Consider the following 117,153-nt stretch of genomic DNA (forward strand, 5'->3'; position numbering starts at 1 on the left):
CGCTTTTAAAATATTGTCAAAATTGATATGGTCCAATTGCCCATGATGGAGGTTGTACCAATTTACACCCCCATCAGCAATGGGTGAGTCTATTCCCCCACACTTGGGGAATGTGTTTGAAAATAGTGTCAGTGGCAAGTTCATACGAGCATTGTATATAAAACTGAGAAGCTTGAACTTGATCCAGAGGTCATCACACTCACTGGAGGGTTTAGGAAGTGGGTGAGGATGGACAGGTTTGAAGTTCTAAGAACTTGTTTTCATGATGATGTCAAAACAGTTTTGTAGAAAATCTGTTTTCTTCAACAGGCATGAGTAGTAATGTGATGAGTCAGAGAGGGAGACAGCCATTAGGATTTAAACTGTACTGGGCAGAATGTGATTATCATTTGGGCACGGCCTCCACTCTAGACAATAGCACTGGAGATGAGTGCATCTTGGGTTTTGTTTTTTTTTACCATCCCATCACTCTCCCTTTCCTGCCATTTTTCCTTTATCACATACTTCCCACATGCTGATGGCTTCTTGCAAAAAGAACAACGTAAAACCCATAGCAAGGAATTCTTATCAGAAGCTAACAGCTGATCGAACGACAAGCAGACAGGTGAGACAGCAGCTATACGTCTCTCTCTCTCGAAGTCTGTTTTGCAAACTAATTGGACTTGGAACAGGAATTGGACAAAGAGCTGGGCAAAGCAAAAATGCAGACACATTCATCCTGAGCCTTTTGTTTCTTAAACAAGAGGTAGTACTGTTATTTGATGACAAGAGAGAAGGAAAGATGGATGGCAGATGGCTGTGAGGCAGCAGCATAAGAAGGAAGGACGTGAGTGCCAGCTCCATCCAGATGCTCCAGCGGTGGCTCAAGGATGAGTGCAGTGGGCTTGGTGCTCTTGGGGCTTGCTCTGAGGTTTAGGTCCACAATCTCTAAGCCAGAGGAGGGCAGCTTTTGCTCAAAAAGTCAAGCGGCCTTCAGAGACTCTTGCTATGAATTTGTGCCTCTCGGTCGCACCTTCTATGGTGCCCAGAGCTGGTGTGAGGAGCAAGGGGGCCATTTGGTCTTTATTCATGATGAAGACACCCAGCAGTTTCTGCAGAAGCACATCTCCCAGGACAGGGAATGGTGGATTGGACTCATAGGGAACTCGGCTCAGAATGGAACCACAGAAGGTAGGTCCTGTGAAAGCTGTATTTCATGGGAAGCTTGTGGCTGTGATTCTAACTATTGCTTCTTACACAGAACCTCATGGAACAAATTAACATATCCTAATTCTCATGGTGAGGATACCCTCCTCTTTGGTTGTTTGTGGATCAAATGAAACAGCTCATGCACAGTACCTAGTGCAGAATCTGGCACTTTGCTGACACTCTGCAAACTTTCATCATTTGAGTGTTCCTGAAACTAAGACTAACTGTGACTCCTCCAGTTCTTGCTGGGAATAGTCCCAGGCACTATCCTTAGTCCTTCTCATCCATTATCACCTTCAATCTCTAAGATAACCAGTGAGATAACATTGTTGCTTCTATTTTACAGATGAGAAAACATCTTAGGAAATAATTAGGAAGCTATTTTCAAAGCACTTCCAGGGGGTCCCTGAGTGGCACAGTCAGTAGAGCATCTGACTCTTGGTTTTGGCTCAGGTTGTGATCTTGGGCTTGTGATCTCAGAGTCGTGAGATCGAGCCCCATGTCAGGCTCTGCACTCAGCATAGAGTCTGCTTAAGTTTCTCTCTCTCCCTCTGCTCCTCCTGCCATCCTCTCTCTCTCAAATAAATAAATCTTTTTTTTTTTTTTTAAGAAAAAGGCACTTCTACATGCCTTTACCCATTTCTTAAGGATTAAAGCAGGTTTAGAACTTGGCACAACTCCCTTCACATTAGACAGTTTCATTTTACTGGCTCTCTCAGAAACTCTTCCTTACCTTTTACTTTGTGAGGTCTCCCTCCTCCAACCCCAGTACAGTCAAGTCCTTCTCTCTGCACCTGTAGGGACTTGCCCACATCCTGTGAGGGTACTTCCGGCATGACTGCGACTTTTTATGTGTCGTCTTCCTTCCTAGACAATGAGTTCTTCAAGGCAAGGAAGCACATTCTGGCCATTTTGTTTTCCCAGTACCTGTACATAGCAGAGAATGGACAAATGAACATTCATATTTAATCCTTGCACCCGCCCCACGAGGTGCACATTGCCACTTTTATTTTATGGATGAGGAACTTAAAGTCCAGGGGGAGGAAATGGTTTGCTCAAGAAGCTGCTGCTGGTGAAGGGCAGTGAGGACTCTGCCCGTGTCCCAGCACTTCACATCGCCCTGTCAAAGCTACTGGGTTTTACAAATGAGTCACTCGGTCTGGGCTAAGCACTTCTATACCAGAGTGGATGGAAAGGCTTAATTAGGGAGCAGTTGGAGAAGCTTGTTTTAGGAAATACATAGTCTTGGGATTTGAATTCTAAAATGCATTTTCAGGCAAGATCTATTGAATGGTTTCTTGATTTGTAGATGTAGCAGTTGTGGATTTCTGTATATTGAACCTCCATTCACGTGCAGTTAGAGTTGTATCTGCTCGAAAATCACCAAGAGATACCACATGGCCGTTACAGAACATGAGGTAGCTCTGTGTGGGCTAACATGAAACCACCCCTCATATTTAATGTTATTTAAGAAGACAGGGTGCCATGTGCAACATGATGGCATTTGTGTAAATTGATTTCAGGCACTCATAGATGCTGATAGGTGGATATAAGTCAGTCTGGATCAATTCACAAGAAACACACCAGTAATGGGAGTACCTTGGAGGTTGGGAGAAGGGAGATGTTTTCATTTTAAATCCTTTTTCACTCTAAATTTTTAAAAAAATCCATTTGTATGGATTTTTAAAAATGAATAAATACATGTTTGAGTCTTCAGAGTAAATATTTTTTTGTTTGTTTTTAAAGATTTTATTTGTCAGAGAGAGAGAGAGAGGGAGGGGGAAAGAGCACACACAAGCAGGGGGAGCGGCAGGCAGAAGGGGAAGCAGGCGCCCCACTGAGCAAGAAGCCCAATGTGGGACTCGATCCCAGGACTGTGGGACTCGATCCCAGGACCCTGGGATCGTGACCTGAGCCGAAGGCGGACACTTAACTGACTGAGCCACCCAGGCATCCCCAAGTAAATATTTTATAATTTAGTGTTTTCTAGATTTCTAGTGTCTTCGAAATGCCTTTGTACTCCACACACCTGCACAGGGCGATTCTTCCAGAGCATGCCAAGGTGTTCCAGAGGCTGAAGAGTCTCGAAGTAAGGAAAACTGCTTCCATTTTAACTCAGCACAGCCCAAATATATTTGACAAGGGCCCCTGCCTCTCTACAGAACACCTCTGAACAACCCGAGGCATACTTCTGTGCTCTTTTTTAGATTATGGTAAGACAGAGATGGAAGCATCATATACTGAATCAAACCACTTTGTTTGCACTCCCTGATGTGGCGCCCCGGTTTGTAGGTTGAGTTCTTCTGCCTGGATGTTGGAAGGTAACAGCTGGCAAGGTCCCTTCATTGGCATGGGAAAGAGAGGTGTTCAGCTAGTCGGCCTTGACTGAGCACCTCCTGCTTGCCAGAGCTGAGCTGAGGCCAGCCCTGTCCATAAAAAAGGGTCAGAGAAACATTTCTAAGTCTTGGTGGTTGTGTTCCCATGCCAGGGTCAGGGAGCTGGCTGGACACCTCAAATGTGAGCTACAGCTACTGGCGTGGAGGACAGACCTCTCCTGCTCCAAACACCTGTGGTTACATCCAGAGAGACACTTCCTTTGGGTGGGCAGCCTCAGACAACTGCACACAGCCGTTCGCCTTCATCTGCGAGTTTGGTGAGCTGGTCTCTGTTGTGGGGTCTCCCTCCTTCTGTCTCTCTGTGTTCTCTGTATGTGTCTGTCACTAACTCTGTCTCTGTCTCTTCGACTTGGTGTCTTTGTCTCTGTCTCTGTGTTTCCCTAAATTCCCACCCATCTCTGTCTGTGTGGTGCTCTGTGCCTGTCTCATACGGTCTTTCCAGCTCACACCCTGCCTCTCATTGTCCAGGTACCTGCCTACCTGCTTAACTGATTTCCTTCCCGTCCCTCTTTTCCTCTCAGATACCTGCATCTAGGGGCAAATGCCCAGCCCTATTTACTCTCTTTCCCCACTCCTCCAATGAAGGAGATGTGGTCTCAGGAGGCTGTTCTCACTCACCCTTGATTCCTGCTGCCCTGGCCAGCCTGGGTCTGAGTCCCTATCATCCACCATCCCGGACTCCTGAATTCTCCCACACTCTGCTCTTGTGTCCTTTCTAGCTGCTGTCCATGGTTGAACCCCTTTGCACCCTGGGCCCCTTCCCTGGGGACTCTGTCCAAGAGCCAGCATGAGAGGCCTATAGTCCCATCCTGTGTGCTGCCTGCCATGTGGGGCCCTGATGTAGGGGCCTGGTCTTAGAGCTAAGCTGTCCCCTGGCCTCCTGACTTTCAAGCCAGTCTTGATAGAAGCTTTCAGGCTTCCTGGACTCAGCCCTCTCCTCTAAGTCCCTCAGTGAAGAATCCTATCTCCCAGGGCCCATTCTGGGTTTGGGTACTTACAGAGCCCCCTGCCTCATTTCCCCTATGTCTGGGTTTAAATAGGTGTCATGTAGGCCCCTAGCCTGACTAATTCTGAAAACTTGTAGCTTTGGGGACATATGGGTCATAAAACTTCCCTCCTTATCACAGCCGTCCCAAAACCTGGTCCCCTTCTGCACCCAACCTGAAGCCTGTCTCAGAATCTGCCAGCCCCCAGGATCTGGGAGCCAAGCTCCGCGGTCACACCATGAACAGCTAACACGTATCCAGTGAGACTTCCAGGCACAGAGCTGTGCACTCTGTGTGTATTCACCAGGGGTACTCAGAAGTACCTCTGCTCTTCCGTTGCAGGCCCATTCTAAAGTTAAGAACAGTGTGGTTCAGAAAGGATAAGCTCCTTGCCCAAGGCCACACAGCTGGGAAGTGACAACGACGGGACCCGAACCTGGGTCTGCCTATGGTCAGACAGACTGGCAGATGCAGGGTCGCTGGCTTTCGGGATGGAGGAGGGAGTCACAATCCAACAAAAGTGAATACTTCTGGAAGCTGGAAAAGGCTAGCGAGCACACCCTCCCCTAGAGGCTCCAGAAAGAACCACCCCTTGATACTAGCCTAGTAAGACCCACTTTGGACCTCTGACCTTCATAATTAGAGGATGATCAATTTGTACTGGCTTCAGCCATTAGTTTGGTGGGAATTTGCGCAGCAGCCGGAGGAAACGAACACAGATTTTGGTCTCATCCCCTACCCTGTGACGTTCCCACCAGGCAGACAGGACTGAGTATGGATCCAGTTTCCTACTTTCTGGCTCTGCTGGTCTGAGCCGGATTGTTCTTTTCCAAAAAATGTTTACTGAACATGGGCCACATGCCAGGAGCTAGCCTGGAGTGGGGTCTCAACACAGTGACCCCCACAACCCTGATGTTCCTAGTGAGGAGGCCAGTAGCCCAGTTTCTAGGACTGGTATGAAGACTCATTCATTCAGCAAATGCTTCTTCAGCATCTATCATATGCCAGGCATTGCTTTCAGAAAAGGCTCACGGAAGGTACTCAAAATAGGAGAATATAGGGCACCTGGGTGGCTCAGTCAGTTAAGCGGCTATCTTTGGCTTGGGTCGTGATCCCAGGGTCCTGGAATCAAGCCCCACATGGTGGGGCCGGGGGAGGTCCCTACTCAGTAGGGAGCCTGCTTCTCCCTCTGCCTGCTGTTCCCCCTGCTTGTGCTTTCTTTCTCCCCCTGCCCCATGTCAAATACATAAATAAAATCTAGAGAAAAATAGGAGAATATAGTTGCCAGTTGTATAGCCCTTACTCCGCAAGTATAAACTCATTTAAAACCTCCTACAGGCCCTATGTGCTGTGGTGCCAACACTCCCCTGTGCTGAGGGGACACAGAGAAGTGAAATAATTTGCAGAGGGTCACACAGCCAGTGCATGGCTGGTGGCATCTGCGCCCGGGTAGTCTGGCTCCAGAACCGTGTTCATGCGCACCACGTTCTATTTCTCACCCCTGTGGACCCAGCTCCTGCTGTGTCCCTTCGTCTCAGCCCCGACCCCTGACACCCTTCCACTTCCCATCAACCAGGCACTTGCCCAGGCATGACCACGATCCCTCCTAAGGTGTCCCCTTTTCTTTGTCGCAGGTGCTGGCCAGAGTCTAGCCTGTGATGGCCTCAATGCCACCATGCACTGCGGCTCAGGGGAGGTCATCCAGATCCTGGACGCCTTCTACGGGCGCCACACCCCCCATTATTGCACCCAGGGTGCTGCAGGCCCCTCGGAGGAGGAATGCAGCTGGGCCAGTGTCAAGGACGAAGTGGCAGGTAGGACCCAAGGACAGCTCTGGCTGTGGGGGAAGGACAGTTCCTGGTGTCCCATCCTCAGCAAAGGGGTCTGGAAGGCTTGAACAAGCTTCATAACTGGGCCTCCAACATTAGGAAAATGGGCCAGTCTCTGCCCGCAGCACCATACAGGGAAGCAAGGAGGCCATGGCTCACCTCCTCACTGGACAGCAAACCCACCTGGATGGGCCAAGGGGGCATTTTGCTCCCCACTCCACTTGCATGCAAGAAACATTACTTTTATAAATTTTTAAAAATTTCTAAATACTCCAAACATATATGTATTATATACAAATATTTCAGTGAACTCGCACAGATTTATTGCCCATCGTTGTTAAATCTTAACATTATGCCATATTTGCTTAATGTCCCCTCACTACAATAGTGAGTATGGCTTTAAATTTGCTCTTATCCATGTTGATACACGTACCAGTTTATTTGTTTAGTCTGTTGTATAACTATACCATAATTGTCTCTTTCTCAGTTGAGAGTTGAATGGGTTGTGTCTTAATCCTTGCTATTATGAATAATGCTGAAACACACATTCCTGGGGGTATCTCTTGTTCATATGGGAAGGGCTCTGCATGGCCTTGTTTTTCTAAATTAGATTAAATCTTCCTCTGAGCTACACTTGCCTGGTGATAAGGGCTCAGTTTCAGAGATGATGGGGGTTCCCTGCACCCTCCTGGGGGGTGGTGCCAAGTTCTCAGAAACCTCTACTGTCCAGACACAGGGGTCTGCCTACTCTCTGCTGTGGTTAGTAGCGTGTCGGACCTGCAAGGTGCTAGGAAGGCAGGTGGTCTGTTGCTTCTGGGCCAAGTAAGGACACAGCAGTCTATGCCCAAGCTGAAAGCTCTGGGGCCCGAGGCTGGATCTCAACACACGGGCTTCTCAGCAGTTCGCCGAAGGGCTCTGCCTCTACCCAAAGGCCCTGTGAAGCTTCAGGGTGGAATGCCCTGTACTCCCAGAACCTGGCAAGTAGCCTCGTCCTCGGTTTGGGGAAGCACGCCGCATCTCCCTCTCCACGTCTGGTCCACATCATCCCTGGTCCCCCTAGAGCACGTAGCAGGGGAAGGAAATGCTGAAATCTGCCACCTGGCTCCCACCCATTCTCCTCGTTGCTCTCACATTCCTGAGGCTGTGGCCCCTCTGAGAGGGAAAGGCCTGAGCTGAACAGGCTGAAGTGTGTGCCTCCCTCATGGAGGCCTTGAGGGGACTCAGTGAGCTATTTCAGCGAAGGCCCAGATGCAAGTTCCCAAACCTTGCAGCCATACCCCAAAGAGCACCTTGGAGAGGAGCCTTGCATCCTTCTGGGAAGGGTCAGAGGAAGGGAGCTGGGCAGGATCCCCAGGGAATCTGTTCGTATCTTAGTGCCATGCTCACTCATTCATTGTCAGTTGGCCAATAAACACTCGTTGAGCCCAACATTGTGCCAGGCTCTTTCCTGTGCTCTGTGGATAGAGGGATGAATCAAATAGTCTGTTTTGCAAAGAGCTCGCAATGTAATGGGGAGACAGATATGGATACAAGCAATTACCTAACACTGTGCTCAATGCCACAAAGAAGGGAACAAATGTGCTATGTATTTACTCAGGCAAAACTTATTTTGCATCTGCTATGTGCTGGGTACTGTTCTGTGTACTGGAGTGGAGATACAGCAGTGAACAAAAACAAAACAAAACATTCCCTCTCTCTTGGAGACTGTAGTCTAGGGCTGTGGATGCACATAATAAGGGTACAGAACTCTGACTAAGGAGTATATCAAGCTAGGTCCCATTAGGAAAACAGAAACCATGCCAGGCCTTTCAGCAGAGGAAATTCAATGCAGGGAACATATTACCCAGGATGAAAGTACTGAGAAATCAAACAGGGGATAATGATACCACCCCAAGATTAGCAGCAATGGATAGCTACTGCCATTCCTACAGGCTGGAGGGACAGCTGGAGGGGATGGACTTACCAAAACTGGAAGTCAGGGCCCTCCAGCCACTGCTAGAATCATGGTGGAGGCTGAAGACCATGAAGGAGGATCTGTCCAGAGATAGCTGCAGTCAGAGAGAGGATGAAAAGACAGGATGAAAAACATTCTGTAAGAAAAAAAAAAGAAAGAAAGAAAGAAAAAAAAAGAAAAGAGAAGAAAAAGAAAGGAAAGGAAAGGAAAAGAAAAACACTCTGCCCTCTTATGTATTCCCATCTGGGATAAGCAGAGGTATGGCCCCCAAGATTTGCTATCTTAATCCCTGGAACTCTAGGTATGATGAGATATCATGGCAAAGGGACTTTGCAGATGCATTTATGATTCCTAATCTGGATTATCCACGTGGGCAAAATTTAACCACACCTTAAAAGCAAAGAAGTTTCTCTGGCTAGAAGCCAGAGATTGGACTGATGGAGAAATCGGAGTTCAAGTGTGAGACAGATCCAGTCGTACAATGCTGGCTGGGAGATAACAGAGGGCCATGCACAAGGGCTAGAGAATGGCCTCTAGAAGCTAAGGGGGTGGTCCCCAGCTGACACTCAGCACAGAAGTGGGAACTCAGTCCTACAACCAGGTAGCACCTGCCTGTCCTCCTCCTAGGCTTCCCTGTAGGCGTATAACTCATCTGCCTGGGCAAGAGGGAGAGGTGTTGGGATGACCTGAAGTTTCTGGCCTGGGCTCCCCATGCTTCTCCTTTTTGTGGGCACCTGGACAGGATTCCTGATCTTTCCCTTCTTTGCCAGTTCTCAGAACATAAGTTCCCACGTTAGGCCATCCGACTGGATGCTACTGGACCAGTGGTTCTGAAAGTGGGGTGCCTGGGCCAGCAGCATCAGCATCACCTGAGAGCTTATTAGAAAAGTAAATTCTTACACAGCTTCCCCCCCCCACCACCACCGCCATTCAACTGACTCAGAAGCACTGGGGGTAGGGTCTGGAAATCTGTGCCTTCCAGAGCCCTCCAGGAGATTCTGGTGTATCGTAAGATTTGAGAACCCCTATGCTAGACCCTGAGCTGCTTGAGGGCAAGAATCCCACCTCTCCCTCCACCTAGTACCTAGGTCACTGCCTGGTCTTCAGTGGATACTTGCAGATATTTCTTGGACGGACGGTGGGTGAATGAATGAATGAATGAGAGGCCATTCATCTCTGTCTGAACCTGTCCCTTTTTGTCTTTCACACTGTTCCTGCTCCTGCTGGGATTCGGGCACTTCCCAGGTCAGTGCCAGGGGCTGCAAGTATGCCAGGTGGCAGCAGATGGGACCTACTTTGGAGACCTGTGCCCCACCCAGGGAAGCTACCTGTGGGTGCGGTACCAGTGCCAGGAAGGTGAGTCCTCAGCAAGAAACAAGGAATTCCCTTGTTTCTATACCAGGTCCAGCCCTACTTGGAGCAGAGGGAGGAGCCTCCCATGGGAGCCGATCTGTGTGCTAAGAGACTTCCTGACTCACAGCTGATTCCCTGCAGCCTGAACCCCCTGACGTGGCCTAGTCTCATGGGGTAAAGAGTTTGAGGCTACTGTTGCAGAAATGAGCTGTCAAGCCAGAAACAAAAAAATGTATATTTTTTAACTCCCAGAACCCCTCCAATGAAATATCATGGGCGACCCAATAAACACGTCAGACAAAACCAGTATTGCATGACTGAAAGGAGTTAAAAGATGTCTTGCTACCACACCCCATGCCCGCTCAACCATCACCCTGCCCATAGGCTGCATTTTAGAACACACAGGGACTTTTAAAAACTACAAATTTCAAAAGCCATAAAAATAGCCGGTATTACTACACTTTATAAAAATTTTATAAATCAAGAAGGAAGAATTCCTCCCTTCAATTCTACAGTCCTACTCTCCTTAAGGAAACCACTGTTAAATGTTTAGAGTAAGTTCTTCTCTGCTTTTTAAACTGTTTTCATAGACATGACTGTGTATGAATATATATAGATAAAATGTAATCATGTTAAATATATTAGTTGATAGCTCGACGTTGGTTTTCTTTTTACTTAATAATATATCCTGGATGTCTTTCCCAGTCACTACCTTATTCTTTTAATGGCTGCACAGTAACCCATCATAAGACTGGGTCAGAATTTATTGGGCCAGTCCCCTGCTGATGGACATTTAGGTTGCTTCTGATTTTTGTTGTTAAGTGTCACTCTGTAGCACTCATTCTTCTGCATCTATCTTGACATGTGCCTGATCATTTTTAGAGACAAGATCCCTCGTAGAGGGAATGCTGGGTCCTAGGGTATATGCTTTTTAAATGTTAATAGAGATTGCAAATTACACTCCAAAATGGCTGCACTGATTTACATTCCCACTGACAGAATACATGAGTCCCACTTTCCCCTATGCCATTGTCCAGGGAATTAGTCACAACAGCACCAACAGAAAGGAGAGAGCGTGAGTGATGGTGCAGGGAGCTCTGAAGGGAAGAAGTGACTCAGGGAATGCTGGGGTCCCCAAGGGCCATCCAAGAGAGCAGGGTCTGTGGGTGGGTGTTGGAGGGAGGACCGCACAGAGATGAGGAGAGGACAGGTTTCACCAGCAGCATCAGTTTGCTAGGCATGCTTGGGCAGAGTAAGAGCAGGATGTCTTCATTCTGTTTTCTGGGAAGAGGCGGCCATGGGGTTTGGCAGTGGTTTCCATTCGGTGGTTTTGCTAATGGACAAAGGGTGCCCTTTGGAGGTCCGCCAGTCGCAGTGTGACTGTCATTGGATCAATGTATTGCTTCGGCCAGTGGGCGTACTAGGTCTAGAGACCCCGGACCAGATTTCCTGCCCCAACTTTGATTTCAAATATCCTGCCCCCTTGTGAACCAGTGAGTTCTGATCACAGTGCTTCTGATTTGTAAAAGGGGAGACTTTATCTAGCATTTCCCCATCCTGTGCCCCCCACCACAGTGCCCAGGAGGGCCTAGCAACAGTCCAAGTTTCCTCAGGTAGCTGTGAATCGGGACAGCAACAACTTTCTAGAAGCTCAGGAAAGTTCTTTTCGTTTACATTCAGCCCCTTCTATCTCTTCCTTCCTCATTAGTGCTTAGAAACCGAAAGATTATGCTGCACAAATTAGCCCAGGGCTATATGAAACCCTGGCAAACTCTACCCCACTCCCCATCCTCCATGCTAACTTTGAAAGCTCGGTTTTATAAAATTTAATGTGCACTAAATGGCTTACAGTGACTCATCAGCCACCTTAGCCCAGTCAATTTTCCTAAAGGTGCTTGGCCTTTTGTCTTTTTAAACATGATAAAATACATTTAGACAATCAATAGAATCCTGGTTAAATAAATTAGGGTACATTGTGCAGCCATTACAAAGAACAAGGCAGCTCTAACTGAATTCATTCAAAACAATCTCCAAGATATACTAGTGAAAAAAAAAAAGGAGGGTGTCAAATAGTGAAAACACATCATGCACCATTTGTATAAATAGGAAAGCATGGATGTGCTCGGGAATGTGTAGATATCCCTGGAAGGTGACCCTGGATACTGGTAAGAGTGATTACCTCTGTGTGTGGGGGGATGTGCTGAAGAAGGGAAGGGAGGGTTTCTTTTCATTCTGAACCCTTTATACATTTCAAATTTTGTAACTTGGTCACCTATTACCTATGAATTAAAAACAAAATTCAAAAGAACTTTAAAAAGTAAAAATAAAATTAAGAAACCTTTGAAAGCCCCACCTAATGATGAAGGACAAGTGGATAGAAGAGAGTAGGTTTTAAACAGAAGCACGCAAATTTTGATTTCTGATGGCACACAGCATTTCCCTTTTTGATCTGCAGGCCTCCAGCTGATGGTGTCCAATGAGAGTTTCATCTTTGACAATGTCACCATCTCCCTGACATGGCTCCTCTCTCCCTTCATTGGAAATCTGTCATGTATAATCAGTACAGGAGATGGCCACACTTTCGATCCCTACTACCACCCCAGGTAAGAGGAATCTGAGACTTAAGTAGGGCTGTATCAGTCAGTTTCTGCTGCATAACAAAACATCCCAAACATAGTAGCTTACAGTATTATTTCTCTGGCTTCTTTGGATCAGCTAAATGGCTTTGCTTATCTGGGCCAGTTCACCCTGGAGGTGGATGGCCTCAGAAGTCCTCACTTGCATGTCTGGTGGTTAGCTGAATGCTGGTTATGGGTGTGTGCTGCTCATCACACAACAGGCTAGCTTAGCTTCACTGGCATGGTGCCTGAGGGTTTCTAGAAGCAAGTAAGAGCAAGGCCTAATGTGCAAGCATCTTTCAAATCTCTACTTGTGTCACATTTTCTAATGTCTCATTCACCAAAGCAAGTTCCATGGCCAAGCCCAGGTTCAACAGGTGGAGAAAGAGACTCACCTGTTGATGGAAGGAATGGCACAGCCACAACACCAAGGGGCATACATTCAAGAAGGGGAGGAAGTGGCACTCACAGGTTTTCTCATGATGGAGGCCACATGCGCAGTCATGAAGAATTGGGTCCTTTTGGCTTGGTTCTGAGTAGAATCTCTCCCGAGTGACTGTCCAAAGAGTCGGTAAGGAGGTGAAGAAGATGCTCACCTGGGTGTGGAAATGTTTTCTGTTGGCAAGAATAATAAAAAATGATAGTAGCAACATTAAAAACAGTCCAGCCAAGCAACTTTCATGTATAATCTCACATATAATCTCATTCATCCTCACTGCAACTCTATCCAATAGAATAGCCACCTGCCGCATGTGCTATTGAATAGTTGAAATGTGGCCAGGTCTTAAGATACATTGTAACTGTGAAATACATGCAGGATTTTGGAGATTTAGTTCCTTCCATCTAACCTCCCATAAAAAAATGTAAAATATCTCACTAATTTTTATATTGGTTACATGTTAGAATGAAAGTATTTTAGATATATTGGGTTAAAGAAAACAAATTATTAAACTTAATTGTACTTATTCTTACTTTTTCAGTGTGGCTATCAGAATATACACATATACACAGTAACACGGCTCACACTGTGTTTCTATTGGAGAGTGCTGAGCTAGGTAATCATTATCTTGTTTTTACCGACAAAGCCACTGAGGCTCAGAGGGGTAGAGCAGCACTGCCCAAGCCATGCAGCTAGTGAGTGGCAGCATGGTGGTACAAGACAGGACTGTCTGGCATCAAAGCTGAGGCCCTGAAGCCCCTAGTGGATTACACAGCATGGGGCACCAGGGCCTGAAGGCACTGTACTCTGAATCCTCTAGGGCAGCAGCCTAGTAAGGAGCTGAACCCTCTTATCAGGAGCAGCCTGATAAGAGGCTGAACCCAGTTCGTAACATTTCAAAGTCTTACCTGGGTCTGGGGTAAGCTCTTTTCTGCTCTGCTGGGTGCCCGAGAATGTTCCAGAATTTTCAGATGCTCATTGGGTTTGGAGACTCCTTCCAGGGGTCCTCAGTTCAACATGAATCCCCAGGGAAATCCTGAAGGCCCTAACTCCACAACATCTGCCGCTCTACCTTGTGGGAGCTAGAGGTTCTGAATCCAGCCCTGTACATGCTCTACTTGCAGGAAGCCCTGGGTGGGGTGGGTCCAAGAGGGGGCCAGCTCTATCCGTGGCCCAAATCTGTCCCACTGAGTGCCGGTTTCTTTCTTTTTTTTTTTTTTAATTTTTTATTTGACAGACAGAGATCACAAGTAGGCAGAGAGGCAGGCAGAGAGAGTGAGAGGGGGAAGCAGGCTCCCCGCCAAGCAGAGAGCCCAATGCGGGGCTCGATCCCAGGACCCTGAGATCATGACCTGAGTCGAAGGCAGAGGCTTAATCCACTGAGCCACCCAGGTGCCCCTGAGTGCCGGTTTCAAACTCAACAGTCCTCTGTGGTCTCAGGCATCCTTCTGTGCCATCAAAATAAAATGCCTTGTCCGGAAGCTAAGGTTCTTATCCCAGCAAGACAATCCCTGGTCTTGGGTTTCCATTTCCTTCCCTGTTGCATTTATATTGATGACTGCCTTGATTGTTTCCTGGAGCAAAATGAGAAATTACATGTGAAGATGCTCTGGGGAAGAAAATGTTTAAGTGACATAAATGCCCATGCCTTGTTCTGCAGGTTTCTTCCTGCTTGCTACCATTTCATTGGTAAGACAACAAATGCTCAGCTACACAATCTTCCAGCCCCCAAATTTTAAACAACTTGCATTTGGCATTAGTCAAAATTGACTGTCAGTAGCTCTCTAAGACCTTCAGTTAAACAAAGACATTCCAGTAATGAACAAAAAGTAGCTAAAAACTGGAGAAAATGGGACAAAATGCTAGTATTTGTCAACTCTGGATGGTGAGGCGAAGGGTGTTTGTTATCTTGCTCTCTGGATTCTCTGTGGTTTTTTGACAATTGAAGAGAAACAATAATCAGTGTTTTACATTTGTAGTCCCTCTCAGGATTAGCTCGAAGCCAAAGCCACTGGAATTTTTTTTCTTTCTTAAAGAAATAGATGGTGACACCATCTGCCATCGCTGCTCTCAAATAATCCAATTTCATCTCTTTTAAAAACTTTCTGGACTTTGAAACTACATGGCCACCACCTTCTATAATTTTTGTTAAATTTGGGAGATGTATTTCTGATGCTTTCTTAGCACGAGCAGCTAGAATTTTAGAAATGGCATGAAGTTTAAGTACACAGAAGTCACATAACTTGTGTGAACATCACTGTGGTTTTCTCTCAGGTGTTTGTATAGAACCCTGCTTCTGCTTAACTCCTTGTTAAGCTAAAACCTAAATCAGACACTTCGGCTCTGTTGTAGACAGCTAGCACGAGCTGATTGGGGAGAATCCAATCTCAAATAGAAACAGCATAATAAGTGTCAAAGAATTTCTGTTTTAGAAGCTCCTTTTCACCTTGCATTTCCCATCTCTTGTGTTCATTTGAACCTAAGGCTGTTTTGCTTTACTGTTTGTTGTGGAAAACTGTCTTTGTTTCTGAAATTTATTATGCACCTTATGGAACAATTTGCTAAGGTGAAATTTGTCCTTGTCCAGTGTTGGGTAACTTAGCGCCACCTACTGACATATTGGGAGATTGTCGTCATTTTGGGGTCTATTCAGAGCTGCCTCTGCACACAGCTGAGTCTGCAGGAGAGACTTCCCGGAAATCGGTAATTCTCAAGACGACACAAAACGTAGAGTGACCTAGATGTACAAAGAATGTTGGGAGGCTCAGAGGAATTATGTGAGGGTGAAGTGATGGTCACAAAGGACTGAAGTCTTTCGGGGGAACCAGGCAGGACCAGAGGAGGTACAGCAAGGGAGGTCATGGATGTGAAGGGGTTGAGGTCCCCTCACGGAACTTAGAACCCCGTAGTACAACAGGATTTCAGAGGTGTGTGGGAAAAATGAAAGACAATGCTGGAAAACGCAAAAGGGGTCTGCTGATGAAGTCTTGCTGCCAGCCAGTTTAGAGAAATTGTTTTTGGAAAATATGTAGGTTGGGTACCAGGGAACTGATTTGTGGCACAGGTTTCCTGGGGGGTACCTGGATGGAGAAGGGGCAGAAGTTGGACTGGGATACACTACCAACACAGTCCCCTCTAATACCTATAGAGAACTCTAGAGCTAGGACCTGTCTTGATTGAAGCAAGAGAGTGGAACCTTTGTACTCTGGCCCCGGGCAGCCATTGGAGGCAAGATGGGATTTTGGGGGAGGCAGCTCCCTTTAGCTAAGGGGAATTCCTGGAGACGGATTCAGCTGTGAGCCCTCCAGCACTAACAGGCCAAAGTGCTGGGGGGATGCAGTCCTCGGACTCGGACGACATGCATCCACTATAGAGGATATATAAGAATCTTTAGGATTCAGGTACATGATCTGTGATTGTTAATATTATTGAAAATATTGCTAATATCACTTGGTAATTTAAGGACTAAATGGGACTAAAAAGAAGAAAAGAACTGGCACAGAGTTGATTCTCAGATATGAGCAACTGTGGCCATTATATTCATATTACATAGAAGTAGACACTGCCTTTATTTCTAAGAGGCTAAGTGGCATAAATGTCATCCTATTATTTAAAAAATATAATATTTGGTCCATTACATGCCAGGTACTTACTCAGCCATGGTCTCATGTAAACCCTAGAATGACCCAGCCGGGAATGGCTGTCACCTTGTTATATGGACAAGGGCACTGAGACATTAGGTTATGCAGGTGACCGATGGAGCTCTGGAGACCTCACTTCTAGCTTCTGACCCTCTCCACTCCACCACACTGCCCGATCTGTCCACGAAGCTGGCTAGCAACTTGTGAGTGCCATTAACAAAATGACACAGACCCTGGTATTCATAACAATTGGACATTATGAGCAAAGATAAAAAATATGAGCTATCTTTTCCATTTTCTTTCTAAAAGCCACATCCCATTAATGTCAACTACTAAGCAGCATGTACAAATCAGTGAGTGGCAGTATCTTAAAGTAATTTTTAAACTTTTTATTGAAGCATAGATACATGCAAAAAAATGCACAAAAAGACACAGCTCAGTTAATTTTTACACAGTGAACACACCCATGTAACTAGCACTCACATCAAGAAACAAAACAAGACCTGCCTTCCTCCTCAGGCCCCAGTAGTACTGATTCCTACCACTATCAATCAATGCGACCTGTTTGAAGCTTCTATAAACGGAATCAAAGTGTATTCTTTTTTGTGTCTGACATCTGTTCAACAGTACCTTTTTGAGATTTGTCCATATTGTTGTGCATAACCATGATTTTTTTTTCTCATTCTTACATAGCATTCCATTGTATGGACATTCTTCAGTTTACTTATCCATTCTAGTGTTGGCAGTCCTTTTGGGTGGTTTCCCATTTGGCAATTACAAACTGCGCAGTTGTGAACATTTGAGCACATGTCTTCTGGTGCACACATGTACATGTTTCTGTTGGGTTTGTACCCAGGAGTGGAACTGCTGGCTCATAGCATCATAACAGAAATGTTTAGTTGTTGCCTCTGTTGCTTTGTACTCTGAGCATATCTTCTCTTTGTTGGCAGCAGTTTCTAAAACCACTTTGTTGTCTTTTCCCTTGGGTGAGCTCACTGGGAGACAAATTAGGAAAAATCCGTTTCTCTGCCTTTTAGTCCTGGGCAATTTCAGTTGGCAGCAGAGTTCAGAAAATGGAATGAGCTGCTTCTTCCAGGCAGATCCCTGAAAAACAGGCCAGATTTTGCTATTCAAAACCATCCTTCACATTTCTCTAAAGAGTCAGTGTTTTCTTGTTCTGAAATCTACATAGTCTGATATTAATAAAGTCTTCTCCATCATTTTTTCATTAGTGTTTGCTAGTGTAGCTTCTATACTTGTACTTTTAACATATCTTTATCATTGTATTTAAAGGGGGCTTCTTCTCTGCTTTCGGCTCAGGTCATGATCCCAGGGTCCTGGGATCGAGCCCCACATCAGGCTCTCTGCTCAGCGGGAAGCCTGCTTCCTCCTCTTTCTCTCTGCCTGCCTGTCTACTTGCGAGCTCACTCTGTCAAATAAATAAATAAAATCTTTAAAAAAAATAAAATAAGGGGGGCTTCTTGTTGACAGTCTTTGGTTGTGTCTTGGTTTTTAAAAATCCCATTTGGCACAATAATTGTTGTGTTTAGACTATTTATATGTAATTATTGATATAGTTAGGTTTAGGTCTACGATATTTTTGTTACTTGTTTTCTCTTCACCCTTCTGTTTATTTTCCCTCTGTTCCTCTCCTTTCTTGTCTTCTGTTGGAGTATTTGCATATTTTTAGTATTCCATTTTAACATATCTATTATTTGGTTCTCTTTATTACTTTTTTAGTAATTGTTTCAGGGATTACGATATATATATAGATATATCTATCTATCTATCTATCTATCTATATATATATATCTCTACTCTTTCATTGTCCAAATGGAGTTAACATTGACTTCAGTAAAAATGTTGAAGCCTGGATGGCGGAGAAGTAGCAGCCTGAGACTACATCAGGTAGCAGGAGATCAGCTCGATAGCTTATCTAAACATTGCAAACACCTACAAATCCAACGGGAGAGCGAAGAGAAGAAGAACAGCAACTCTAGAAACAGAAAATCAACCACTTTCTGAAAGGTAGGACTGGCGGAGAAGTGAATCTAAAACGACGGGAAGATAGACCGCGGGGGGAGGGGCCGGCTCCCGGCAAGCGGCAGAGCAACGGAGCACAAAATCAGGACTTTTAAAAGTCTGTTCCACTGAGGGACATTGCTCCAGAGGCTAAACCAGGGTGAAGCCCACGCGGGGTCAGCGTGGCCCCAGGCCCCGCAGGGTCACAGAAGGGTCGGGGGTGTCGGAGTGTCGGAGAGCTCGCAGGTATTAGAACAGAGAAGCCGGCTGCAGAGACAGAGCCGAGGACTGAACTCTCAGCTCGGGGTTACCTTGAACTGGTCGCGGGCTGGGTGAGCTCGGAGCGCGGCTAGAGGCTGGGGATACGGGAGTGATTGGGTGCTGTCCTCTGGGGGCGCACTGAGGAGTGGGGCCCCAGGCTCTCGGCTCCTCCGGGCCGGAGACTGGGAGGCCGCCATTTTCATTCCCGTCCTCCGGAACTCCACGGAAAGCGTTCAGGGAACAGAAGCTCCCAAAAGCGAACCCGAGCCGATTACTTAGTCCGGCCGCCGGTAAGGGCGGTGCAACCCCGCCTTGGGCAAAGACACTTGAGAGTCACTACAACAGGCCCCTCCCCCAGAAGATCAACAAAATATCCAGCCAGGACGAAGTTCATCTATCAAGGAGAAAGCAGGTTCAATTCTTAAGACAGCAGAGCAATTCCAGAGGAGGAGAAAGCAAAGCACGGAACTTATGGCTTTCTCCCCATGATTCTTTAGTCTTGCGGCTACTTCAATTTTCTTTTCTTTTTTCAATTTTTTTTTCTTTTTTCAATTTTTTTTCTTTTTTCTTTTTTCTTCTTCTGCTAATTTTTTAAAAACTTTTACCCTTTTCTTTTTTAACGTTTTTTGACTAGTTCATCTAAATATATATTTTTTTTCTTTCTTTTCTATATATTTTGTTTTATTTTAAAATTTTCTTTTTTTTTTTTCTTTTTTTTTCAGAACCTGTTTTTATCCCCTTTCTCCCCCCCACAATTTGGGGTCTCTTCTGATTTGGTTACAGCGCATTTTTCCGGGGTCTTTGCCACCCTTTTAGTAGTTTATTTGCTCCTTCATATCCTCTTATCTGGACAAAATGACAAGGCGGAAAAAATCACCACAAACAAAAGAACAAGAGACAGTACCGAAGGCTAGGGACCTAATCAACACAGACATGGGTAATATGTCAGATCAAGAGTTCAGAATGACGATTCTGAACATTCTAGCCAGGCTCGAAAAAGGCATGGAAGATATTAGAGAAACCCTCTCTGGAGATATTAAAGCCCTTTCTGGAGAAATTAAAGAACTAAAATCTAACCAAGTTGAAATCAAAAAAGCTATTAATGAGGTGCAATCAAAAATGGAGGCTCTCACTGCTAGGGTAAATGAGGCAGAAGAAAGAATTAGTGATATAGAAGACCAAATGACAGAGAATAAGGAAGCCGAGCAAAAGAGGGACAAACAGCTACTGGACCATGAGGGGAGAATTCGAGAGATAAGTGACACCATAAGACGAAACAACATTAGAATAATTGGGATTCCAGAAGAAGAAGAAACAGAGAGGGGAGCAGAAGGTCTATTGGAGAGAATCATTGGAGAGAATTTCCCTAATATGGCAAAGGGAACAAGCATCAAAATCCAGGAGATGCAGAGAACCCCCCTCAAAGTCAACAAGAATAGGTCCACACCCCGTCACCTAATAGTAAAATTTACAAGTCTTAGTGACAAAGAGAAAATCCTGAAAGCAGCCCGAGAAAAGAAGTCTGTAACATACAATGGTAAAAATATTAGATTGGCGGCAGACTTATCCACAGAGACCTGGGAGGCCAGAAAGAGCTGGCATGATATATTCAGAGCACTCAACGAGAAAAACATGCAGCCAAGAATACTCTATCCAGCTAGGCTATCATTGAAAATAGAAGGAGAGATCAAAAGCTTCCAGGACAAACAAAAACTGAAAGAATTTGCAAACACCAAACCAGCTCTACAGGAAATATTGAAAGGGGTCCTCTAAGCAGAGAGCCTAAAAGTAGTAGATCAGAAAGGTACAGAGACAATATACAGTAACAGTCACCTTACAGGCTAATAATGGCACTAAATTCATATCTCTCAATAGTTACCCTGAATGTTAATGGGCTAAATGCCCCAATCAAAAGACACAGGGTATCAGAATGGATAAAAAAACAAAACCCATCAGTATGTTGCCTACAAGAAACTCATTTTAGACGCGAAGACACCTCCAGATTTAAAGTGAGAGGGTGGAAAACAATTTACCATGCTAATGGGCATCAGAAGAAAGCTGGGGTGGCAATCCTTATATCAGATCAATTAGATTTTAAGCCAAATACTATAATAAGAGATGAGGAAGGACACTATATCCTACTCAAAGGGTCTGTCCAACAAGAAGATCTAACAATTTTAAATATCTATGCCCCTAACGTGGGAGCAGCCAACTATATCAACCAATTAATAACAAAATCAAAGAAACACATCAATAATAATACAATAATAGTAGGGGACTTGAACACTCCCCTCACTGAAATGGACAGATCATCCAAGCAAAAGATCAACAAGGAAATAAAGGCCTTAAATGACACACTGGACCAGATGGACATCACAGATATATTCAGAACATTTCATCCCAAAGCAACAGAATACACATTCTTCTCTAGTGCACATGGAACCTTCTCCAGAATAGATCACATCCTGGGTCACAAATCAGGTCTCAACTGGTATCAAAAGATTAGGATTATTCCCTGCATATTTTCAGACCACAATGCTCTGAAGCTAGAACTCAATCACAAGAGGAAAGCTGGAAAGAACCCAAATACATGGAGACTAGACAGCATCCTTCTAAAGAATGAATGGGTTAACCAGGAAATTAAAGAAGAATTGAAAAAATTCATGGAAACAAATGATAATGAAAACACAACAGTTCAAAATCTGTGGGACACAGCAAAGGCAGTCCTGAGAGGAAAATATATAGCGGTACAAGCCTTTCTCAAGAAACAAGAAAGGTCTCAAGTACACAACCTAACCCTACGCGTAAAGGAGCTGGAGAAAGAACAAGAAGGAAACCCTAAACCCAGCAGGAGAAGAGAAATCATAAAGATCAGAGCAGAAATCAATGAAATAGAAACCAAAAAAACAATAGAAAAAATCAATGAAACTAGGAGCTGGTTCTTTGAAAGAATCAATAAGATTGATAAACCCCTGGCCAGACTCATCAAAAAGAAAAGAGAAAGGACCCAAATAAATAAAATCATGAATGAAAGAGGAGAGATCACAACTAACACCAAAGAAATACAGACAATTATAAGAACATACTATGAGCAACTCTACGCCAACAAATTGGACAATCTGGAAGAAATGGATGCATTCCTAGAGACATATAAACTACCACAACTGAACCAGGAAGAAATAGAAAACCTGAACAGGCCCATAACCAGTAAGGAGATTGAAACAGTCATCAAAAATCTCCAAACAAACAAAAGCCCAGGGCCAGACGGCTTCCCAGGGGAATTCTACCAAACATTTAAAGAAGAACTAATTCCTATTCTCCTGAAACTGTTCTAAAAAATAGAAATGGAAGGAAAACTTCCAAACTCATTTTATGAGGCCAGCATCACCTTGATCCCAAAACCAGACAAGGATCCCACCAAAAAAGAGAACTACAGACCAATATCCTTGATGAACACAGACGCAAAAATTCTCGCCAAAATACTAGCCAATAGGATTCAACAGTACATTAAAAGGATTATTCACCACGATCAAGTGGGATTTATTCCAGGGCTGCAGGGTTGGTTCAACATCCGCAAATCAATCAATGTGATAGAACACATTAATAAAAGAAAGAACAAGAACCATATGATACTCTCAATAGATGCTGAAAAAGCATTTGACAAAGTACAGCATCCCTTCCTGATCAAAACTCTTCAAAGTGTAGGGATAGAGGGCACATACCTTAATATTATCAAAGCCATCTATGAAAAACCCACCGCAAATATCATTCTCAATGGAGAAAAACTGAAAGCTTTTCCGTTAAGGTCAGGAACATGGCAGGGATGTCCATTATCACCACTGCTATTCAACATAGTACTAGAAGTCCTAGCCTCAGCAATCAGACAACAAAAAGAAATTAAAGGCATCCAAATTGGTAAAGAAGAAGTCAAACTATCACTCTTCGCAGATGATATGATACTATATGTGGAAAACCCAAAAGACTCCACTCCAAAACTGCTAGAACTTGTACAGGAATTCAGTAAAGTGTCAGGATATAAAATCAATGCACAGAAATCAGTTGCATTTCTGTACACCAACAACACGACTGAAGAAAGAGAAATTAAGGAGTCAATCCCATTTACAATTGTACCCAAAACTATAAGATACCTAGGAATAAACCTAACCAAAGAGACTAAGAATCTATACACAGAAAATTATAAAGTACTCATGAAAGAAACTGAGGAAGACACAAAAAAATGGAAAAATGTTCCATGCTCCTGGATTGGAAGAATAAATATTGTGAAAATGTCTATGCGACCTAAAGCAATCTACACATTTAATGCAATCCCTATCAAAATACCATCCATTTTTTTCAAAGAAATGGAACAAATAATCCTAAAATTTATATGGAACCAGAAAAGACCTCGAATAGCCAAAGGAATATTGAAGAACAAAGCCAAAGTTGGTGGCATCACAATTCCGGACTCCAAGCTCTATTACAAAGCTGTCATCATCAAGACAGCATGGTACTGGCACAAAAACAGACACATAGATCAGTGGAACAGATAGAGAGCCCAGAAATAGACCCTCAACTCTATGGTCAACTAATCTTGGACAATGCAGGAAAGAATGTCCAATGGAAAAAAGACAGCCTCTTCAATAAATGGTGCTGGGAAAATTGGACAGCCACATGCAGAAAAATGAAATTGGACCACTTCCTTACACCACACACGAAAATAGACTCCAAATGGATGAAGGACCTCAATGTGAGAAAGGAATCCATCAAAATCCTTGAGGAGAATGCAGGCAGCAACCTCTTCGACCTCAGCCGTAGCAACATCTTCCTAGGAACAACGGCAAAGGCAAGGGAAGCAAGGGCAAAAATGAACTATTGGGATTTCATCAAGATCAAAAGCTTTTGCACAGCAAAGGAAACAGTTAACAAAACCAAAAGACAACTGACAGAATGGGAGAAGATATTTGCAAACGACATATCAGATAAAGGGCTAGTATCCAAAATCTATAAGGAACTTAGCAAACTCAACACCCAAAGAACAAACAATCCAATCAAGAAATGGGCAGAGGACATGAACAGACATTTCTGCAAAGAAGACATCCAGATGGCCAACAGACACATGAAAAAGTGCTCCACGTCACTCGGCCTCAGGGAAATACAAATCAAAACCACAATGAGATATCACTTCACACCACTCAGAATGGCTAAAATTAACAAGTCAGGAAATGACAGATGCTGGAGAGGATGTGGAGAAAGGGGAACCCTCCTCCACTGTTAGTGGGAATGCAAGCTGGTGCAACCACTCTGGAAAACAGCATGGAGGTTCCTCAAAATGTTGAAAATAGAACTACCCTATGACCCAGCAATTGCACTACTGGGTATTTACCCTAAAGATACAAACATAGTGATCCGAAGGGGCACGTGTACCCGAATGTTTATAGCAGCAATGTCTACAATAGCCAGACTATGGAAAGAACCTAGATGTCCATCAACAGATGAATGGATAAAGAAGAGGTGGTATATATACACAATGGAATACTATGCAGCCATCAAAAGAAATGAAATCTTGCCATTTGCGACGACGTGGATGGAGCTAGAGCGTATCATGCTTAGTGAAATAAGTCAATCGGAGAAAGACAACTATCATATGATCTCCCTGATATGAGGACATGGAGAAGCAACATGGGGGGGTAGGGGGATAGGAGAAGAATAAATGAAACAAGATGGGATTGGGAGGGAGACAAACCATAAATGACTCTTAATCTCACAAAACAAACTGGGGGTTGCTGGGGGGAGGTGGGATTGGGAGAGGGGGAGCGGGCTATGGACATTGGGGAGGCGAGGCGAACCATAAGAGACTATGGACTCTGAAAAACAACCTGAGGGTTTTGAAGGGTCAGGGGTGGGAGGTTGGGGCAACCTGAGGGTTTTGAAGGGTCAGGGGTGGGAGGTTGGGGGAACAGGTGGTGGGTAATGGGGAGGGCACGTTTTGCATGGAGCACTGGGTGTTGTGCAAAAAGAATGAATACTGTTACGCTGAAAAAATAAATAAAATGGAAAAAAAATAAATAAATAGCAAGAAAAGCCAAAAAAAAAAATGTTGAAGCCTTACTGGCATATAGGTCCCTTTGCCCACCCTCCTTTATAATTGTCCTACATAGGACACTTACATTGAAAATCCCTTTCAAAAGTCATACACATTTAAAGAACTTAAGAGGAGAAAAGTAGCCTATTCATTTACCAAAATAATTAACCACTACTTGTACTCTCCTTTCATTCCTGAAATTCCAAGTTCCCGTGAGATATTTCCCATCAGCTGGAAAAACTCCTTTAACCATTTCTTTTATAGCAGATTTTCTGACAACAAATCCTCTTAGAGGATTTTTTTATTCCTGAGAATGTCCTTATTTTGCTTCACTTCCTGGAGGGCTTTTCTGCTGGATATAGAATAAAGTGTTGAAAGTCCTTTTCTTTCAACACTTAAAGATGTTGCCACTGTCTTCTGACCATCACGGATTTCTGAGGGGAAATCTACACTCACTCATATCTCTACAGGTAATGTGCCATTTTCCCCAGCAGTTTGATTTTTTGACTTATCTCATTTGTTTTTCAGCAGTTTGATTACTATATGTGTAGGGATGGTTTTCTTTAACTTTTTTTCCTTTGGGCAGTTCATGGAGCTTCCTGAATCTTTAAATGTAGGGTTTTCCCAAATTGAGGTTTTCACCATTATTTCCTCAGTATATTTTTCTACACCAACCTTTCTCTTCTCACTGGTACTCCAATGATACAAATATTTTATCTTTTGATATTGTCACACAGATTGGTGATGCTCTGCTCATTTTTAAAAATTTAATATTTTATTATATTTAATATCTGTTCTTCAACTTGGATGCTTTCTCATGCTCTGTGTTCAAATTCACCAACTTTCCTCTGTCGTCACTATCTGCTATTGCAGGGATCTAGTAAAACTTTTTATTTCAGGTATTGTGGGGTTTTTTTCTAAAATTTTCATTTTTTAAAAAATAGTTTCTGTTTCTCTGCTTGGAATGTCTAGCTTTCCATTCATTTAAAGAGGATTTACTTTTATATCATGGAGCATGGTTATGATGGTGGATTTCAAGTCTGTCTGATAATTTCCACCCTTGAGTCATCTACAGGCTGACATCTATTATGTTTTCCCTTGAGATTGATCAAATTTTCCTCATTCTTTGTATATCAGGCAATTTTGGGTTATATTCTGGACATTTTGACAGTAGGTTCTGAGACTCTGGATCCTGTTAAAATCCTCTGGAAAATAGCTTGTTGTTTGTTTTGTTTTAGCTGGCAGCACCCCCGGTTAGACTCAGACCACACTTCATGACTTGCCTTCTGTGAGCCGTGCTTCCCATGTCCGTTCGGTTTCCAAAGCTGTTTGGGTCTGCCCCACACATGTGGCACTCCGGGTGGTGTTTATGTTGTAGTCTGACTTCAACAAAGCCTTGGCTGTGTGTCTTTGGGGCTGTTTTGCACCTGCATAATTTCTGGGTGAGGTCATGGTTTGTGCTGGGTTGTTCACGGAAGTGGGGGATCCTCCTCTCCAGATCTCTCCTTTTCGGGGTTTCCCCCACAGTCTCCAGCTCCCTCAGGCCTTTCTCTGTTGTTCCTCTGGCTAGAAAGATGGGTCTTCTCTTGGGGATTTGGTGTTTGCATCCCCTTAAGCAGTGAATGCAGCTCTGAGGGAGGACAGCCTGGGTCAGGGCCAAGAGAGAAACAAGAGAACACAAAACAAACAGATATTTTCCCTGTGCTCTCAAGCTCATTGGGTCCCTTTCCCTGGTTCTCCGGTTAAACCGAGGGTTTTTCTCTTGGGGTTTTTGTTTTCTTCATCCATTGTGCAGTTTCATGACTTAGGCTACCCTATGGACAAAGCCAAGAGATAAAGGAAGTTAAAAAAGACACAAAACAGGAAAATCCCATCTTTATGGATAATTCTTAAAAAGTTTTCACTTTCTTTTTCAACACCTATCTGCTGTTGTTTACTTTTCAGTATCCTCAGGAAGTTCCTTTTTGAAATCTGCCCAGGGTTTTCATGGTAATCAATGGAAGAAATGGGCTGTGGTGGGCTTACACCATGGTGGCCAGCACCAAAAGTCAGGTTACTGTTTTCCATGCTTTTTCACAAATATGCTCATTTGTCAAATATTTCTCAGCATCAACTCTGTGCTGGGCACTGTGCTAGGTGTCAGGTTTATAACCGAGAACTAGACAGACGCTGTGTTGACGACCTTGCAGAGAAGAATGAGAGTGACTGAGCAAGCACACAAGGGATGAGTGTCACCCAGGAGAAGCAACGAAGCTACAGCATGTCCTTCATAGGGAACCAAAGGAAGGTCTCCTCGAGGAGGCGATGTTTAAGCTGAGAACAGAAGGAACAGCGTGAGTGTGAGCAGAGATGGGCAGGAGCCTTCCCAGCAAAGACCAGCACGCTTGCTGGCCTTGCGGCAGACAGGAGATGGCACACTCCAGGAACTGAAAAGAGGTCAGAGTGGGCATTGTGCTGGGGGGGGGTGTGTGGCAGGACATGGGGGTGAGGTCAGGATGGCAGGTCATGTGGGTCTTTATAGGCCCTGTTAGGAGATTTTTAATTAGTTTCATTGGGAAAATGAGAAGCAAAACATACCCATATTTCTGATATATTTGGACTAGGGTCCCCTTTTACACATGGGAAAATATGGCTCAGAAAGGTAGACTGGGGCATAGTATTTTACAGTTGAGACAAGGAAGACCCAAAGAGGGGATTTATGTGAGCCACAGAAGGAATAAATAGCAGAAAAAGGACTTGTAACCAAATATTCAACTCCCTGGCTGGTTACTGCTCTTTCTTTCACTCCTACCTGCTCCAGACATCTCCACGTAACCTTCATGAACACCAACGGCTTGGCTGAGTAGCATCTCTTTCTTCATTTGTTTATCTTTGCAGAGCAGGGGAGTGTGAGGCGGGTGAGTGCATGGGTGCACACATGTGTGAATGTATGTGTGGGTGTGTTCCTAACACTGGTAACACCAACTATTGCCAGCAGTTCATCCAGCAACATCATCCACCAGTTCACAGCCCCTGGGGAATTCACTGTGTCTGCTGAATGCACAACCACTGAGTGGCATGTGATGGCTCAGAAGCATGTGACAATCCGAGACAAGACAGAGAAGCTCAGTGTGACTGGGTGCTCCAGCCTGTCCAACTCAGGAGCCAGCCCTCTTTGCCGCACTCTCTTCGGGGACCCACTGTGGATTCAGGTGATGCTTGATGGAGGTAAGTCTACAGAAATGATCGAGGTCGAGGCAACCTTGATTTTCCTCAAATCTATCCATCCAACTCCCAGGCTTTGGCACTCAGGTATCGAGTCAGTTTTTTAGCTCATTTACTTAGCACCTCGTACGTGCCTGTAACTGGTCTAAGTGCTTTACATGTACTAGTTTTATCTCCATGTACTACTACACGTTACTACTATCATCTCTATTTCACAGATGAAAAAACGGAGGGAAGGTTCAGAAATTGGCTCAAAGTCATAAGCCCAGTAAGCTAGTGAAGCTCTCAGCCTTCTGAATGCCATTTTTGCATGCCCACAGTCCTGTAAGAAGAACTGAATTTCCAAGTCACTCCTTGTTGGGGGAACTTGACTAGGACTGGGAGAGCTACCAGCTGGGCCTGAGGCCATCCCAGTGCAGCCAGCACTGCCCAGCTTGGCACAGTGATGCTGCCCCCAGTCAGGACTGCTAGTCAGGGACAAGCACTGCTCCAGCCACAGCAGCTCTCATGGCTGGTGTCTGTCAGATTGGCCAGTTTCTTTTCTGATCGGTCACAGAGGTCATTCTAATTGGTCATTGTGTCCGTTTTGATTAGGCAAGGTGTCCCTTCTGATCCATCACAGCATCTATTCCGATTGGTCACAGTGTCCATTCTGATTTATCAAAATATTCATCCTATTTTGTCGGGAGGGACCCATGCAATTTCACTTGTTGAATACTCTTGAATATCATCCCTTTTCTTAATAGAGACCCTACCAGCTAAGACCCATCCTCACCGAAACAGCATCTTTCCTGCAGGCACAGGTCCAATTTGCGACCTGGACAGAAGCCTGTTGAGGTAAATACTGCATTGACATGGAGCTGCAGAGGTGAGGATGTGACTCAGTCCTACCTCACAGCTCCCAGAGCCTCACTCAGCAGGGACTTCACGGAGCCATTGCGGGTCCTTAAACGTGGTACCTGGGTCTCCTCTCTGTTCTGGTGTCCTTGTCGGCTGAAGATGGCTGCTCTGTGCACCTGGGAAACCAAAAATAATCCTTCATTGATTTTTCATTCTACAAATATAATTGAGTGCCTGCTCTTCACCGAGTGTGGGGAGAGGGAGCAATAAATGGGAGAGTCAGAGGGCTAACATTACTCTCAGCAGCATCAGCTGCATCGTCCTTGCTCAAAACAAGAAAATATACTCGCTTGGTTTCTGTTGGAGAGAATCATAATTTGGTGGTTTAAATCAGATTTTCAGAGTCAACCACAATATTCCGCTGGATAGCCAGTGCCAACCTGTAAGGGAGCCCATCTTAATGTGGACAGGCTGCGTGTTCCTGAGGAGCAGGGTTCCAGGCAGTCTGCTACAGATGTGGAAGGAAATGGCTTCAGCTGCTCCAGCCTAGAACAAGACTGGAGGCTAACTGTCATGCATAAAAATCAGCCATGCCTCGGGAGATGCTTCCTTCTTAGCCTCCTTCCCTCCAAGGCCAAACCTGTCAACAAAATGTTCTCAGATCTTTATTACAAACCTTTAAGTTTATGGGTAACACTTGCGTAGTATAAATTAGAAGGTGCAGATGAGCAGAGAGGACCCAAAAAGAAAAATCCTTCATGTACCCATTACTCAGAGATAACCACAGTTAATACTTGGGGTTGGGACTCACCCTTCCACATGTCTTTATGGCTATACCATGCCCCTAGCTATATCCAGAACTTGACCTCAGAGCTAGTCTTGATTACCTTGGTACAGTCTACAGCATGGTTGTTGCCAACATTCTTAAGTATTTCTTATCCCACATAGGAACAGGGGTGACTTACACTGTGTTATCAGGCAACACGAGCCTGGCTGAGTTCACCACACCGAAGGGCCTGCTGCCCTACAATCTGACCCTGGACCGAGCAGCCCAGCAAAGGATTGGCCCCGGGACGCACCACCTGGAGATCCGAGCCACCGGCAACACCACCACCTCTGCACCCTCTCGAAATATCACAGTCCACTTCATGGAGCCTCTGTCAGGGTTACAGGCCTCCTGGGGTTCTGACCACTTGGAGCTTGGACAAGACCTACTGGTCAACGTCTCGGTGGCTCATGGTATCCCAGAGGGGCTGACCTTTGAAGTGGCAGGACTCAATGCAACCTTCACCCACCAAGAAGAAAGCCTCAAGGGGCCATTTGGGATTTACCAGGTGGCAGTTCCACTTGAAGGTACTTGGGGTTGGCGGACCCCCTTTCCAAACTTCCTTCCTCTTCCCTTCCAGACTCGGGTGTCCAGCATCCTGCCAGCCAGTTTCCGTGTGTCCTGGTCACAAACCTGGTTCACAGCATCCAGCCTGTGTCACAAAAACAAGGAAGAGACTTATTATCTGCCTTCATAGAGTTCAGAGTCACGGGAGTTCTCAATTCTGGCCCTTCTGACAGTTGGGACTGGGTCATACTTTGTTGTGGGGCTGCCCTGCACATTCTAGGATGTTCAGCAGCATCCCTGGCTTCTATCCACTAGATGCCAGCAGCTCCAGTCCCAACTGGACTCCCTAAGTCCCAACAAACGGAAATGCCTCCAAACATTGCCAACTGTCCCCTGGACAGCAAAATCTCCCCCACTGAGAACCACTGAAGGAGGGCTGGAGTAGTCCAATTTTTCCATCATTTCTAGAGGAGTGTGTGGTTCAGGAAACTAGTCCATGCCCTTGGGGCGGGGAGAGGTAAAAACAAGGGTGGGAGAGGGAGGGAGGAGAGAGGAAGTGTCACGATGCTGGCTGGAACAGAGAGAGGGTGACAGACTGGCTGGCCAGGGGAAGAGACCACAGCAGACATTTGCATTTAATCTGGAGAGAACAGAGAGTCCTTCAGGGCAGTGTGGTGAGGTCAGCAGGCAGAAATGTGATGATGATCACAGAGCCTCCAGCCCACCCAGAACCTTGCCCCCAGGGTCCCTGGCCCTGGGTCTCAGAGGTATGTCAGAAAGAGGGGAACACTGCAGGTGTGGGGTTACCATGCCCTCAGCAGCAGAGCTGGCAAAAGGAATAGCAGGTTATATGACAGATTTGAGAAGAAAAACACTGGAATTTTGCCAGGTATCAGAGGTCCAGGTTGAAACAGGGAGAATCCAGAATGGAATGAAATGACAATGGAAAATAAGTACAATATATAGGCTATAATTCAAATGCAAATTAATTTTTGTCTTCTATAAAAGTCGCTTGGCAGGGGATAATAGATAAAATCTTTGCAGGCCCTATGAGGTTTTGGCTTACTCTTAGATGATAGTCTTCTCCCCACAAGAAAAACAGATTTGGATGGCTCCAGGGATGAAGAGGGTGAGGAGGAACGAGAGGGAACCAGGTAGGACAGAAATCCTCACTTGGTGGCATTGGCTCAGTCCTGGCTGGCCTTGCTGTCAGGGCCCCAGCAGATGTCTGCAGCTGTCTCTTATGGAAGCTACTCTGGGCTTCTGAGGCCCCTGCTGTGTGCCTCAGCTCTGGGGATGGGTGATGCCTCTCCCTCAGTTGGCCACATCTGTCCAGCTGCTGCTGCTTCTGGATTACCAACAAGGTCACTCTCTGTTCTCGTTCTTGCTGCCCTTTCCAGCACTCCCTCTCCCCAAGACAAACATCTGGTCTGTAGAAAATCTTCACCTTTTCCTTGGCCAGCTACCAGTGACTGTAGTTTTTTCCAAAGGCAGGAATGCAGAACTTTCCTCCCTCCCTCTCTCCCTCTCCCTCTGCCCTCTGTCTTAGACCATCCGTCCAGGGCATGAGTAAGGAACACTTCCATGGGGGTCCTCAATCTCAAAGAGCACACATTCACCTTTCCAAGGGTCCCCTCTCATGAGTTTCCCCCTAGACTGAGAAGGTAGCACCCACCACCCTTCCCCATGATGGAGGAGGGGTGGGATACATACGTACCCCAAATAAGTCTTACAAATTCTTTTCCCTTTTCTACCCCTCAATCTTATAAAGTTCTGTCATGTCTTTTCTTCTGATGGAATCTCCCCTCAAAGGATGGGCACTATTTGTCCTTTGAACTTTAGTTTTAGCCCCGTCATGAACCATAATCCATGAAGTGAGCCTCTGCTCTGTGTCCACAAAGCCCCCCATACCAATTTCTGCCATGGTTTGGCACTTGGTCTCCTGCATATCTACTAGACTATAAGGACCTTGAAGACAAAGACCACATTTCATTCATCTCGGTGTCCCCAGAGCCTTGCACCATGTCTGGTATACAACAGGGGTTCATTAAATGCTCAGATGATGAAAGATTCAAATTCTGCCATCAGTGGAACTGAGAAGTACATGCTAGGAGAGCTGACTTAGCAGAAGTCTAAAGAAGATTACAACATCCATAATTCTCCACCCTTTGCATTGCAGGTACCTTTCTGGTCACTGTGATGGTGAGGAATGCCTTCTCAAACCTAAGTTTGGAAGTCGGAAACATCACTGTCACAGGCAAGGAATTTCTGGAAGTGGGTACAGAACTCATGACCAGAGTCCAGGGCATTGCACTTGCTTGGGATCCAGTGAGGAACTCATCAAAACAAAGCTCTGAAATACTTACTTTGCTCTATAGATGTTAAGGGGCAGTGAAATATGCAGTAAAACATTCAACCATTGTTAAGAATTCTGAAACATCCGAGTTTGTATTCATTATGTTGCTTTAGGCTCCAAGCAACAGAAAGCCCAACAAAGGAGGCTTTCTGCTCAAAGTTTTATTGTTCCACCTACTAAGAATTTAGGAGGTAAGTAATTCCAGGGTTGGTTCAGTGGCTTATTGTCACCAGCAAGGACCCAGGCTCATTCTGTTGTCATGTTCTTTTTTTTTTTCTTAAACTATTTTATGTATTTATTTGACAAAGAAAGAGCACACGCAGGAATGGGGGAGCAGGCAGAGCAGAGAGCTGGATTCAGGGCTCGATCCCAGGGTTCTGGGATCATGACCTGAGCTGAAGGCAGATGCTTAACAGACTGAGCCATCCAGGCACCCCTGTTGTCCTGTTCTGCCATCCTGAGAGCTTCTGCTCTGTTCTTAGGCTTGCATCTCATCGACATGGCTGCTGCAGTTCCAGACATCACGTCAGCCCAGCATTATCCAGCAGCTGCTCAAGCTTTTTTCCCTTTCTGTAGTTCTTGTTACTGGGGTGGGGAGGGAGCACCCCCCCCTTCCTTAGCAATCTTCCTGTCAGATACCATCGGCCGGGGTCATGCACCCCAGTTATAAGGGATACTGGGAAGCAGGTATCCTGCACCTCCAGCTTTGTGGGAAAAGGTAGATTCTGGCAACTGGGAAGAGTGGGGAACTGGCTGCTGGGTAGGCAACCAACAGTAGCAGTCACAGAGCTGACAGTTCATCTCAAATGTGTTTGCCAGGACTCTTTGAGCAGCAACGGACAGAAAAGCAATTCAAACTGGCTCAAGTCAGAGGGACGTTTTATCAACTCAGAAAAGGCCAGGGTTTAGTCACAGCTGGATCCAGTCACTCAATCATCAGTCATCAGAAATCTGTCTCTTCCCATCTCTTCGTTCTACTCAGGCTTCATTGTGATTCCTTCTTCCCAAGCAGTAGCAGGATGGCCCCAGGCTTCAATCTTTAACCCTAGTGAAGGAGTGCCTCTTTGTCGATATTTCCAGAAGTCCCGAGGTTGCCTATACTGGTCCAAGTTGGTTCGTGTTCCCTCCAGGACCCAGTGCTGAGGCCAGGGGAAAGCGGTAGTGGGCAGACCAGAATCACATGTTCACCCAGAACATGATGAAGAGTCAGCTTCACCCAAACCAAGGACTGAGAGTGGGGGAAGGAGGGTTCCTCAGGGAAAATGTCACCTGTAAGTGCTCTTACCAAAAGAAGGGGGGCCCGAAAACCTGGATGGGGGGAAAACCACAGCTGTCCTTGCTACTGTCCATGGCCCTCATTTTCCACATATGGAATTTGAGGCTGAGAGAGGTTAAATGACTTTCCAGAAGTCACTCAGCTAATTCATGGCAGGATCAGAGGTAGCAACTACTTTTTCTGATTTTTTCACTCAGGGTTACTGGACCATCTTCCTTCTTAAGATTAAGAATGGTGGGGCACCTGGGTGGCTCAGTGGATTAAAGCCTCTGCCTTCAGCTCAGGTCATGATCTCAGGGTCCTGGGATCGAGCCCCACATCTGGCTCTCTGCTCGGTGGGGAGCCTGCTTCCCCCTCTCTCTCTGCCTGCCTCTCTGCCTACTTGTGATCTATTGCTCTCTCTCTCTCTGTCAATTAAATAGATGAATGAAATCTTAAAAAAAAAAAGATTAAGAATGGCTTCTGTGTCTAGTATCTTAGCTTTGCTTTGTATAATTTTTACAGACCTTCAAAGTTGGAGTTCTCTGGATGGGAATTCACTGGGAGAGAATTTTTTACAGATCACTGGTACTCAGATCTTAAAATAACCATGTCACTGGGGTCTAGAGAAGCACATGGATCTGCCAGTGCAGATAAAACACATTCCTACCTTAATCACTACACTTTAACATATTCACGGTTTAGCATTTTCAGAGCATACCAATTGCATGTACATTTTCCATTTTTTAGACTTGATGTACTAATACTCTTTACAGATATATACAGAAGACAAAGCAATTAAATACAGCATTCAGCCTTTGAGAAATGGGGATTGCCTTTCTGTAAGGGTTGAGAAACCTAAGACTCAGAAATAATAACTAACCTTCCGAGGTTCACACAGCTGGTAAGAGGCCAATAGAAGAACCCAGAAATGCACCGTGGTGTGCTGAGGCTGGCTCCCAGCAGCTTGTCAGAGCTGGTTCTTTCCATCTCTTGCTCTACAATCACTGCAGTCAGCTTGACAGCATGAAATCTGCCCTAGTGGCAATACCGATACCAAAGACAGCAGCAAACACTACAAATCAGAGTTCCTCACTCCCTCCCTTAACTGGTAGTTAAACGTTAACAGGCCACGGGCCTGTCTCCAAATCTTGTGTTACCTGCACTGGCAACTGCCTGCCTCTTTCCTAACAACCAAACAGGTGTCTTTAGTCCAATGATGGACAAGATGGTTTGAGTTTTTACCCATTTCTGTGGCCTAAATGTATGCTAAATTTCTGAGCATACCCCTGACTCTGCCCTTTGGCAATCTTATCAACACTACCAAAGTCTGATGCCTGTTCCCACTGTGTTTATAGCTCCTTCCAGTCTGCAAGAACGATCCGGAACAAATGCCAAGGAAAAGAATGTGAGTATTTGTTTTTTAAACACTTAACCTCACCAGAAAAAGATGTCTAAGCATTCTGTTTTAGTTTTGAGTTTGGGCTTATTGGTGCGAATAGGCAGAAAACTAGGAAGCATAGAGGTTTCTTCCATTTGAAAAGAGATCCAGAAGGAATGAAATCAAACCAAGCATGTTCTCCAACCACTACAGAATCACATTACAAACCAGTAATAAGATATCTGGGATAGGTACATACCTTTTAGACATGTTGGATATTCAAGAGCATACTTGAAAAACATCAAGAGGTCAAAGGAAAAATTCACAAGGAAAATTTTAAGATATTTTTGAGTGATGATAGTACAACCTATCCAAATTTGTGTTATGAAGCTAAAGCAGGGCTCAGAGGAAAATTTATAGCTGTTAATGCTTAGAAAACAGGCCTGGGTTCCTTAGTTTTTACAGCAAGACTAAGTCCTCAACTCCTTGCTGTTGACATTGCCTGTGCATGTCAATAACAAAAACTGTGCATCTACAATATCCAAGGCCTGGTGTTAGGGACTACAGCTACAAAGGTGAATAAACAACCATGGTCCCTGCCTTCTTGGAGCCTAGTGGGTGAAACTACTGAATAAATTAGCATCTGGTTAGGAGTTGTGATAAGTGTCTAACTAGAAGCAATGGGGTGCAGTGACAGCAACCAACACAGGGTGGCCTGGCAAATGGGATCAGGCATCTCGGAAGGAGACATTCAAGTTGGAACTTGAAGATAAGACAGTCAGTCATGCTGGAAAGAAGAATAAGAGCTTTTGGGGTGCACAGATATGAAGGCCCTGGGGCTGGAATATGGCCTGAGGCCTAGGGGGCTGGGTAGGAGGAGCATGTAGGAGATTATAGAGAGATGGACAGAGGCCAGATCCCATGAGGTCTTAGGTACCAAGACAGGGACTTGGGTTTTATTCTTAGGCCACGGGAGACCACTAGGGGTTGACTCTGCCATGTAGCTTCCTGCTATACAGGCTAAGTCCTCTCAGGCTGGCCGTTTAATAGGCCCTACTAGAACTTACTCAAGGAGCATACCTTATACCTGCTGATCTCTCCTCCTAGAACCCACAGGTTCACTCACTCCTCCTCCTTCACAACAGCTCTGTGATCCTGTCCTCTGGAGAAACCTGCCCTGACACCAGCTATCCACTTTGCAGAGGTCATAGCTCTGTGCCTTCCTCTGCACCAGACACAGTAGAAAGCATGTCACAACCTCCCCTCATTTAATCCACAGCAGCCCAGGAATTGAATGCTATCAAATCTTCACAGGAGCAGATATTCTCAACTTACTGCCTCCCTCTTACACATTCTCATAATCCTCGGACCCCCTCTCTCTGTAGCAGTTAGCACTCTGTATTTTGTCTGTTTCCTTGTCTGTCTTCCCTCCCAAACTTAAGGGCAAGGCCCAGGTCTCTATTCCTGTATGTCTGGGCATCAAGCATGGGGACTGGTCCAGGGCAGGCTCTGTTAAAGTTGGATGCATGGTGGACCCTTAGCACTAAGCCCACATTCAGAATAAAGTTACTTACTCTGTGATTCATCCCTGGAGGTGAGCCAAGTGGGTCACACAGGGTCTGTTTCCATTCCACACCCTATACTGTGGATACCCTTGGCACAGATTGCTGTGGGTTGGGAGGTGGGGTGCCAACTGTGGATGGGCATCTCACCAGCCAGCTGCTTTTTCTGCAGAGAGAGAAAGGGAACGTGCAGGTGTATGTGGAACCTGGTCAGTCTGTGGATCCTTTCACGACTGTGACTCTGGGCTGGCCAGACAATGACAAGGATTTACGTTTCCAGTGGTCATGCGGTAGGTGTCTGCAGAGCTCTGGAACTATCCTATCTCACCACAAAGTAATGGACAGAGGTCAGCTTTGCCATGTTTTAACCTTCACACAGGTACCATTTTTGCCTGCCCCTTGCATGTGCCAGATTAAGAATTCCATGGAAATAGCAGGGTGGGGGGAAGCAGTGGGAAACCAAGGCAGAGGTAGCCTTGAAGGCAGGCAACAAGGAGATGTACTATCTGTAAAATATGTGAAAAGAGTAATTAATCCTAAAAGTCAATGTTTTACTTTCACCACAAAACTCAGTAATAAAAACAACAACTGCCCTCCTTTCACTTCCTTGCCCTTGATACGTTGCCAGGAAGAGTCTAGAAGTGAGGAGGCATTTTCAGACAAACCAAGAGAGTAGCGCCAGTGCCCATTACTTAGAAATAGTCGTCCTCCTCTCTATAGGGATATAGCCTAGCCAGGCAGACATTCTTTTGGAAATTAATGCCATCCCTACTGTACATATTATTTTTGTTAGCTGTTTTTTCTTTGAACAATATAGCCTGCATATTTTAATGTCATGATATCTTCTCCATCTTGATTTCACAATAAGTGTATAATAAACTCTCTAGTTAGTGTATGATCATTTATTTACTGGTACCCTATTTTTGGACAAGTTGTTCTGAATTATTTGCCCTTATAAGCAACATTGTAATGAACATCCCTGTAGTTCTCTCTTTATTTGCCTCTCTGGTTACTTTCATAAATAAGTTTTTAGAAAATAATAAATTTTAAGAAATGGAATAGCTGGGTCAGAAGTCATGGAAAACTTGAAGCCTTTTGATATCCATTGGTAAGTGCTCAGGATACCCTTTTGAATGTTAATTCTCATTATCAGAATTCATAGAGGATGTGCATATAGAGTTTGGGTGTTGAGCTGATGGCCTGACCCTAGATCATGTCTCATGAATGGCACTGGTGGACATAGCAGATGATTGCAAGCACCTGAATATTCATCAAGAGGGGAATGCTTCAATAAAATGGGTACATCCAGACAGGGAGGACTACATAGCTGTTAAAAAAATAAGGCAGCTGTATGGCTACGGGATGCTTACTAAGATGCATTAAGAAAGGCCAAGTCCAGAAGGGCATAGAGAATGCTGTGTGTGGAAAAATGACACACACACAAACATACATACCTATATTCCGACGCAGGCAGAGACCGGCTCTGGAAGGACACTCCAGAACTCGGTGCAAGACAAAGATGGGAAGACAATCACCTCCACACTGTGCATTTGGTACCTATAGGGAGTTAAATACTGAATCTAAAAGGATATGTTCATGTCCTCATCCCCAGAGCAATGACCTTATTTGGAAAATGAGTCTCTGTAGATGTAAGTAAGTTAAGACTCTGCAGATGAGGTCATCGTGGATTACCTGGGTTGGCCCTAAATCCAATAATGAGAGGGATGGGGAAGCGAGGTGACTGATGCATAAACATCCATCAACAGAGATGAAGGGCAAAAGATACAGAGACTTACTGAGATGGTATCATAAAGCCGGAGGGAACATGTGGCTTCTCAGATGGGATACATTCCCCAGGTCCCCAGGTCCCCAGGTCCCCAGTGTACCCACAGGGACATACCGCTGAGGTCAGTCTTCCAGGTGGAGTGAGAGTTACACCAGGGACAAGAAACTGCCTGGGTGCTCACGCAGGCAGAGCTGTCTATCCTCCTGGCCTCTCTCCTGCTGTACGCCTGGCCGTTCATTCTTCAGCCAGTGGCTGGTGCAAGTAAAAGCAGCTGACATCCTCTGCAGGTGTGCTCAGAGTTGGGGGAAGCACCACTCATTTCCCCAGAAGCATCCTTCTGCAGCACTGTCGCCACACCCTATAAGTGACAGTGTTCATCAAATTCTCTCTTTGGAGCTGCTTCTCTTATCTATGACTCTTTTCTTCCCCAAAACCCCAAACCGGAAGGGTCCTTGGATTGGTAATAGCATTTTCTCCCTTCCCCTCAGGACGCTGCTGGGCCCAGTGGAGCTACTGTGTTGAGAGGCAGCTGCTCCGCACAGACCAAAGGGAGCTGGTGCTTCCTCCGTCCTGCCTGCCACCGCCCAACTCCGCCATCACCCTGCGCCTGGCCACGTGGAGAGGCGGGGAGCTGCAGAACCGGGAGGAGCAGTGCCTCTATGTGTCCGTCCCCCTGGAACTCGGGCCTCGAGTCAGGTGTGGGCAAGAGAGCAAACTCCCGCGGTGTTGCCATCCCTTCATCCACCGTTTACTGAAGAGCCAGCTCGGGTTGGCATAGACGTAGGGACAAGTCTTACAGGAGTGGCCCAGTAGACCTGTCACAGTTCTCACACGGAGTGCTCCCTGGTGGTCAGCGATGATTGGCCCCAACGAGTGCAGGGAGGTAGTGCATCCCAGTGACAACTTCCCGAACTTGGGACCAGGGAAGTTTTCCCTTAGCAGAGATGTGAAGGAAGAGGGACTAGCATGGCAGGAAAAGGGGGCAGGAGAGGAAACTGGATGGAAAAAGTAAGGAGCACAGAATAGCTGAAAGTGAAGGAGACAGGTATGGCTAGGAGAAAGAGGGGCAAAAAGAAACTGGGAGAAAAGGCAGGGCCTGGCTCTGGTGGAACCTTGTGGGTTATATCACAGACATCATTTTGTAGAGTTCTGTTGCTCCTAGGGTCGTGGTAAGCCCTGGATAAGCAAACGATGAAGCAAATCATTTATAACCTGTGGCATGCATGCGATAAAACCAAAGCATTCCTTTATTATTGTTAGAACTAGAAGGAATCATGGAAATATTGTCTCCTCTTATCCCCCCCGCCCACTTTGCAGGTGAGGAAACTGAGGCTTAGAGAGTTAAAAGTGACTCAAGCAAGGTAACCATTCTTACGAGGCAGGGACAGGATCTGAGGACCCTCGGCTTCATGCACTTTCCATACCATTGTCTTTCATCGGGAATGAAGTGGGAATTCAGTCAGGCACAAATCATTCCATCTCCATGACCACCGCTATGTCCTGGTTTTGGCTGGGGCATGGGTTGCTTTTATTCCCTCTTTCACTTGAAAAGAAGTCCTCTGCCACCTTCACGAATGACCTGAGAAGAACCAGACAAAAGACCAGGAGGCCACAAGGCTGGAGTGAACTTCCACACTCCGTTCTATCTCCCTCCCAGCTGTGAGGAGAACTGTGGACCAGCGAATGCCATTGAAGACGTCATGCTCAAAGTCACCGTGGCGGATGACTCGTCAGTGGCCATGTTCAACTGGGACTCAGAGGACACCTCTCTGGGGAAGGTGAGGACACTGGCAGCCACTCCTGCTTTGGCTGACTGTCAGACCCCATGTCACATGCCCAGGACTGAGCTGGGGGTGGAGGGACGGGGTGGTGGTTCTCCCCAAAGGAAAACCAGGGCATTGGTCAGAAGGGAGAACGGACACAAGGGAGCAGAAGCAATGGGGAAACATCACAGCAGATGCTGCGGGGGTCCCAGCCCAGTCCCTCTGCCCAGGCTGACACACCTGTCCCAGCCGCTGTGGAGATGCCTGCTGGCTGGTCACCGATGGAGGCGGGGGTCTAATGGCCCAGCCCCCTGCCTCTGAGTAAGAGAACTTCTGCGGGACAGCTCACGCTCCCTGTGGGATCAGGCTGAGGCTGGCTGGACACCTCCTGAAACCACTTCTCTGCCCTCCTCTGCTTCCCCCTCCGCTCTGGTTTTCCCAGGAGCCCCCCTCAGTAAATGACCTGCATATGAATCCCAGTCTGGGGGTGTCCTTCAAGGGAACCTGATCTCAGACAAACACCTACACCGGGCTGGAAATTGGGTATTTGGGCTGACTCGGGGAAGCGGGTGGTGTCTTTGCTCGAAGGCCCCTGGGGTGAGAAGCCACTGCCCTGCTAAGTCCGGGAGCCTGGCTGAAGCCTCAGGGGCTCCGGGTGCTCCTCTCTTTCAGGCTGAGCCTCTCCCGGCTGCCTGCAGATTCCGGGGATTTTGGCTGAGTGCTTTAACCCTCCCTCAGAGCAACTCCTCCACACTGCAGCAGAACAGCTCCTTCTTGCAGACCTGGGGCCAGGCCACCCGGATCAGAGCCACAGGTATGCAGGCCCCCACTCAGTTTCTTGTCATGGGTCCCATCTGCCACAGAAAGTGAACCAAGACAAACCCAGAAGCCCTGAAATGTGGGACTTCAGTGCAGGGTCGGGGGCCAGACGCAGGCTCTGGTGTTCATCCCATTGCCACCACTTTCTAGCTGGGAGGCGAGGCACTTAAACTCTCTGCACCTCAGTTTCCTGCCTCTGAATTGCATTATGCAGGGTGGAGGAGACAGATTGTTCTGGGGTGGTGCAGTCCGCATGTCCTGCCAGAAGATTCTCACTTTAAACAAGCCCAGTGCAGTAGGAAATGTAGATTCTCAAAACAACAAATGATGGGTGATTATTCTTTTGGGATGGATTCATTTGACTCAGTTTTTCTCAAAGTGGCCCACAGACCTCCCACACTGGGACAACCTGAGGTACTAGTTCAAAATGAACACTCTGAGGTTTGCCCGAACCTTCTGGATTAGGTCTACACTAATCATTTTTTAAAAAGAATTTTTTATTTGTTTGACAGAGGGAGAGACACAGCCAGAGAGGGAACAAACGCAGGGCATAGTCAGAGAGGGAGAAGCAGACTTCCCGCTGAGCAGGGAGCCTGACGCTGGTATGCAGGGCTTGAGGGTCATGGCCCGAGCCAAAGGCAGATGCTTAATGACTGAGCCACCCAAGTACCCCTACACTAATCATTTTTATTGGTCAAAATTCTCTTTATGCCCAGCTCTTCCAGGTATATACTCTTTTTGAAATACCAGTGATGTAGGATGCTGGTGCAGGTGGAGGCCTGGAAAAAGCAAGGCTTTGGGCAGGATCAGCCTGTTTCTAGATTCTGGGCATGGCCCTTCTGAGTTCAGTGACCTTGAGCAAGTCATTTTGTTTCCCAAACACTTCCTCCTCACCAAAGCTGTGAGGAAGCTACTAATATTAGCCCTTTTGAGGTGCCTGGGTGGCTCGGTCATTAAGCGTCTGGCTTCGGCTAAGGTCATGATCGCAGGATCCTGTGATCGAACCTCACATCAGGATCCCTGCTCAGCAGGAAGCCTGCTTCTCCCTCTCCCACTTCCCTTGCTTTTATTTCCTCCCTTGCTATGTCTCTGTCAAATAAATACATAAAATCTTTTAAAAATATCAGTCCTGTTTTACAGATGAAGGACTGACTCTCAAAATGTGAGGCCCCAGGATACCCTGCATCAGGGAGAGCTGTGAGATATGCAGATTTCTGGGCCTCAGCCCAGAACCTCCAGAGAGGTCTGAGGCTCAGGGTCAGGACACGGGCCTGGGACTCTGCATGCTTAACAAGCTCCCAGGGCAATCCTGAAGCCTGGTGGTCTGTGTGACCCACAGAACCCCTCAAGCACCCTCCGTCTTCACTCCGCAGCAGTAACCGGGCATGCCCACGGAGAGGACACCCATATGATCAGCTCTCTGCCTCCCCCTGCGGTGCCCACGTGCACCATCACCCCGGAGGAGGGTACCATTCTGACGAGCTTCACCATCTTCTGCAATACATCCTCGGCTCTGGGTCCCCTGGAGTACTGCTTCTGCCTGGAGTCAGGTACCGGCCGAGGGCCCTTGCTCTCCCTTCAGCTGCTAGGCTCCATTTCTCCTAGAACAGGGAGCTGCAAAAAGTGTGTTCCATGTGTGAGAGAGGTTTGGAGAATAAAGAAGCCCCTACACCTTAATCCCAGCCCCAGGCACACTGACCCAGCCACACACCTGCAGGGAGGGGATGCTATTTTTAAGGTCTCCTCCTCCCCTCTTCCTCTTCCTCCTCCTCTTTGGAATTTGGCTTATTACCTTTAATTTTTTTTTTAAGCCTGTAAAGAGGGAAACATTTTTTGAAAATTTTTATGGATTCCAGTAAACTTATTCCAAAGTCCTAGCAGCATATGATTACCTAGGGAGGCCAGTGGATCAGTATAGGTGGCTGTCTTCTCTTTGAAAGCATGGAGTCCCTGAGTGCCTGCCATGCCTTCATGAGCTGTGGGTTTTGTTTCCTTGTCATCAGGCTCTACCTCGGTGGGTTTCCAGTCTCCCTGGGGCCTGGGAATGCCCCCCGTAACTGTTCAGTTTCCATTTACCAGGTTCCTGTCTACACTGTGGCCCTGAGCCTGCCCTCCCGTCAGTTTATTTGCCACTTGGGAAAGTCAACAATGACTTCATGCTGACAGTGGTCATTTCTGTCTCCAGTCTCGCAGGGGACAAAGAGCAGGCCCACGCAGTGGTGAAGGTGGGTGGTGGCAGCCTTTTGTTTCTTCACTGAGAAAACTTGTTGACCCAACTTAACCTCACCAAGTTGGTGGCCGGATTGAAGAGAGCCAAGGGCATGACCAGATGAGTCACTGATTCATTCCTTCCTTCAGCTAGTATTTTCAGAGCACCTGCTATGTACCAGGCCCTGCGGACACAGCTGTGAACAAAACAGACATGGTCTCTACCTTTGCAGATCCTACATCTCAGTGGCCAGAACAGGGGTAGGGCCCTGGATCAGACAGGCCAGTACCATCAGAGTCTAGAGGAAGGAGGACTCGAATCGGCCATAAAGGGTACAAGGCTGAGGCTGGATAAAATCAGGGTAAATTTGAAGGGTGAGGGGCCAGGTAGAACAGGAAGGGATTGGGGGCACGATGAGGTACGTGGCGAGGGTAGAGCAGTGCCTTGCCCAAGGCTTGCTTTCAGTGGCTGTTGGCTGCCTGCCTCCAGTGGGCCCAGCTGCCCTCAGCCTCAGGAGAGACTCCGCACCAGGTACAAAGCCTTTCAGTCTTGCTCTGGTTTGCCTCGAGAGACTGACTTCAGGCTCCAGGTTTTGGAACAAGAACTGGTGAGCTGAGGTCTTCCGTGCACTGAGTGTGCTTCTGGTTTCCCTGTTAGGTGGGACTTGGAGACACCCGTGTTGAGAACGTGGCATTCCAGGCTGCAGTGCTGGAGAACATCACCGCCACTCTGCAAAGCGAGCGGGACCCTGAGCGGCTCTTCCAGCTGGCCAGAGCCGTGTCATCCATGCTAGACCAGGAGTGCCAGGGGCAGGGCTGCAGACGGCTGCTGAACACGGACATCAGACAGAAGGTGCTCAAGATTGGCCTCTTGCATGCTGTCCACTGGGCCCCGGGGTCTGTACACAGCCATTCAGGGTGAGGAGTGGAATTCACAGAGCTGGGAAGCCTCGGTATCTGCCGAGTTGATGCCTGTTGACATCAGCTCCCTCTCTGCTCCTTTCTCAGTAAGTGACCTAAAATGATGGAAACCTGCTTGCCCTGCTCTGCCTCATGGAGTCAAAGGCTTCTATGGCAGGGGAGAATTTAAGAGTATTGCTCCAGGCCTTCCTGTCAAAGATGACAAATCCGAGGCTAGAGGAGAAATGTGGCCTGGCCTCACTCATATTGTTAATGGTCTGGAGTTAGACCCTGAAGGTCGTCTCACCTCTGCCACTCGCCATCTGTACTGTCATGGGCTGGTGAATGAACTTCTCTAAGCCTTCATTTCCCCATCTGGAAAATGGGGATAATAAATAGTATTTTTCCTCATAAGGTTAGGTCAAGCCATTTGAAATTACTGACATTCAGCCAGTTTTAATCCACAGAGTGGCCATCTCATGTGTTATAAGCTGACAGGACAAACAGCTATTGCAGAGCGGATGATGATTTCCACTCCTGGTATCTGCTGTATGAAGATGTGTGGGTGCAGGTGTACACATGTGTGCGCGTGCGTGCACACACACACACACACACACACAGCATCACATATACCTGCTGTGCATGGAGAAGAAAAGAAAGACTTCTCTGGTCCCCTGAAGGGCTGGCATGAAAGTACTTAGCATGGTGCAGGACATGTGGGAAGTACTTAATACAAAGAAGTGGTGACTGTCATAGTAATTACTTAGAGATAAATAACTGACATTTACTGAGCACCTACTATATCCTGCCAGCCCCAAGAGCTTCAGGGACATAAATTCTCACTAAAACCCTACAGGGTAAATGGTGAGATCCCCATCTAGTTAAAGAGGAAACAGAGCGAAGAGAATTTTAAAAGTCTGCGCAGGCCAACATTTCTAAGAGGGTGGTGAAGATGAGGTTCTGACCCAGATTGGCTCTTCCCCTGTCCACCTCCTGCCCTCCTACACCTCTCACACCTACCCTTGTTTTACATTAGCCCCTCTGTACACCCCCACACATTCCTGGTTCTCAGTCTGGGTTGCATTCACTCTGAACATTACCTATGGCAGACTTCCTTTTGGATGTCCTGTGGTCCCTGAGCCTACAGATTATGCAGCCTGACCCAAGGTCTCCTCATGAAATACTGGGGTCCTGGCAGGAGGCAGGTATAAAGTTCTAATGGAAGGACTAAGAAGAATTAAAGAAGGGCTCTGTTGATAAAAATTGGAGTTCAGCCTGAAGTGACCAGAATCTGGAGGGGGCAACTGCATGGTAGGGGTTCCCTGGTGGAAACAATGGCTTCTGAAGAATGAGGCAGTTGACCCACCAGTGGCCCAGGCACCAGGAGAACAGCTTCTAGCTCTCTCTCTTGCTGCCATCTCATGTCCCACTGAATGAGCCCACTAGCCAGAGAGGCAGGAGCCAGTGGCATTTCCACAGAAGTTGCCTCCAGGACAGTGATGGAGGGAGGGAGGGAAGAACTGCAGAGGCAAACACAATTTCTCCTACCAGAACTTTCTGACCAGAGTCCCTTCATATACTGGCCTATTCTCTCCTCCAACAAAGCCAGAGCCTGTTTGCACCCTGAGCTAACAGCGGACACACCCAAATTCTGCAGATGCCAGGAAGGGTGGTCAGACAGGTAGGCTGAGTGAGCTGTGAGGAGCAGGCCAGGAGAGGGGGACGGGTCACTCGGATCTATGCTGTGCCAAATGGTCGCCACTCACCACATCTAGGAACTTACATCTGAATTAAACATTAAACATTAAATTGAAATAAAGTTTAAAATTCAGTTCTCCAGTTGCACTGGCCACATTTCATGGGCTCAAAAGTCACATGTGATGAGTGGACAGTGCAGAGATAGGACCCTTTCGTCGCTGGGGAAAGTCCTCCCTGGCAGTGCTGAAATTATATTCTTGTTTTTCTCTGCGGCTGCCAAGGCCAGCCCCCAGCCAGCCCTTCTTAGGGCTCTGTGGCTCAGAAAGCACGGTCCCCAGAAGCCTCTATACTCCTCTCCATCTTCAAAGCCAGCAGCTCAGCATCTTCAGATCCTTCCCCCATTCCCTCTGCCTCTCTCCAATGTCTCCTCCCTCCCCTCCTCCAACTTACCCTCCTCACTTCCCTTCCCTTCCTCCTCCAGCCTCTTCTTCACCTCTGCCTCCATCCACTCATCTTCTCTGACTCTGATCATCCTACTTCCCTCTTACAAAAGACCCCTGTGGTTACATTGGTCCCACCTGGTTCATCCAGATCCACTCCCATCTCAGAACCCTTAACTTAATTAAAATTCCAAAAGAGGGGCACTTAGCTAGCTCAGTAGGAGGAGCATGCGACTCTTGATCTCAGAGTCATGAGTTCAAGCCCCACGTTTCAGGGTAGAGAGTACATAAAAAAACAAAACAAAACAAAACAATTTGATAAAGTGTCTTTTGCCCTATGAGGTGACTGACATACTGGTGTGTTTCAGGGATTAGGATGTGGACATCTTTGGGAGGCCATTACTCTGCACACCACACATCCTATGAAGCAAACAGAGGTCTCTTGGCTTTGGAAAACCCCAGATGAGCCTGGTCCTTTGCCCTGACTCCAGATCTTTCTGAAATGGTTTCATCAAGCCACTGGAATTACATTTCCTCTCGCCATCTTCCTCCCCCTGCATCAAGGTCAGAGAGCATGTGCTGGGTTCACTGTCTGCGGTCACTGCCACTCTGGGGGACATACAGAGGATACAAAGCTTGGCCCAGGTGCTGAGAGAGGTGACCCACCCCAGTAAGGAGCTCACGCCCAAGGCCCAGGTAAGTGAGGCCCATCTGCTGTCTCAGGCCAAGTCAGGCAACACACTCCTCCTCAGCGGGTAAGTGACAACTCATCCCAGGTCGAAGGTCCCTCAGTCACAGGGTCAGTGAGGCTTCCACCTTCTTGTTTCTAAGGGTCCTGCATGGGTGGTGCCAAGGGAGGGATGATGTCCTCCTGCAGCCCCTGTATCTCATTCTGGATGTCATAGCCCCTGTACTCAGACACCCCACTCCCTCACCTGCCAGTGGCACCTCAAGGGAGTAGCTGAATGACATTTAAGTGTGTGCCCAGATGCCGCTGCTAACCTGCCCATGTTCCCCATTTCATACGTACCCATGTTCCCCAGTACATATCAGACTGATGTCCAGCTGCCAGGTCCTGCCTTTCTTTCTTCTATGACCCTGACTCACCAGTCACTCTGCCAGTCCACATCTTAAACTCGTGGCTCAGGCTCAGCTTCTTGGAGGACTCAAATTAAATCACCATGCTCCCAGTGTTATTGTAGCTAAAGGTTAAAAAAAAGAAGCCCTAGGTCAGTAATAGGGGAGACCGTACCCTGGCTCTGTCCTTCCTCCTGTCAGGAGGTTGTGCCTCTCGGAGTCTCCATCCTGAGGCCGGCCAGGCTGACCTTTATTTCTGGGGCCGTGATGCTGTTAATGTCACACTTGCCACTGACACACCCATTTGCTCATCCATCCATTCCACGTGCATACATCTATTCAGTGCCTGTGTACACCCATTCCTCCACCCTGCCGTTTACTTGTCCGTGCATGAATTTACTCATTCGCTCAACAAATGCTTCCTGAATGCCTAGTATATACCAGGTACTGGGCACAAAGTGTACATCAAGAATTCAGCAAGTATATGCTGAGTGCTGTGAAGTGTGTAAGCCTGACAACTCACAGACCTGTACCCCTGAGGCAAATAATACATTATATGTTAATAAAAATCATTAATAAGAAAAAGTTTTTAAAAGTCTCATTATAAAAAAGAATGCCTGGGGGCACCTGGGTGGCTCAGTGGGTTAAAACCTCTGCTTTAGGCTCAGGTCATGATCCCAGGGTCCTGGGATCAAGCCCTGCATCGGGCTCTCTGCTCCACGGGGAGCCTGCTTCCTCCTCTCTCTTTGCCTGCCTCTCTGCCTGCTTGTGATCTCTGTCTGTTGAATAAATAAATTAAATCTTAAAAAAAAAAAAAAAAGGAATGCCTATAAAGCAGATCCCAATGAAAATATTTCTTCTAGTTAAAAAAAAAAATTCAGCAAGTAACTCAGACATAGTCTTTGCCCTCACGGCACTTTCAGGGTATTGGGGCAGCAAGACTTTACACAGTTTCATAAATACAGACAGAATTACAAAACTGGAATAAGTGTCTTGTCCATCCATCCTTCCGTCTATCCATCTACCACCCTCCCCATCCACACACCCACCCCCCCATCCACACACCCACCCACCCATCCATCCATCCATCCATCCATCCATCCATCCATCCTTCCACCCATCTCCTCAGTTCGTGAATGTTTACTGCTATGTGCTAGGCATTGTGCAGGGCACTCTGGAAAGCCTCCGAGATGGACGAGGCTACCCTCCTGGAGGAACTTAGCACATTGTAGGGAAGGAGAACCTGACCTCAAGTCAGTGACACAGGCAGCCTGTGCAATGGGCCCAGATTTCCCCTTGTCTCCCCACCTTGCTCCCCTCTCTTGCAGCCCTTGTCCTTTGAATGGTGCAGGGGATGGTCTATCAGGCAGGAGCTCATGCTGCCTTTCCTTCTCCTTTGGGTGAACCCAGCGGGAGGCCATCTGGGCTCTGCAGCATGCCAGTGAAGCCCTGTTGGCAGTGAGTTCCAAGGTCCAGCCTGAAGACCAGAGGCGCCAGGTGGCCACCAATGACCTGTTTCAGGCTGTGGGTAGTGTGCTGGAAGCCTCCCTGAGGGAGGGACCAGAAGAGCCTGCAGAGGCCAAGGGCAGCCAGGTAGGTGTCTCAGCCCAGAGGCGGATGACATGCCCACATGCTCCCCAGCTACCATATGCCCAGCTCACACCAGCCTTTCTAGATGGATCTTTCTCCTCATCTTGCAGATAAGGAAACTGAGGCTCAGAGGTTAAAGTTCTCTTGGGGAGCTGGAAGAAAATTTACAGAGACTAGAGCTTCTGGGAGGCAGAGCAAAGGCTTTGGAGTGAGGCAGCCTAACTTCTCATCCTGCCTCCATCGCTTTCAAACCTTGAGACTTGGGCAGGGTACATAACTTCCTCAGTCTCACCCCTTATCTGTAAATCCACGCATTCCACCTCATCCCAGATAAGCTGCCAACTGGAGAGATCATAGGCCTAGCCCACAGAGAATGTTTTTAGAAGAGAGGCAGCCCACAGAGTGAGAACAGATGAGGCACAGTCTCGTGCAGCCCCAGCACTCCTCATGGGGTGCGGGGGGGAGGGCCTCCTAGGACGGCATCATGATGGAGCAGGACAACCTTTTCTTGCTGCTCCAGAGTCCTTTAGCACGTGGGGAACACACACACACAGTCACACTCACACACTTAAACCCATGCACTCACACATATCCATAGACACCAACACATTCACTCACACACACACCCTTGCAAGCTTTCACTTACACTCCCACACATGCCCTGAAGCACACAGTCTTGCACACACTCACAGAGATGCCCATTTATGCTCATACCTTCACCATGGCCACACAGCTACACACCCACGCACAGACTCTCACATATGGTCACAGTCACATACAAAAGCTCATACACTCATTTATGTTCGAGCACTTACACTCACATACACCCTCAAGCCCACATTCACATTAAGACCCACAATCACACACTTAAAACACACAGATACTCACCTACACAAGATTCCTTATTTTCACAGGTCACCCTCAAACACGCACATACTCACATTCACTCAGTAACACACACATAATCCATGCGGACATCCAGCCCTTCTCAGACACTCATACCAGCCTTGGCTTTGGCGAGGCCGCAGCCTCATCTGGGGGTTTGGGTGTAGTGAGGAGCAGTCCAAGCCTGGGTGACCCTTGAAATGGCTCTGCCTGAGGTTTTCTATCTGCCACAAATAAGACCTGGCCTGTGGGTGGCTGTCAGGGCCAAAGAGAGCAGCACAGAGGCACACAGTGGGATAGCTCAGCGCAGACTTGGGAGCCAGAGGCCTGGTTGCCCGTGAGTCCTGGAACTTGCCTTTAACAACATGTGACCTCCGCAAGTCACTTAACCTTTGTGTGACTTTGTTTTCCCATCTGCCAAATGGGTATAGTGATAGCACTCACCTCCCCGAGTTGTTCTGAGGATGAAAAGGGATTCACATTCCAAAAGGGGGTAGAACCTTCATAAATGCTTATTTTTCACTCCCCACAGAGCCTGGCACTCAGTAAACAGCAGTGCTGTCCCTTCCTCTCTCCTCTTCCCTGTCCCTGTCTCTGCTGAAGGTCCCACACTAACATGGTGACAGTAAACAAAGGTGGCATACAGAGACAGGTCTCCAGCAGTATCTCCTGCTTTCTTTTCCAGATGGCCTCCGCGCCCCAGCTGCTCAGAGTTGTGGAGCATGTGCAGGATGCCCTCCTTCTGGGGACACTCCCTGGGGGCCTCCCAATCATTCTGGCCAACCCCTCCATCTCCATATACACAAAGAGGTAACCAGCTGCACTGAGGTCCCCAAGAAAGCTTGTCCCCTGAGCTGGCTCGGTCCACACCCACATCCCAAGACCTTGGGATGAGCAGAGCCCAGAAGACCAGCCTTGGACGTGGGAGATGTGAGGGGAGCTGGAAGTGGGAGGGCTTTTCACTGAGAGAAGGTCTGGGTGTTTGCACAGCGTAGGAAGGGAGCTGGTGAGTGCCAAGTCCCATCTTGGAGCCACCCACGAATCCTGAAAGATGGGTCATGTTGGAGCCATGCAGGGAGGGAGGCCGAATGAAGGGGGCCTGCCCACTTTTAACTACGTTCCCGGTGCACCTGGCCAAGCCCATTGTTCCACAGAGCTGCGGGGATTCAAGATGCTCTGGCCTTGGCAATCCTTTACAGAGTTCCTGTCTCTCACTATGCCCTCCAGAACCTGAGGACACTCCCACCCGCATGCCTCCACCTGATAAGCAGGGGCAGGCAGTCCCGGGACCCCTGCAGTGAGCACCTTCTATGATGCCTTGTACCAGGATTACCCTCCTGGGGGCCAGGGACAGTTTCCCAAAGCAGCATTCTGATCAGAGCTAGGGTCTAAGACAGGTCCCCAATCTAATCAGATGTACAAAGGCCAGCGAAGGCCAGAGAAGATGGGTCTAGAAGCCCATGACGTCAGAATCAAGTAGGTAGAGGGGATAAGCCTGGAGAAATGTCCACATCAAAGTTCATTTATTCATCCAACAAAGTACGTGGTGACCACCATTACACGCCAGCTGCTCTTCTGGGCATTGGGGGCGCAGCAGTAAACAAAGCTGGCTAACGCCCTGTCCTCATAGAGCCTCCAACCTGGTGCTGGGGGCGTCAGCTGCCTCTCCTGCGGCTCCTACTGACGCAAACACGCAGAACCATCTAAGGGGACTGAAACAGAGCCACCCACTCCGATAGCAATGCCAGGGTTCCCTGCAGTGCAGGAGATTTTCCTCTGACACTGGCTTTCTTCTCTCTCTCGGCAACTCTGTTCTCACCCTGTGGTCAGAATACAGCCCAGGAGTTGGCGAGGCTCCTCTGTGCACACTGCGGCTGCCAGCTCTGCAACCTTTATCCTGCCTGCTGCCTCCTACCTTGGCTCCATGGAGGACAGCCCAGAGCCTGTGGACATCAGGGTAACAACAGTAATAACCTCTTTGGGAGCAGCCCTCTACAGCTAACATGGCACTTTCACACGAGTCTGCTCAGTTTTGATAACAACACTGTCCGCTCCATAGTATTACTATACCCATTTTACAGATGAGGTTGTGACTGACTCACCCAAGGCCACAAGCAAAGTGACAGAGCTGGGATGCAGATTCAGGCCTTCGGATACCCAAGTCCATCCTTCTTCCACTGCATTGTGGAATTTCTCCAGGAGACTTGGTTCAATTAGTTACTGGAAATAAAGCTCTTCAGACCTCATTCCATAAGCAGGAAATGGAAAACCCAGTGCTCCTTTCGCTCCCAAGTGAGGGCACATCTAACTGTGATCCTTGAGCCCCAGGGAAGGCAGATGAGTATCTCTCTCCTAGGAAATTGTTGCCTTTGCCAAGAAGAAAGGGTTGGAGAACTTCATGGTCCATTGGCTGCACAGCTCTATAGGTCTAAGTGGGTCCTCAGCCCTGGAGGGCAGACACACACCAGGAAGGCCAGACACAGCTAACAGCAGTGTCCCTCACTCACCCCACTGGGTCACTTATCTGTCCTATCTTAGGAAACCTTATCGTTCACATAAGGACGCTTTCACCTTCCAGCCCCTGGGGGCCTTGGCCAGCACTCCTTGTTCTTGGTTTCAGGTGATGAGTTTCCCAAAGAGCCCCTTCCTGGCCCAGAGTCACTTTGATGTCAGTGGAACTGTTGGTGGCCTCTGCCTGACCAGCCCTAGTGGACATCTCATACCCATGAAGAATCTGTCGGAGAATATCGAGGTAGAAGTTGGGGGTGCTGTCAGAAGTCCATGTCACTTCTGTCTTCTTCTTCAATTTGGTGGGGACCAGAAGTTGATTAAAGAGGAGAATCATTAAGAATAGTCATGATGCTATGTGACACACTGTATGTTAACTTAAAGCTATAAATGTATATCATTGTCAATCTTGGGGTGTACGATCGAAACATTTCTTTAAATCTGTTGATTGGAATTTTAATCATCTTCATTATAGAAACCACCCTTAAAAGGCAGCCTCTAAAATGCCAGACTTTCTTTAAAATGAAGCAAAAACATAAAGCACACCATGGTGCAACAGGAGTTCAATTCTTTTGAGATTTTAGTGAGTTTTTTAATCTTCCAGTTTCCTCACCAATGACCACTAACGATGTTTAGGGATTCATCTTTCCTATGTCTTCTCAAAGCATTCGATTTAAGTTCTTATGCAAATAATTCTCTTCACACTACTAATCTGCCCCTCTATGTCACTCTGTGAAATGTATCTAAAACTGACCTTTACAAGCACAAGTACAACGGACAAAAGCAGCTTTGGGATCAAACTCAAGTGCTTGTTGGTGAGCGCACACCTCAGCCAGCAGGTGACAGCCGCCATGGGCTGGGTTCCCTGGAAGCAGGTGCTGAGGAAGAGCTTGGGGTGCCAGACGTTTGCTAGAAACGGTAAACAATACTGGCTGTGAAGAGGCGGGAAGGACAGCAGGACTGGGCAGAAGAAGAGGTCAGATTGCAATCCAGACCTCACAAAGACCCGGTCAACCCAGAGGGGAGCGCTGGAGTGACTATGAGCTATCAGGCCTGTATTAATCGGCCTTTTTATTTTTTGTAACTTTTGATATTCTGGTATCTTAAAAATCTTGCTGCTAAGAAAGAAACTGGCCCCTACTAAGGCCAGCCATCCTTTCAGATAGCAAAGGGCTTTGCCAGGGCATGCCTTTCATATGCAGACTAACCAATCCCAAGTCCATACCCTCAACCATCCCCTTTATCTGACTCTCACACACCAAGGCAACATTTCCCATCCTAAACCATCCTGAGGCCATGTTACAAGTGACCAGAGACCATCCCTATAGTCCCAACACTGCCAAAATTATTCAAATAGGTTTACTCTTCCCTGCCTTGCCTTTCCCATGGAGAACACAATAACAGCCCTGACCTGAGCATTCCCCTGGGCCTGCTCCTGCCCCCTCACCAGGTACTTCTCCTCTGGCCCTGCATGGCATGGTGGTCTCCTCCTCTCAGGAAACGTAAGTAATAAATTCTTCTTTCAATGGCACTGGCCTCTCCATGTCGTCACTCAGACATCTCCATAAATTTAAATCCCACAGGTACAAATGAGAAAAGTGTCCCAAAGCAGGCCAGTATGTCAGGGCCTTGTACCTTCTTCTTGACCACTGGCTACAGGTGGCTCCAGAGAGGGTGTGCCCCAGACAAGCTAGGTCTCTTCTGCCAGGGCTGACTCTTAAGGAACTGCCAGCTGGAGCTTGTCTGTTGGCCACACTCCCTGTGACTGTGTAGCAGGTCCTTCCTAGAAAGGGAAGCAGGGTGGACCTGCCCATGTCTAACACAGAAGGCCACCAGAAGTAAACAGTGCACAGTAGGCATCAATCAGTCTATTTTAAAAAGGGAACACAGAGTATCAGTTAATCTGGAAAGCTAAATGGAGAATGGTTATGAGAACTTCTAATGTAGGAGTAATAGCAGAACAGCAACAGCTGCTAATTTTTTAGTCTTACTGAGTATCTGGCAGTTGGCTAAGTATTTTGTATGTGATATCATTTTTAATACTGTCAATGAGTGTATGTGTTCTATTCATGACAAGGAAACTGAGGCTCACAGGGGCTTGTTAACTGGCCAGATGTCTTAGGGCCCACATAGGACAGAGCTGAGATCCCAACAGAGCTCTCTGCCTCTGGGGCCTGTGCTTCTAACTAACACTTTACTTGCTTGGCGCTGTCATCAACACAACCGCTAGTTCACAAAGCACCTTTGAGCAAACTCGAAGTCTCCCCTCTTTCTGCGGATGCAGGCCCAAGCCATGTACATAGCATGGTAGGTGAATAACAGCACCTCCAAGGATGTCCATATTCTCATCTCTGAGCCCATGGATTTGCCACCTGACATGGCCAAAAGGACTTTGCAGGTGTGATTAAGGATCTTGAGATAGATGATCCTGGATGATCTAGGCAGGGCCAATGTCATCATGGGTGCTCACAAGAGACAGACAGAGGGAGAGTTAACTACAGATGAGAAAAGGCCGATCTGATGACAAAAGCAAGAGGTTGGGTGATGTGAGGAGGGGCCATGAGCCAAAGGACATGGGCGCCCCCAGAGGCTAGAAAAGGCAAGGAAGGGATTCTTCCCTAGAACGTCCAGACAGCATAAGCCTGCCAACATTCAGCCCTGTGAAACTGATTTTGGACTTCCAGCCTCCAGAACTGTAAGAAAGCAAATCAGTGGTGTTGTATGCCACCAAATTTGTGGTCATTACTTAAGCAGCCTTGGGAAACTGACAAAAATGAGCACAGCACAGAGTAGATCTCAGTTCCCCAGGTGCTCGCCCTGCCCTGCTCTGTCCAGCAGCCCTGAAGCTCACTGGCATTCTCAGCCCCGCACACCCCTGATTTGATAGTTTTTGATAACAGATCCTGCTGCCCAGGCTTTCGGAAGGACACGGTGAGCCAACTGTGTTAAACCTGACCAGTCCTGAAGCGTTGTGGGTGAACCTGACTTCAGATGGGGCAGCTTTGGGGATCCAGCTGCACTGGAGACCTGATATCCCACTCATACTCAGCCTGGGCTATGGCTACCTCCCCAATGAGACCAGCTATGATGCCAGAGCGCAACTTCTGCCAGTGGCTACCGCAGGTATTCCAACAACTGGTCCAGCTTCTTGAGCTTCCTGGGGGATGGGGAGAGGGTGACCCCCTTAAAATGTGAGAATCAAAAACCATAGAGAAAAAGAAAAACAATTTGTTACATTCAGTGCTGATATTTTTGGTGTTATTATTACTGCTACTATTGTCATCATTATGATTTTTTGGGCAACATTAAGTAAGTGTATACTACATGCCCTGAAGAAACTGACAAGTACTTATAGAACCAACCTCATAATCCTCATTACAATCCTTGGGATGGGCACTATGGACATTTCCTCTTGCCAGATAAGAACAGAGAGGTTAAGTAACTGATACAAAGTCACACAGCCAAGAAGGGGCAGAGTGAGAATTTGAGCTCTCATCTATCTGACTTGGCAGGTGTGCTCTGCACACTGACCTGGGAGTGCCTCCGCTCCTCTGCTCCTCTGCTCCCAAGTCTTGGTGGGGAGAGGGATTTCCTAGGACATTAGAGAGACTGTCAAGATCAGCTTCCCTGGCGGGTCACCTTTGTTTCTCTCTTCCAGGCCATTAGCCCCAGTTGCCATGAGGCTTCAGGTTGATTTGGATCCCTTTTTTTTGCAGATGGGCAGTCCACGTGGATCCTGAACCCAGAGGACCTGCATTTTGGAGAAGGTATCTACTATCTGACCGTGGTCCCCGCGTCTGACCTGGAGCTGACCACTGGCAGGGACCTCACAGTTGGCATTACCACCTTCCTGTCCCACTGTGTGTTCTGGGATGAGGTCCAGGGGACTTGGGACAACTTTGGGTGCCAGGTAAGGAAAGGACACAAAGGAGAAGATACAGCAGCCTTGTTGGGAATGTCCAGCTCATTTAGGGTCCCCTTTCATTGCCTCTGGTGGCATTTTGCACCCCTCCAGCAGTGTCTTTGCCTATGCTCTTCCCTGCGCCCGGAATGCCCCTCCTCCCCAATCTAGTTAACTCCGCCTTCAGATCCTGCCGCAAGAGTCACTCCCTTGAGGAAAGTGTTACCCACTACAAGCTCTCCTGGTACAAACATCCACTCCTCCGTAGCACTAAACACAGCACTAAGCCATTTCATATCTATTCAGGAGGCCACTGAGACCATGTCTGTTCCCTCAGTGCACCGGGAGCCCGACAACTCAGGAACGCTGTGCTTGCCATTGGGAACAAATGACCATTAAACAAATGGAAAAATAACTGGGAATCCCTGCTGACTCTGGGCTTCTGGGGAGCCAGGGTGTCCTCTCCAGGGAACTGAACTCAGAGCTGAGCCCTTTATTCTATGCCAGGTGCTGTGTTCCATGCTTTACTTGCATTACCTCATGAGATCTCCACAATACTCTCTAAGATGGTATAGGTATTCCCATTCTACAGGTGGTAAAACAAAGGCTCAGGAAAGTCAACATATTGACCCCAAATCCCTCGCCTAGCAGGTGGGAGAGTTAGGACTCAAAACCCCAGTCTGTCTGTCTCCGAAGCTCCAGGCACTGTCTTGCCAAGTCCTGGGATAGCATATGGCTCTATTAATTGCGATAAGATTCCTATCTCAGGTCAGCTCAGCTCTACCCATGACATGTCCAGACGTTGGCTTAGAGGCCATCGGAGACCATCTCTGGGGCATTAGTGTTCCTCTTCCCCTTTCCATGCCCTTCAAATACTGTTCTATCCCTGGGGGAAACCTACCCTGCCCAGAAACCTCCTGTTCACTCTTTGATCTCCCACTCTAATGCCACCTACTCAGAGCCTCCAGACACCGGGGGTCTCCCTCTGCTGGACTTCCACAGCACTTCACACTCTCCCCAAGAACAGTAACCTCTGCATCTAGCTGGAATTTATCACACACCTGTCTCCATCTACTAGACCATAAATACCTTCTTCCATTTATTCAAAAAATATTCACATGTCTGAGGCGGTGGCAATATAATGGTTAGAAAAACCAGTGAGCTTCCAGTCTGGCAGGGAGCACAGCCAAGAAGCAAATGGCACACATGATCAAATGATAATGATCACAAGTCATGTAAGAAGGCCCCAGGAGAGCTACAAAAGGGGACTCAGAACTAAGCTCCTTTGGGGTTTGATTCTCTCACAACTTCGGCTTCCTTGTCAACTCTTGCCCTGGCTTCTGTCCACCACACAGAGAGAGTTCTCCAAGGGCCTATTAGAAATGGGTGCATTGACATGTCCGAGAGACAGCGTGTTCCCCATGCTTGCAGTAGAGGCCTTTGTACCTCATTAACAAGACACTGGGTGTGCTGCAACCTTCCAGAGCCTTCACTCCCAGCAGCTGTCTGGTGCCCACGCTGCTGGCCTGGGATGTCCTACAAGGCTGTCCTCGGAGACCCGATGTTCAGAAAGGGGGATGGTGCAGCAGCTGGGGGCATGGGCTCTGCCATCAGACAGACTGGGTCTCATCGCATTTCATCAATACTAGCCAGATGACCTTGGACAAGTCACTGCACCTCTCTCAGCATTCCCATCTGAAAATGGGAATAAAGGGTGGCTACCACTTACAGTTGCGGCAGGGGCTAGACAAGACAGGCAGAGAAAGTAGTTAGTGTAGTGCCTGGCCCACAGTGAGTGCTCAGCATAAAGTGATTGCTATGTTGAACAATCTGAACATAGAGAAGACAAAACTACATATAAAATGGAAATCAAGGAAATAATGAACATGGGATTTGGGTGGTGGCTAGGAGGGGGAAGCATGAGGACAGACTGAGGGAGGACCATTTAGTTTAGGTGTAAGTTATTGTACGTTTCTAGCTTTTGAGTAGATAGGGGGTTTTCAGGCCCTTAATATGTTATTGAAATATACACCTACTAATACTAGCATAAATGAATGTGGGAGCGTGTCATAGACCAAAAGCTATATGAATCCAGTAATGTGTACTTGATGCTCATTATACAGATGAAGATATGGATACAAATATAGATATAGATACATAAAGATCACTGAGGAACCATAAATAAGTAAATGGGATCATCAAGTTTGGGTGGAAAAGCAGCACCAAATTCTCTCAACGGCTGAAGAAAGCTCCTAACCTATTGTCTATAGGAACTTCTCAGAGGGTAAAGGCAGAATTACTGCTTATATATTTTCTCAAAGATACTAAAGGTACCATTACTGTCACAAGAGAATGAGTAGACTAATTCCCAGGGTTCGAGAGACTCTCACGCTGGAAGGGTTGGGAAAGCCCAAAGAGGCAAACATGTGGGCATAAAATGCCTGGTCCCTGGTTCACAGCACTGACTTGGGTTTCTTCTCTGAAACCAGCTCCACCCCTCCAGGTGCGCCAGGTGTTCCCAGAGGCCCCACAGGTGCATGCCAAATGCTGACCAGGAATGGGAAATGGAAAAACAATGAAGCAAATAAGGAACTAAAATCTGTCAATAAACAGCTGGGCATCTGTAGTGCAAAATTTCAAGAGGGTTTCATTCTTGGGGTCACCTAGGACCTCGCCCTAGACACAGCTGGGTGGTATGTGCTGTGATGGGCACATCCCCGGGGCCCCCTGACTCCCCATCTTGTGCAGATGGGTGAGCCTGAGGACAGCTAGAGTGGTACTGCTCAAAGAACGAGCCTAGGATGGGGCCCCTGGTGTGTAGATCTAAGCGGTGAAATTCAGAGAATGCTTTCTTGGTGCTGAGACACGAACTTAGGATTTAAACATCTGTCCTTCCCATTTCTTTACATGATTCCCCCACCCTCAGTTGTGTGTGTGTGTGTGTGTGTGTGTTTTGTGAGATGACCAATCACCCTAGTGTGGCTGACCCTGGGAGCCTCTTAGGACACAGGACTTTCATGTTTAGAAGGAAAGTCCCTGGGGAACTGAGATGATCTGATTACCCCAGAATTCCTCTCAGCATCCAGCCTGTTTCCTGGCCTAGAATTAGCACTTGACATGTCTATCTGCCCAATGGGTAAGCATCAGGCAGAAAACGGAATGACACGTATCGAAGTTGTGATAATGGCTGCTCATGGAGGGTGGGGGGCAGAGGGAACTTCAACTTCATCCATATTAGTTCTTTAAAAGGGTAGAGAAGACTGGCCCACTGAGAATGATGGGTATAAATTGCTACAGATAATATTCTCAGCATTTTAAAATTTTTAGTTAAATAAAAAAGCTCAAGGGAATCCTACAGCTGGTCTTCCCAGTGCCCCCTCACAGCAGTGTCCCCCTCGCCTGGGCTGGAGCATGCCAAAGATATGCCTGCATTCCCACCAGCACCTCTTTGGGGTTGCAGGTGGGGCCACGGACCACCCACTCCCAGACACACTGCCTCTGCAACCACCTCACCTTCTTTGGAAGCACGTTCCTGGTGATGCCCAACGCCATTGACGTCTGCCAGACCGCCGAGCTCTTTGCCACCTTTGAGGACAACCCTGTGGTTGTAACCACCGTGGGCTGCCTCTGCGTGGCCTACGTGCTGGTGGTGATCTGGGCAAGGAGGAAGGACGCCCAGGATCAGGCCAAGGTGAGGCTGCATGACCTTAGAAAGGGGAGGAAGAAGCAGGGTGTTCCCTTCAGAATCTTCGGGGATAGAGGCCAGATGGGGAACCAAAGGGCTAGCAGCAAACCCATGTTTTCCCATGCAAGCCAGTTTGCCAGCCTCAAATGTAAAACGGCATTTCTTTTTTTTTTTTTTAAAGATTATTTATTTATTTATTTATTTGACAGAGAGAGATCACAAGTAGGCAGAGAGGCAGGCAGAGAGAGAGGAGGAAGCAGGCTCCCTGCAGAGCAGAGAGCCTGATGCGGGGCTCGATCCCAGGACCCTGAGATCATGACCTGAGCCGAAGGCAGCGGCTTAATCCACTGAGCCACCCAGGCGCCCCTAAAACGGCATTTCTTATCAAACTGTCCGGAGGATTGTGTTACTGACCATTCATTGAGGTTTTACTATATGCCAGGGATTATCCCATTTAATGCTCCCCCACAGCCCTAAGAAGAAGGTACTGTGTGTTGAGAGTCCCAAGACCATCCTCAAGTTCAATGATTCGCTGGGAGGACTCACAGAATTCAGAAAAGCTGTTATACTCATGATTATGGCTTATTACAGTGAACAATGCAGGTTACACTCAGCAAAGGGAAGGGTCCAGGAGAGATCCAGCAAGAACTTCCAGCTGTACTCTCCCAGTGGAATTGTATGGACAGACATCATTCTCCTAGCAATGGCATGTGACAGGACAGACGAGCTGCAAACAGGGGAAGCTCACCTGAGCCCTGGTGCCCAGGGTTTAAGTGGGGGTCAGTCATATACATTTGGACTGCTCATATGGCTCTGCTTGGTTACTCAGTCTCCAGCAAACCACCGACCATCACCAGCACCACTCAGAAGTCAGACTGTTTCAGCATGGCCCAAAGCCCTCACATTGTTAGCAGAAGACTACTACGTGGTATGGGCCAAGGTATTCAAAGACACACTTATCATGCACGGTATTCTGAGGACATAGAAATTATCTTTCAGGAGCTGCCCAAGAGTCAGGGCTTTCTTTGAAATGCAGAGAGTTTGGACAGCCCAGGCCTTCTGAGACTCCCACCCCCATTTACTGCAGAGGTCCTCTATCTTCCTACAGAGCAAGAGAGACCAAAGACCAGAGAGGACAACTAACTGGTCCAAAGCCACCTCCTTGAAGCCAGAATTCAAACCCAGACCTACCTGATGATAAGACAGGTCTCAGGATAGAAATGAGTTCAAAGAACAAACTGCCAACAACAAAATTCTGATTATTTTTCCAATACAGGCACCAGGTCTGACATTTAGTGAGTAAGCCTTCAATAAAATTTTGTGTGTCTTGAGTAACAGTGTACCTTGTGCTCATCAACAAATGCAAGGATGCACTGTCCCAAAGCTCTGAAACATTCTCCATTTCCTACCCTCCCCCGACACAGCAACACCTCCCAGGATGTTAAGGTGGCATGAATCTTAGTAGTAGTTGCAACATTTATACCACTGTCTTCAATCCACTCAAGGGATTAAACATTCATACTTTAAGTGTCTCACCTGTAGGCTGGATCCCCAAAAGCAGACTCTGCCATGGAGTTGAGCATTCAGCATCCCATTCACAAAGTACTTGGGATCAGCCCCTGGAAAGGGAGGGAAGGACATAGGATGAGTAGAGAGGGAATCTGAACTCCAGAGATGCCCTGAGTTGGGTTAAGATGCCCACGTCTTGATACCACCCAGACACCACATCAATCTGCCATTGTGTGTCAGCCTCTCCAGGAGAGTATAGAGGCGGCTCTTGCGTGCCTGACTTCTGGGGGAACAACCCCTCCATTGGCAGGAGATCTGGGCGGCTCATCACAGAGCCCGCTACAGCCTAGAGAGTCTGGCTTTGTTTTGTTTTGCTGCTAAACCACCCTTAGGTTCACTCCCTTTAGCTTCCCTGGGAGTCCCAATCTGGTCACCCAATCTGGTCCCAAATTCTCTATAAACAGAATTTGTATCATTCACCAGATCAAACATTGAACAAAGTCTCAGCTTAATGCCAAGTTCATTTCCAGTTTGATTATTTTGAGTTTCATTTAATATTAGATGCATTTTGTACTTTTTCAAAAAGTTTTTTTATTTTACTTGTTCTCACCTAATGGAATGAATAAATAATGTACATAATTTTGCTCTATCCCTTTGTCACAAATGACCAGTTCCCTCTTAACTGTTGTTTAGTGGATGAACCCACTGAACAGGACCCTCCTAATGCCATCCTTCTGTCCAGGTGAAGGTCACAGTGCTGGAGGACAATGATCCCTTTGCCCATTACCACTACCTGGTGACAGTCTACACTGGACACCGGAGAGGGGCAGCTACTTCCTCCAAGGTACGTGACCATGCAAGTTGATCAGTATATCCCACATACAAAGTACTTGCTGGTCTACTGTTGAGTTGCATTAGCACAGTGGATTTAGTGTTGTGGTTTTTTTTTCTTTTTGGTTTTTTTTTTTAAAGGAAAGAATCTTTTGCCAAACAAAACATCCCCCCCAAGTCCCAATATTTAAAAAGATAAAGGAGGATAGATTAAGGAATAGTTGGGGTCTAGCACCGTGCCACTGGTCATCTCCCTTATCCCTACCAAAGAATAACTCAGTTGGTTAGTAACCTGCATGCAAATTTGCTCACATACGAAGAACAGTCAGTGAACTGCTATCAATGAATAACGAGGAAAGAGAATTTTTAAGAGAGAAGGGAGAAAGGAAAGAAAGAAAATATGCGTACCATTTGAAAGCAATGAGTCTTGAGTTACATTTTTCTAGGTAAACTGATTAGCAGGCATCTAGCTAAGAGGTCAGGCTGAGCCATCTGTCCTTCAGGAGGCTGACTAGAAGTAGTGAAGAAACTATTTCACTCGCTTATAAATTCTCTGAGGTTCTTGAGCATATAGCTGTGGAACATATAGCAGATTGTCTCTGTAACGTCTCACCATCCTTAGTTAAGTCTGGCCTGTGCCACGTCACTCGTCAGAATATACTGTCCTCTGCAGCAGGTTTCAAGTTTCCTTTACTAAAACTGAGGGCCTGGTGGAACACAGTTGGAGAACCACTGGCACTGTGTGAAAGCTGGAGAAAGCTCTATTTTTTTTTTTTTTTTTTTTTTTTAGTAACAGTAAGATTCATTAGAGTGGAGCATTTGTCTTTTTACTTTTTTTTTAAAAGATTTTATTTATTTATTTGACAGAGATCACAAGCAGGCAGAGAGGCAGGCAGAGAGAGAGGAGGAAGCCGACTCCCCGCTGAGCAGAGAGCCCGATGCGGGACTTGATCCCAGGACCCTGGGATCATGACCTGAGCCGAAGGCAGAGGCCTTAACCCACTGAGCCACCCAAGCGCCCTGTCTTTTTACTTTTTAAATCCTATTTTTATTTATGTATTTGTCTTATTTTTATTTTAAAAATAAATATTTATATATTTATAAATATATATATAATAAATATATATATTTATATATAATAAATATATATATATAATAAATATTTTGATTTATTGCTGTGTCCAGGGCCCTCAACCAGCTGTCTAACATAGAGTAAGTGCTCAGTAACTACTTATGGAATAAACAGGAATTAATTTCATCCATCTAATGAAACATTCTTCTCATTTCCTTTAAACATTCAAGAGTTCATCTTAATAGGAAAGGAGTGAAAACTTGCAACCCATAAGCCAATTCTTTCTCTGGAGAGTTGCAGTCACATTTAAATATAATATTGTCTTAGTATGGGTATCTGCCAGAGGCCAAGGATGCTGCAAAACATCCTTTGATGCACAGGAAAGCCCCCAGAGCAAGGGATTATTGGGTCCAGAATGTCTATTGTGGAGAAACTCTGTGGTGGAAACAGAGTGAAAACAGGGATTTGAGTGTGAGTAGTTGATTTGGCGGGGGGGGGGGGGGGGGGTGGATCCTAGACACCCCAGTAGAGGACTGAGAAGGTGACAAGGAAGGGACGGAACCAGTAAAGGGGGCCAGCCCATTACCTATCTGGGCAGCTGCAGCTAAAATCCCACAATGGGACTCTGGAAACCAGTAAACAGCATGGGCCTCAAAGTCATCTCCACTGATGGCTGAGGGAACTGGCTTATTTACCCACCAATCCCATGAGTTGTTGATGGAGGACAGCTCACAGCACCAGTAATTCTCTGGCACTTCCAGTCTCCACTCTCACAGCCCAAGAACCTCCAGGAAAGCGATGCAGCTGCCAGCAGCTGGACATGCGTGCAGGGATCGCTGCAGCAGCGAGGCTGAGGGATGTGGGCTGAGCACAGGTGGCAGAACTGCAGCTCTTTGGCTCAGGAATCAGGCATGCTGATCAGCATCACCTGGATAACTGCAGAAAAGCAGATTCTTGGGCCCTGTTCCCAGCATTTTTATTTGGTAGGTCTGGAGTGGGGCCTAGGAATATGTATTTATGAAATAATGGGCTCTCATGCATTCATGTCTCAGTGCCAGGCACGTTGGGAGACCCTGGGAATAGAATTGTTGGGGCGGGGGGAACCAGTTCTTACGCTAAAGCCCTTATAAACAAACACATGGAAAGTTTAAAAAGGTTGCCAACAAGTGTTTTATAACTCATGCTGAAGACAAAAATGCAGGCAGTGTTATCCTAAATCTTCATATACCTGAAAAATAGCTCAGGGAGGCCCAAGATGGGAAGAGAGGAGAGAATGAAAGGGCCTTGCAAGGTTGGTTTTCATTGGGTTTTGGATCCTTCCAATGAAACACGGCCACCGGGGCTTGGTTATCATGTGGAATTGGCCATTCCTAGTCTCTGGATTTCAGGTGACTGTCACCCTATATGGCCTGGATGGAGAGAGTGAACCCCACCACCTGTCAGACCCTGACATTCCAGTTTTTGAGCGAGGAGGAGTGGATGTCTTCTTACTCTCCACCATGTTCCCCCTGGGGGAACTGAGGAGCCTGCGGCTGTGGCATGACAACTCAGGGGACCGGCCATCCTGGTAAGTCAGGGGTGGGCACACCATGAGAACCCACTATCTGCCACACTAGGGCTGGGCCATGTGCATTTGCTGCTAGGCTAATCCTCACAACTCTCCTCAAACACAAAGAATGGATCCCCATTTCACAGAAAGAGATACAGAAGGTTAGAGAAACCCAACCACCCATGAGCCTCACAGACTGGATCAGTAGCTAGGACAAGGACTAGAGGTTGCAAGCCTGGGGTTCAGTGCTAACTCCACTCTTGGCACATTTGCAGCATCCACCTTCATTTAGGCCCCAGTTCCCCATCTGTAAAATGGGGATAGATGCCCATTTTGAAGATAAACCTTGCCCAGTAAGAGGAGACTAAATGAGACATTGGGCTGGTTATTTAGCACAAGAGGTGAGAACAACTGCCACTCTGAGCATTAAGCTAACCCTTCCCGTTTCTGTGCCTTTTTCTCACTGGCTCCTCAAGGACAAGTATTCTCATTCTTGTTTTACAGGTGGGAAAATTTAAACTCAGGCAAGATAAGTGACTTGTCCAAGGTCACAGAGCCGGCAAGCTCAGAGATGAGAATCCACCTGAGGATTATTTGTCTTGTGAGGCCAAAACTAGTGACCTAAATGAGTCATTTCCAGCCTGACCACCCATCAGTGGCTTGCAACTTTGGAAAAACAGAGCACTTCTATTGATATCTTCAATTTACCTAAGGGATTAAACACTACTACTTTAAGTGCTATATGTTGGTTCCTGGGAGGCAGACCCTGAGATAGAGTTCAGGGTGCAGGGTGCATAGGACCAGCTCCTGGGAAGGGAGAGAAGGAAGCAGGATGAGCAGAGGGAGAAGAGCTTTGATGCAGCACAACAGCTTGGCTGACCTCCATGGGGAGCTCTGGAGTGTCCCGAGTTGGGTTGGGATGCCCAGGTCTTGATCACACCCAGGCACTGCACCTGTAAGTCATTGGATGTTGGCCTCCCCAGGAGGGTGCGAGATTCAACAGAGGAGGCTCTTGTGTGCTGTCTTCCTGGAAACGAGAAAATGCATGTCTGGAGCTTTTAAGCATCATCCTTATTACACAGTAAATGCTCAGTAAAGAGGGGCTCTTTACTACCGCTATTCTTTTTTTTTTTTAAGATTTTATTTATTTGACAGACAGAGATCACAAGTAGACAGAGAGGCAGGCAGAGAGAGAGAGAGAGGGAAGCAGGCTCGCTGCTGAGCAGAGAGCCCGATGCGGGACTCGATCCCAGGACCCTGAGATCATGACCTGAGCCAAAGGCAGCGGCTCAACCCACTGAGCCACCCAGGCGCCCCCTTGACATTGCTATTCTTAATACCCATAAGGCAAAGGGGAAATGGTGGCTCCTGCATCTGACATCCCAGCAGAGGTGAGATCATTCCATTTCTTCCCCAGGTCTCAAAGACCTGAATCAGGTTTGATGACACCCATGAGGTCCTGAGTCTAAACTAGATGGCTCACTCCCTGGGTGTACGCCTGCAGGAAGACCAGCATTTGTGTACCTGTGTCTGTGCCTCCCTGAATTCCCACAATGTAGACAACTTGGCTTTTCTCCCACGCCTCTGGACGCTGGCCCTGGACTTGCAGGCCTGCAGCCAGATTAATAGTTTCAGAAGGCACCCTCTTGCAGCATACATCTGTGAAAATGTGGCAGCCTCCAAGAGCCGGCTCTCTACACTAGCTGAACTCCCACAAGAGGCCACTTCGCCCCCTGATTGGGGCATTTCGGTCAAGGCATCAAGAACAAGGAAGAAAAATACAAAATCTGTCTTTTCAGGAGTTCTTGTTCTCAAACTCAGGTTTGCAGCGGTGTTAACCTTTATTGTATCCAAAGAAGCCTCACTCCCCTCTCAACACTGTCCTCACAAGTGTGGGTCCCTTCTCCAGGTATGTGAGCCGGGTGCTGGTGCATGACCTGGCTAGGGACCGGAAATGGCATTTCCTCTGCAACTCGTGGCTGTCCATTGATGTTGGAGACTGTGTTCTTGACAAAGTATTTCCAGTGGCCACAGAGCAGGACCGGAAACAATTCAGGTAACTTTTATTTTTTTAAGCAAATGCTGTTTACCTAGTTCTTTCGTTTCTAGGGAAGGTGCATCACAATCCAGGTGAAGCAGAATAGAAGCATGTTTCGGCTATAGTGTGTGACATTAGTTACCAATCAGTTTTTCTTGTTGGGACTGAGGGGCTCTGGAGGGACATGGACCGACCCTCTGACACAGAATTTTCTTTGAGGTGGTGAAATGGTTGAGCAGTTATCCATATTTCCTTATACAGGACATAGAAGAATATGTTTCATATGAGTGAACAGAGTGGTTTGAATGGTGACTTCACGTCTGCCATCTGAGGCTCCTTCTTCAAACAGTTTTACTCTAAATAGGTGTTTTGGCATGTGTGTCCCTTGGCTTTCCTTCCTTCCTCCTACATCTGGTCAAACACCATCAAAGCAGGTACAAGTGTACACACTTGTGCTCGTGTGCACACACACAATACCACAGAATGTTGCTTATTTTACATCTTTTAAAATGGTGTTACTCTAAACATGTCATCTTATTTTGGATGACAGACCATGAACGTCCTTCCAGGACAGTATGCTTGTGTCAAATGTGTCCTTACTGGCTGCAAAATATCCACAGATTGGATGTCTCACAACTAATTCAACCATTCTTCTATCAATGGACATTCAGTCTGTTCCCAACCAATATTTTAGAAAAATCAAGAGACTACACAAGAATCTGGCAAGTGTGAAGGTGCTGGGCCAGTGTCCTGCCTGGTACCAGTCTGCTGGAGCCGAGTACCAACTTTTTCTTTGAAGGGCCATGTGCTCTCCATTTTACCACAGTCCTTACCCACCCCCTAGTACTTCACTCCCACCCCACTTCATTTAACTTGACTTATTTCCATCTATCCAGGCCCCTTTAGCATTTGAGTTTGTGACCTCTACTTTAAATGGCTTCTCAGTTAGGTTCAAAACAAAGTCTGTTTCCAGTGCATTTACTGAAAGGTGTCTTTCCCTCCTAGCTGCCACTGGGAATAGCTCAGCCTGCAAAGGGAAAAAGTCTGAGTCAGAGACACTTGGACCTAAAGACAGGCAGAACACTGATGTGGGCACATGGCTCCCAGTTTCACATGCATGCTTCTGACTTGCTACACGCCTTTGCAAACGTCAGTTCACCTCTCCAGGTCTCAGCTTCCACATCTGAAAAATGAGTTGTTCAATGTGCCTCCCCCAAGGAGACCTGTGCCAGTCCCGTGACGTGATGTGTAGCATACTTAGCACAGTGAGTGGCTCAGGTAAGCGCTCTATCACACGAGCAGATATGATCCTCCCGATGCATCAGCTTGTGATACTTGAAAACCAGACAAAGAGCTGCCTAAAGGTAGGGCCGTGTCATTCCCTCATGAATCTCGGTGCCCAGCAGGACACCTGGCACACAACGTCAGGCTCACCAAATATTTGTGGAACTGTCCGTGGAACATTGAGCAGAACAATCACGCGGAAATCACTGTTGTTGACAACCGACCTCTCTCCTTATGCACCTTTACTCTGAGTCCAGGCCACTCCCACGGCACAGACTGATGGTCAAAGTACCATACACGCCTGAGGGGTGCTGGCATTAGCCCCCAGAACGGGCACCAGCCAGGAGTATCGGTTCCACACACTCTCAAGGTGAATGGTGGCCCCTGTGTAAGTCCTGTGGTTAGACTAAATTCTAGACCAAATCCTAGACTAACAGAGATGCCTAAGGAGAATATGGTGCCATTTTCAGAAATCCTGTCTTGCAATTTTGATTCTCTTAATCTGAGTCTGCAGCTAAAGCCTGGGATTTTTAACCAATATGCTCTAAGGCACTAATTACGATAAACCTAATAATACTAGATTATACGATTACATTAAAATTACAACAAAAATGATGATGGCTAATACTGATGAGCACTCACATAGACGTCAGCTACTTTGCCAAATGCTGTACAAAAATCATCACTTAATCCTTTCAGTAATCCCATGAGGCAGGTTCTATTATAACCCCCACTTTACAGATGAGTAAACTGACACGCAGAGAGAAAGTAACTTGCCCGAGGACACACAGCAGGTAGGAGGGCCACCTAGGATTCCAACCTCCTCTGTTCAGAACCCCCATCACTAACCAAGTGATGTTAAGATGCTGTATGTCTTCCACATGAGAGGAAACAGAGGATAAATCTTAGAAGCAAACACCTCCCTCTTACCCCAAGATTGCTCCCAAAAGACCGGTCTTCTCCCATCTCTGCCCCCGCTCCCTGCCTTTTCACAGGCACCTGTTTCTCATGGAGACCTCCACGGGCTTCCAGGACGGACACATCTGGTATTCCATCTTCAGCTGCGCAGCTTGGAGCCACTTCACCCGTGTCCAGAGGGTGTCCTGCTGCTTCTCCCTGCTCCTCTGCACCATGCTGACCAGCATCATGTTCTGGGGTGTCCCCAAGGACCCAGCTGAACAAAAGATGGACTTGGGTAACTCCCAATGTCACGACGGAGCTAGTGGTCAGTGGGTGTCACACAATTCCAGAGGTCCCAAGACCACCTTCACGTTCAAGAATTCTCTAGAACTACTCACAGAAGTCAGAAACACCATTATGCTCATTACAGAGAAAGGATACAATTAAAACCAGGAAAAGAATGAGGCGCATGGGGCAGGGTCCAGGGGACACCAGGGTAGAACTTCCAGCTGTGTTCTCCCAGGGAAGCAGTGACAATGGTCAGTCGTCCCAACGATGATGTGTGACAACACACATGGAGTATTGCCAACAAGGGACACTCCCTAAGCTCTGGTGTCCAGAGTTTTTACTGGGGCTTGCTCACATACACATGGCTGACCCCCATATGGCTGACCTTAGACCATAGTCCCTCCAGAGGCTCAGGTGACACTGTGTGGTGAAGGCCCACCCATACATCACTGTTAACATAGACTATACAGTGTGGCCCAAGACCTCAGGTAAACAAGGTATAATACTGTGTACACACTATGTGTGTATATAATACCAGACAGAACATCCCAAGAGCTTAGAGGTCACCTCCTAGGAGCCACTCAAGGGCCAGGTCTTTGGGGAAGGTTAGTCTTTACTGCACACCCACCTTCTGGAATTGGTGGAGAAAACTTGCCTATTAACCCTTTCCTTCCTCTGTCCTAGGTAAAATTGAATTCACTTGGCAGGAAGTGGTGATTGGACTGGAGAGCTCTCTCCTCATGTTCCCCATCAATCTCCTAATCGTTCAGATCTTTCGAAACACCTGTCCTCGGGTCACTAAGGAGCAGAACACTGAGAAATGGGATAGGGCCTCCCCTAACCTGGCCTCCTCACTACAGCCCATGGAGAATGGACTTCTGACACTTGAAGTGGTGACCAAGGCATGTCTTCAGCCTTGACGGTGCGGGGGTGCTCTGGTCTGGGCAGAAACGGTGGGGGGAGTACTGGGGCTTGAGATCTGGCAACCCCATGATGGACGACAGCATCAGCCTCCAAGATTCATTGATGACACACACATGTGCGCGCACACACACGCACATACATACGCATGTATGTTCAGTCGGGCACACGTATGCACACATGTACACACACTGTGCAGGTGCATGTGTATACATGCACACACAGACAGGTACACACGCACGTGCACATACATATACAAAGGCATACACAAACACATACATATGCCTTTGCACACCTGTACACACATACATACACACATGTGAACACATACATACACACACCTACATATATACACACCCTTTCTGGGTACATAGTGTGTACACAGTATTATACCTTTATCATAGATCACAGCTGGAAACCCAGAGAAGGGACTCCCTCTGCATTCATGCACTCAATAAACATTTACTAAGCACCTGCTACATGACGCACTTTGAGAAATACAACACGGAATGCGTCAGTTCGAATCCTAGAGAGAAATGGCTCAGGGTGATCCAACATCATATCTCTGTGGGCAAAGCTGGGATTCAAACCCAGACTGCCAAGCCCTGGAGTGAACACTCTTTTTTTTTTTAAAGATTTTATTTATTTATTTGACAGAGAGATCATAAGTAGGCAGAGAGGCAGGCAGAGAGAGAGGAGGAAGCAGGCTCCCTGTTGAGCAGAGAGCCTGATGCAGGGCTCGATCCCAGGACCTGAGATCGTGACCTGAGCCGAAGGCAGAGGCTTAACCCACTGAGCCACCCAGGTGCCCCCGGAGTGAACGCTCTTAACCACGATACTGCCTCCCTCACCTTTGCTCACGTTCCCCTTACCCTACCTGGGCTGACTTGCAGGATATGTGGAGACTCGCCAGCTCGCTGTTTAAAGCTCTGAAGGTGCCGTCACCTGCCTCCGGCTGGGACTCAGCAGCACTGATGGACATCAATCACCTTCTGGCCTTGGTGCAGGATGTCGTCTGTCTGCAGAACATGGCAGGACCGGAGCTCTGGGAGGAAGCCAAACAGAGAGAGGACCCTTTAATGCTCCCTCTTGGGTCTCTACGAGCAAAAGGTAAGTCATGATGTTTCCGAGCTGAGAAAGGGGGCACGTCTGGACCAGGTGAATACAGGACTCAGGGCCGGCTCTGTATCACTAGAGAGTGAAGATATCCTACAGGGTCTCCTCCCTCACCAACCTCCACTGCAACCACCTGCCATCACCTCCCTCTCTCAGCACACAGGCAACCTGCTCTCTTCACAACACCAAGCTGCCTTCCCACTAAAGACCATCTCACATCTTGTCCTTCCATCTGGAATGTTCTTAGCATCTCCTAAGTATCTCCTGCATTGCTTTTACGCCGTCCTGCCAAATCATGACTTGTGGGAAGACCTGTTTAAAGTCTGCAGCCAACTTCGCTGGACTGTGAGCTCTGTGAGGTCAGAGCCATCTGACTGTCCTGTCTCCATCGCTTCCCTAGTGCCTGGCCCTGTACAACACGTAGAAAGCATGCAACAAACATGTGTGGGGTGATGTCAGCATTGGAAATAATTATGGAAAGCACAAAACGAAAGGCAGGCTGGTCTTTCATATACAGGAAGAATAGCATTGGCCATCCTGGTAACTCTGGGTACTGGCTCTGCCATTAATGGGCTGTGTGACTTTGGACAGGTTACTTCAGTTCTCTATGCCTCAGTTTTCTTTTCTGTAAAGCACTGGGGGATGCAACGTCAAACCAGATCCACTTCCAAATGTGAGGGACAGGACACAAGATGATGGACAGGACAGTAAAAAACATTAAAGAACACTGAGTTGTAGAGTGAAAAAGTCACTCCTCCATTCTGTTCCAGACTTTCTAGGAGCAAATCTCAGTTTGGTACAAGTGTGTCTTTAACACCCTTTTAACACTTGTTCTGTTTGGCAGAGAGACAGCAGGTCTCAAACTTGGAGCTTTTTGAAACAGTTCAGCTAGAACTTAGTACCATCATTTCTTTCCTGTCCATCTTGCACCTACATCAATGCCACCAGTGTTCAGACCAGGCTGTCCAACACAGCTGCCCACAGTGCTGGAAATGCTCTGCATCTCTGCACTGCAGTATGACACCCACAGGCCCCATGTAGCTCCTGAGCACTTGAAATGCGGCTGGTGTGACTGAAAAACTGAAGTTCTCATCTTAATTTCAATCAATTAATGGGGCCAGTGGCTGTCATAATGGCTGGTGTGGGTTAAGAATTGCTGCCATTTTTTAACACACCAGGCTGATCACTGTCTAAACCTTGTTTAGAACACAGACATGGGGTCTACAGAATGGGAAATTTGAATTCATAAACTCTTGGCCACACCTCTGATACAGTGAATTACATTTCTGGGGCTGAGGCTGGGATCTGCAGTTTTAACTAGTCACTCAGGTGACTTCTGAGCACACTTAATGTTGAGAGTCAGTGCCCTCAAAACAAGATCCCATATCCTTATTGGCCTGGCTCATGCTGACCCCGTGGTCAGCCCCATCTTGACCTCCATGATCCAGCCACCCTGGAGGATTTGTCCCAGACAGTTGGACTTGGGCTGCCCATGAAGGCTGTCTTGCAGGAGTTCTGCTGATGCCTGCGCTGGACTCCTGGCCTTGAGTTTGGGGACTTTGGTGTTCATAGCAGAGGCCTTAGACAGGGACTCTTGAATCAGCCAGACCCTAGGGCTCTCCCTGCTGCAACAGTAGCTGTGCAACTTTGAACAAGGTGCTCAGTCTATGACTCAGCTTCCTCCTCTGTAAAATGGGAGTATTGATCCACTATGCCTCTTGGCTCATTCTGAGGACTGAATGAGGTCATAAGACACAGGAAAACTTAGACCCAGCCTGGTACAAAGCAGGTATTCAGTAAGCGGTGTTACAATTGATTAGGAGTGATGGTATCTTCCAGAAACATTGCCAGAGGGCTTGCAGCATGAAGGCTGTTGATGTCAGAACTTGCAGCTGTGGCTTCAGCGAGGAGAGGAAGGGAGGAGGCCTGAGTCAGAGGGAGGCAGAGCGGATGTTGTCCCAGACCTTTACTGTCCTCTAACCCGAGCCCAGCTGCACGCTTCTCCACAGTGCTGGTTACCTTCCCACTCCTTCACGTCTCACTGGTGACTGCAGAGGGGTCGTGGGGTGAGAGTGCTCTCTCCTGCCACCTCCCACATCTGGCTTCACATTCCTCTTGCAAACACCGTCCAATCAGCCTGGACACTGACTGCTCTGGGAGAATTTGCCCCGGGGCTCCAGCCTCCCAGCTCAGGGCCAGACTCCCAGGCCTGGTTCTGCCTGGAGAGGCCAAGCCCAAGCTTCCCCTAGAAGGCATCAGGAATAGTGGAAATGTTCAGGGTTTTTTTCTTGCAATGAGTAATTTAAAACAAAAAACAACTTTGTTTGTTTTAAAACTTTTTAGGAAGCCGAAATTTGAACAAACCAACTGTATGAAAACACTCATGAGATATTCTGGGGGAAACTTGACCTCTTACTGGGTATTTCATGCTATTAAGGGATTATTGTTACTCATTTTAAATGCTGATAATGACATCATGGTTTTAATTTTTACAAGAGCCCCTATATCCTCCAGAAGCATATTAAAATTAAAATATTTAGTGACATGACCTGGGCCTTGGAATTTGCTTCAAAATCACCCACGTGGAAAGAGTAGGCTGGGTGCCAGGGAAACACAACTGGTCATAAGTGTGTGTGCAGGTTCATCTCATTACTCTACTTCTTTAAGTTTAACGGTTTTCATAATAAAATGTTGAAAGCAAAAGATTAAGACTAACACTATCTTTGGCACCAAGCAAATCTTGTGTATATTAAAATAATAATATATTTGTTGGGATGCCTTCGTGGCTCAGAAGGTTAAGTGTCTGTCTGCCTTCAGCTCGGGTCATGATCCCTGGGATTGAGTCCCACCATTGGGCTCCTCGCTCAGCGGAGAGCCTGTTTCTCCCTCTGCCTGCCATTCTCCCTGTTTGTGTGTTCTCTGACAATAATAAAAATCTTTAAAATAATATTTGCTGATGAGCTAATACCATATCTAGGATTTGCTCTAAGGTATTCCAGAAAAAGAAGAAAGTCGGGGGAGGGGGCAGAGACAAAACAACATTGGGAAAAGGTTGGTGCTTGCGGCAGCAGGTGATAGATACATACTCTGTTCTCTTCTGTCGATGTGTAAGGAAATTCTGAGAATGCCCTTGATAAAAGGTGAAAGAGGAACATATGAATCCTAACTGGCCATGGGAGCCTGGTACCTTTCCCCATCTTTCTAGATCTCTCATGCCATGGTGCATAGTAAGTGTTCAGTACCAAAAGCTGTTACTAACGTTGTTTTTATGGCAGGCCGTCTGCTCTGGCATTCAGCACCAGCTAATGCTCTCTGTCCCCTGTCCTCCAGAACAAATGCGATGCCCGATGCCAGAGGTGGGCCCAAGTGACCCTCAGAAGGACAATGCCTACAAGCAGTGTCTCTACCTTCAGCTGGAGCACATGGAGCAAGCGCTTCAGCTCGTGGGGCCCTGTGGCTTCCCCCAGAGCCAGAGCCACGCCCGGGCCCTCAGCCAGCTGCAGATGCTGAAGGGCTGTCTGGGGGGACAACTGGGCACCACACCCCCAGCATACACCAGGTAATCCTCTCCCCTGGTGCTGAGTGGGCACCTGCCCCCCAGTGTTGGGGGGGCCATGGCCCCAGGGAGACCATACCCAGGCCACCTTGGAAGGATGTTCACCCAGATCATATGTATAATATGAATAATACATTTCCCCAATTCTAAAGATCCTTTTAAAGTGAAGTAGGCCAAAGACTATACTTTCAGGGATCATTTCTGACAAACCATAAGAGACTCTTAATGTCACAAAACAAATTGAGGGGGGATGGCGGAGGGGGGTAGGGAGAGAGGGGTGGGGTTATGGACATTGGGGAGGGTATGTGCTATGGTGAATGCTGTGAAGTGTGTAAACCTGGCGATTCACAGACCTGTACCTCTGTGACTAATAATACATTATAAGTTTATAAGAAAATTTTAAAATTAAAAAAATAGAATATGTGGAACATGGGCGAAAAAAAAGTGAGATAAGCCAGCAATTTACAGGAAATTTCCCCTCAGAAAAAAACCCAAAACACCAAGTTATTAAAACTGCCCTTCGAGGTGGGTACCAGACACGGAGGTGGGTATGAGATGCCAGATAAATACAGAATAGGCCTTTGAGGTGGGTACGAGGTACAGAATCTGAGAGGTCAAGGAGCTTGGCCACAGTCACACAGCTGGTGAGGGTAAAGTGGGATTTGAATTTGAGCTTGGCAGGTGCTACTCTGATCACACCCACCCTGCATTTCAGCTTCCCGATGGCGAGCAAGCGTCCTCGCGGCCTGCCCTGGTGGTTCGTCGTGGTGGGCTGGCTCCTGGTGGCAGCCACCAGCGGCGTGGCAGCCTTCTTCACCATGCTCTACGGCCTGCACTACGGGCGGGCCAGCTCCCTGAAGTGGCTCATCTCCATGGCTGTCTCCTTCGTGGAGAGCGTGTTTGTCACCCAGCCCCTGAAGGTCAGGCTGCCCTGTCCTTAGGCTCAGCCGTTCTTTGTCTATTCATTACAAACCTACACAGCACCTTGCTGGAGAGGTGGTGCTGGTAGTAGGTGGGGAATTATAATGAACTTAATCACTATGATAATCCAAGTTCTGGGACAGTGGCTCTGGGACAGAGACTCTAGGCCAGGCGGAGTGGCTTATCAAGATGTGGCAGGTCAGCCTCAGAATCACCCTCAGGAGGGTCCTTGCCTCTGTTCTATAAATAACAAGAGGCTAGGAAGGGAAGGTCACAAATATCTTGCCCTAGGTTACATGTATATACCATATTTCCCTAATTAATACCATATTTTCCTCAATTCTATATTATATTCTATAATATATAATTATATACATATAATTATAATATATATATTCCACAATTCCTCAAGTAATACCATATTTCCTCAATTCTAAAGATCCTTTTAATTGTGAGATAGGCCAGCAATTTAGAGGAACTTTACCTTCAGAAAAACAAAAACAACAACAACAACAAAAAAAAAAAACACCAAATCATTAAACCTGTGTGTCATTTGGAAGACACACTCCTATTTCTGAAATGTAAAGTTACTGTTAGAGTTGGAGAAATACTGAGCCCCAGCCTGGAATTTGGAGCCAAGGCTCCCCCAGGAAAGAGTCAGGTGGTAGGAATATACTGTGTGTTGGGGTGCGGGTGCGGGGCTGCAGAAAGGAAGGGACATTTACAGTGAATCTTTACGCCCATGAGACTCTCCAAATCCCTAACCCCCATTTTACCTGATAGTCCCCAGTTCTGTCCTGAATAGCCTTTATCAGAAGATTTAAACAACTCCCAACATCTCCTCCAATCTAGTCTGAGAATAGTAAGAACGGAGTCGTGAGCCATTTTGTTCCCAACAAAAGCCCAGAATCCTACTAAGCCTGTGCACTGTTGGTGCAGAGGTGAAGGCATGGATGGAATGAAGAAAGGGGGAGGAGCGGAGGGAGGGGAGAGACAAGTAATTCAGCGCTAGAGATAGTGGCCCCTCTATCAGCAGGGGAGTGCAGGTGGGAAAGTGCTGGTGGAAAAGCACTGGTAGGAGAAGCAGGGGGAGCTCAGCTTGGCCGCCAGAGGCTCTGGCCCTCTCCCTTCACAGCCACATCCCCTCTTGGCACAGGATGGCCTGGTTCCCACCTTACTTCCTCAAAGCATGGCTTCTGTGCCCAGGACACAGATGTGGCCTTGATGCTGACCCCTCTCTGATAAGGAGTTGACAGTGTCCAACCCAGGCCTGGGGCTCACAGTGGGTGTTTTTCAGGTGCTGGGCTTTGCTGCCTTCTTTGCACTGGTCTTGAAGAGAGTAGAAGATGAGGAGCCGGTGGCCTCCCTCCCAGGACGTCTATCTGGCCCAGGTAATGGTGCATAGGTAGAGGCAGGGCCTAGAACCTGATGAAGATGAGACGGCCCTACAAAGCCCGGCTGCTGACTTTTTTGCCCCATCATTCCTTCACCCCTGATTGGGGAAGCACCCCCAAACCATCCAAAACTCTCTAGAGCAACCTTGCTCCTTCTCTACCTCAGCCTTTGTCTCTGGCACCAAAGCACCACCCCTTGGCCAGAAGAGGCCCCTCGGGGGCTGCACTTTGCACGGGCGTCATTCTCTGTGTAATCCCAAGCAAGCAGCTTTCTCCTCCTCGGCTCAGGGCCCTGGTCTTTAGAATGAAAACCAAAACCAAGATGCTTGCAGGTGGGCTACAGAGTTCCAGGACAAGGGTCTGCAAACCGCAGCCGTGAGGTCCAATCTAGCCCACTTTCCATAAACGAAGTTTCCATAAATGAAGTTTTAGTAGAACAGAGCCATGCTGACCCCTGCTGGAGGAGGCTACTGAGCAGCCCCCTGTCCCGCAGCCTGGTTTCTCATTTCACAGCCTAACCTCCTGAGAATGCCTCCAATAAGATAATCACAAAACAAGCGAACAGAACAGAGTCAACACTCCAGCAGTGTAGAGAGAGATTCTGACTTTTGGGGAAAATACAACAGGAATAAACAAAAGACATACCTATGTTATTGTACTGATATTATTACATAGTGTGGTTTCCTCCTCATGGGCTGGTATTCTTCCACTCTAGGATAGGGTTTGAGCTTGTTTTGTTTTGGCTTTGAGGATCCAAAAGGTCCATTAAAATCTTCCCAAGACCAAAGAGTAATTTTTGTCCCAAGAGACGCCAGCTTTGAGAACAATTAAATATTCATTCAGTCATTCTTTTGGCAGCCACTCAGGGAGTACTTGCTGTGTGCCAGGCAGTTCGATGGCTTAGGACCATGATTTACATAAAACCCACTCATTGTGAGTGTGTAACTCATTGATTTCAGTAAATTTGTAGAGTTGTGCAACCATCCTCCTAATTCGGCAAATGTTCCCTCTTGACCATATGAAGCCAATCCCTGCTCTCATCCCTGGCAACGCATTGCGGAATGGAGCAGGTTGCCCTTGGAAAGCACAGCCCACAGGGAGACACACGTTAGACAAGTAAACAACACAAGCGCAAAGTGTGAGAACTCAGGGAGCGCCCAGGAGAACGCAGGCCTCTCTGCTGAAGTAGTACCTATGTTGGCTCCTGGCGCCTGGAGAAGGGAGGGAATGCACATTGGGCCCTTGCAAAGGCCCTGAGGTGCAACAGAGCTTGTCATTTTACAGTGATTACAGACAGTGTGGACCAAGCAAGGGGAATTGGGGGCAGAATGGTTCAAAATGAGGAGCAAGAGGTGGGTGGGGAGCAGAGCCTTATAGCACCCGGGTGGGTGCTGGGATTCCGGAGTGCTGCAGAGGAGAGAGGCATGATCTATCTTGTGATTTGAGAACGATCACTGTGGCTGCTCTTAGGAAACCAAAAGTACTGGGTCAAAAGTACCAGTGGGGAAAAGACTACTGGAAAGGTCCAGACAAGAGGTGACATGTCCTGGCACTGGGGGTGGAATGAAAGGCATGGATTCAAAAGACATTTGGGGCAATATGCCCCTGTCAGAACGGCTACAAGTAAAACAAAGTAAAAAATGCTGACAAGGATGCAGAGAAACTGGAGCATTCACACACTGCTGGTGGGGATGGATGCCGTCACTCTGGAAAAGTTTGGCAGTTTCTTTCAAAAGTAAAAATGGACTCACCATATGCTGTAGCAATTGCATTCTTGGGCATTTATCCCAGAGACATGAAGACTTATTTGCATGCAAAAACTTGTATATACATGTTCAGAGCAGGTTCATCTAAAATAGCCAACTGCTGCTTCTAGGAATTTACCCAAATCACCTGTATGTGAATGTTCGTAGCAGCATTATTCCTAATAGCCAACACTAGTAACAATCTAGATGTGAATGCATGGACAGGAGTGTACCCATCCCAAAAAAGGAACTAAATACTTACACAACAACATGGATGGACTCCAAACCGTTATGCTAAGTGAAAGAAGCCAGACACAAGAAACGATGCACTGTAGGATTCCATTTATATGTAATATCCACAAAAAAAATTCTATAGAGACAGAAAGCAGATTAATGAGGCTAAGGGTAGAACAGACTGGGAGTGGGGACTGACTTCATGGGGACGTGAGGGAACTTTCTGGGTTGATGAAAATGTTCTAAAACTGGGTTAAGGTGATGGTTGCTCGACTCTATAAATGTACTGAAATCATTGTATTGTAGACGTCCAGTGGGAAAATTTATGAAAACTATAGTTCAATAAAGTGGCTTAAAAAAGAAGATACTTAGACATGACAGGACTTTGAAATATTAGTGACCCTCCTTCTTCCATCCATTACAGTTTCGGGAACACTGGGCTCTGTCTTAGGGTTCAGGAGCACAGGGAGGGGAGGGTGTTGTGCTTTCAGTATGAGGAGAATCCTCCAGCTGGAGTAGGGTCAGAATTTTGAGCATAGGGATGGCAGGGGCAGAGGTGTGGAGGGCAGCATTGGGAAATGGCTCCTGAGGAGTAGGAATGGTGGATCCTGTTCCTGGTGAAGACAGGAGGCTCCTGGTTGCAAAAGTTGAGGCTGGTTTGGGGCGCCTGGGTGGCTCAGTGGGTTAAAGCCTCTGCCTTCCGCTCAGGTCATGATCCCAGGGTCCTGGGATCGAGCCCCGCATCGGGCTCTCTGCTCAGCAGAAGCCTGTTTCCTCCTCTCTCTCTCTCTCTCTCTCTCTCTGCCTGCCTCTCTGCCTACTTGTGATCTCTGTCAAATAAATAAATAAAATCTTTAAAAAAAAAAAAAAAAAAAAAAAAAAAAAAAAAAAAAAAAAAAAAAGTTGAGGCTGGTTCCACTGCCTTTTGGGGGACAGTCCTCATGTCCTTGCTTTCACAGACCCCTCTGCCTTGTTCCGAGCACGACGATGCAGCAGAAAGGACATTTACCAGCCGCCTTTGGCCACTGACGTTGAGAAGATGAAAACCACCCATCTCAAGGAACAGAAGGCATTTGCCTTCATCAGAGAAATCTTGGGTAGGCAACCAAGGTCACCGACAGCAGTCTCCTCACTCACTGGTTGTCAGCACTGACTTCAACAGACAACAGTATAATCTTTGACAGACCCACACTATCTTGCCCCAGCTTTTCCCCTATACTTAAAATCCCTTGGTGGTCCCATATGGCCCTTAGGATAAAATCCAAACTCCCTGCTGTGGCTCTGCCCACCCTGGGTCACCTCTTGCAGCCCCGTGTGCTCTGAGCTCTGGTCGCACCATGTTCTTCTGCTCCTGGGACTCCTTCACTCTCTGGACCCCAGGCCTTTGCCCAGGCTAATCTAATCTGCTTGGAATGTGTCTCCTCTTCTCCCCATCTTCTCTTTCGGCTAATTCCTTATTCTTTAATTCTCAGCCCAAAGACTATGACTTCGGAAAGACTCCCCACGCCTGCTGACCACGAGCTTTCAAACATCACTGTGTATCTTAGTCTGGGTTCTCCCATAAGCAGATTGGGGTACAAGTAGTGGCTTTGAGAGGTGATCCTGGGAGACACTGGTAGAGAAAAGGAAAAGTATAGAAGAGAAGGGAGGTGAAAGAAGGTGTGGTGATGAGTGGGTTCCGTGTGAGAACTGGAGCTCAGTCCTGCTGGGGACCTCTGTGGGGGTCTATAGTACACACCTCCGGGTTGTCACACAGGTCACTGGTGAGGGCTGCTCTCAGGGAGGACATGGACCCTGCAGCGCTCCTGCCCTGCCTTCCCAGTGGTTGAGCACATACAGCCAGACAAATGCAGAGAGCAGAGGAGCTTGCATAGGAGTAGCAGCATGTTACAGAATGAAGAGAGCCTAGAGGTGTGGGCAGAGCCCCAGTTCATCCCAGGGAGGGGTTGCTGGGATGCATATTCCCAGGCTCTGAACCCAGAGATTCTGGGTAATGCTCTGCACCCCCCACATTCTGATGGCTGGCTTCCTACCCTAAATCTTTATATGTAAGGGGCCCTTACATCACACTCACCTGTCCACAGGTGAGCTCTGCGAGCGCACGGAACTCAACTGTCATTTTCATTGCTCTATCCTCAGCGTTGTAACATGGCAGAGCCCTATTTTCAGAAGATTCTTTTTAAGAAATGTTTATATAGCATGAACTCTGGGCAGGCCCTATTTTTAAGGGCTTAATAAACATTAATTCATTGACTCCCTCATTACAACCCTATGAAACAGAATTATTATCCCCATTTCACAGATGAGGAGAGTAAAGCAGAGCTCATATCTGTGGACTTAACTCCTTCCCACTGTCTAAGGATTGGTTCCACTGTCACTAGGGGGCAAGAAGCTGGTCTACAAGACCTCAACTATTCTGAGTATGCCATTCCGTTTCCTGCCTTGCACTCGGTGGGATTTGGGGACCCTGCCTGACCAGGGGCTACGCCTCCACTTTCAGCATACCTGGGCTTCCTGTGGATGCTGCTGCTGGTCGCCTATGGGCAGAGGGACCCCAGCACCTACCACTTCAACAGACACCTTGAGCACAGCTTCACCCAAGGCTTTTCAGCTGTGTTAAGCTTCAGAGAGTTCTTCATGTGGGCCAACACCACCCTCCTGAGCAACCTATACAGTTATTACCCAGGTAATTTCCCCTCACCCCAGAACACGTCAGCCCCTTTGTGCAGACTGCTTTCTAGGAACAGGAGTGGGTTACCATCACCATCAGCCTCACAGAGAGCCAACAACCACAGGACCATATGCTTTGAAAAAGAGACCCTCAGAAGGCTTTGTGCACACAAGAGAGGGGCCCTAAACCTTCCCTGATGCAGAGTGGAGGACACGTTAAGTGAGAGATACATGAGCATGAATCAGCTAGGCAGAAACAGTATACCGGGTGCAAGAGAAAACAGGGGGAAAGGCAAGCCTGAAGTACCACAGCACATCCCTGGAATTACAAAGCACTGAGTGTGGCTGCAGTGTAAGGTATGCGTTGAGGACCAGTTAAATGAAAAGCAAAAGAGAAACAGGGGTCAGATCATCAAGGGTCACAGAAGTTCTATTTTATGCTTAAGGAAATGAGAAGGCATTGATAGTTTCTCCGGGAGGGAGTAACACAATCAAATTTGCACTTAAGAAGGATCATTCTAGAGTGATGTGGAAGTTGGAATAGAGAGTAGTTAGGATGCTAGAAACAATGGGGCTGAGGGAGGCATGAGAGGAAGGGGTGAATGGAGAAATGAGCTTGGTGCAGACAACAGTGAAGAGGGAGAGTTGATGAGCCTTGCTGACCATTAGGATGTGGGCATTCAGAGAAAGGGCACAAAGGGTCTCCAAGTCGATGACTAGGTGGTGGGGGTACCATTCCTCAAGAGTTAAGTTATGCAGGAAGTAGACCACACCTAAGCGTGGAAGATGGTGATGAATATAGCCTGTGATTGGCCATGAACTACTTACTCTTGACTGTTTTTACACTGGGTACACTGAAGTTCATGTTAACATCCAGACCAGGATGCACTAAGACAATTTTGATGGCTAGGCTGACCCACCTGTTTTTCATCTTCAGGTTTTATCACGGATGGGAACTCTAAGCTGGTGGGCAGTGCCCAGATTCGCCAAGTGAGGGTCCAGAAAAGCTCTTGCCCTCTTGCCCCACAGCTGCAGGCTTCTCTCGATGGATGCCATGCACCATATTCCCTGGATATTGAAGACCTGTCAGACTATGGGGAAGGCTGGAATGCCTCCATACCCAATAACAGCAGTGGCTTTTCCCAGGCTTGGCAGTACCAGAGCCAGAGCCAACGCCGAGGGTATCCCATTTGGGGCAAACTCACTGTGTACCGGGGAGGAGGTTATGTGGTCCCCTTGGGGACTGATCGCAAAAGTGCATCAAGGTAAGACTCACTTGACTCACGTATACCCAAGGAAAGCCATTTCCTAGGGTCTGGGTCTTATTAACAGGAGCAGCAAAGCTCACTCATGTCATTGTAGGGAGGAACTGGGGGACGCAGAAGTATTCAGATTGTATTTCCGGGTCCCTGGAAACTGCAATCTCAGAGTCCCTCTCCAGCACTCTCGGCCTGGTGGGCTGAGTCTGGTGGCCTCTGCTAGAGCCAGTGTAGGGATGTGGAGGTCTGCCACACAAAGTCATCTACCACGAGGCAGGTAGGAAGTGGCTAAGGCTCTTAATCTTAGCCAAGAATCATGCTTTTATGTGCAGTGAATTACAGTAGCTAGGAAGAACCCTGAGTTTGGAGCATTCACTGTTTCTATAGTGACAGAAGCAAGCCTGCTCTTTGCCGAAGGACATTACCGTATCCCTCGAGGTTGCTCACTACAAACACAGCCTTAAGAAATGGCTTGGGTAAAGCCGCGCCAGGACCTTGCATTCCTGGAATACCCAACATGGTTGAGCAGGGACATCCAGAGCCTACGCAGACCGCCTCTCCCAGCGCACTCCAGAGTTAGAGAGCCCTAAGTGTGAAAGCCTGGCACTGCTCCTGTTAGCTGTGTGGCCCCAGGCAAGTCAGCGAACCCATGTGCACCTCAGTCTTCTCGAGGAACACGGGTAACAAAACCCTAAAGAGAACAACTGGCAGGGGTCCCCCTGGGATTCAGGACAAGACAGGAATTGTCAGTTTCCATGTAAGAAGTGTCCTGCCACTTGCAACAACTGATGTTCTCTCTTCTAAACACGAAGCAGGACACAGACCCAGTGGGCACAGGGCATATTTTAGAACAGGCCCATCACTATTAATGCCAGTAACAACAGCTGTCACTATTACACACAGACAAATGACACACTATTGCATTTTCTCTTCACAATGTTCCCGAAGCACTGGTGTTAACACCACTGTAGATAAGGAAACTGAGTCTGCTTGCCTAAGCCCCTGATTTTCTATGTGGTTCCTCTCACATGGGTGATTCTCAAACTTTAAAAAGTGTCACACTCACCTGGAAGGTTCATCAGAACACAGATCTGAAAAGCACAGATCCCCCAAAGGAATTTGTTTCCAAAGATCTGGGATGGGGGCTGAGAATCTGTATTTTTACTGAGTTTCCAGATGATGTGGAATCTGGCACTATGAGGACCACATTTATAGGACCTTTTCTCTACCGCCCAGGAGACCATGGGTGCCAAGACACTGCACCATTGGTGGGAAACTGATCACTCCCAGGAGGAACCCCAACACCCTAGGGCCCAAGGGATGGAGCAGAGGCAGAGGGAGAAATTTCTACAGGAAGCCCTGGCCTCCTTCCTGGGCAGAGGGGCAGGCAGCCACTGTAATTGGAGATGTCCCTAAACAGTCCTTTTCCTACAGAATTCTCCAGTACCTCTTTGACAACACCTGGCTGGACAGACTGACCAGAGCTGTTTTTGTGGAGTTCACCGTCTACAATGCCAACGTTAACCTGTTCTGCATCATCACTCTGACCCTGGAGACAAGCGCCCTGGGTGAGCAGCCTCACCTGTGATCCCATCTATAGTGTTCTAGAAGACAGACACCCCTCCCTCTGGGCCAGGGCACCTGACCAGGCTGGCCCTTGCTGCCCCAGGGCCAGAGTTCTGGGGCCAGTGGTTGTTTGGGAGACTCGGGGATGGGTCTTTGTTCTTCCTGGGCATCCAAATGTCAGGTTCCAGGGCTGCTCCAGCCTTATTACTAGTTGCCTCCGCTTCCCTCTGGCCCGTCAACCAAGATACCCTGAGGGAACCAAGGTGGGAGTCTGAAGACAGCTCATCGTCTTCAGCTCCCTACTCTGGGGAAGGCGGGCTGGGGGGCTGGCAGTGAAAGACTGGAGAAGGGGTGACCTGGTAACAGATAATTTCACCTAAAAAAACATTTTACAACTTGTAACTCAACCTACAGGACAAAGTACATTTTACATTATTTTCCAATACACTCACATACAAATATACATAACTGAGACAAAAGCTTCAAAAATATTTTCCTTCACTACATGCAGTATACTCTGATATTTTGTGTTCTGTTCCATTTCTTTCTTTCCATTTCCCGCCTTCCACCTCTTTTAAAGCTATCATAATCTATTGAAAACACTGTCCCAAAACTTCCTCAGCTAATAAACGATTTTCCTAAAATTCAACCATCTTTCCTTTAAAAATTAAGCCATTTTTAGTACCAAATAACATTTTTAGTAAAACAAATACATATCTGTAGTTTTTTAAATTTCAGAACCGTGTAAAGTGAAAAGTAAAAGACCTTCAACTTCCATGATCTCTGGCCACTATGAAGTGCTTATTTCAAATCCTTTTGTTGGGGGGAGTATTATTTGTATCCTCGTGTTCTCCTACTTCTTTTTGCCACCTTTGTGGCTCAAAAGGACCAATTAAACAGCCTGTCCCCAAACACATCTGATTAAATTATGTGTTTCTACAAATGAGAAATGAGGAATGGGTCTCAGGTCTGGTTGGTTCAAGCAGTCCACTGATATCGGCAAGGACTCAGGTTGTTTGTGTCTCTCCATTCTGACATTCTCAGGGTTGGCTTTGTCTTCAGAGGCAGTAGCTTTATCAATCAAACTGTTTTTTTTTTAATCATTACAAAATATCATTATAATAATCCCCAAAAAATACAAGACACACAAATGGATGAAAGATGATTCAAAAGAAGGCTGAATTTCAGGAATACTGGTCAATAGATGAATTGATCTTCAGCAAACTCTCTTTAGGTGAACCAGCTTTAAGTGAGCCAGCCTGGAGAAAATGAATGTTCAGTGGGATGGTGTGCTTTGGCTGGAGGTGACCGAGGGCACAAATGGCTGATACCAGAGGCAGAAGATAGGGAGCGACTCTTGCAGCTAAGCTTCCTGCAACCCCTCTAATATGTTCATTGCCTTTGACATCCACTATGTGTCCAGTCCCTTGGGTCTGTGGGTCTGAAGGATATTATCTTCTCTTCTGCCCTCGCCAGCCCTCAGAAGGGCCTGAGCTTGCATCATGTCACCGATGCCTTCCAGTCAGAAGTGGTGGCTCTGAGTGGGCGGGTGACCAGGCGTGAACAGAACATGTTTTGCTTCCCAGGAACCTTCCTTACACATGTGAACCTGCAGAGCCTGCGCCTGTACCCCTTCACTGACGGCTGGCACCCCTTCGTGGTAGCAGCAGAAGCCATCTACCTCCTGTTCCTCCTCTACTACATGGTTGTGCAGGTAAGGGGTAGATGACAGCTCCTTTGGATGGAGGCAGCAGCGTGCCTGTCCCTCTCATGGACCTCCCCCGGAATGAGGCCTGAAGAAGGGAGAGGGGCGTGTTCTGCTAACCTGTTTGCCATGGCACCCTTTTGGTCCTTCTGCAGTCCTGAGGGCTGACCCAGCTCAGGGACCAGCTTTCAGGACCTCTCAGGAACTGAGACTCAGAGGGTGATCCTTCCTGAGTGGGGAAGGGAGAAGAACTGAGACCTTTCAAAAACATCAAAGGTAGCCGGTAGTTCACCTGTGGTCTCTGGGAATTAGGAGAAAAAATCTCCTTTGCTACCTTTAAATACCACCATGTTGCAAAATGAAGGTGCAGATGTTGATAATGATGGAAGTTTGAGGAAGCTGGGAACTCATTCCAAGCTCGATATATGCCCCTGCCCCACCAAAAATGCAAATCAGACATCTTGAAAGGGCATCCCCATTCCCTGCTCAACAGTCAAAACAACCACTTTAAAGTAAGGCCGGTGCTTTGAGAGTTTACCATGTGAAAGACATTGTGTGAAGAACCTTTAATACCAGGAGAGGGAGCCTGGGTGGCTCAGTTGGTTAAGCCTCTGCCTTTGGTTCAGGTCATGATCTCAGGGTCCTCAGATGGAGGCCGGCATAGGGCTCTCTGCTCAGAGGGGAACCTGCTTCCCCCATCTCTCTGCCTACTCGTGATCTCTCTCTCTGTGTCAAATAAATAAATAAAATCTTAAAAAAAATACCAGGAGAAAGGTTCTATTGGCTCCACTTCACAGAGTAGGAAGCTGAAGGAATTTATTCATTAAGGAATTTATTCAAGGCCAAAATTGAATCCAGAGAGTCAGCTCACTGAACCTGACACTCAACACCTCTGTCGCACCTCAGACTTATAAACCTGGATCCCACGGGGCCTCTGGGCATCACCAATGCAAACCCAACAGGGAACAGTCATCAAATAACAACCTAAGAACATCAAAGGAGGCCCATCCAGTCCCCACCCCACCACACACCCGAGGTCGCTCCTAACACTCTGGGTTGCCCTCACCCTCTGCCTGCAGGGGCAGCACAACACTTATCTCCAAAGCCCTTAAATCTTTCTCAAAAATGCCACTTAAGCAGTTCTTAAAATCTTACCCTCCCTCGTCCCTTTTTAATGGAGGTAAACTTTAGCTTCTTAGCAGCCAAACACAAATCAGTTCTCCTGAAGAGTAGGGAGGAAGAGGGAAATGTAACAGACCGTGGAAGATTCTCTTTAGTGGGAGGGAAAAGCAGGAGACTTGGAACTTGCACAACATAATACTTTTGACGTGTGACACCTGATGGGGAAAGATGATTAAAACAAAGTCTCCTACCAATCTAGAAAACCTCTCCACAAAGGTAGGAAAAAAAAAAACAAAACTACTTTAACAAAATTGCCCATTTTTTAAAACTTTTTAAAAGATTTTTATTTACTTATTTGACAGAGATCACAAGTGCGCAGAGAGGCAGGCAGAGAGAAAGGAGGAAGCAGGCTCCCTGTTGAGCAGAGAGTCTGACGCGGGGCTCGATCCCTGGACCCCGAGATCATCACCTGAGCCGAAGGCAGAGGCTTAACCCACTAAGCCACCCAGGTGCCCCAAAACTACTCATTTTTAATTGTGGTAGATAAATATATATAACATAGAAGTTACCACCCGCAACATCTTTAAATGTACAGCTCAGTGACGTTGCGTACATTCACATTGTCATGCAACCATCACTACCACCTGTCTCCAGAAATTTTTTTCCTCTTACAGAACTGAAATTGTACCTGTTAAACAATAACTCCTAACTTCTCCCAAGAAAACAACTTTTCTTATTGAATAAGCATGACACTAAACTGTGATGTGCATCCCAGGCAATCCGATAAGAAATTCCAAAGACAGAAAGGAGTCTCACCTTTGCATACTGCAGAGCAAATGGGATCCATTACACATTCATCCTTAAGATAAACAGTAATGAATCCTCAAGAGGATTCATGGCATTATCTGTCCCACTAGTCCACCCTAAATTCAGCTAGTAATTGGGATAGCCACTTGTGTTTGCTAACTGCCTTTATCAAAAGGAAAAATAAATGTACATGTTCACACTAGGAGGTAATTGTGCAACCAGGAACCAGGTGCCTACCACTTGGTTCCTACCCTCCCAGAGAAACTGCAAATGAAGGGTACTACCTTCCTTCATGTTCACCCTTCAAAGAGAAAGCTCCCAGGTCCTTTAGAAAAACATTCCTGAGGCTAGTTCAACTTTCAAGAAGACTGACGTACGTCTCAAAGGGGCAGAGAAAGATTTCACAATTACAAATTTTCTAAAGTAAATGCTCTATGAAAGAGTGGGTGGCTCTTTCCCATTCCCCAGTTTTTTTTTCAATCAGAGATCATTACATTTCTTGTTAGATGCTGTTACTCTTATGTGCCCCCAAATTCTACAGCCCAAGCTGGTGCTGAAAGCAGAGGAGGTCTGTGCACAAGGTTGGGGAGAGGCCCCAGGCACTCTGGGGCTTCTTTATTGAGAAGCCTCTCCAGGATACTGTAGGCCCCTGCTGGAGGGTCATCCTGGGTGCTTTGGAGAGCCATGGTGGAAGGGGTGGGGAGGCACAGTTCCGACTACAGCATGCGGTAGAACCTCCAGCTCCTCTCCCAGGGCAAGCTCATGAGGAAACAGAGGTGGTGCTATTTCTATAGCAAGTGGAATCTTCTGGAGCTAACCATCATCCTGGCCAGCTGGAGTGCCCTGGCGATGTTTGTGAAGAGGGCCATCCTGGCAGAACGAGACATCCAGCACTACCGGAGCCCTGGGGAGGAGTAAGTGGCTCTGCCTGGGGCCCACTCCCATATTAGACCTGTTTCCTCCAGCTCTGCGGCTGGCCCCAGGGTTGTGGCAGGGGGCGGGCCTGCGGGTGGTGGTGTGGCTTTTGAAATCTTGTTGATCCTCAAAGGATCAGGGTCACTCTTGAAAAACATAACTATAGCTACCACTTAGATTCAGGTTTGGGGCCTAACACATCTGTAGTTGAGAAAGCTCTTGAAGACAAAATAGAACAGTATCTTACTTTGGAAAATCTTACCAAAACATAAGACCATGTGACACCCTGTGAAGGTCCCTGCCCAGAAGATGTAGCAGCATACCAGTTCTGCCTACATCTGCTACCATTTACAAAGTGTCCACTCTGCTAGGCAAGAGACAGATGCTCAGGAGAACCCACAATGGTACATGTTGTTACTACTTGAACGTGGGTTTGCCTCTTGGTGGGTGTTGAGCCAAAACACACCACCAAGCCAAAACAGTAGGAAAAGGGAGAATTGTACTTGCAACAAGTGAAGGAGAACACCAAGGATCTTTTCCAAAGCAGTGCCTCCTCAAACAACAAAACTGGTGAAGTTCTTAGGTAAAGGTGAATGCATATTCAGAAGGGGCTTGCAGGCATGATGGGAAATACACCACAGCATTGGGGCAGAAGTCATCTTAGGGTAATTGAGTCCAGATCAAAGTCACTCGGCTGGCAAAGGTCAGCATTATCAATTCCCTGGCTTTAGTCGGTCTGGTATCTGAGTACTCAAGGAGGTTTAGATCCTGCAAAGAGAACTCAAGAATGCACATCAAGTCAATCTTGCTTTTGTTTCAGGCTGACTGTCCCTGATATGATCAGACCATCTCCTGGCCTGATAATGGCTGTTTTATTCTTACATTCATTCACAAGATGGCTGGGGGCCTAAAATGACTTCCCATTGTCAAGAAAGCTAGGTCTTTCTGTTTCTGGGGACCCGTAACTCTTTCTGCTTACATTAACACTACTCCATTTTACAAATAAAGAAATTGAAGGGATGCCTGGGTGGCTCAGTCATTTAAGCATCTGCCTTTAGCTCAGGTCACGATCCCAGGATCCAGGGATACAGTCCTGCATCCGGCTCCTTGCTCAGCAGGGAGTCTGCTTCTCCCTCTGTCTGCTGCTCCCTAGATTGTGCTGTTTCTCTCTGACAGATAAATAAATAAAATCTTTGAAAAAAAAGAGAGAGAGAGAGGAAGAAAAAAATTGAAGCTCAAAGAGCTAACTTCCAAGCCACAGAGCTAAAAGGTGGCAGAGAAGTAATGTAAACATAGCTTATGAGAGGGGCTCAGTCAGTAGACCATGCAGTTCTTGATCTTGGGGATGTAAATTCGAGCCTCATGCTTACAAAGTAATTTTAAGATTACTTAAAAATAAAATCCTTAAGGAGTACCTGGCTGGCTAAGTCAGTAGAACATGTGACTCTTAATCTCAAGATCATGAGTTTGAATCCTATGTTGGGTGTAGAGATTTCTTAAAATCTAAAACAAAAGAAAACAAAACAAAAACCCAAAACCTAGCTTTTGTGTCTATAGGATCCCAATCCTTACTTCAAACCATTTTGTTTCTTGACTCATCCACTGATTTTATTGATATGGAAAACGTTTATTTATTGTTGGATGCTGTACTCTGTTATAAAAACACTTTAAAAGCATTATCTTATCACTTTAATCTTCCCAAAACTTCTAAAAGACAGAATTATGAACATTCCTTTTTTTTTCTTCAGGTAAGGAGACTGAGGCTCAGAAAGGAGGTCTGTCCAAGGTCACAATTTGGAAATGGAAATGCAGGGCCTGTAATTTAAACTCTGTATTCCTAACTTACACCCTAGCCTAGCTCATTTAGCTCACAAATCTTCACTGAGCTCTAAATGGCACAAGAGAGGGTTAGACATGTTAAGAGAGGCAGGGAAAAGGTGCTGCAGGAGCCAGAGGAGGAATCGACCATCCACACCAGCAGCCCCAGTCTGTTCAAAGGGAAGGAAGATTCTAGAAGGCAGGAGGTTAGGTAGAAGAGTAGCTTTCATTCAGTCATGATAAATTTATATTAAATGCTTTTTACAAACTTGAGATCATATAATTTTGTTCCATAATGATGAAGGATAGTTGGAAGAAAGGCTGGCAGGCACAAGAGCCCCCCTCCCCAAGAGGAAACCAGCCTTAAAAGCATTTTACACCACCCTGAAAAGAGCCCTCCACCCTTTCCCACTGATGGATGACAAAAACCTGAATGAATGACAAATGCATGGAGGGTTTATCAGATTAAAACAACACAGCAAGCCCATAAGGACCTTTAGATTTAGAAACTCGCATGGCAAGCCCTCAGGTCCCCTCCCTCTTCAGGAGCTTTGTATTATTACTTTACTATTGCTCAGGAAACTTTGCTTTGCTGCCCACCACTCTTTGTCTGGTCTACCTCTTCATTCTTCAAAGTGGTGTGCCCCAGAACCACAGGCACCGAAGGAAAAGGAAATCCTTTTCCTGTTCTCCCTCCTTGTCACCAGATATAGGTCTACTCCATTTTACTTTTTTTTTTTCTTAAGTAGGTTCCATGCTCAGTGTGGAGCCCAACACAGGGCTTGAACACACAACCCTGAGATCAGAGCTGAGCTGAGATCAAGAGTGGGATGCTTAGCTTACTGAGCTGCTCAGGCACCCTTGGTTCTATGTCATGTTAATGATACACGGATATTAAGGCTGAATTAAAAGTGCAAATACAGGAAGAGAGGGAAAGAAGAGCAGGGTGAAATCAGACATGCCTGGATTCCAACTCTCATCCTTCTGCCACTAGTTATGTCACTAGCTCTGTGACCTTGAGCCAATCCTTCATCCTTATCTGTAGAACGGAGACAGCAATACCTACCTCACCCAGCGATCTTGAAGGTCAATTGAGATAATGCAGTTGAGGTTCAACATGTCCTAATTTAGCAAAGAAACTGAAAGGTAGTTCCATCCTTCCTTCAAATGCAAGGGAGGGCAGGCACACACTCAGAAAGTGTGAGGGAGGACATGGCATCTAAACCATGGACCCCAAACCAGGAGGGGAGGCTCACAGAATGCCCTCACTTACACCTTCGTGACACTGGGAGGATTCCTCCTTTGTTATTCTTCCATAGCTCTGCAGCCATTAACCAAAAATGCTAGGTTATGGTCCCATGACTACCATCGACATCAGCATCCCTATCATAGGCATCATCCTCACCATCATCCCCATCATCATCTCTACCATCACTATCGTATCCATATCATAACCATCATCCCCCCCATCATCATCACCAGCTCATCATTACCTAGCTGGGGAAATTGGACCAGTTCAATCCTCTCAGACCTATTGTGGGCAGTGGTGGCCTCTGAGATCATGTTAAATCTAATCCTGCCTCCTGGGCTGAGCTTCTCATAGTCTCTGAGACCTAGTCTCCTCTTTTGGTCCCACAGGGGGATCAGTTTTGGTGAGACAGCAGCGGCTGATGCTGCCCTTGGCTACATCATTGCCTTCCTGGTACTGCTGTCCACAGTGAAGCTTTGGCATCTGCTCAGGTTGAACCCCAAAATGAACATGATCACTTCAGCCCTGCGAAGGGCTTGGGGGGACATTTCAGGCTTCATCATTGTCATCCTTATCATGCTTCTGGCTTACTCCACTGCGGTGAGTGGTTCCTTCAGTAAAACCTTCAGGGCTGGTCTCCTTGGAAGCAAAGACTTCTCAGGGGTGGGGGTTGAGGGTTAGGATTGAGAAGACTTTGGTACCTAAGGGAGATGGTGGGGCTTCTGAGTCCAGGGCTTTTCAGCTGGGAGCTCATAAACTGGCCACCCCAAATGAAAAAGGCTAGAGACCTCAGATGGGTAAGAGTGAGGAGGTATAATCTCTAAGACTGAAATGGCTAACTACCTCCAACAAAGAATTCCTTTCTGTATCTAGACCCTGTCTGGATGTGCCAGGTCTCCTGACATCCCAACTGCTCAGACATGCACAGAACATTCCCTCTGTGTTGGGGGATGTGGAGATGACTTGCGCAGAGATGAGGAAGTAAGGACAGGCACATCTGCAGACTATGTCACTGCTTGATGCCTCACACATGAGGCATGAACTTAATGGTGCCAAAAATCGTTTCATTCAGTCCCTTGACAGTGAGAGGTTTTTGGCAATCAAATCTCTTTTGTGAATGAAAACAATGTTGCCCTATCCACTCTTTCATTTTCAGTCAATGTGAGAAACAAAGACCCTCTGCCACATTTTGATCTACATCTATATATGCCCCCAACCTCTCCAAGTCCACATTCCCCATAATACCAGGGCCCCCACTCTCTGACCCTTCACCCAATCCTGACCCACTTTCTACCCCAACTCTTCTCCCAGTTCTCACCTTGGCCCCATCCAGTCTCACATTCCATCATCCCTGACCACCCAGTGGTGTTCTCCACTGCCTCTCTAACCCTCTCCCTATTCCTCATCCTTTTTCTGTCCCTATTACCTCAACCCTGACTCCCTAGTCTCTGATCCTACTCCATCTTCCTCTCTCACCCTGAGAAATGGGTGAGGTGTGTTGATGCAGTGATGGACGGTATATGCTGAAAAGCTGGAGTCTGGTTTTATCAAAAATACTCCGCCTGACCCTTCAGTTCACATGGATTTATTCAGTCCTCCATCCGCAGTGCAGGAGCTGGGGATACTGCAGTGTCCTCTGGGACCAGAAGTCACCAACTCAGAGCCAAGGGAGTGCTGGGTTTCTCTGACACAGTAGTGGAAATCACTGGGGGGAAGGGGAGGAGGAAATATGGTGTGTGGCGGGGGTAAGGCCCAGGCAGAAACCTGGGTTCGGTTTTGTTATGCAACCCAACTCCCCAAGAGCAAAAAGGTTGGGGCCTAAAGGAGCCCAGTTTCATCGTGGAGTCCTAGAGCAGCCATCTGAGTGAACATAACAGTGGCCTAGTGGGTGATGCCTGAGCCCCAGGAATGCATACTCATCCCTTACAGAACTGGGTATGTACACACACCCACTTGCAGGCCCTTGTAGGAACTGGTCGTAGGGGTACAGCTAGGCCAAGGATATGGCTGACCCAGAACACTGACTTCACTGTCAAACAACAGGCATTGGGGGTCGGGTGGGGAGGTCACTTGGTTTCTTTCTGTGTTCACGAGGACTCTTTCCATAACAGTCAAACTTAATATTTGGTTGGAAACTCCGTTCCTACAAAACTCTCTTTGATGCAGCAGAAACGATGATCAGCCTTCAGCTAGGAATCTTTAACTATGAGGAGGTAATGGGGTGTGGTGGGTTGGGGGTGGGGGACACAGGCACTGTCATCTACACCAAGCCTTTATGAGAAAGAAAAAGCACCCTCCTCAAATGCCTCCTCCTGGGTGGATGTTATCCCTTGAGTCCCTGGCCAGACAAGCACAGGACAACTCTGGACAAATAAAATTGTTCCCTTTCCCCTAGACAGATAGTCCCATACTAGGGCCCATAGCTCACCCTGGGAATACCTGCTTATAGGAGAACATCAGGCACTGGCTATTCGGGAGAGGGCTATGCTGGTCTCTAGAATGTTCCTGGCCCTAGCCAGAAATGGTAGCCATATTTGGAAATGGTGGCAGTAGGGAGTAAGGGGTGCTGTCCTTTCTCCCAGCAGCTCTTGAGAACACTGCCCATTTTCTCAGCTGCCAGGCAGAAGTAGACCTTCCTGGTTCCAGGCCCTGCCTCATCTGGGAACCAGTTTTTCCTCTGAGGGTGCCCAGGGGAAGTGGCCACTAGGTCACAGGACTCCTGGGGATGAGTCTTGCTTTCTTCCCCCACAGGTCCTGGACTATAGCCCAGTGCTTGGCTCTTTCCTGATTGGGTCTTGCATCATTTTCATGACATTTGTGGTGCTGAATCTATTTATCTCTGTCATCCTGGTGGCCTTCAATGAGGAGCAAAAATATGATCAGGTGAATCTCTTTGGTCTATTCCTCAACAGTCACTGACCTTGAACTAGGAAGAGATCGAGCAGCATTAGACATTATGGGTATTTGAGAGACCACTGTCACCCAAAGCCCCCGTTTCATGGGAGGGGAAACAGGTCCAGAAGGAGGAAACTGCTTCCCTGAGATTACAAGTAAATGAAAGGCAGACTAGAATCGGGTCTCCTGATTCCCAAGGCGGCACTCTGCTCACAATCCCAGTGATTCTCAACCCCACTTGTACATTAGAATCACATGGGGGCTTTTGGGACAGCTGCTGCTGCTGCACTGGGACCAATAAACACAGAATCCCTGGATGAATGAGTCAAACACTGGTATTTTTGAAATCTTCCCATGTGATTTTAAAATACAGCCGAGGCTGAGAACCTCTTAAAAAATGATTAAAGCAGAAAACTTAGGCGATACAAACTTTAACACTTCATGAAGCGGACAGTCTCCATTCAGAGAAGTACAAATTGGGGAGAAGGCAGAAAGCTTTTACAGGAGAAATAACAAAGAACAAGGAAGAGAAAAACTAAAAATATATATATATCTGATTGGCTGGGCCACACAGTCAACCTTGTTTGGGGTGAGACAGAAAAGAAGTATAGAGCCCAGAGGTGGCTTGGTGTTTGGGGACTGGCTGACCTGATATTCTGGGCGGGGGAGCATTTACAGGGACACCAAAAGTTCTGTGAGTTTTGGTTTGTGGTCATGGCATATGCCAGGCAGAAGCAGCTCCTTCTTAGGCCTAGCAATGTATTTCAACCAGTCATATGGTAACTGGTTTAAATTTTGAGAAGCCAGCAAACCATTTCCCAAAGCGGCTGCACTGTTTCACCTTCCCAGCAGCAATGCACAAGGGTCTTTGCACATACATTCCTAAGAGCCTCTGCTGGGGGTGATAGAGGGAATTTTATCATTCTCATCACAAGGGAAGAAGGAACCTCCTCGGCATAAAGGTAGGAACACACACCCTTGGGATTCGCAGAAGAAGGGGACTTCCAACACAAAGTTGACTAAATACCGAAGTGACTTTGGCAGAGACCTAACGGGACAATAATACCATAGTTTCCCCTTAGAAAGAAAGAGAAGCCTCCAAAGAGGATGGTTCTATGTACATCACATGGTTCTTTTTCCCTCTTCAGCTGTCGGAGGAAGGAGAGATTGCCGATTTTTTGCTGATGAAAATACTCGGTTTCTTGGGTATTAAATGTAAAAGAGAGGAGCCTGGAAACAGCAGTGAGCAGCCCAAGTAGCCGTCGGAGGCCTGGCCCCCTCCACCTGTACGCTGCACCCAAGGGTTAAGCTCTTCATCCAAATATAAGCAGCTATAGAAGGCGAAGGCCAAAGCCTCAGACCTATGTTTACTGGTGATTCTACATTCTCTCTGGATGCTTTCCTGTGTGCATAGAAAAGGCACTGCAACTGGCAAATGAAAAAATAAGAAAAATATCTAGGGAGATATGTGCAATTGCCACTACTATGATAGACTGTTCGTTCAAATGTATTTCCTTCTAGAAATAAAATGAACATTCTCCGGAGTTTGGGAAAAATAATGTCTGTGGACTATTTCATCTTCTTGGTTGGTCAGGGGTTGCTTTTGAATGATTCTAGTTCAGGGTTTCCCAAACTGTGTTCGGGAAGAGATGTTAATAGCCGTCATATAGGGGCGCCTGGGTGGCTCAGTGGGTTAGGCCTCTGCCTTCGGCTCAGGTCATGATCCCAGGGTCCTGGGATCGAGCCCCACATCGGGCTCTCTGCTCCGCAGGGAGCCTGCTTCCTCCTCTCTCTCTGCCTGCCTCTCTGCCTAATTGTGATTTCTCTCTGTCAAATAAATAAAATATTTTTAAAAAGCCATCATATAAATTGGCTACAGTTGACAGAACAAAGTAGTACAACTAGGTGGCTTAAAATAACAGACATTTATGGTCTCTGTTCTGTAGGATAGAAGCCCAAAATCAAGGTGTCAAAGGGGACATGTTCTCTTCTGGCTTCTGGTGTTCTTTGGTGTTTCTTGGCCTGAGGATGAATCATTCTAATCTCTGTGTCATCACATGGCCTTCTTCCTTGTGTCTGTCCCTGTGTTTCTTTTCCTCTTATAAGTTCTCTAGTCATACTGGATTGAGGGTCATCCTACTCCATTATGACTTCGTCTTAACTAATTATATCCTCAACAACCCCATTTCCAATTCTGATCTCATTTTGAGTATTGGGGATTAGGACTTCAACATATCTCTGTAGGGAACACAATTCAACATAACAGGTGTCTTTCCCTCAGAAATGTTTCTGAATCAAAGAAATGTGAGAAACACACTTGTATAAAAGGTTATACAAGTTCTCTGGGATGGGAATTGTCAGAGTTTTTAATATGCTAAAAGGGCACTGCTGGGATGAGATGAGCACAAGAGAAAGTGTACTGTGACTCCCATACCTCTCTGACCCAGGCATCCAGTACTACAGCACCTCAGTCAGAGCTAGTGTTCCTTAGAGGACACTACGGGAATTGTTGATCTACACCAGTGGTTCACAACCTTGGCCACACGCTAGAATCTGCAGGCTTCATTCTAATACATGAGAACCTCTGGGCTAGGACTCAGGCAACAATAGTTTTAAAGATTCCCCAGGTGATTCCAGTGTGCAGTCAGACTTGATACCAGGCTCTAAATTCTGAGAACCACAGATCTAGACAATAAAAGGGTTGGTCTGTGCGATTAAGGGCACATTATCCCTCCCCCACGCAGGGGACACACCTCACATATCCTCTCCAGCTCACAGGTCTGGGCCCTCCTCTTCACATACCTGTGATAACAGATCCTCCAGGCGGCCTGCCCCAAATCCATCTCATGCTTTCCCCCTCGCTGTCAGAACCCAACTTTGTTCTGGTAGACCTCTACCCCTTTCCCACATGACTCATGAACAAATAAATATTTGTTCTGGTAGACCTCTACCCCTTTCCCACATGACCCTGTAGCAACCTAAGGTAAATCCCGATTTGTCTTAATAATCCATTCCCTTGATGTGAGGGAGTTAGGGTAGTCACATGACCAGTTCTTGCCAATGAAAACTGAAGTCTCTAGGATACTGCCTGGAAAGGTCTACTTGCTAATAAAAAGAGACACAGAGACGTGGGGTCTTGTGCTGCTAGGTATTGTCTGGTGTGATCAAGACTCCTGGAACTTTGGCAGCTACCTTGAAACCATAGGGAGCAATCCGAACATAGCAGAGCAGAAAGATGAGAGGAACATGAATGCTTGATGACTGACTTAATCAATCCTGGAGTTGAACTACTGCCTTCTTTCTGGATGAGAACTTAAATGTCTTTTTATGACAAGTGAATCAGGATCCCACCCTGACAATAAAAACAAAACAAAACACAAAAAAACCCTGGATCCTTTATAAAGAGCCATACAACATGGACATTGGGGATTTCATCATCTTCTATCCTACCAAAAGCCCATCATCCATTCTTTATTGTGTCAGCTTTATGTGCAGAGATGTTCATCAAATAACCCATAGCAAGGTGTACACACATTCTCAATAGACTGGTACAGAGACCTACCCAGAAAGGTACAGTCTGTTTTTGTATTTTTTTTTTTTTTTAAGATTTTATTTATGAGGGAGAGGGGAGAGGGATGTGGGAGAGAGCGAGCATGAGCCAGGGGAGAGACAGAGGGAGAAGCAGTCTTCTTGCTGAGCAGGGAGCCCAACTTTGGGCTCCATCCCAGGACCCCAGTATCATGACCTGAACTGAAGGAAGATGCTTAACCAACTGAGCCACCCAGGTGCCCTCATATAGTCTGTTTTAAATAGGAAAAGTTCTAAGATCTGGAGAATTTCTAAGTTCTTCATCTCTGTCCTTTCCCATCTACTCTCCAGTCCTTAACTGACTGTAAATATCAAACTGGCAGCTCCTTTGGTTGTATTGTTATGAGAGGGAAAAAAAAAAAAAAAGCTTTAAGACATGAGCGGGTCCCTTTTGAGGTATTTGCAATTTTCAGGAGTCTGTACCAAACACATTATGAGATGACCTTTCAAATCTCAAGCCATGGATGTTACAAAGGTTATCAGTTATGAAAAACAATTTTTTTGTTATCCTAATGCTTATTAAAAAAACTGACACATTTCCTAATGTTTTAGTGGAAGGGCATGTGATATTGTCCACAGACTGGTATGTGACCTTGTTTTTTTCCACCAAATGCATTAGTCAAACAAGGAATAAATATTTTAGGGCCTGGTTTGCAGTATGCTATGATGGCTTATAAGAAAACAACAATAAAAACAGAATATTGACATTATAGAAGCTAGCCAAGATCTGGACTTTAGAGAAGATCACTGTGAGCCAGTCAGCTTCCCAAAGGGAGGCACATCGTAACAAAATTTAAGAGCAATTGACCTTGAATCCAACTAGAGGTCAAGTTCTGCTACTGCCATCTAATAGCAGCTTGAGCTATAAATGCTTTCCCTATTCCACTCTTGGGCAAGTCATTTAACCTTTCTGAGCCTCCAGTTCCTCACCTGTGACATAAAAGCAATACCTATCAGAAAGGGGTTTGGGGAGGATTAAAAAGGTAATGTTTGCACAGTCCCTGGCACATAGCAGGAAAAGGAAGATGGAGCATGACTGATGCGCTGACTGCCTATTTTAGGAGTGGGGTAGAAGCTCAGTGCAACAGCATGGGTCTTCTAAACAACCCCCCTCCCCCACCAGACACACACATCACTTTAAGGTGCCCACCCTGTAATAATGAAGATGTGCAGCTTGAGGTGTTTTTCACCCTGGTGTTCCTTTGCTGATTCCTACCCACTCCATAAAATTTGTGTTGAAGGTAAGGTCTCTCCCAGAACTTAATTATTTCCCCCAGAACTTGATTATTTTGTCTCTTGAATGGGAACATGTCTTCTGCTTTTCTGGAAAGGCCTTGGTCATGGGGCTGGCTACTTAAGCAAGGAACTGACCATGGTGGATTTCAAATTTTGATTGCTCCTGCATTAGCTGACTGGCTTCCACGCATCCACCAATGAGACATTTCCGACCCTTAGACAAGTCCTTGCACCTCTATGAGCTTCATGATTTTGTCCATCTCATTTGGGGTACCTAGACCTCTTGGGATCTGTAAAGTAATAAAGTTGGGTTCCTGGATTGTTTCCAGTATTTTTAAGTGTCAAAAAGACACTATGTGTCAGAGCTCCTTTGGCCAATGCCCAAGGGTTGGTTTCTTTTGGAATGAGTCAGTTTAGACCTGGCCACCTGCTCTGGGTGATATTGATTCTATGTAGAAGGAAGGGAGGGTATCCTTTAACAGGACTGGGGACACTCTACCTTCCCAGAGACCTCAGGGATGCGATGGCACAGGAATGCGTGCCCCGAGAAGCCATCTCTATTGGGAACCCTTCTCAATGCACCGTAATGTCTCTCACTCAGGCAAAGCTGGAACTGCTGACCTTGCACTTTCACTTGGCAGAAAGCGACTCCAGGGACGAGGTCCAGCCCCGCCCCACCCCGCCCCCTCCAACCAGCTACTGCGCTTAGGCCCCGCCCCTTCCGGGCCGCAATTCTTCCGCATATCCCCGCCCCTCTCGTGCTCGTTGCCCTATCCAGGGCCGTGCCTGGCCTGGAATCCCCACCCCTGCCCCTACCAAGCACCACTCCCCTACCAGCCAGCTCGCTCCGGCTCGCTCCGGTCCGGGGCCGCCCCCGCCCCGCCCCTGCCGGCCGGGGTTCCCGCACGGCTTGCACTACGACCCCCGCACGTCTGTGAACATGGCGCTGCGAGCCGTGCGGAGTGTGCTGGCTACGGCCTGCAGCTTGCGCATCACATCCGCGCCCAAGGCACCCTGCCTGCTGCGGCCCTGGGGACTGAGGGCGGGTACCGTCCGGACACTGCGCACAGGCTCGGCTCTGCTCTCCGGTAAGCGCAGGCGGGCACGTGGGGAGAGCCGGGCTGCTTGGGGCAACAGAGCTGGGCGCCTCCCTCTCCCGGTGGCTGCTTACCTCGATTCCCCGGTGCTGACCAGCGGGGTCAAGCGAGGTGTCCCCTGGTCTCGCTCGACGCTGCAGCCTTTGTCCTGCGGATTGGAGAGCCAGGAGGAGGAAGCCTGGAGCACACGCGCGGCCGCCAAGTGCGGGCTTGTTCCAGCGGGAGCTCCGGCCCGCTGCTGGAGAACCGTGCAAGCATCGCTAAGCTCCTTCGCAACCTTAGGTTGTTATCTCACGCGCGTGTGTGTGTATCGTGGGCCCTAAAATTAGAGACATGGTAGGCTTTAGTTTGCTACAGGGACTGTCACTGAGAACTCTGTGATATAAAACAAAAGCAAGAGCACTTAATAAAATTAAAGCACTGGAGCTAGATTTTTCCGAGCAAAAGTGAGCATAACTGAATACTCGGCTGTTTCCTAAAAACAGTGAGATAAAGTCTTTTGGACCCTCACGTTATGCTAAAGTCTAATGAGTTATGGATGTGTTGGGACAGAAATGAGGCCTCACATAGACATGCAGTTGAAGTAACTGGGGGCCCTGCCCACAAATGTCTTGGTCATCTGTGCTACTTTATACTTTAGCACAATTATCACAGCAGGAAAAGTTTTCTTACTGCGGGCACAAATGCTTGAGATGCTAACTGCACCTCCAAGAACTCGAGCTTCTTTCTTAGCGGTTGCACAGGCCTGTGATGGCTGTTGTCTCATTAAGTTCAGTTTTTAGAAACCTGTTTGGAAATGGAAGACTTGATAACATTGATTCGTTACAGCCTGAAACATAAAGATGCTTTTCTCCTGTTGCTAATGTATTCCTTTAGTTCTGCTGGTGACACGTATCAGTAATTACCTATTTGAATACAAAGGGGAAAGCATGTCTCAGAGAAGAAATGAATTTCAAGTCTTCTTTTTTTGTTATTCAGTGTGACGCTACTGCTGGCATTTTGCAGTTTCCAGTTAGCTAGTTAAATATTGTCCAAAACATCAATACCCATCATCTGGTTGAACACCAAGGTTTTTAAGAAGAGAGAGACCCAAGTTCCCATTTTGATCCTACCCCTAATAAGCTATGTGATCTTGGGCAGAGTCACTTAACTTCTGAGTCTGTTTCCCTCATCAGAAAAATGGAAATGATAATAACCTCTACCACAAAGAGTTGTTGGGAGGATGAAATGAAATAATGTAACCGCTGTACATATAGCCTGACACATAGTAAGTACTTGGTAAATGTTACTCGTTATTAAATATTATAGAATCGAGTAGGTGAAAATGGGCCAATATTTGTTATCTGAGTAGTGACTTTGGAATAGTTGTGGTTTTGGGGGGGGGGGGGTTGTTTGTTTGTTTTTGTTGTTGTTGTTTTTTAAGTAAGCTCCATGCTTGCTTACCACATTCGAGTGCGGCTTGAACTCACGACCTTGAGATCAAGAGTCACATGCTCCATCTACTGAGCCAGCCAGGTGCCCCTTGACTAATGACTCTGAAAGGAGGAAAATGTATACTTTTCATAAATTACTGAAAACGCTTCATTTTGAAGCCAAAAATGATGTTTTTTTAAATATTTTATTTATTTGACAGAGAAATCACAACTAGGCAGAGAGGCAGGCAGAGAGAGAGGAGGAGGCAGGCTCCCTGCGGAGCAGAGAGCCCGATGTGGGGCTCGATCCCAGGACTCTAGGATCATGACCTGAGCCGAAGGCAGAGGCTTTAACCCACTGAGCCACCCAGGCGCCCCCAAAAATGATGTTCTTAAAGAATCAGTAAGAAAGTAATTACTTACCTAATCTGTCCACTTTTTTCCTATTGGGCTTGAAGGATAAAGGAGAATTAAACTAATCATTGTCTTCAGCCTAAACAGCTTGACCTTGTAAATAGACTTCCGGACTTTGAAATTAATTGGACCTAACATGGATTTACCTTATAATGTTGCTCTCTTTCCTCTTAATTTGTGGTTGCTGAATCGTTAAACTGAGTGTGTGTGAGCAGCTTTATTCCTAGGATTATCTTTACAATTAGGCAAGATGCCAAGGCCAAAATTGAGACAGTAGTCTCAGAGAAGTCATATTTATTGTTGTCTGCCCTTTACTAAAAAAAGTTTTTTAAAACTTTATTTAAAGTTTTCATAATTTGTATTGTAATCAGCCAGCTCTAGAGTTGTAACAGAGTGGTAGGGAGAACTAACTGTAGCCAAGTACCTATACAGAGATTTTGCTCAGAATCTACTTAATTAAAACTAAAGAATTACTTCACTCCTTAAACTTCTGAGTGCTTACTGTTTGGTAAGCACTGTGTTCGAACTGGGAATACAAATGAAAATGAGATAAGCCATGCTTTTGCTTGCCTTGTACTTCATCTCCTTGCTGGGGAGAATGGACAAAAGGGCTATATGAGTAGCTCCTTAAGTGCTGGGTGTTGTAGGGTCAGGATCTGGGGAGAGTGGTACAGAGTGCTGTGGGAGCCAGCTGGATGGCCTGGGAATCTTGGAGGGCTCCAGAAGGCTTCTGGCAAGAAAGAGCTTCTAAACTTGAAGTAGTCAAGAAAAGGCAGTGTGGGGAGAGAGTTGTAGTTAGAACGCAAAGTTAAACTTTATGGAAAGATCAGATTGACCTGAAGCATTTAGCTATTTGAAGTGGAATGAAGCAAAGCAAGTTCCCTTTGTGAGAGATTTTACAACTTCTTCCAGTGAATAATATGAAATTAAAATTTTTTAATGATTAGGGGAAAAAGAAAGCAGTAAGTTACATTCTGCTGTGGATCAGAGCTGTGTAATCAAACCATTTTAATGCTGTTTTAAGTACAGCTATCTTTTGGGTAAGGTGTATGAGTGAACCAGAAAGGCTTATTCTAAAACAGCATTTGAATTGATGAACCATTGTCCTATTAACTTCTGAGGCACTGTTTTTGGAAAAATATTTGGCCTCAGAAAGTAATACATATGTTTAAGAAGGTAGTATATGCTTTTAAAAAAATTATTCTTTAAAGCAGGTACTACTAACATTAAATTCTAAATAGCTTTTTTCACATGTCTTGAACTTTGGTCAGTTTTTTTTCCAGGAATCCTTGAATAGTTCGGCCATGTCTTTGAAGAGAAGATGCTCATAAAGCCAAGGGCTAACCTGTCCATTGAATGTTGAGCAGAGCTTGACTTTCCAGCAGTTAATGCCTTAGCTCTGAGGTGACTGTTGAGTTCTGATCTTATAGTTTGCTTCTTTAAATAAATGATAGTAGCCACTTTCTTCAAGGGCAGGCTTAAATTAGATGAAAATGGAAATTTTTTAACTTAATCAAATTACAGTTGTTGGTCAGTTTCATTCATGTAAGATTCCATTTTATAACCAAGTTGCAGTGAAACCCTCTTAGGTTAACTCTACCTAAAAAGGCACATTTTTTTTTCTTCAGGTTAAGTAATTTATGCTCATTTATGAACACTTACAAGCATTATGAGCATTTATGCTCCTCACCCCAAGTCTACAGAGGGATAAACTACCTTCCGTAAGACATACCAGTAATAGATGAGTATACATTTGAAGTACGCTCCAAAATAGTTTCTATGAGTGATTTAGACTAATGTTGAAATAACCAAATCTCCAAAAGATACACAAGGTGTTCATTCGCCTCAAGCCATCTTCGCCTAAATGATGGTACTCGTATAAGAAGATGTTCCGTCTTTTCATGTGATCTGGTTTTTCCTGGGCAGTGTGTTACTGAAAGGCAGTGTCAGTAAATCAAACACAAATACTGGGAAGGTCTTGCCTTTTGACAGTATCGATATGAAAAGTGCTTTTGAAGAAGTGATACCGCTGCTTTTCTGAAATATTGGTCTTCTGTTTTAGTGCGTAAATTCACAGACAAGCATGAATGGATAACAACAGAAAATGGTATTGGAACTGTGGGAATCAGCAATTTTGCACAGGTATTAGATTGTCTTAAAATACTTAAAACAGTCTCCTCTTGCCTAAATTGGATTGCTCTACCTTTTAAAAAAAATTGTTTATTCTGCCCCTTATTATTTTGGGCCCTGTAAAGAACATCAATAAAGTAAACAAGTAAAAGACAAATTACGAGAGTATACAGTGTTTTAAGAGATTATTAAAAGGTTACTACTTAGAAGTAAATATACCTTATTGGGGAAAGAAATGTATTTCATGTTGGGGCAGTTAAGGAAAAAAGAGCAGGCAGAAGGCGTGGGAGTAGTGTTGATGGCGTTTGTGGACACTGTGATATATGCACGACCCTAGGGGATGAAGAGGGAAAACCTAGACTGGCACAGATTAGACAAAGGCAAACCTTTTTTGTAGCCAATATTTTTCTTTTAATTTCGCTATTCCCACTGATCCCATATGGAGAAATGATACAGAAGGAAATGAGAGGCCAGATAGCAAGTATGAGTCTGTGATTTTCCACCGGGGCAGGAAGGGAAAACTGTAACTGAAAGGAGTATATCGTATTCCTCAGAAGTGTTGGAATCTCAGGTATTGAGCATCATTGACAATTGTATCTTCACTGACCTGTCTGTGTGCCTACTGAGGCCCAGTACACGGTACGGTGTACAATGCTGTACAAGTGTTGTCTTCCCCTCCTGGAGTTTGTCTATGAGGGGAATCACCTATGTGGAAAATGACACACAAAACATTACATGATGGATGACCTGAGTAGTACAAGGGTTGTAACTCACCTGATGGAGCGCTTTACCTCTTAACTTTGAGTCAGAGTCTTCAGGGAGTGCAAGGACTATGATTTACAGATCAGTGGGAAGGATTTCAGCAAACACTGCAGGCGGAATGGCCTAAGCAAAACTGGAGGTGGAAAAGCACAAGGTGTGTTTGTTTTCAGAGGAGCTAGTATATGGGGTGAGGGGAATATGGTTTGTGACGCTGCTGCTTGTGGGCCAGGCTAGCCGTTCTGCATTTTTTGAAGGGTTGTAAGAAAAACTAAAGACTGTGTCTCCTGGAGTGTAAAGTACGCACTGTCTGAATTATAGAAGGTCAGTGTTTGACTTGTTTCTATTCACTGGAAGGTGTAATTTGATTTCTTAAAGGTTTGTGTTTTGTTTGTTTTAGGAAGCTTTGGGAGATGTTGTTTACTGTAGTCTGCCTGAGGTCGGGACAAAACTGAACAAACAAGGTGAGTATTTTTCTCATCTTGGTATATTATTCATGCCATATGTTTCCTTTACCTTGAATAATAACTTGTTTGCACCTAGGACCAGTTAGAGTGCTTTTTATCTAAGTAACAGAAAACTCACCTAAAAGATTAAACAGTTGGGGTTTATCTCCTTCAAGAAGTCTGGAGATAGGTGGAAACAGGGGATTAGCTCAGTGGCACAGTGAAGGGTCATCAAGGACAGGACCTCTTTTCATGCTTTCTGTGTCATTGTGTCAGAGGTCACAAAATGGCAGCAAAATCCTCAAGTATGACTTTGTCATATGGTCGTATTCAAAAGTAGGATGAGAAAGTAAAATCTGTTTTTCTTTGGAGCCAGTAAAGAATCTTTTTCTAAATATCTTGGACAATATTGGCCGTGTTTTTTCTGCTTAAACTTTCCCAGTCCTTTATCTTGTTTGAACTTTTTCTGCTTTCTGGTTCTCCATATAATATTAGGTCATATCTTCCTTTTTGAAGGTCTTCTTAGGAATCTTTTCCAGTGTCATAATAAGACCCTTCTTGTGATTATAATCTCTGCCTGTTCATTTTTCTATGTTTTGGGCATCAGAGAACAGTTGTTCCTTTCTCATTATGTTTTGTACCCACTCTGCTGCTCTCAAGCAAGAGATCCTGTTTTGAACATCTCTTTACAGCAAGTGAGCAGCATGAACCTGCTTTCTGTGGTGAAAAAACTTACGTTAACGTAAATATCCCTAAGTACTTTAGACTTTTCTGACAAAGGCTTTTATAAAATTGATGTAAAGTTTACATACAATGAATGCTTGAATGTATAATCCAGTGCGATTAGACAAACACTGTAAACCTCGTCAATTAAAACCCTTCTTGAGACAACCTATTCTCTGATTTCTGTCACCATAGGTTAGTTTTGTGTATTATTTTTCTTCATTAAGGGCACCACACGGTTTTTATATTATGTCTGGCTTTTTTGGTCCAATATTATGACATTGAGGTTTATGTTGAGTGATCAGTAGTTTATTTTTTTATTACTGAATATTGTACCATTATGTAACCTTTTAATCTTTTCTCCTGTTGATAGATTTGTGTTATTTTTAGTTTTTAGCTGTTAGAAATAAAGCTGCTATAAACTTTTTTGTAGAAGTGTTTTCTGTAGATGTCTTCATTTCTCTTGGGTGGGTGTTTCTGTATATGTGTATGTGTGTGGAATTTCTGGCTTGTAGTGTATTAGTGTTATGTTTAACTTCATAAGAAACTGCCAAACAGTTTCCCAAAGTGGCTGTACTATTTTACGTTCTCACCAGCAATATGAGAGTTCTAGGCACTGCATATCCCACTGTGAAATGACCAGTTATTCTTGAGCACCCATCACGTGCTTTGCTATTTATCCTTTTTTGTTTGTTTATAATCTCTAGTCAAGCCTTTACCAAATTTATTTGGGTTGTCTTTTTACCATTGATTTTTAAGCATTCTGTATATTTTTTCATAGTTTTTGATTTTGCCTTATCATTTTCGTAACTTTTTTTTGATAAGTTTTAATTTTTAACAAGTCCAAGTTATTAGTGTTTTTATTTATGTATATAACATTGCATCTTTTCTAAGAAATCTTTGTCTCCATGGTTCCCATTCTATATACCCTAGAACTATGGGATGTTTAAAATTTTCAACCTCTTTTGGACACCACACACTGATAGCTCAGTAGAATTAGTCCCAATATTAGATCTATGTTATCTTGGGTAATGTGTCTTTGAAGCAAATACTGCATGAAAGTAAACAAGGATCATAAGACAGTGGTTGGTGTTCAGTCTGGTTCCCTGATGGAGAACTTGTATAGTATGCAGCAGACACACATTATCAGTAAATAGGTGTAGTTTAAAATGAAAAATATGTTACTAAGATACTTAGGGCAGTATGAACTGAGGAAGTTTGACCAGTGGTGGCATATACCAAGTTTGTAAAGGTACTCTCCGTGTTTTCTTCTTGAAACTTGTCATAGTTTTTGCTTTCATTTTGGGCCTTATTAAATTCAATGATTCTTAACATTTTGTAGATTCCTTTGGCTCTTCTGTGTCAGCAATATTGTAATCCGTAAATAAAGAGCTTTAGGGGCCCCTGGGTGGCTCACTGGGTTAAAGCCTCTGCCTTCGGCTCAGGTCATGATTCCAGGGTCCTGGGATCAAGCCCCGCATCAGGCTCTCTGCTCAGCAGGGAGCCTGCTTCCTCCTATCTGCTTGCCTCTCTGCCTACTTGTGATCTCTGTCAAATAAATAAATAAAATCTTTTAAAAAATAAGTAAATAAATAAATAAATAAATAAAGAGCTTTATTTCTTTACAATCTTTATGCATTTTCTTTTTCTAGCCTTATTACACAGCCCTGAGCTCAGTATGATGTTGTATAGAAGCAGTGAGGTAGACATTGCCTTGGCCTTATTCCTGATCTTGAGGATTCATTAAGATTTCCTCATTTAGGCATGATAATTTAACTGGGTGCTCATTATCAGAGGAGGAGGTTCATTTCCATCTAGTTTGCTGACTGTTTAATCATTTATGGATGATAAATTGTTGAATTTTGTCACATTTGTTTTATCCATCTTATTGATATGCTCATAAGGGTTTTCTCCTTTATTCTGTTATTGTGATGAATAAGGTTATTTTAAAATGTTTAATCAGACTTGCCTTCCTGGTAGTTGTGATGCAAAAATTATCTTTAAAAATATACTGCAGGATTTGATTTGCTAATTAATCATTTTTATATTAATATTCATAAGAGATACTGGTCTTTTAGGGCTTTGCAAATTTTGGAATTAGTTATATTGACTTGCTTTTTTTAAAAGATTTTTATTTATTTGTTAGCGTGAGAAAGAGAGAGAGAGCGCATGCTTGCGTAAGCAGGGGGGAGCATCAGGCTTTCTGAGAGAATGTGCAAGATTGGTATTATTTCTTCTTTAAATGTTTCATAGAATTAACAGTTAAATCTTGAGTCATGATTTCTTTCTGGGAACGTTTTTGATAGAAATAAGGCTATTCATATTTTTTCTTTTCTTTTAGGCTATTCATATTTTCTATACTATCTTTGGTTTTGTTACATTTTGGGGGGAATTTTTCCATGGTATATTGTCAGATTCGGTAGTAAAGATGTGGTAATTTGTGTGTTTTCTCTCTTTTTTTAAAATATCAGTCTTGTTAGCTATTTATAAATCATACTAATCTTAAAGAAGCAAATTTTTACTGGTAATTTTTTTTTATAGTCCATTTATTTTGTGCTCATATCTTTGTTTTCTTCCTTCAACTTAGATTGAAGGTGCTCTAATTTTTCTTTAGGTAGAAAATTTAGTAAGTACTTTTTACCCATACTGTAAAATGCTGTCTCCCTTGTGGTAGGTAGCAACTAAAATCTAAGTTTAATTCTTTTAGCCTTAGGTGGGACACCAAGTGTGCATGCATGGCTCAGGCATCATTCAGAGAGACCTTGATAGAGTTTATGCACAGGATTTGTGGCTCTCCCTTAGTTAGTCTCTCTCCTTGGAATTTCCCACCTCACTTTCCAGTAGTTACTGTGGCCTCAGCTTGTCTTCTGGTTCCTTAGGCCAACTAAGACTGAGATTTTCTCTCAGAATTTTTGCCAGACTGGTGCCTGTTTTCAGGCCAAAGGCCATTTTTTTTTTTTTTTACAAAAGTCACTATTGTCCCTTTCAAGTGTTACCTCCTTCCCGTGAACTGACTGCTTTTGTTCATTTTCGAGTGTCTTTAGAACCCAGGTCACTGGTTTTTAAGATGTTCTTTGTAAATGAGGCCTAAAGATAATTTCCTTCCAAGCACTATTTTAGTTATATCCCACAAATTTAGGTATATTGTATTCTCAGTATCATTCAGATCAGATCACTCAGTGTTGTCCCACAGGTGACTAAGTCTCTTAATTTTTCATTCTTTCATTTCAATCAAAAGACTGAAATATGGTTGATTTCAGGTGTTCTTTGTTGACATTCACTGACCCTTCTGTTGTTACTGCCTTCCAGTGAATCAATTTCATTTTAGATACTACACTTTCCAGTTCTAGGATGTCCATTTTTAAAATTTCCATTTCTTTGCAGGTATTTCCCCATGTGTTCACATGTGATAATCTTTATAAAGTTATTTTAGGTTCTCTGTTTATTCCATTATGTGGGTCTGTGGTCATTTTGGGATCTGTTGACTACTTTTTCTCAACCATGGCTCCCTTCTTTATAGGATTTCAGCCCTCAATTTCCAGCTACCTTGGCAGGGTCATGTTCCATCCTCTAACCTCCCAAGCAAATGAGACTGGTTTTCTCTGTGTTCTGGTTACACTGTGTGCTTTGAATGGGGCAGTGTTGTCAGTACAAATTATAAAATGAAGATGGCACCCATTTGGGGCTCCTTTTAAGGACTGACTCCTCCTTTGGTCACTCTTCAGAGCCTTCATACTTGTTTTTTGTTTTATTCAGTTTATAATTATTATCTGCAAGAAGGGTGTTCTGATGAGGTACTTCACCAGTACTAGAATCTCCTAAAATTTTCATTTACTTTTTCAGAGCCATAGTAAATTGAAAGAAAATTGAGTTTTACTGGGTTTCAGTACATCTGGTATTCAGATACATCACCATTTGTTGTTGACTCTGTCTAAAACAGGTCTACTTCATTGAGGATATTTATACTCTAATCACAGGTGATATAAGCATGACGAAGCCTTTGATTTTTTTTTTTAAATACTTGGAATGTTTTGGGGCACTTGGGTGGCTCAGGTCATGATCCCAGGGTCCTGGGATCAAGCCCTGTGTTAGGCTCCCTGCTCAGCAGGGATTCTGCTTCTTTTGCAGCCTGCTCGTGCTCTCTCTTGCTATCCCTCTCTCTCTCAAATAAATAAGTAAAATCTTTAAAGATATTCAGAATGTTCTATCATGCCTATATTAAGGGTGACCACTTCTCCGTATTTTATATTTTCAGGTCATTGACTTTTGATATTTTTTTAATTTTCTCAATTTAGATGAGTTTGGTGCTTTGGAAAGTGTGAAAGCTGCTAGTGAACTCTATTCTCCTCTGTCAGGGGAAGTAACTGAAATTAATGAAGCTCTTGCAGAAAATCCAGGACTTGTCAACAAATCTTGTTATGAAGATGGTAAGTTGTTGCTAGAAGTTTTTTCATAAGATTATTGCTGCAGTTAACATTTAGAGTTTAAAGCGAGCTTTAGCAGATAGTAACTTCATCTTTTTCACTTTTTAATACTAAATAGGGTTGTTTTGCTTTAAAAAAGGGACACAGAAGCTGAATATGTAAGGTTAGGTTTAAGATCTCTGTCAAAGAAAGCATTGCCTTATTTTATAGAGTTCTTAGTGTTTCAGGTATAGACTTTTTATGAGCACTTGCAAAGTATTTACCTCTTCACACATAAAGGTGTCCAATCATATTGTGTGGTGTAGGTGGTAATTGAATAAAACTTGGCCATTTTGTACACGAATTGCAAAATTTAAGATTAGCTTGTATTTTCTATTGCCTGTCACCTACCCTTGTAACTCTAGTAGTGCTTTCTGCTGCCTGCTCCCCTTTACCTCAGTAGTTACAGTGTCGGTGTTCCTTCTGTTAAAAAAAGATATCCCTGGTCTTGTGTATTTGGATCCCTCAGTGTTGCTGATAGTTATGCAATTTGAGGTTTTGGGGTTTTTTTGTTTGTTTGTTTGTTTTAATTTTTAAAAAGTTAATTCTAGTATTGTTAACATATAGTGTTTATATTCGTTTCAGGTATACAATACAGTGATTCAGCAATTCTACACTCTACTCATAGCTTATCATGATAAATATACTCTTTAATCCCGATGCCACATTTCACCCTTCCCTCCACCCACCTTGCCCTGATAATCATCAGTTTGTTCTCTAAACCGAAGAGTCTCTTATTTTTTTCGTTTGTTTTGTTTCATAAATTCCACATACCATGGGTGCCTGGGTGGCTCAGTCAGTTAAGTATCCAACTCTTGACCTCACCTCAGGTCTTGATCGGGGTCGTGAGTTCAATCCCCATGTTGGACTCCATGCTGGTTGTGGAGCTTACTTAAAAAATTCCACATATGATTAGAATCCTATGGTATTTGTCTTTCTCTGCCTTATTTTGCTTAACATTATACTCTCTAGCTCCATCCTTGTTGTTGAAAATGGCAAGATTTCATATTTTTCTTTATGGCCGAGTAATAATCCATTCTGTACACATTGACACACAGACATAAACCACATCTTCATCCATTCATCTGTCGATGGACACTTGGGCTACTTCTATAATGTGGCTGTTGTAAATAATGCTGCAGTAAACATAAGGGTCCATATAGCCTTTTGAATTAGCTTTTGTATTCTTTGGAAAAATACTCAATACTGGATCATAGGGTAGCTCTACTTTTAACTTTTTGAGGCCCCTCCATACTGTCTTCCAGTGGCTGCTTTAGTTTGCACTCCCACCAGCAATGCACAAGGGTTCCTTTTTCTCTACATTCTAGTCAACACTTGTTTTTTTTGTTTTATTTTAGCCATTCTGGCAGGTGTGAGGTTAAGAGTTCTTAATCTATTAGAGTAGAATCTATTCTGTACTTTCATTCTCTTCAATTGTGATATGCAAGGATATTAACTGAATTCTTAAGGCTAAAATGTGAAGCTCTTTGAACAGGTAATGAGTGATTTACATAAAGAATACTAGTTCAATTATGAGGCACTCAAAAATTTCACATTTTGAATGAACTTGACTTTTACTCTTTAAAAAGGTAATTTGGAATATGATACTTTTTTTCGGTTGCAGGTTGGCTGATCAAGATAGCACTCAGTAATCCTTCAGAACTGGATGAATTAATGAGTGAAGAAGCATATGAGAAATACATAAAATCTATTGAGGAGTGAAAATGGAACCCCTAAATAAACTAGTATGAAACAACTTAATCTAGCATAGTTGTCTTAAATTAGTGGTACACAGAGGATTTTAAAATAGCAACTATTAGCAATAACAGTAGAAAAAGAAACTACTTGCAGCAATGCTAATGGAAGAAAATACCCCTTAACTTACAATGACTGCAGAAAAACAAAGTATGCCTGTTTTGCAACACCGTATGATTTTTATGCTCCAGTTATGATGTTCAGAATCCTGAAATTATCTGTGGTTAAAAACTAGTTACAAAAATCATGTAGTTGAAGGATGACATTGTTACCTTAAGCCTTAGGGAATATTGTTTAACTTCCTTACAACTATCTTTAGATTGGGGTCAAAATACTTAAATAATCTTTCCATTGGAAATAACTGGCAGTAGAGAAGGGTTTGTTAGTTGTTTAGTGTCAGATAAAAACAATACTACCTTAATTTTGCAATATACTGCACTTGCTGGTGCTATTTTTATACAGTGAAGCAACAGCTTTGCAGAAAGATAAATTATTTAATAATAAAACATTCAACTTCTTCGTTAATCATGTTTTTTTGTTTTGCTCTTAATGTTTCATTTAGTGACTCTGCTAGTATTTGTGAAAATGCTCATTTTAACAAATGCTGATTTTAACTTATGGAAAATTATTTTTTTAAAGGAAATTTAAGCCATAACAATGAAAGTTTCCAAGAAAATGTTTCCTTTTAGTCACAAATCTGGTTTTTCTTAAAAACCTAATTGCCTGATAGCATTAAGTACCATTTCCTTTTAGTCACAAATCTGGTTTTTCTTAAAAACCTAATTGCCTGATAGCATAAGTACCATTATGAAAAAAATCATAAAAGGCACCGACTTTGGTGGTTTTTGTTTTGTTTTGTATTTTTTTTTTAATACTGCTAAGTTAGAAGAGAGAAGAGGAAAACAAGGAAAGGTAAAAGTTTGCTAAGCACAACACATGGCATCCTTAAGAAAATAAACCACATTTAGGTTTCCAATTTAAGTAATGGGAACAGAAATGGACATAGTGAAACTTAATGAGCTCATACATGGACTTAGTGAATATTCTTCACAGCTTAAGCAAATTTACAGTGCCTAGTGGTGTTTTTAAGTAGCTAAATAGCATATTTTCTAAGCCAAGTATACTCCACTGATATTTTGAAGGGGATATTTTATATACACACGTAACTATAAATATATATAAATACACACATACATATAGTAAGAGCAGACATACCTCTATCGTTTTTCCCACTTAATGCAGGAGGAGGGATGTGTTCAGATACTACCACGTTCTGACAGTGAATAAACTGCAAATGTGAAAACCTAGAGGAAATAGGTAGGTAAATAAATTTTTCCTGCTCCTCAGGAGAAAGAAACCATCTTTTAATGGCCATGTCACTGCTGAGCTATATCTTTACACCCTTATCAAGAAAGCATCCAAAACATTTTGGATGACTGTTTCCTTATTTGTATAATTATTCATCAACTTTTAATTATTAAAAATTAATTTACTCTGCTTTGGAAATAAAAAAGAATGAGTAACAATTATATAGATTTACTCTTTTGTTTTGAAGTACTCTCACACATTACCTTCTTTGATGGTTACAACAATATCCAGAGCTAGGTAGGACAGATCCATAACTACCATCATTTCACAGAAAAAAAGGTAATGGAGAGGGTAAGACACTTAAATAGCTGGACACTTAAAAATCCATGGTTAGCATGTTCACATTTCCTGTTCCATTCTTTATCAGTTCCTTCACTAATGTTACTATAAAAATACTGAAGTTGGAATAGGGGCGGTAGGGAGGGAGGATCAATGCAAGCAAAAATGGCAATTCCCAGAGTTAAAGGACGTCAGTGATTATCATCTGAAAGAGATGGGCAGTTTTTTATCCTCCCATCCTTTCCCAAAGACACCATTTGCTTTGTCAGGCTCCCTCTGAGCTTTCTCAAAGAGCCAGTCTGTATGGCAAGTTGGAGTTTTGCTATTTAGAATACAGAACCATTTCAACCCTCATTTCTACTATAGTGCTGCCAAAAATAACAGGCATTGAATGGCCTTCCAAATGGTAAATCAGCAGAGAATTTAATTTTTCTGACCTCATATTCCTTTTGAATGGTTTTGGTGTTAACAGTTTAATAAAGGTTTTAGATAACATTTGCTAATAATTAAAATTCAAGAAATGGAACAGGTTACCCTAGACGTATGGCAAATTTTTATCACCTTAAAAATTTTATCACCTCCCAGAGTTTAAAGAAGTAAATGACATTAAGTTTTAAGAAAGAAACTACTTGGGCGCCTGGGTGGCTCAGTGAGTTAAAGCCTCTGCCACGGGCTCAGGTCGTGATCCCAGAGTCCTGGGATCGAGTCCCACATCGGGCTCTCTGCTCAGCAGGGAGTCTGCTTCCCTTCCTCTCTCTGCCTGCTTCTCTGCCTACTTGTGATCTTTGTCAAATAAATAAATAAATAACCTTTAAAACAAAAAAAAAAAGGAAACTACTTGGGGCACCTGGGTGGCTCAGTTGGTTGAGCATCTGATTCTTGGTTTCAGCTGGGGTCATGATCTCAGGGTTCTGGCATCAGCTGGCATGGGGCTCTGCCCTCATCAGAGAGTGTGCTTGAGATTCTCACTCTGCCCCTCCCCCTGCTTCTCTGTTCTCTCTAAATAAATATATATATATATATATATATATATATATATATTTTTTTTTTTTTTTAAAGATTTTATTTATTTGACAGAGATCACAAGTAGGCAGAGAGAGAGGAGGGGAAACAGGCTCCCCACGGAGCAGAGAACCCAATGTGGGGCTCGATCCCAGGACCCTGGGATCATGACCTGAGTCAAAGGCAGAGGCTTTAACCCACTGAGCCACCCAGGTGCCCCTAAATATATTTTTCAAAAGATTTTGGCTCAGGTCATGATATATATATATATGTGCAGGCACAGTTATTGTTAAGGAAATCAGTTACCATCTTCCAAATTTCCCATGTACTTAATGAAACATGCTTACAGTCAAGTTTAAGAGTCATTTAGTAAAATAGTTCGTTAAAATTTTTGGTATACTTCCCAGAAACAGAGAGTAGCTTTAGTGAGTCGGTAACAAAGCCGCCTGCTAGTCAGATGATTTAAAATGTTGTTTTCAGAAGAAGTGAAGGAGGACCTAGCTGAACTGTCAAAAAAATTTTTTAACTGATTTCTGTGTGGAAAGGAGTTGTTGAAAATGTGAGAGACTGCTATAACAAAACCTCTTTCATATGCATCTTCAAATGAACAAGTTATCAGATTATATATGTTTAAAAAGAATAAAATTGGGGCTGAATCTGTCTCATTCTAGCAACATGTGATACGTATCCACAGATAAAACAATTGTGGAGGGAGAACAGTGCCACCCATTTCACTGTGGTCACTTCCAGCAACATTAATAACTATCAACACATGTAATACATTCCTACTGTTTGTCAGCTTAGTAGGAATAAGGACATTTCTCCATCTGGAAAAACAAGGCACTGTTTTATGTTTTAGCCTTAGGGTCTTGAAGTTTCACTTTCAAGTTACTGTTTTCTTTTGCACATCAAATTGACACGACTACTCAGTAAGTCTTGACCATTTGATCATAAATATGTTAGAGTAAAGTTCTGTGTAGGAAGTAGAATCTGAATACAATTAGGAATTTAAGAAGAAAAAAGAATTTGTTTTAATTCGTTTATATTTTTAAATACATGTTGATGGGTATCAAACTCATTAGATTTCTTTCAGTACTTTTCAAACAGGGTTGTAACATTTTATTTTTAAGATTTTACTTATTGGAGAGAGAGCACAA

At 45.7% G+C, this 117,153-nt stretch overlaps 2 protein-coding genes and 2 long non-coding RNA genes across 4 annotated transcripts; 2 read left to right on the top strand and 2 right to left on the bottom strand.

Annotated features, from left to right (window-relative positions):
* Positions 1-869: 869 nt before the first annotated feature.
* PKD1L2 (polycystin 1 like 2) lies at positions 870-96,785 on the top strand. The gene is made up of 43 exons (XM_045986708.1): positions 870-1,170; positions 3,677-3,841; positions 6,205-6,384; positions 9,599-9,709; positions 12,162-12,309; positions 27,744-27,976; positions 29,762-30,166; positions 32,326-32,403; positions 35,116-35,165; positions 36,873-36,990; positions 38,975-39,182; positions 40,144-40,264; positions 40,922-41,063; positions 42,442-42,618; positions 43,148-43,293; positions 43,935-44,129; positions 46,879-47,010; positions 48,802-48,984; positions 50,552-50,676; positions 51,697-51,823; positions 52,487-52,618; positions 55,275-55,497; positions 56,091-56,284; positions 59,736-59,966; positions 62,212-62,313; positions 64,761-64,939; positions 66,831-66,977; positions 69,239-69,438; positions 70,116-70,333; positions 71,246-71,462; positions 74,799-75,027; positions 75,740-75,944; positions 77,243-77,336; positions 80,278-80,415; positions 81,819-82,004; positions 82,926-83,253; positions 84,682-84,815; positions 86,400-86,527; positions 89,201-89,361; positions 92,819-93,029; positions 94,541-94,642; positions 95,181-95,312; positions 96,473-96,785. Exons 1-43 carry the CDS (start codon positions 870-872, stop codon positions 96,581-96,583), a joined length of 7,347 nt encoding a protein of 2,448 aa, XP_045842664.1. The 3' UTR covers positions 96,584-96,785.
* Positions 24,802-39,053, bottom strand: LOC123930477. Its single transcript, XR_006816114.1, has 5 exons — positions 38,601-39,053; positions 36,713-36,866; positions 30,145-30,291; positions 28,865-28,989; positions 24,802-26,583 (listed from the first exon to the last, which is right to left on the bottom strand). It is a non-coding gene; the product is annotated as an uncharacterized LOC123930477 (long non-coding RNA).
* Positions 69,341-102,924, bottom strand: LOC123930478. Its single transcript, XR_006816115.1, has 3 exons — positions 101,320-102,924; positions 71,230-71,397; positions 69,341-69,417 (listed from the first exon to the last, which is right to left on the bottom strand). It is a non-coding gene; the product is annotated as an uncharacterized LOC123930478 (long non-coding RNA).
* On the top strand, positions 100,971-113,353 carry GCSH (glycine cleavage system protein H). Its single transcript, XM_045986711.1, has 5 exons — positions 100,971-101,236; positions 105,134-105,213; positions 106,361-106,424; positions 111,425-111,556; positions 113,217-113,353. The coding sequence occupies exons 1-5, from the start codon at positions 101,089-101,091 to the stop codon at positions 113,312-113,314; spliced, it is 522 nt and encodes a 173-aa protein (XP_045842667.1). The 5' UTR covers positions 100,971-101,088; the 3' UTR covers positions 113,315-113,353.
* The last annotated feature ends 3,800 nt before the right edge of the window (positions 113,354-117,153 follow it).

This window comes from Meles meles, chromosome 19 (genome assembly GCF_922984935.1).
Source record: "Meles meles chromosome 19, mMelMel3.1 paternal haplotype, whole genome shotgun sequence".
Lineage (NCBI taxonomy): Eukaryota > Metazoa > Chordata > Mammalia > Carnivora > Mustelidae > Meles > Meles meles.

What these genes read in the sequence shown, in the direction of transcription:
- GCSH (XM_045986711.1), top strand. Translation starts at nt 101,089, where the DNA reads ATGGCGCTGCGAGCCGTGCGGAGTGTGCTGGCTACGGCCTGCAGCTTG. An exon ending in GACAAAACTGAACAAACAAG is followed by an intron (nt 106,425 to 111,424) that starts GTGAGTATTTTT and finishes TTCTCAATTTAG; the next exon opens with ATGAGTTTGGTGCTTTGGAA. An exon ending in CAAATCTTGTTATGAAGATG is followed by an intron (nt 111,557 to 113,216) that starts GTAAGTTGTTGC and finishes TTTCGGTTGCAG; the next exon opens with GTTGGCTGATCAAGATAGCA.
- PKD1L2 (XM_045986708.1), top strand. Translation starts at nt 870, where the DNA reads ATGAGTGCAGTGGGCTTGGTGCTCTTGGGGCTTGCTCTGAGGTTTAGG. An exon ending in TCAGAATGGAACCACAGAAG is followed by an intron (nt 1,171 to 3,676) that starts GTAGGTCCTGTG and finishes TTCCCATGCCAG; the next exon opens with GGTCAGGGAGCTGGCTGGAC. An exon ending in TCAGGTGATGCTTGATGGAG is followed by an intron (nt 27,977 to 29,761) that starts GTAAGTCTACAG and finishes TATCCCACATAG; the next exon opens with GAACAGGGGTGACTTACACT.